Consider the following 124,059-nt stretch of genomic DNA (forward strand, 5'->3'; position numbering starts at 1 on the left):
TTCCTCTCTCTCTCTTCATGAGCGATGATATGAGCTCATGGCTGATCAAATTCAGCAGCTGAAGTACCAGTGGGATCCTGAACTAATTTGGTGTCCTAACAAATTTTTAGATATAGCCATACAACAGCTCAATATTTTAGTGAGTAGAGAGAAAAAACAGCTCTCCTGAGTGTATTGGGCCTGCTGATGTTTTTTTGGCTTTTAGAACAGAAAATCTAACTAAAATAATAATAATCTTATGAACCGCCTCATTTTTCCTGTTTATTATTGTTACTCAAGCACATGGTATGCCTGAAGGTAACCTAGCCAAGAAAGCAGTGTAGACAGCAAACATACGCTATGGAGAGCCAGCACAGAGCATCATGATCTAACCCAGGGAAACTCCAACTGATGGGTTAATTATTTAGTTACATGCCAGAAAGCACGCTACTAATTGCAGCAAAAAAATGCTGCTGCCTTTCATCAAATTTAAAAGTCTGCCTGCCAGGAGAGAAGACAAAATCTGTGAAGCCGATCAACTGAAACAGAAGCAGGAAAGAGCGAGAGAAAAGCTAACAGTGGTCCTGCAGCAGGTGAGGCTTCCCATTGCATCCAGCCCCTAGCAAGATCCCATCAGAAAGCAGGGAAAACCATGACACCCAAGCACAGAGAATGTTGCTTTTGTTCTGGCTGAAATCTTGTACCAGTGGCTTGACAGGGCCCTGGGGAAGTGTGGGAGCACAGGGAGGTACATTTCTTAAGTACAGGGTTTCTCTGCAGTGCGTAGGTGTGTGCCTGGCTAATGTGCAGCGACATGGCCCTCTTCTTGATGGGGTCCTTGCCTCCAGGTGTGGTGGTGCCTGCAGTGTCGAGCCACCATCCGCTCTGCACTCTCCTCAGCAAGAGCTCTGGGTCTCAACTGCTCCAGGGCACATAGCGTGTAGGATCCTGAAAGGGCAGATGACTCAGATAAATAATGGTTCAGGTGAGGCACTGCTTGGCTTGGCAGGAGCTGTACTAGCTAAAGGCAGGATTTCTGCTGCTGCTGCACATGGCATACGACCGCCAAGGTCAATACTGTGTATGCACATTTGTCTCGCCACTGTCATGCTGTACCTCTGTGGGTACATCTGTGTCCCTAGGCAAGTATTTGGTGAGCTCTTCTGTAACAAGGACACACAGAGAATAGTTGGTAAATGTTTTATACTGTGCAGTACAGCCAAGGGTGTTTGTTCCTGTAAGATTGTCCTGGGACGTCCATCTACAGGGAATGACTCAGACAGTACAAAAGTAAAATAAGTATACAGTAGAAGTGCCACTTACAAAGATGCGATACCAGAAACAGTGTTTTTCTTGTTCAGCATCACAGAGCTTTCTATTCCTGACATCACAGCAGGAAACATTTCCTAAAATGTGAGGGTTTTCCCTCCTTAACAAGTGATGCATGAGAGGTTACAGTGCAAAGACATGTCCCTCATGCTGGGCTTCCTGACACAACCAGTACATGCCCATATGTAACCAAGCAGAGGGCATGTCCTCTCTTTTCTGATTCTCCCCTCCTCTTCCTCTTCCTCTTCCTCTTCCTCTTCCTCTTCCTCTTCCTCTTCCTCTTCCTCTTCCTCTTCCTCTTCCTTCCCCTTGCCAGCCCTGCCACCCCCCCTCCCTGCACACAAGCCTTTGGGGCTGACTGGCCCTTTGAGCATTTCCATGCACAAAGTCTCCTGTGGTGCCAGCTTATAGGACTGTTCTGTGCAAGGCCTACAGAGAAGTGCAGCACTCTGTGCAAACGCCTTTTTTTCTCCGCTGTGTATTACCACCTTCAGTGAGAGAAGGAGTTATGTGGAAAACCTGATTCTTTTTCTCAACTTACATCAGTTTTAGCCTGTTGTAGTAACATGGCCTTCTACAGAGTTACTCCCAATTTACAACAGTGCATGTCAGATGACAATCGGACAAAGTATCTCTCTCTTCGACTTGTGAAAAGAATGACCTTGCTGGGGAATTCCTGAGGCCAAAAATGTTATTTCAATAGGGAACACCTGTATGCGCTGGAAGAATCTAATTTACAAGTAAAAGTAAAATAATTATTTGACCATCTCTCCACGAGGTGGATGTCTCTCTCAGTTCAGAAACTGTTTTGAAAGCTAGAGAAAACAGTGAGCAATACTTTGGTAGAATGAGAAGGGGAAAAGAATCTTAACCTCAGTTCACAAACCCACAGATCTTCGGCTTACAGAAACAGGACAGAAAGTTCTTTTATTTGCCATTTGACTTCTTGGAAGAAAACACTTGCTCCTCCACCTGAAACTCTCACAAGAACAAAGGGGATGGAAAATACATGGTCTCTGCAGGGCAATCCCAATTTCTTTTTCAAATTATTTTGTTTGTGTGATAGGCGCTGGGGCCAAGTTTGTTGAGGTTCAGTCATGTCACACAGAGGGTGGATCTGGCTACTTCTGTTGCAAGAGGAACAGTGTAAAACTAATTCCTCCAGATTTGCTGGTTTTGGCCCTATTTTCAGAAACAGTGTCTTTCATGATTTCAACAGATGATGATAAAGGTTTGAAGCCAAAAGGGTCATGAAGGCTACAAGTGGGGTCAATTTCCAGCCCCTGTGGTAATTGAACCTATTTACTGTCTGTTCCAAAGTACTGAAAGATTAAATGTGGGAGAAATCAATATATGACTTCTAGAGGGTATGTGATCTGAAATAGCTGTGAGCATCTCTTTTCCCTCTTACATGAACTGTACTCGAGTGTGATACAGAAGACCTGTGTAATTTTTTACAATGATTGTGGGATCCAAATATCAAATTTTGCAAACTGGCAAATAAGCAAATGAACATGATAAAGTAACGTATTTACTGATGGTATGTGCTGTGTGAAAAGACGACTTTTAATGGCACAGCGCAAAATATTCTTGAGCAATATTCAGGAGTACAGTCTATCGTGTTGATAAAAATATATCACTGGGGTTTATTTGTTTAGCCACAGTTGTAATGCAAAAAGCAAACTCTGCTAGGGCAGGTGTGTGGGGAGTGGTGTCCTTCACCTGACGCAGAGGAGTCTCTGGGGATGTAGAGCACTGCTGACTGGCACTGTGTCCAGGAGGAATAGCGCGGATAGCTTGCTATGGGCAGCATACCACTTTTGAGGCATGGGCTCCCTGTATGCATCTAACTGGGAGCCAACAGTATGAACATGGAAGAATGATATTTAAAAAAAAAAAAAGATTAATCAAAGACACCTGAGCTGTATTCAACCTGTCCACTATGGCACCTCTGGAAGTAACTTGTCATTGTCAGTGATTACGATGCTTCTCCAGAAAACTGGAAACCTGCTTTCTGTATCTCAGACTGAAACCACTTTCTTTAACTCCTACAACAAGGGAAGTGGGGAAAGTAAGGAGATGCTTTCTACTGTCCCACTGAAATGAAAACATTGTATAGCAAGGAAATATTTTCTCTCTGCCCCTCTGAATCATATACAGTCACTGCAGAGAAGCATTTGCAATACCTAGGTTGAGTATTCGCTAAGCATCAGGCTCTCCTTGCCTTCTGTATAAGAAGCCAAGGTCAGACATCCTGGGGAGCTGGCGATCTGAATCACTTATCAGTCTTTTCAATTCAGACACTGCAGAGAGGGAGTCTGAATATGAACTTTGTAAGGGAAAGGCCTGTGTTGCTTCCTTGCACTCTCACCTCCCCTCCTACCAAGCCTCCTCGAGTCCTCTTTACATTTTTTCTTTCTTTTTCCCTTAGTCTCTTAATTCCTCTTGGTGAACTGATAATGGTGCAATTAGCTAGGAAAGACTTTATTTAAAGAGATAAGCAAAATCTGCTTCTGGTAGAACACTTTGACTTGGGGAAACATCTTTCTTGATCTCCAGGAATCTTATTGTAGACTAATTTAGCTGCATTTTCTATGCTTTGCTGTAGCAAAGCTGTATCATAGATAGATAGCCTCAAATTACTTAGCTGTAGGCTTACTTATCTGGATTATGAGTTTGAATAGACAAAGTACCAGTTGCGATTACAACACCATTGTGTGATGTGTTCACGTTTGTCTTTGTTGCTCAAAATTAGACTGCAAATTATTATGCATTAGCATGTAGTGTTTACCTCTAGCCTCAAATGACTTACAGTACTACAGCTGCACACCACTGCAGCATAGTCTTGCTTGAGAGGAAAGGAAGGAATTTCCTGCCCTGTCTCAGACTGCAGATCATCAGTCTTTACCACTCCTGGCAGCTATGAAGAATGCAGCATGACCCTCAGAATTCAGACAAATGCAATGAAGGGGGATCAAATTACCTCAATCAAAGGTGAGGTCATTGTTTCAGCAAGTCTCTCTACATGGTCGATTCTCTCTTTCATCTATCATCACTCTCCTATGAGAGATGCTTCTGAGCCGTATCACATTTTGAAATCCGATCATCAGCCTACAGAATGCCGCAAGAGGTTTGTTTTGTGCTGCTGAAGTTCAGTCCAACATGCTAAGTGACTCAGCTTGGGAAGAATAGTTGGCAATGGGACTGCAGTTTGTACTGGCTTCTGCCATCTTTAGTGGGAGGCCTACCAAAGGCTGAGTTGTTCTTTCTTTGTCTTCACCACCCATAGGAAAAGAATCTGTTTCCTCTCTTTGTAGAACTGAGCAACTCCAAGGAATGTTGAACCTTAAACTTTATTTAATAGAGAGGAAGGGCTTCCAGATTTGGAGCATTTGTCTTGGAAGCACAAGGGCTTAAGCTGATACTGCAAAACTGTGTGAGAAAATGCAGCATTTACAATATGTGCATTGCATGATGTAATGTGTTGATCAATCTCTAATGGGGAAACAGCATTAAAAACCCCTGCTATTGGAGGAAATAGCCATTGCTTTATGCTTTATAAGTGAAGATACTACCTTCTTGATATCAAAGTCTAGGACGAGAGAGGTTTCTTTCTAAAAGGCATGAATGCATTCAGACCTTGCACAGCAAACCCTGCAGAGGTCAGGTGGGTTGACACACTGTTTTCAAGGTAAAATGTGCAGGGTACAATATTTGCTCCTTGGGTTTTTAACAGCTCGAAAAACATTCTTGGAGGGTAACAAGATTTTCTGGAAGTGAGCCACTTTTGAATGCTATTGCCAGCACGTCTGCCTACTCTGGGTAGCATCAGTAACTGTGCTGAAAAATTAAACAAACATAGATCTTGGCATCTAAACAGATGGGAAAGGACACGTTGACTCCCAAGTCTTTAGCTGAGGAGGCAGTCTGTTTCTCATTGTTACCACTGTGCAGTGAGGAATTGTGAAACATCCACATAGATTTTCAGACTTGCTAGCTGCACTTAACCTTTAATCCTGCAATTACTCAGCCATGAGCATATAATTTTAAATGTTTGAGTAGTCTGACTGACTCCAATGGGAATACGCACTGAATGAAGTTAAATATTTGCATAAATGCTTGCAGTATCAGGATCTTTCACTACAAACACAATTCTTCAAACACAAACTCAACTCAAGCTCTCTAGGCATTAATAAACCTGTACTCTCCACAGATGTATTTTAAATTTCATGTTAATGTGTGATTTCTATGTTATAAAACATCTTACATTAGGCTAATGAGTAACCTTTCTCATGAGAGAGGAGGAATGATATACTTTCTGACATAACTGCATAGATTTGAAAGAATGTAATCTGAACCGGATCAGCAACGTATTAGCTTCTGTGTATCAAAGAGGTTCAGGCATCCTGATCGGATTTTTTGCCTTTGAAACTTTCTAAAACTTATTTTCTGCGTTTTAGATCTGATCTGAAAAATCCTACTTCCTGTCTTCGCAAGGACAAGATTGCTTGCGTGAGTAAGGGATTGACTCACTTATTCCTAAAGGTGAGGACTAATTTCCATTCGCACCGTTGGAGGATTCGTTCTCTTCTGGCTAGGTCATTTAACTCCAGAAAAGGATGAGCAACATTTGTGGTCTTTAGTTACAAGATGACGAATACTAACACTCTGAATTAGACTGTGATTGTGGTTGTGTCTGGTTTTACATCCACTCTGGAACGAATATGGTGAAACACCCTAGCTAACTAGATCAGAATTTGGCCCATCAAATCTAGGTGTCTGCATTACAGATCAAAGACAAAGTTTTGATGATTCCTTCTGCAAATTTCACTCCTATTTGTACTCTCACATGCTTGATCTCTCCTTTGTTTAAAAGACTGTGGTTGATACAGAAGCATTTATATTCCGTGAATCATTCTAGCAATGCTGCTCTTAAAAATATGCTAATATTTTCTTTTGAAATGCACTGGGAAAATAATTTTTAAATGTCTTACATTTTTCTTGAATTCTTTGCTTTAATTGAAGTGCTTTTTTTTTTCAGTTTTGCTTTGCTGACTAAACATGTTACGACTTTCGAGGCAAAGAGGTATGTGCATGCGAATGCGTTGTAATAGAACAGGCAGCTTTTCCTAGAGTTAAAGCGATGTAACATTTTCCGTTCTAAGCCTCTGTGTTTTCTGTGGTCTCTGAAATATAAATGATTCAGGATGAAATCTGCTGGATTGGGACTTTGTCCAAATGTGAATATTTTGGAAAGATTGGAACAAAACTGGTTCAGCCAGTTCAGAATATCAGGAGAGTGAAAAAAAAATGCATTTCTCAAACTAAATAGGTTCTTACAGCCTTTTTGAGCATTTCTGTAACTTTATCAGCAGAAGGCTGAAAAATGAACTCTGACATGGAAGCAGCCTTCCTTGAAGTAGACATGTATTTGCTTGTTCGAGAAGAAATTAGTTTTGATTTGACTGAGTTATAAACCTTTGAAAACTGCGATTGAGCATGTGCAGTGGATTATTTCGGTAAGCTTGTGAAGTGTGCAGCTAAAGAGGGATTTTCTGTACATGCATGGCTGGCTAATTTTGCTGGAAAGGGAAAAATCTATCTAAGCACATTGCTAAAATCAGTGAAAATACCTGGGGCTTCAGGGAGACCTTTGGAAACCGTCTCAAGATCTTTTAGATTATGAAAAGGGCAAGAAAATATTCTGTAGGCTTTGCAATATGTTTAAAGAATAAGTGGCCTGCAGATTTTGTAAGGTTAAATGGGATTATGGCTCCAGAATCGAGCACTTTACACATGCAGGAATATGATGTTTTCTGTGATGAACAGCACTCTCTCCCTCAGCAGATCTGCTCAGTGAAGGAATCCCCCAGCAACAGGGAAGCTGCTTCTTCACCTCACTTCTAGCTGATGGTAGAGCTTAAAGGGAAGCAGTTTATCAGCACGTTCGCAACCTTGGGCTGCTGAGACTGCTCTGAATTATGTAGAAAATGTTGCTAATTAAAATTTAGCCTTTGGAGTGGAGTCTATATGTCTTTTTAGATGCAGGCATGACCAGTGCTTTTGCAGGAGCTGCCCTCACTTGCATAAACACACTTTGGGTAAATCAAAATCTCTCATCCAGAAGATCCGCATGTCTCTTGGCAGCCTGTGCTCTCCAATGTACTTCACTTCAATAGATGCCAGTTATTTGGTTCCAAAACTTGTATTTTGCACAAATTGGGTGTCTCTCTCCAACTCCCTCCAAAACCAAGAATCTTAATGCTGAGCTTATAGAAAAAGTCATTTACTGTGAAGAAAGAGATCTATTTAATTTACCCTTCCTGAAGGAATACTTATTTGGGATATTTTCCTTTGTCTTTTCACCCATCCTGTCTCTCCATCAAGGCTCTGGCAGGTGGGAAGGTACATAGTTGTTCGCTGAAATCTTTGAGTGCCAGACAACTTCTGCCCAGGCAGTGCCAGCACTGACATGAGTCACCTTCTTGACAAGACTGTCAGCGGAGTGACCGTGCTGGTGAGCAGCTAAGCTTTCGATGCCATTTCTTTTGGCTGCTGCGTCTTTTCCTGCTCGTGCAACAGAATTTCTGCCAGACCCCTGCCACATCCTGGCACAGCTTGGTAAGCGTTCTTCTACTGGTGCAGCTGGACTGGCAGAGGTCTGACATCAGCAGAGACAGAAGGAGGAGAGAAATGTGCCATACAGTCAGAATGGGCAGCAGTAAAACAGCATATTGAAAAAAAGAGGTGAGATGACAGAGAAAACCTTTAAAAACCAGGAAAGTTCTGCTTTGAGTGGATACCGTGGCTCTGAAATCGAGGTGCTTTTTAATTGTTAGGGAATGTGTCTCTTTCCTTCTTAGTTTTGCACTCTCATTTCTTGATGTCTCATAGTGGGATGAGATAGCAGCAAATGACGAACGACAGGAAACTCAGTGGTGTGGAAAAACAGCAGCATGAGCTGTGCACGCACAAGTCAGTGAACCACAGTGAGAGCTAGCAGCAGTGTAGCGTCTGTCCTGAGGTGTTTAAGGGTGGAACTAGGTAAGCCGAATGAAAGGTTATTTTACCAGGGAATGACCCTGTATCAACAAATCAGCCTCTAAGAGTGGAGCCCCACTTGGGTAAACCTCCTGGGAAGATCCAGGCAGAGTCCCCTGGAGCTCCCTTTAGGCCTGCATAGGGGCGACCATGCTTCCAGACTGGGCGCTGCTGTAATGCAGTGACCTCAGAAGTGCAAGGGGAGCAGGTGCGTGACCTCAGTGGGATGGTGGGGCTGTCAGGACCTTGATGTCTCCCATAAGGCCATGGAAGAATCTCTTAAATAACGTGAGTAAGGCAGAGACTTATCAAATGAGTTGCAGGTGCCCGTCACGCAGAGTACACTGGACATCATCCAACATGACTTCGCTTTCTCACCTTTGAGGTTTCATGAAGACCAGCCTCACTACCTGCTTCGTAAAGCATGTTCTCTGTTCTCTCTCCGAGAGAGACAGAGACATGACTTGCAGTGGCCAGCCTGGAGTTTCTGTGGACCTGGGAGTCTCTATATAACTAGCCAATATGGGTGGGAGCGAGTCAACCCAAAAGAGGAGCGATCAACACATCCGTGGTGCACCACGGCGCTCGGAGACTCCACTGAACGGGGCTGCAGCCACTAGCAAGCCCCGGGAGCCGGGAGCACCCCTCATGCCAGAGGCCCCGCTGCCGGCGCCGCCCACGCCCCAGCTCGGCAGGGACACACAGACCGCCCCGCGGAGCGCGGTCACAGGCACTTCGCCGCTTTCGGCCCGAGGCAGGCGCAGGTGGGAGGCGGCGGGCCGGGGCCCAGAGCGCACCCGCCGGTGAGGCGGGCCCCAGAGCGGCTCCGAAGCCACGCCGCGGCGCGACACCCGCCGGCCGCCGCTGCGGGCGCGGGCCGGCTGCTGTCCCCGCCCGCCCGGGGAAGACGCAGCCGCGGGGGCGGCCCCGCCACCTCAGGGAGGGGGAGCGGTCGCCCCCCCGCCACCCCCGCCGTTGGCCGCGAGGCGAGGTGCGTGTCTCCCGCCGCACAGGGTGGCGGCAGCCCGCGCCCCTCGAGCAGCCGCTGGGGAGACCCGCGGCCGCCAGCAGGGAGGGGCCGAAGGGGCGGGCGGGGTCGGGCCGTGCCGGTGCGCGCCCTGCCGCCGCGGGGGGCGCGCAGTCCCGGCCCGTGAGGGAGGAGACGGCGGCCCGGCCGGTGGCCCGGCGTGCTGCAACCATGGCGACGCCGGTAGTCCCGCCCCGCCCCGCCCCGCCCCGCCCCGCCCGCCGCGGGGCCGAGCGGCGCGGGATTGGTCGGGGGGCGGGCGTTCGCCCTCTGCCCCCTGACCCTGCGCGGCGGCGGCAGGAGTGGAGGCGGCGGCAGCTGCTGGCCGTTTCCTGGTGGCCTGGCGGCGGCGCGGGAGGGAGGGAAGGAGGATGCGGCGCAGGTCTCGGCTGCTGCTCTGCTTCGCCTTCCTCTGGGTGCTGGGCATCGCCTACTACATGTACTCGGGCGGCAGCGCCGCGCTGGTGGTCGGCAGCGGCGGGAGGAAGGTGAGAGCCCAGCCCGGAGCCCTTCGCGGGGCGGGCGGGGAAGGTGCGCCCGCTCCATGTCCTGGCGGCAGGGCGGCTCGGGCCGGGCTGCGGGCGGCGGCGCTGCCCGGTCCCCGGGGCGGGGGCGGCGGGGGGATCCCCTCCACCGCCGCGGGGCGGAAGGCTCTCGCTTTCAGGCGGGGTGAAGCTCCCCCGGGCTTCTCCTTTCCCCCGCCCGTCCTTCCTGCCGCCCGCCCTTCCCCAGCCCGTTTCCCGGAGGCAGATGGCTTCTTTGTGGACTTCAGACCGGTTTCAGCCTCGTCACGTCGCTCCTTACCCAACTGCGGCCGGCCACGTCCCGGGCCCGGGGAAGCTGGTGTGTTGGGGGGGAGAGCGGGGCGGGCGGCCGGGGCTGCGCTCCGGGGCGGCCCGCCTCGTCTCGGCTCCGCTCCCGGCAGATAACGTCTGCCCCGTCCTGCCTTCCCCCGCCGGTACCGGAGTCGTTTGGGCTTCTGTTCCCACCTAGAGAAGACGCGAGGATCGGAGCTGCAAATGCATTTTCCCCTTTCTTTTCCCTCGGGGATGCGCAGCGATTGCCTTTCTCCCTAGCGCTGCGCCCAAAAGACAGCGTTTTCTGATCGGTTTTGCAATATTTCGGGAAATAGCCGGATTTGTCACATTTTGTGTCTGTGGTGTGGAGGGTCTGTCTCTTCCTTTTGTTTAACCGCTCTGTTACTAATGTTCAAGATGTTGTCCAGTGACAGCACAGGAGTAATTTTGCATTATTCTGTCCATCAACTTATTAAGTACATTTTTCAAAGTATTGTAGTAATTCGTGGATCAGGAAAATAGCTGGAAGTTGAGTATGTCATCATTCACGTTTGTGTCAATCAAAACAGGATTTTGTGGCACGATGTGGGAAGTGGCAACTTTATCCACTAACTCTGTTTAGAAAAATTAATTATGAATAAGTCTTTTTTTTTTTTTGTGAGTTTTTTTACCCCCAAAGACTAGCAAAGCCAAGAGCTTTTAGAAACTGTTGTTTAAGCCTTATATTTTGGAATAGGAACGGTGAAAAAGCATCTCATAATTGCATCATTTTTCAATAAAACCCAAACAAACCCAGAAATGGGAAGAGGGCAAGTGAGCAAAGTGCACTGCAGTTAAGCAGTGTTATTTGCTAATAAATGGCAGTCTCCTGTTAAATGAAAAGTAGTGTTTCTTAAGTCTAGCAGTGTATAAGAAGAGGAATCTTTTTATGTTGCTTTGATGCAGTTCGGTTCGTCAGTGCATGTATTCCTGGTTCTCGTGGCAGGTCATGGAAGCAACTACTTACGTGATTACTTACAAGATTACTTACATGAGCAAGGGTCTAGGGAATGAGTTGCTGCTCCTTGATAATTGGCTCTCTGTTCTGATGTGTCCTGTTTTATTTTCTCCCCGTAGTTTAGGAATGTGTTCAACAGCAACTTTTGACATAATATATTAAAGTAAGTGTTAAGTGTGTATTACTAAATACAAGCTCTTGGTCCTTCAAAGTAGATACAGTAGCAGAAATAGATCAAGCATGTGATAAAGAGTAAGGCAATCGCCTAAAGCCTTTCTTGAAGAACCGCCAGAGTGTATTTAGAAAGGAAAAGCAATCTAACGCTGCTGCTGATGTATAATGGGATAAAGAAAAGCTATCAAGGCAAATATATCTGCAGATAGGGAAATATATTTTTAACTCTTATGGTGTGTTTTATTTGGAGTTTCCAGACAGATTTGCAACTCAGTTCAATTCGTTTTTACTGCTGGGGAAACTGCAGTGTGGGGGTAGTGATTTGCCCAAGGTCACCTAGAAGACTAGGTGAGAATTAAATAGAAAAGAAGCCAGTTTTTCTGAGTATGAGTCTGGTACTTAATATACTAGAACCTGCTACTGTTTATTGTTGATATTAGTAGAAGTTTTTATTATGGTTTTAAGAGATCTATGATCCTGATACTTGCTTCTGTAGCATAATTTGTTATTCTGCACAAAATTTAGTAAACCTTACTGGTCTGGGCAATTGGGAGAGTTTAGTGAAGATAATTTAAAGAAAATGAGACATTTTATAGGCCTGAGCTGAAGCTCAGTGCTAGGTTTAAAAATGTGAAAGCTTAAACTAAGGCCATGGTGAGAAAGAAAGTAGGTACTGTGACCACAAGAAACAAGTGGGGAAATTAACAATTATGTGTGGAATGGTGATTTAGGATTCTATTTTCTGTCAGTGAAGCGTAAAATTTAATCCTAGGCCTCAGCGTACGTTAGCAAATGTAAGTAGAGGAAGATGGGTGTAATGTAATAGCTTTTGAATTTCAATAAAAGGCTTATTAACTTAGTGTCAGACCCTGGTATAAAGCAAAAACACAAACTGTCTTAAACTTATGAACAGAAACCCTGCTGTAGTAAATTTCTTGGGTATGTATGACTTCATGTAGTCCTTATTACTTGCCTACTATTTCAGTATAATGGAAACAGAGTTGCTTACAGAAGAACATAACTTTTAATAAATTGAAGTCTGCTGTTTTCAGTCTATAAAATTTACAAAAGCCTGGGGGCGGGGGGGTAGTTCTTCGTTTGTGTAAGTAATTTGCATGTTAATTACAGATCTGGTTATGCAAACAGAATGTTTTTTTCCACAAGGATGATTTTTTTTCCGTACACAGACCTAGCGTGTTATCCAGACATACTGGACTTGTTTGGTATGGCAGCCAGCCCCATGATGTGATGAACACCACCAATTCCCTTTCTCTTCAGTAGAGCTGAAGGTGTTTGCCCTTTGCCAGGATTGCACCTGAGTAAGAGAAAAGAGTGATTTTTTTGTTGTTGTTGTTGTTTTTACTCTCTGCTTTTCTTATTCGAGTAGTGTCAGAGTTAATATAAGCTTCTACTTATTTTGGTTCTCCATTTACAAGCTTTCTAATGAGATCTATGAAGCTATTTGGATGTCGCAGTGTGCAGTGCAGCCTTGCCTAAGTTTTTGGCCCTTACAACAGCAGTGGAATCCACAGCCCTGTGTGCAGTGCTCTGGCCTGGTAGGAAGTGAGCAGGCATGAAAGGGTGTAAAGCACACAAAGAGAAGCTGTCTCCTTGGTAAATGTGTAAATAATAACAAAAAAAGGAAGGTGCAATGCTCTTCATTCTAGACCTAGGCATAAAAACTGTAGTAGAAAGAAATGATGTCTTCCATGTCTGGAGTTTAGGGTGTGACAACCTCTTTCTTATTTTTCTTGAAAAGAAGAAAAGGGTAGGCTCGAAGCCTTTAATTCAAAATGTGCTTAGAGGGGGCAGAAATGTCTTTCCCCGCCCCCCCCCCCCCCCCCCCCCCCCCTTCCCTCTAGTAAATCTCCAATTAAAATGACTGTAAGCATGAGAGAGCCATGGGTTCAGTTCACTGCTTTTCCAGCCAGGGTTCTTCGCTGGGTTGTAGATGGGAAAGAGTGAGTCTGATTCACTTGTTTAAAGGTTAGAGAAACAGTTCCCAGAACAGAAGCTGGGACACAGAAGAAAGCAAGTTGCAAGACCAACAGTTGTGAGACTGAGAAAAATGTGGGCTACTTTTGTGTTCACTTAACGTGTTTTATATTAAAAAGCGTTTGGAGTGGAGACTGGAACTTTCCTTCTTTTCATGGATGAATTTCCTAACCTGTAGCAAAAGTGGTTCATACTCTGTGTCTCAGACTTGCACAAAATGGAGCAGCTTCTGCAAGATGGTTAGAAAGCTACTCACACCCTCTCAAGCCAGTCATCTTGATGATGTGATCCCCTCCTAAGACTGGTGTGGATTTGGATTTGTGTATTTGTCACACAGGTTTTGAGTTCTTTAACCACTAAGCTCTTGCACAATAAAGTGATTGGATTGGAAAAAAAAAAACAACAAAACCAACCTGCCAAAAACCCCAGCTGTTTTCTAAAGAACTTACTCTTCTAGGCGTTACGAAAGTAGCCCAGTGTAATTGAGCCCTTCAGGCAGGACAGAGAAATGTCTGCATCTTGTTGAAAGCACCAAACACTTCACCGCTTCCAAGAGTGAAATCCTTCTAGGCGTACGCTGAAGGAGACCTGTAGGCAGAAAGGGGATTTACTGTTGAAAGCTAAGGCATCAAGAGGGGCCTGCTAGGTTAAGCCACAACTGAGCCAAAGTTTGGAGCTTTCTGGATTTAGGTGCCAGAGTGCTGACAAGCTTTTGCTGCCATGTAAAGGATGTCGGTTGTTTTTAAGTTGGACCTCTGTCCCCTCCCACCCTGTCTTTGGTATCTAGAGGAGGGGGCTAAAAGCAGTCTTTCAGTAATGATAGAGGAATAACTTTTGCCAGTGCTTCCGAAAATTAGAAACATCTTTCTTTTTCATCAACTCCTCCCCACCCCCCAAAAAAAAAACCCCAACCCAACCCAAAAACCACATCCCAATAAAACCAAATGCCAAAACCACCTTGAACTAGAAGTTTGTTATTCTCTTGACTCACCAGATTTACTGGGTGTAATGGAACTGGTTGGAGAAATCTAATTTACAGTTAGTTGAGCCACAGGGAGGCAGGCTTCTCCTGGAGAACTGGTTATTGACCTGTATATAGGGCGATTTTTTTCTTTCCATGTTCTGGCTTGTGTTTTTTTGTTGTTGTGGGGTTTTTTTGGGTTTTTTTTGTTTGGTTTTTTTTTTGAGCAGGCTTTTGATAGGTGGCTGTAGCGTGGAGCTAGCTGAGATTAAATAAATCCAAAGGTAAAAGGTGATGCTTTGCCTTGACATGACTGATTAAAAGTAACTCGATCACTTTGGGGAAAGCAGGGGAAAAAGAAGCAAGCTTTGTAAGTTCTTGTTCTACAGGAGTGAAACTTCAGAATAACTCCTTTCAGCATACGCAAAGCTTTCTTTTCCTTTCTTTTCTCCTTTTTTGGAACCCCTGAACTGTTTCAGTTACTGTTAAATGAGGCTCTTATTACCATTATACGTAATGACGTGCATAAAAGGAGAGCAAGAGCGCTACATATACTACAGATTTAGTGTACCTAAGTTTCTTTTTGAAGGTTTAAGTAGGAGGAAAAAGGAAATGTGTTTTAACTTTAGGTGCATTAACCTGTTTTTGTCAGAGGATGAAACTGTGGAGTGTAACTTGTTTTGACTGTTTCTCTCAACGTGCATGAAGGCAGCAGAGCTGCTTTTTGGAAGGGAGTTAAAAGTAACCTCCCCAGTTCTGTTGTTTTCTTTGATCTGAGGAAGGCATTGCCTGTTTTAATTGCTAAATACTACGTTTAGTTTGCCACATCATTTTTAAATGTAACTTCAGACCCATTGGATGTAATTTCTGATATCTTGATCTTTAGACAAGTGAAGATATCAAAGGTTAAAAAAGTCAAATTATCATGTGTCCTTTCTGTGGTATTCACTTCCTAGGAGGAGATTGAAAAGGATGTTCCTCTGTATAACAGGTAACAGTTTCTGCTAATAGATGTTTTTCTTCTATACAATTCTATAATAAATGGGAAAGAAATTAAATGCCCAGGCACTTCAATAATAAAGCTGTCCTCCTCTCACTAGAATGCAAAAATGAGTCTCTGAAGGTTGTTGTACGTGTATGGTTTTTTTAAACTAACATATGTCACTTGACAAAATGACTGTCTTGGCCATTCAGTCACTTATTTTTGTAGATTACTTCATAAAATTTAACTTTGAGGGAAATGAAAAGACAGTCAAATGCAAATTTTGTGCAGTCTGTTTAGGTCTGTGGTCATGTTGGACTCTTCTCTTTTTCTCCCCTGCTATTTGAAATGCTTCAGTGAAAGTTTTTCCTATTGATATAGAGGGATAGTGAGACATTAATTCTTACCTAGAAGACTGTTGTGTTGTCCCCTGCAACCTGCCAGATTAGACACTGATGACTCTGTCTTTGGTACAGATGCTATCGCTCTTGGATTACTGATAGCTATTTTGTTTCTTAAATGGAAAAGTAGAGCAGGGCTGTAGTGGTGGCAGAAGGGAAACAAGAACGATTTCTTCAGTAGTTTCATATAAAACAGGGTAGGTAACCAGCTTTTCCCCTAGTTTTTCCCTTTCGTGTGGGTATTGTAGTAGTTTGCTGTGCTTCTCCATGTTATTCTGTTGCTGCTGTGGTTTACTGCTTACTGAGATCTCCGTGTACAAAGTTTAGAACTTGTAGTGATGTACTTTGACAGATATAATTTAAAAATTTAGTGCACTAATGAAGTGTGCCATGTACCGTACCAGTTCTGTCTTGTCAGTCTTGTGTTTTGAGGTGTATTGCAAAGAAATGCCAGTTGTTCTTTCCATGTGTTGCAGATCCTGCCAAAAATACAACATGAAAAGTGATATAATAGCACTTTTTTCTAATTTAGAAAAGGCACAATGTTACTTCATAGGAAGTAAAAGAATATTAAAGATCAATCTCAGTGGTGATTACCAAAATGAAATTGTCATCGCTTGGTCTTTAGACCAACCTAGAAAAACAAAATATAAACCATTTAAACATATGTTAGAGAACTTCAGTCTCAGTCTTCAAAATTACATGATAATTCCATGTTTTTTCCTTAGAAATCCTGATTATTTTTATCTCTTCTGTCTTGCCTGTTCTTTTGGTCCTTTTCAGTTTACAATGCTATGTGGTATCCAGGTGCTTGTGTATAACTGATACTGTTTTGTTAAGGTGATGGCAGATCAAATGAGAGATGTAGTATTGTCTGCTAGAAAGCCGCTCACAGTGATACACTACTACAGCATAGAAGAGAGACCTTTGTATTGGTACTGGGTGTCACAAGAGAGTAACCCTTGTTGCATGCCTAGAAACTGTTTAAAATTAATGATTCCAGCAGACAGCCTAGAAAATGTTTTTGGTTGGCTTTTTGGTAACTGCATATAATTTATAAATCATGTGATATACAGTACTTCTGGTTAAGTTAAATCTGTTTGGAAAGAAAACATTAGGACACCGTTGATCCTATGAAACTCGGGTAATGAACGCAAGCTGCTCAAATGAAGTCAGTGCAAATGATAAATATAAACTTGTATTTTTGTTTAAGTTGATTTGGTCCGCTTAAATCTTTTCTTAAATAACCTGTTCTTGACAGTAGTTTAGCTATAGCAGTAGAAATCAATGTATAGCCAGGTGTCGTACAGTTTTTCAACTCCCTGGCTATTGATAACTTGGTACTAAACGGGTTTTTTATTAGGACTTAGTGGAGAAGCCCTGTGTTGCTGATATGTTGGCAATGCCATGTATTGGCAATACATTTGAATTCTAATAATAAATCTGCAGGAAGCAGTGAGACATTTGCATTTTTTTTTTTTCAGGAATGTGGGGCTGAATGTCATTGTCCAAATATATCGGGATAATGTGGAAACAGAATATCAGTGTGGACATTACAGAAGGAAACACTAAGCAGGTTGTTTTATTGCCATCATGTAATGCAAAGTGGTGGCATCTTAAGCTATATATATTTTAAAACCTGTATGTGTTCTTTTATGCTGTTTGTTTTGAAATTAGTAGGTGCTCATCTTCGCTTCTGCTTTTCCCTTTCATGTAAGCTTTCATGGAATCGGTGTGGTTGGAAAAGACCTTTAAGATCATCAAGTCCAACTGTTAACCTAATGCTGCAAAGTCCACCACCAAACCGTCTCCCTAAGCACTACAGCTACACGTCTTTTAAATACCTCCAGGGATGGTGACTCCACCACTTCCCCGGGCAGCCTGTTGTAGCAGCTCACTACAACCTCCTTTCAGGTACTTGTATACAGCAATAAGGTCTCCCTGGAGCCTCCTTTTCTCCAGACTAAACAACCCCAGTTCCCTCAGCCGCTTCTCATAAGACTTGAGCTCTAGACCCTTCACCAGCTTCGTTGCCCTTCTTTGGACACACTTCAGCACCTCAATGTCTTTCTTGTAGAGAGGGGCCCAAAACTGAACACAGTATTCAAGGTGTGGCCTCACCAGTGCTGAGTACAGGCAGACAATCACTTCCCTAGTCCTGCTGGCCACACTGTTTCTGATACAAGCCAGGATGCTGCTGGCCTTCTTGGCCACCTGGGCACACTGCTGGCTCGTATTTAGCTGGCAATCGATCAACACCCCCAGGTCCTTTTCCACTGGGCAGCTTTCCAGCCACTCTTCCCCCAGCCTGTAGCGGTGCATGGGGTTGTTGTGACCCAAGTGCAGGACCCGACAGGTGGCCGTGTTGAACCTCATACAGTTGGCCTCAGCCCATTAATCCAGCCTGTCGGGATCCCTCTGCAGAGCCTTCCTGCCCTCCAGCAGATCAACACTCCCGCCCAACTTGGTGTCATGTGCAAATTTACTGAGGGTGCACTCAATCTCCTCGTCCAGATCACTGATAAAGATATTGAACAGAACTGGCCTCAACACTGAGCCCTAGGGAACAGCACTTGTGACCGGCTGCCAACTGTATTTAACTCCATTCACCACAACTCTTTGGGCCCGACCAGTTGTTTACCCACCGCAGTGTACGCCCAGCCAAGCCATGAGCAGTCAGTTTCTCCAGGAGAATGCTGGAATTCAAAGGAGTAAGGGATGGATTGAGGAGGGAAGATTAAAAAAAAAAAAGTTAAATGTCCACATCAAAATGTTCATTTTATGTGTTTGGCAATTTAAAGACATAACATAAGATAGTCTAGATAACACTAGAAACTGAACCATTTCATGTTTCATCTGGGTCCATTAAGTAGGCCTCTCCTGCTAAGTGGAGGTGAAGATATTTAAATGTGTAGTGGTTTGTTTCCTCCATTAGTTGGAGAATGAGTTATTTTATGAAACCTGTATGTTACTGATGCATACCGAGTACATGTTTACTTGTCATTCTCCTAAGTGTTCACTTGCCAAGTAATCTTACCATGAATGAAGCAGTCTGGGACTATTTATTGTGTCCTGTGGCAGTTGTTAATGATCAAGAAAGTGGAAAAAAATTAGCATCTGTTTTGTTTCTATAAACTGTGACTGATACATCCCCTGGTGGAATGTTACATATTTTAAACTTCCATTGTGGCTTTAAGGTAGGTCTTTTTGTTTTTTTTTTTCCTCCTTCTTGGAGTGTGTCAACTTGCATGTTAAAGTTGTTTTTCTTCTGAGAAAACAAAGTAACTTGTTCATATGATAGCAGTCTAGTGTAGCCTGTGTGAATTACTAGAAGCGTTTTTTTAAACAAGTTAAAATATGCCAGTTCAAACAGCTCCACCACCTGACAGAGCATATCTGTGTAAAGGGACTGTCCAGGCAGATGTTGGTTTTGAGCTCCGCTTATGAAATTCAAATGGGAAAGGAATGAGATAGTAAAAGAAATGAGATAGTAAAAGAACAGAAAAAGTCTGACTTGTAGAGCATTCTATGTATCTCTCAAAACTGCTATGTAGTGCACATCAAAGGCAATAATTTGGATTTGTCTTCTTTATAACTATGGTCTCTTATGGAAAAAAGGAGCCTGTTGAAAAGGTTGCAGGTTCAGTTGTTAAATAACTTTTCTGAAGTTGTAAAATTGTCGTAAAACCTGGCTGCTTTTTTTTTTTTAAGGAAAGCAGAGAACTACAGATTGAGGAGTTCAGGCATTAGCAAAGTGCAATAGACTGTACTGAGTAACAGATCTGCTTGAAACAAGACGGCTTTAGCCAAGGAAAGATTATACAAAGAATTGGCACAGAGCTGATGCTATTGTGTACAAATTCTCAAAGAGCTATGACTTGATGAGGAGAAAATGTTTTCTCCTTGTATGAAGTTCCAAATGTTTAGCCACCCTGGAAGTAATCAGCACAGATGAAATTAGTTTTGGTTACTGAAATAAATTTGATGTAGCTGGCCTGTCAGTTTAAGGATGGTCAATAAATATATGAGTGTGTATATGCTTTAGTGAGTTGAAATGTTAAGGTTTTTGGATAGCTTGGCTTTTCTTTTTCTTCTTAAGTGAAATGGAAAAGTCTGTTCACTCAAGTACACTTAGATTTTCTTAAGACTTTGGTGAGGAAAAGGAAAATGTCCTTCTCATTAATTACTTCATTTGGTAGCAAACTGCTAGTGACTACTGATGGGCCAGCCTATATACTTACAGGTCATTGTTCAACCATTGGGAAACGTCTCTATCTCAAAACCACTACTGCAGTAGGAGGACCTACCAAAAATGTGAGGGTGATTGAATTACAGTATATATCTGCTGGAGAGTTTCGCAAGATTAGGTTTGCGTACGTTGTCCAGACAGTGTATTAAGCTCTTGTTATGGGTGGTGGCATGTCTCCTACGGTGGAATGCACCGGTCCTCCAGGTTACCACAGCAGACCATCCATCAACAGCAACCTTGCTCGCTTTCTCCTGCATTATCTATTTGGAGCAAATAGGGGGTGTTCTGTAGTCCTCTGATGTGTGCTCTCACAACACAATGTGTTACTTTGCCAAGAGCCACTGACATGAAGATGTGCTATGTCATTTAGCCTCAACAAATGGTGAACCAACTGTTCTACCATGTGGAATAGTTGTTACATATATACACTATGTTAGTGAATACTTTTATAAGTTTTAATTAAGGAAATGTTCCTTTTTGTTCCACTGATGCAGCATCTAGCTTCCTTTTGGTGTTCTCTGTAGGTGCTGATGGTGAAGGGTAATTGTAGTAAGTGCCGTCAGGACCCCATTGATGTAAAAACTCTTCCTTCTACTCGCTGAATGTTATGTATCCTTTAATGATTGTTTGTTTTTGTTTTTAAAAATTACAGAAATGTCCTTGGTGTTCCAAAAGGTGTATTAAAAAAAAAAAAAGGCAGTTTAGGGATGTTGTTCAATGAGTATGGGGGTATAGGAGTACTTTGGAAGTTACTTCCTTTGAATGCTTTGCAATACCTGAACTGATTGCTTTTCAATTGTAAATTGCTTTGAAGATGTGTTTCTTTTTTTTTTTTAAGGGAACTGCTCTGTGAGTGATTTGGTAAAGTCTTGTGAAGACTTCTAAAACTATGTTAAGAAACATTGGTTTTAGTGCATCCAGTTTGTGATGAAAGCCAGTTCATAATGATGAGTAAGGAAGGTGTTGGATGTTAGCGGTTGTATGTACTTGATAATCTTCCAAGATGTTATCTTCTTTTTTTAAAAGATGTGACTAGTAGAACTTAAGGTGAAACCCTGTTTAAGATGGCAATTTCTATTAAAATAATCCATAGAGGCACTGAAATGACGGTAATTCTTCAAGACTCTAAGCACTTGTTTGTGTATGTGAAACAGCTAGGAAGTGTCTGTAGTTTGCTTCGATTATTAATACTTTTATGCTTGAGTGTTATATACCATCTTATTTTGAGTTTATCCCTAATTCCCTTTAGCTGTATGACTGTCACTTTCCTCTTGTACTGTCATGATACTTTGTCAGAACATCATGGCACATGGTGGATTTTTTTTTAAACATAATTTCTTAGGTAAGGCAGGTTTTTAGATAGAGATTCTATTTTATTATATAAGTGAGGATAGATACAAAAGTGGTTTTGGCAAAGTGTGTGTGTTGTTTTTGTGTTTTTAAGAATAAAGGCAGTGACCTTTTTGTAGATACTTTGTTTGCTGCTGTTTCTCATACAATATTAGGGCAAGTCTGACTTTCTCCTTTTTGCCTAGAACTGTGAACTTGCACTGACGCAGCTTGCTATCTGCAGTTTCAAGTAAGTTGAAGATATTTGCTTTCGTCTTCTGTAGGTTAAAGTAATGTGCTCCTTTTTCTGCAGGGAGGTGATGGAGAGGGAGTGTTAAATGATCATTCTGGAAAGTGTACTTTCACATAAGCATCTTAACAGAATAATTAAAAAGATTTTTTTTTTTCATAGCTTTTTGCGATCAGCTAGTGCTTGTGGATATCAGTTTTCTAGCTCTGAATTTGTTTAGTTGGCTCTTTTGTCAGCTGAAGGAAGAAGAGTCTCCAATGGGGGAGTTTTTTTGGAAGTACGTCAGTATAACTGTTCTTCTGGCAACTGCGCGATGTTTTCATTTAGACTGTTCTCAGGCTCTTACTGGCAGTAGGCTGTAGCAGCTGGGATGTCAGCATGTTTGCTTTCTTGTGACATGGTTTAGTCTTCTTTTTCAGGCTTATCGGTTTAAGACAATACTTTTGTAGAAGTTTTTTTTCCCTGTATTTGAATGGCCTTTTGCCATTATACAAATAGTGAAGAAAATGGCAATGAAATGATAGGAGGTGCTAGTACTGGCTTCCCTTCTGGTTTTGGCAGTTACAGTGGTTATTGCATGCCTGAATGCTATTTTTTGCCAATAGTTCAATGATCAAGCAGTCGATTCTCTTCTTCCCTCTCTTTCTGAATTCTGGAGTTTGCCAGGAAAACAAAGCTTTTTCCAGCTCTGCCAGTAAACAGCAGTGCTTGCCAGTTAATGCAATGATGTTAGCATGGGTAGAACTGCCGCTGAGATGGGAATAGTCCCAGTTGTACTGTTTGAATAGGTGGATAACATGGTATGGGCTCTATTTCTACTGTTCCTTTGAGTGTAGCATGCCTAAGTATGTGGTCTTAATTTTTCCACGTTAACTTTAAGATTAATCCCCTAAATAGTTTAGCCAAGAGTATTCTTGTTTGCTGTTGAAGAAAATGGTAATTACTGGCTCATGTCTGGTAAAAATGGAGATGCCTTTTCACATTTTATAGTGGGAGTAATTAGTCCCTACCATGATATTAGTAATCACTGTTTTTGTTTACTTATCCTAGTATAATCTCTCTCACATGAAGCACCATGTAGTTTTTCAACTGTTAACTTGATTCTGCCTGTTTTTTCTGGAAGCGCAGTTCTAGCTCTTATGCCCATTGTGATAATACAGGTGACTTGTAACACACACTGCCCTCTTACTGCTTTGAGGATTGAAGAGGTACAGCAGAAGTTGTATTAGTTCTATTTGCCCAGTTTCTATGCTGTGCTCTAGGGTTTGTGTTTGGATCTCTAGCAGCTGTACTCCTTATATCTTAGTTGAAAAAAAGTACTGTGAAAATAAATTGCATGTTCTCTTTTTACCTGCAAGTCCGAAAAGCTGCTGATATTGACGTGGCAGTATTCCTGCCATAGAATAAAGAATGTATGGTGAATACTTCTTGGGAAATCTGCTATCTAACCAGGAGTTTATAGAGAGAAAGTTAGATGGTCACTTGGCTGTTTTCCATTAACTACAACTTTTATGATCCTAGATTTAAGCGTTAAATAGCTGCATATTGGTAGGATAAAAAAAAAAAAGAGCTAAACGTTTCGGTAAGTAACTTAAACTAGGAACTGGCTGCTTTTGTTTCTGATGCCCAAACCCAGTGTTTCTCTGTGGAGGAAGAAGAAGGGCTGCAAGAATCTAATAATTTTAATAGTATCTGGCACACACCAACACGCATTTCACTTGTGTTCTGCAACAGAAAAGAGAAAGGTAAATATATAGGTTGCTACTTTGTTTTAAAAGGCATGGTATCTGTTGTACATAACTTTAATCATTCACCAACAAAGCATCCTGTGTAAGAAAAGGAAGAAACAGGGTGAAGATAAGCTGTAGGTCAAAAAGCAAAGAAAGGTATGCTAAAGAAGTGTAGCCTTTTACTTCCCTTTTCTCTATCTCAGGAAATCATCACAAGCCCTAAGAGAACAAATGTGTGTTTTACTAATTTTACCATTAGTATAAAATGCTGCCTGTATTACCTGGTCTCTGCGTGAGAGTCAAATCCAGTTGAACTGAAGGAAAACTGTGGAGAATACCACGCTGCTGACGGTACTTTCTGGTTGATGTTCATTTGTACTAATGGCAACAATGTATAATTTTAGTTATCCTATTAAATTCACTTAGCTTTGAGGTTTACTGAAGAATAAATAGTCTCTTGTGCTAAGAATAACAATGAAGTTTTAGACTGAGCTAGCTGTTCAGTATACCCGTTTACCAAGTTTACTTGTAGACAAAAACAATTATTTCCCATTAAGAGCAAATATGAGTGGAAAGCTGTTCTTTTCATGTTTGTGTTTCGCTGTTTGGTCTGTTGTATCCCTCTACTTGACCATTAGGTTGAGTCTTGACAACTCGACTGATTAATTTCTTTTTCAGTCATGTTTGGATTTTAATGTTGGCAGTTGGGTTTTTTCATAGACTGTGTCACCTGCCTTCAGATTTGCTTTAGCAGAGAAGGAGGCTTCTAGAAATGGAAACCACATCCATCGTGATACTACAGTGGGTTTTTTTGGCAGCTATAAAGTATGGTGTATATAGAGAGAAATTAAATACGTGATGTAGGGATGTACAAAACCAAGAAAAAAGATATGACACGGTCATTGTGCTTCATCCTAGGATGCCAGGTGATTTGGATTGTACCCAGTTTTGGTGGGTACATTTAAAAAAAAAACCTTTCAAGGCACAGTAATCTATTGAAATCTGAGGTTTGTGTAGCCACAAACCATGCTTCAAAAAACACTGGAAAGGTTCAGCTGGATGGGACAACCCACAAGCAAAGTTACAGCTCAAACTGTGGCAAAACGAAGGTACTGAAAATCTTCTAAGAGAAGGATCGGTTTACTCTCTAACCATCACTGTGACTCCAACCATTGAAATACTGGGTTTAGGTTGTCTTTAAAGCTAGAATACATGTCTGAAAGCTAAAATGGAGCTGCTTTTTTCCATTGATGGCTGTTTGGGAATTCACAGTAACTTTTGGCAGGTAGTGAATTAGGTTCTGGCAAGCATGGGATGCCCGCGGCTCCCACTGCATTCAATGCCTCTCTGCAGTACAAAACAGTTGTCGTTGAACTTGTTTTTCAGTCTTCCTTACTTTAGGGGCCATTGCTCCTGCTAGTAAAGTGGCACTGGCACTAGAAATGTCAATGCCCGTCTTAATGTTGCACAACTTCAGCTTATTTCAAAATTATTCAGAAGGTATTTTGAGAGGAGACCTGCAATTATGAAAGGGAGGTGAAATTGCCTACTTAATTTTTTTCCTGTGCTTGGACATCTACAAATTGTAATTTGTTTGCTCTTTTAGGATGTGATTTTCAAACTCTACTTCAGTGTTAGGTTTGGGCTGTTCATTGAGAGAAGCTGTGTAGTTCACAACAACATTCATTTGCCACGGCTCTATTTTGCAGCTGCCTTCTCAGACATGCACTGATTCTGAATGTGTTGCAAGTGCAGCATCCCTCTCCGTCCATCTTTGTTACTTAAAACAAAACCTGTCATGTCACGTTGCTGTAAAAGAAATTGGAATGCAGATTTCTGCTATTAAAACAAGAAATAACAAGCACCTTTTCTGCAAAATATTTTTACCATTTGATGTAAGCATGCTATTTTACTTTATAAACTGTCTGCATTGAGTGCACTGGAAAGTATTATGTCTTATAAATAAAAGCTAATTTAATCTGCTTGTGATATTTTTGCCATTGTACTGTTTACAATCTTTAAGACTTCTTAAATATGTTGGAGCTTGTTTCTTCTTGAGGATGGCCAAATGTGTCTGATTCCCTCTTTCACATCACTATTTACTCTGTGCTACCGTTTGGAGCAACAGGGGTGTCAGAGCCTTCAGTCTTCTACACAAGGCTGCAGACCAACACCTTATTTCTAGATCTCAGGTTACTAGGCAGTTGTAGTTGAATATGTTTTCCAAACCAGAGAAACATTGACCTGAAATGTCACAGAGATAGGGACATTGTAATAATTTCCTCTGTAAAGGGCTGATGAAGTAAAGTCCATGCGGACAGGTCATTTGTACTCTTATTTTTGTCTATAGGAGGAAGTGCACTGTTACTGGACTATCTTGTGGCATGATACCATGGCCATATGGTCATGATTAATGCATAAGTATACTTAATTAAAAATTTGACAGCCCTTTCTTTCCCCTCCCCCACCTTTGGCTCTCATTGTGTAGTGTTAACTAATAGGAGTGAAATCTTAATATACACAATTATTTTCCTCCTTGAGAGTAACAGGAAGTGATAACCTTTGGGAGACTAAGTAGCTACTGGGAGTCCTTGAAGCAGCATATTGTTCTCTATAACAAAGTCTTTCTTCTGCAGAGCCTGAACAGCATCTTCCGCATACGGTCGTAATAATAAAAAAATGTTGGTGCGTAGCCAACACTTGAAATTCAAGTAAGGTTTAGTAGGCTTTCTTTGAATCATTACATAGAAGTAGTACAGAGGCTATCAAACAAGTTAAAATTAATGTTCATTTTCAAGACTATACTTAAAAAAAATCAATTCTGTGTTCAGAGGGTTAGTTCATTGCTCTACCAAGGAGCATAGTCAGCTCTGCCCCAGGAAGGGAGCTTTGATTCAGTTTATAAAGATCACTGAGTAGGTTCTCCTGTGCTGACTGGCTTTTTTTTTTTGCATATGGTAACTGTGTGTTGTCCCTCTGACTTTTCTGTTTTCTCCCTTCCAGCTGATACTTGACTGCTGCACATAAGTAGCCATGTAGTTCCTGTCCTCACAGGTAGTTTTTTCTGAGTATCTTCATACAAAGTTATGTTATTTTGTTGTTCAGGTTTTAAAGAATTTGGTTGCCAGTAGGATTATACTGGGTTATCTATTTTACAGTAGTGCTTTTTCTGATGCAAGCCATACATGTAGGCACTGACTTAAAAGAAAATAGAGTTCTTGCCTGTTGAGGTTTTTTGGCCACCAGTGCAGACCAGTACCCTTTGGGGAGGAAATAATGTAAAACACTGTAATAAAAGAAGAATATTTTTTCCCTGTCTTGCTTAGAGAGTCTTCAAATTAGTGTGAAAGGGAGAAGGGAAAGTGTGACACAATGCTGTGCCTGGTGGTAACCAGAGCCCAAAGAATATAATGATCTCACAAAAAAAGCAGTTCATCAGAGTTGAGACTGTGTGTGTTGGGTGGTGGGAGGGTGGATGGCAAAGCTTCACTTTACTATGTCAGGCCATTTGATGTTTCAAACTGAACTTAGGTATGATTTTTATATCAAAGATTTTGAATAAAGGTTAACTTAAAGATGGCTTCACAAGGACATTTTGAAAAACAGTTTCTGCCAGATCTGAATTTGTTGTCATTGTGGGCTTTCTTTTTCCAAAGAAATCTGCTCTAGTAGCAGTCCTGGAGTCTGTGTTTGTGTGGCATGGCACATCTCCAAAGGCTTGGGAATTTGTTTTTGAAGAGTGGTGATGTAGCAATTTCTTTATTCTAGTTGCATACAAAATCAACCAACTTTGTTCTGCTCATTCTAATATATTCATTCCATAAAATAGATATAACCCTCAGTATTTTTCCTTGAAGCTTCCTTTGCCTTTGTGGCATTTTCAGTTGCTTGAATTGAAGAACTAGTTTTCAAACCCAGGAGTTTGTATTTACTGAGAGGATATGAAGCTTAACGTTTCTGCTTTTCATGTCGGAGATCTGTCCATGGAGCAAGTACTGATGACAAGAGTACAGTATGTGAATTGCGGAGAAATATGCTTTGTTGGTGCAGATTATCAACACAGAAATATGGGTACAAATTACCACAATGCAGAAACCCCCTCAAATTTAGCCTCTGATGCTGAAGCTGTAAGTCAACAGCTAGATTCAGAAGTGGAAACATTACTTGGTTATTATAAGCAGTTGAGAGGGCTTCTGGGTTTTAAAAATCTTACTTTAACATCTTTTACTGTAAGCTATACTTTTGTTGTACTTCTGTTCCATGAAGCCAGCATAAGCATTTGTCTGATGTAAGAAAAAAGCAATCTGTTCAGTGGCTTTTTGTTTTGAACAGCAACACACAGGAATTCTTGTCTGCCACTGCTCCCTCTATCCATGGGACTGCGCGTAAGGGTTTTTGTCAATCTAGTGTGGTTTTCCAGTGGAAAGGTCAAATTTTTCAAGCAGTCTTTCTTTCCCATTGCCATAATAGTAGTATTGCCATACTCTTGAGTAGCTTGTTTTCTGATCAGAAAGCCAGCCTTACGAAGGAAGTACTGCATGGGTACTTACCTGTTAAATGGGTGAATAAGTGGTCTCAATTTGTGCAGAAAGCAAATAAACTGACATAATTATTTTGTTAAGAGCCAGATTTTAAATGTATCCAATTCACTGTAATTACTGATTGACTAGTTCAGTAATTGACCACTGCTGCAGAAGGTGCATCTGGTAGCCTCAGACCGCTGGTGGAATTGTCCTTGTTTTGAAGTTTTGGGAAACAGGACACTAATTGTCAAGCTGCAACAGACTTCAAAGGCAATCATTCTGGAAAAAATTCTTCTAAAATCAAACCTTTCTAATTCTGCACAAACTTTAATGGAATTTTGTTATAAAGATAAAAAACCCCAGGTTTTCCTTGCCCTATTTCAGAATTTAATTTCTCAGGAAATGCATGTACTGGGGGGAGTGGAATTCTTACGTTGAACACAGTATTGGTGCTCCTGTGTTTAATAAACTGATGTTTTTAATAGTTTTAACTGTTATGTGTTTGAAGAATGTGCTTGGAAGAGCTGATTAATTGTTCACAACTGTTATGAGACTGAAAATTTCCACTATATTTGTATTTCGCTTTACTCAGTATTGTCCTTTAAGGGGATAAGAACAGCCGTTTGTCAGTACAGGATATGTCTGAATGAAGCTTTTCTTTTGAGTGCCCATATCCAGTCTCCAGTATTGTTATTCCCCCACACCTCCTTCCTCTTTTATTTGAGATAGATTGAATTGATTTATCTTTAACAGATTTTTAGCTATAAATCTTTGTGGCTTTTCCTGTGGGGGAGGGAGAACATAAGGAGAAAAGAGTTTGAAGAGGGGTGTTTACTGAATTCAAAGGGAAGTCTGGTGTTGGACTCTAGATAACTTTTCCCAGTGTGTCTTGCTCAGACAACTGTGAAGACAGAGTATGTTTTTACAAGCAGTTGTGAAGTTCTCTTCTTTGGGGGGTGGGAGAGACTGCATGGTTGCAGATATTCTTATTAGCACAATAGTAGTATTATTTTTTTAAATCCAAGTAGTGAATTCCAAATTCAACAGCTGAATCTATCAACTAATACTGAAGGTGTTTCAGTACCTCTAAAAGTACAGTGACTTTCATCCTGGGCAGTCTAGACTGCCATTTCCTCCCTGCTTTGAGGGTATGCAGCATGATCGATAGCATCTAGTACCTCATGTTTTAGTCTGTCTGGTTAGACTCCAAAGAGCAAGCCTATGAACAACTTCACAAACCCTGTGATTTTGTATTATGTTGGAAGCTCTTTTGCTTTGAATCTAAAAAGGCAACTAGTGAAGAAAGCCTCACAGCCAGGCATACAAATGCCCTTTCTTCTTTGGTTTTTGCTGAGTTGTACAGTAATAAGCATAGCCTATAAAAAGCATTCTGTTACTTTCTTAGCTTCTACTTGCTGTGAAAATCCTTGTCTAGTAATGTGACAATTTTCCATTCTTGTATCTATGCTGGGATATGGATAGACTGTGAACTCTCTCTTCCTCATAGCTGCAGATGTCCTAGTGAGTGCCATTGAGAAAGGCTGTTGTAGATGGAAATAAGTCAAAGTAATTGCTGTTGCTCACAAGTTTGGCAGCTCTTTCTGTGAGATTTTATTGTCAAAAGAACTGTGGGGTGAATCCACGACTACAGTAGAGTGCGAGCCCACAGAACTGCTGCAGCAGCCATAGCTGGCGCCTTGGAAACACGACAGTGTGTCTGTGTTGCAATGGAGATTAGACCTGCTCTTCCTGCTTATGAATGACTGAGTACTGTCAGCCTTGGCTCTCTGAGATGAGTCGGACGTGTTTTGCTGTTCTCTGCCACATTAGGGTGGATTACAATAAGGTTTTTGGGATGTGGCTTGCTTACACATTTCAGGAAGATTTGACTCTCTAGTCCATGATAAAAGACTGCATTTGCGTGAGAGTATTGTAGGAAAAATACTTAGTAGCACAGGGTAGAAGGGAGATTCTGGAAGCAACAAGGATGTTTGAAGGCTATTCATTTTCAAGTCCAGCAAATGACTATAACTCTTCCTTCAGCTGTGCTCAGTGTGGTGGCTAACCTTGGCTGGCCATGAGGTGCCTACCAAGCTTCTCTATCGCTCCCCCTCCTTGACAGGACAGGGGGAGAAAATATGATAAAAACCTCGTGGATTGAGATAAGGACAGGAAGATCACTCAACAATTACTGTCATTGACAAAACAGACTCAACTTAAGGAAATTAATTTAATTTATTGCCAATTAATAGCAGAGTAGAATAGTGAGAAATTAGAGCAGAAACTAAAACCACTTTCCCCCACCCCTTCCTTCTTCTCAGGCTCAACTTCACTCCTGACTCTTCTATGTCCTCTGTTCCTTTTGTCATATAAGAGTACTGTAAAGCTCAGTTGTTCTTTAATTTTCTGCTTGTCCAACTCTTAAGTGAGTAGAAACTCAAAAATGTGGAAAGGTAGTAAGGCAACAGAGTAGTCAACAATTCTGGTGCACACTCATATGCACGTTTACAGCGTAGTAAAATGTGCAAGCTTGTCTTGAACACAGGAACTGTGTGATGGGGATAAGGGGCTTCTGTATCATTAATAGCATGACCACAGATCTCTGACAACTTTGTATATTTTTATTGCAGATGGTATCAGCACGTGTGTTGAAGGATATAGATTGCTGAATGAAACAGCAGTCGTAATCAGAGTACTAAGTGTGCGTGTGTAAAATGTAAACGTATATGCTCACTCTTACATTTTGAGGTAACAAAACTGCACAGGATAGCACCATTGATACAAAATAGCTACTAATCTTGCTGGGGTCCAGTAAGCATGTGTGTGAGGCCTGTCATCTAATAACTGGGTTGTTAGACAACTGCAAGAGAATGTAAGTGGTCATGTCTCTACCTTGCCACGCTGTTAAAGTTTGGTTGCCTTACAGTAGGTGTTACTAACACTTACATGGTTTTCCAAGAGTTTTGAGCCAGTGCCCTTTATCTTTGTCTATAAATTCTGGTAAGGCAACACATCGTTTGGAAGCAAAGCAATAGTGATGGGGAAACAATTTTCTGTTTACCTTGCTGGTGTAACTAAAAGCAGTCTAGCTCAGGTGTGAGCTGACTGCTCTGGGCTTTTGCAGGAACCCTCTTCTATCAGCTTATTAACGATAATAGGTTTATGTGATCTCAGTGACTGTGTATCAATACCTACTTAGCAAGAACAGATAATTTAGTGGGCAGTACTACTGGGCTGGTAAAAGAAACTTTGCTAGACCCAGCTGTTCTGCAACCCTTAATGCAAAGAGGGAAGAAAGCAGAGTTTGGGAAGGGGGCAGGAAAGAAGCTTAAGAAAACCAATTAGAATTGAAGAAGGGCAGAAGAAGAAAATATGAAAGGATGTATACCAAAGGGCTATCATCAACACAGCGCAGTAGGAATAGTTGCTCTGCTTTAGGAGAAAAGAGTTGGCACAGCACAGGGAGTGGGCACTGTAGAACTGAAGGAGCAGATGGGTCTTGGCAGAAAGAGGGTAGATCATACAATGAATTTAGGCATGTTATTTTTGATCTTGAGCCTTTAAAGTGACAGTGGGTAGACCAAACACCTGTTCTTTATCATCACTTTTTAGGAAATGTAAATAAGCCTACATGTTAATTCACTTCTAAAACTTCACCTCAGCTTACTTCTAAAATATTTGGTGGTATGTTTGCTCAATACACAGATGGGGAATTTTGAGGGAAAATGAGGTTTTTGTGAAGACAACCTACTATAATATAGGACAAGTCTAGGAGTTAGTTAAATTAGGAGCCAATTAACCAATTTTGGTATTGGCGTATATGTAGTACTGATATAAGAAGTTGACTGGGTGCATCTCTGTTGTTGATCTGTTTGGTGAAGAGAGGCTCTTTGCTGTGTTCTATTGTGGTTCTAGAACTTCATATCCAATTTGCATTTCTTGTGTCAGGGAAGTTTGCACTAGCTGTCAGTCCTTGGAGTGCACTGTGCTTGCGTAGAGGACAAACTGTTGGAGGATCTTGCATCTTTTAAAAAAGCAGGGAACTACGGGTAGAGTCCTGGGGTAGGACTTCAGCTTTGGTTGCACCAGGAGGGGGAATGCTTTGAGTATGCTTGGGCTGTGCCTTAATAAATGCTGCAAAACTCCAGATATAGACACAATGCAAACTTCCACCAAGGAGTACCCCTTTGGCATGCTAAATCACTATTGTGATAGTGTGGCTAGTGTGAGCCACATCTATTACTTCACTGTTAATGTTTTCAACCATCTGTAATCTGCTTACTGAATGCTTAATTTGTCCCAGATAAGTAAAGCAGGAGGACAGGGAGCACTTAAGAAGTCTAGAAACTGTTGTGATGCAACTTCCTAACTTGACAGGGTCAGTTGTGGCACATCTCCTTTAGAAGTTTAAATGGCATCCAGTTAGTCAGGATCTGCCCCAGAGTTCTTCGTCAACAAAAAGTTGGTGCCAAAACAGTGTTGCCGGTTAGGCTTAATAGTTGCTTCTGTGCTATGACGATATAGACATTCAAGTCCGGTGCTTAATATTGACCATGCTGGAAATCTGTCTGCATTTATTATGTCATTGCACCTCCCAAAATCATGTTCCTTGGTATTGTCTTAGAAAACAAATTGCATCACATAAATTTATTCAAGTCCCAGGGAATGTGTTTTATTTGGTTCATGACCCGAATTAAAGGGCATAGCTGAGAATGTGAGTCTGGCCTAAACTCATGTATGTTCAATAACTCTAAACTGTTCTGTTTGTTTGTTTGAAAAGAAAAAAAAGCTTCCGGGGTTAAATTGGAAAGAAATTAAATCTCAAACTCAGTGACTAACAAATTCCATGAATGTAGGCCTTGCATGTTGTCTGTGGTGGTTTTTCTATATGTGTATGTTCTTTCATTAGCCATCAGGGTATACATGAGTATAAGCCTTACAAATTTACATGAAGAAACAAGTATTGCTCTTTTATTTCATGTTTGTTTGCATCTTCAGAAACTCCTGGCACTAAATTGTTGCGCTAATTTCAATGAAATTAGAACTCTGAGATTTCTATAAGGTACTGCTAGCATTAAGCTACACAACTTGAAGTTGCAATTTTTCTAATCATTTTTGATTACATCTTCATCTCTTGCATGTCAGGGGTAATTAAATGTTGACTAATTATAGTGCTTTAGATTTTTGCTGACAAAAACCTGCTTTAGAAATTGCAAATTCCTGTTCTAGTTATAGCTGTCTTCTTCCAGCCTGTATTTTAACACACAAAAATATCACTTGGAGACTGTCTAAGCAAAAATGAAAGCAATCTGAACCGCAGTGTAATTGGCTGCCCTGAACTACAGTAAGATGTAGAATTAGCTACCCTGAAGTGATGGTACTTATTGGGCACATCTTTCTGCACAGCGGTTCTTTTTATACCTGCCAGTCACTTCTACACTTCTTTTGCTGAAGTCCAGGGTAGCAAAGGGTTGGGCCAGATCAAGTGGATTTTAATTTGCATCAGTGGGATCTAGAGCATAGCCTTAGTAGAGAATTGGGTGGGTACATAACAGTGTTTCCTTCCAGAAGCTCAACAATGTTACTGTCTGTCCCGTGCCATCCCAAAATACTGGGCAAACCTTTCCTACCTCTCCTACCACCACTCTTGAAATTCTAGATATACTTTTTTTTTTTCTGTTCCAGATCAGTATGTTCTGCAGTGTACTTACTGACTAACTGAATTCAAGTGATGGAAAGTTCAGTTGCGTTTCACAAAACAGCATATGAATTTGTGCTGCACAAAGTTGGAATACGGAGCAGCCATAAATGAGAGATCTAGTTGTGACTTAGCAAGGTAACACTGCACTTTATTGTGGAAAGCAGCTGCCTGTGGAAATTGCAGGAAACTGGTGAGTGTTTTGAGCTAATCTTTCAGAAATATAGAAGAGGGTGAAGTTATGGTGATGCTCTTCAACATTTTATAATGTAAGACTTGCTTTTTGGTGTACCAGCTGGCATAACTAACTTGTATACCTGAAGTGAGTTTCTAGAGCAGTAGAGGGTAAAAGTTGATGCCACTTTTGCTAATACACTGATACGATGTTCTATTTGTTAACCTGCTACACGTTTTCAAGAGTTTAAGATATAAACTGCTTAAGATGGACCTTTAGTTCTTTTAAACTAAAAGGTTTTATGGAAATTCAATCATCAGTATCTTATGTGCAATATAGTGAGTTACCATTCTAGAATGTCTTTTTTTTAAGAAGTACAAACTCTATATCCCATAGTTTTTCTGTAACAATTTCTAAAAAAAAAAATCACGTATAGTCTTACAGGTTTAAAACGCTTCTTTACTTACTGTGACTGTATAGGGTCATAATTTTAGATAAGACAAAATATTCTTGGCACTTCTTGTGATAATACTTTAGTTGACTCAGAAAATAGAGAGATTGCAGTAATTTCATGGCAGAATGACCACAGGAAAATTATTCTTAGTACTAATGCAGATTTTGGTTTTGGCTTTTTTTGTTGTTTTGCTGTAAGGCACATTCACAAGAAACTGTGAAAACAAAACTTCACTTACCTAGCTCGCCTTGTGTGTTAGAGGAGTATTGATTGTTCTTGAAATTGATTTAGAGATACAGCTTTCTGCATGCCTCTGTGATGACTATATAAAATCTGTGGGTCTAAATGGTTTTTTTTTTAGTGTTTGTATTATAAACAGCCTCCTGACTGTGCTATTGGCATTGCTGTGTGTGTGTGTTGCCAAGGACATGGGCAGCATTAGTGTGCCCTCTAAAGCTTTGATATAACCCCCTACTCCCTGCACCTTGTGAGTGGTAATTTTCAAAGCAACTTTTAATGGTCCTCTATTAGACATTGAAAGCATCTTGCTGCAAGTATGAATGCTTCCATATTCCTTAATGACTTGCTTGTAAAACTGTTTCAGTAACATTGTCTTTGTCTAATGTTGTACTAGGCAGATTACTTTTGCATGAGAAGTTGTATCTTTTTTCTGCAGTTTCAGAACTGCACTCCTCTGTCTTCAGCTACCAAACAGTAGAGCCAGTCATATACAGATCTGCCATTTTCTCAAAATGGTGTTGACAATTAAAATTTGATTTCTGTCGCTGAAGTCAAATGCTGTGTTTTCCCCTCTGCATTAATCTCCCTTGAATGATGAGCTTTGAAAACTTTACTGTCAGTTAAAAACAAGAGTTAGGACCTGATAGTCTGTGTGGAAATGCAACTGAGACGTTTTGGTTGGGACCTCTGAACTTGGTGATGTAACTGGAAGGTTACAGTTGGTGCAATGTACTGCAATTTGTCTTTCCATTAATATTCCAGCCACTTCTACTTTCTTGTCTTCCATGGTATCCTAACTCTTCTCCTTAGTCACTTCATCCCTTCTTCTCTGTCCTTTTAATTCAGGAAAGAAGCCTGTTAGATGCCTGTAGTCAGCTCTTCCCTTGGTTAACAGGTTATGTTGTTGCTTAGCATGTTGTCTGTAAAAGCATGTGTTCAATCAGTTTCCTGATATTGCACCTGCCAAACTCCAGTGAATCCTTCACAGACAATGTTTCTGAAGACTCTGTTAGTAATTGGAGCACTAAACGAAGGCTTAGTGGTTCTGATGGTGGACTGTCATTCTGGGAAGAAATAGGTTTTACTGTCATCTCCTGCCTGCTGGGGCTCCAGAGGGCTGCCCAGACACCTCAGTTTCTCTAGGCTCTGGTAGCAGGTGTAGCATCCATCTGAGCTGCTACTCCGTCCGAACAGTGGAAGCGTTTTTTCCAAGGGTACTGGAAAAAGGTCTCTAATCTAAAAATCTGGATTTGAGTTTTATAACTGTTGCAGCTATAGCTAGTGGTCAGATTTTTGTAGGTTCCATAGTTTCCCAGATGACTAATGACATCTTTCAGATAAGTAAATTCTTATTCCTCTAGTGGTTTGGGAAAGTTTTGAGCAAGAATGTCGGGATTTAAACAGGGATGCTTCACTGTAAATTTGCTTTCTCTTAACTCCTGAAAGATTATCTTTAGGAAAGGACAAATCTAATATCTGACCCTCATAAAGGAAGTTCAGAGATGCCCTGAGACTATTTGCCTTCATTTGAGGTGATTTTCCTCTTCCTAGTGGTCTGCTGCTATTTTAGAAAGAAGTTTAGAGGAAATACAGTATGATCTAGACAGTAGCCCTAGCTGAAAATGACTCTGTTAGAGATGTGCTTACTTGTTTAAATGCTTATTGCTAAAGGCTTGTTCTGTACCTTCTAAATTTCTTTGAAGAGTAAGATCCATAGGAAATAAATTTCTAGAGCTATTTGAAGTTCTTTGATAATAATAGTAGGAAGAAAATGGTCAACAGTGCAAATTAATATGAAAAATCAGCAGAAATGGAAATCTCTTTGTTTATATGTGATTCTTTTTTTTTTGTCTAAAACTCAGTTATTACATTGTCTTTTGCCTGTCCTTAATTTGTCTGAGTACTTGGAAACTGCCACAGAAATTATATATCTCCTGAAGGTTATTAAATATTGAAATGCAAACACTCATAATGCCTAATATTCCTTGTGTTAGTTCCTTATGTTGTTACCCTTTCATACTTCATTTCCCACAAATTATATACAGGTCTTCCTGATCATAACTTTGTGTGAATATACTTTTTTGAACTAATGTGGATGGCACTTCCATGATGCTCTAAAGAAGTTATATTTTTTTTTTAAGCATGTCAGCTGCAAAATGGTGTTTTTGAAAGTGAATTTAGGCAAGCTGAATAATGAGAAATGTGACTTCCAATGATTGTCAGATTTTTATGGATGGAAAGAAACTTTCACAAATTAAATGTGTGAGAAACGTGAGCATATTCCTACTGTGTCTGTGTAAATAGTGTTCCAGGCTAAGCAGACCCACTAACGCACAGTTTGACAGTTCAGATTATCAGATAGTTAGGAGAAAAGATGCACACAGTCTATCAGTTCAGTGAGGGGAGGAATGTCTTCTTCCTTTACAGTTTAGTGAAGAAAAATGTTTTCTGCTCCTTAATGTGAAGGTGTGCTATTTTTAAGAGTTTTGTTCTTTACTTCACTTATACCTTCTACTAAGGTGTGGCAATTCATAGTCTATGTCCTTTGACAAATCTGAGACCACCAAAACTTGATGTTTTACCCTTGTTCTCTCATTTTAAAAACTTAAGGAAAACTTTTAGGGCAGAGTGCCATTTTGCAAGCAAAATTTTTTTGGGTCAACTTTTAAGATGTTCTTTTGAGCCAGACTTCACTTAGCAAAACTACTGTATCTCGCTTCTTGCTGTTCTTTCATTGAAAGTTGTTGGGAATAGTGTTAAAGATATCTTTTGAAGTTTGTTTCTTTTTGAAGCTGTGAAACCTGCAGTGGTTTGGATTCCTGGTTATGAAAACATTTGTTCAGAGCATGACTGATAAATTAAGACAAAGCTTCCTTCCTTAGCTTAAACAGGAAAGGAATGTGGTTACTTTTGAAGACTCAGGGGGGCTCGGTTAGCTGGCATAAAATGTCTCGCTGGGAATTCTAGTTAGCTTCTTACATGCATTTCAAGAAACATCTCTGCAAAGAAGGAAATACCCTTTTGCATGCAACTTTCTTCATTTGTGCCTGCAGGAGAAAGGAAGTTGTATCTCAGGAGTTTCTTTTTGATCTGTACTGAAAGCTATGGCAAGGATTGTAATATTCCCGTGGCTCTCAAGACCTCCTTTGTAGAAGCATGATAATTATTCATTTAAGGTATTCTGTACCTTTGTAGGTGCTGGATGCTTTAAACATCTTCCTGGATTTAAAAGTCTATGAAACTGCTGCTCAGCATTTCTGGACTGAAAACTTATGTCTAACTTTTATATGCCTGCTTATAAATCTCCATGGTTAATTCGCAACGTATTTATACTGACACCATGCCTTCTAAGGATCCATGGTATTGTCTGATTTTTCTTCTGTTCCTCATAGTCATGATGATTTTGAATTACTCTGAAGGCACCACAGAGATCAAGTTTTCCCCAAAGCAACTCTGCAGAACTGAAAGTTACTAGAAATATCATAGCACTAATCTTCACTATTGCTTCAGCAATTAGGTGGATCTTAAGTGCTCAAAATCCCTTTACCAATTAATGATGACAGGCTTTTAACAACACGTGTCTCTGAAAGGAGTTTTATGCTAAGGACCTGCTTTTACATGATAAATTACTTCTCATCTTCTTGCAGAGTAGGGTTTGGAATGCCTCTTATCTAAAAAGTTTATCTTAAAATTATACCAAATAGGTCTAATATATATGTATATATATATTTTTTTTTTCTTCCTCTAACTGTCAAGGTTTGGGTATCTTATCTTTTTATGGCACTGATGAAGGTCATTCACTGATATTTTTGTGTGTATTTTTGTGTAACTATATGCCAGAGTTGCTTTGATTTCTTTACTTTCTCCCAAATTATTGTCAGTATAGCTCATAGTTTTAAAGTAGAATAATTGTTACAGCTCTGTCTTTAGTTCTGCATCCTTCGTAAATTACTTCTCTTCATCAAGAGCCCAGCTGTAGCAAATCCCTAAAGCTTTATTCCTTGGGCTTTTTAATTAAGTTTCATCTAACTTGATATGTGTTTTGTATGATGCAGTAAGCCAAATAGTTAATCTTTTCAAGCTTCAAACTTCTTACTGAATCTCAGTCAAAAAGTTTGATTAGGACTCTCCGTTTTTGTACAGATAGACTGTTGGTGGGGAGGGAAGGCAGGCAGGGGTTTAGGGAGGATTGCTTGTTTCAGATGAGAAGGAGCTGTCTCAATTGACTTCTGGTTGACTTTTTTGTTACCATCTGTGTAATATTGAAAAGGTTCTTAACTGAATTTTTAATTTTATCTTTCTCTTATCTGAAGACCTGCTAGCTATCTTGACTGTTATCTGAGTTCTTCCTTTCCTTGAAAGTATTGCATATATAGCAATATGTAGCACAGTGCTCTGTCTTTTAATGCTACAGCATTTCTTGTAATCAAGGTAACTGAAAATGAGGCTAACTCGTCCTGCCTTCTCAAATCATTAGTTACTGCAGGGAACTAATAGTCGCATGAAACAGTGACTTTTGTCTTCTAAAAGTGCTGTACAGCTATTAAAGTAGTAAATGAAGTACAGTAATGCAAAGTTTTTATCTTTGTAATACCTTTCTCTAAATTTACAGAAACTTAATTCTGCAGAGTTTTAATCTTTCAATCAAGTATTTCTGTGTAAGTGCAGAAATTCTGCCTTTATTAGGAAATGTTGGCTTCAGAAAAGTAAACCTTAGAGTAACTGGGAATTTCCTTTTGTTGTCAACATGAACTAAATAGTATCACGTTGTTTGGCTTTCAGCACTTGCTAAGTGAAATCAAATTAAATTGCACATGTCTATTTGTTTCCAAAATCATAATTTTGGAAGTTTGACAAACGGACTTGCCTTTGTTATCACACACTCATTCTGGGATAGTTTCCCCATTAAAAATGACAATAAGGCTGCCTGTGAATCTAACTGGAAAACTAGCAAAGTAGCTTTGTGTTTAAGTATTCTGTAGAGCTTAGGGCCCAATTAATTCCTTAGATGTGATTTAGACTCTTTAGCAATACAAGAATCATAGAATCATAAAATGGTTTGGGTTGGAAGGGACCTTAAAGATCATCTAGTTCCAACCCCCCTGCCACAGGCAGGGACACCTTTCCACTACACCAGGTTGCTCAAAGCCCCATCCAACCTGGGCTTGAACACTGCCAGGGAAGGGGCATCCACAGCTTCTCTGGGCAGCCTGTTCCAGTGTCTCACCACCCTCACAGTAAAGAATTTCTTCCTAATATCTCATCTAAATCTACCCTCTTTCAGTTTAAAACCATTCCGCCTCGTCCTGTCACTACATGCCCTTGCAAAAAGTCCCTCTCACGCTTTCTTGTAGTTCCCCTTCAGATACTGGAAAGCTGCTAGAAGGTCTCCCCGGAGAAAAATATAAAATTTCATCTGTTGATGTGGTACTTCACTGCTTATTTGAGGTAAGACCACAGCCCTGTGCGAAAATGCGCACTGTACAGAGCAAGATGGATCTGCAGAACTGGCCGTTAGTCTGTCTTCTGCTTTTTGTGCTATTTAGTTAGATATTTTTAACTTCTGTACATCAACAGGTGAGTCTGTAGGCCATCACTAGGGAAGTGAAGGGTTGCCTGTTTTTGTGGCACGTTTATTCAGTTGCAATGATTGCAACTAAGGAGTACATTTTCTAACAAATAATTTTTCTATGATTCCATGATTTATTGCTGATGTGGCTGATGACATGATCAGAGATCAGGCTAAAACTGTATTAGTCATGAATAGCCTCACAAGAGGGGGACTAGGTACGCAGCAAATATAAGTGGGGCAGGCATGTCCAGACACTTCTCTGTTGAAAGAGTTAAATGTCATCAAAACTGCACATAATAGATTTGAGGAGGCTAAGTGTAGCAGAGGAGCAAAAGCTCATGCTCCTCCTGACAGTAGTAAATTAGTGGTAGAAAATATAGCTGGAGAAGAGCAATGTAGTCCGCAGTACTTGTTGCATTTAAAGTTATTTTTAAGGAATAATTGGTTATCATTTGCTCTCTCCCATAGGCTTGTATGAGTTCACAGAGTAATGGTTTCCTAGCAGAGCGTGCGGTTGAGCTGGCAGCTCTGAGCAGGCGCCTATTGCCAACTTCTGCGTGGTGCAGGGGGTGGCCCGTAGCCAAGCAGGGAGCTGTAAACTCTGGGGATAGTTCTTCTGCGGGTCATTGTGGAGGCACTGAAGTGAATTCTGCCCAAAACATTGCCTTTTGAATGAAGAGGAAAACTACCATTTACTCAAGTTCTTGTTTGTGCTGGCAGATTGGCCTAACCATTTAGTTCAGCTCTTGCTCTTCAATTAATGCCTAGGAAAGATATGAATCATGTGCAGTACATGGCTGTCGTGCGTTCATCCTGAAGTCTTAAAATTAATGTCAAGAGTATCTGTTTTTCTTTTTTAAAAAAAAATCAGGGAACACTCTCAATGTAATATTAAAGTGTGTGTGTAGAGACTTCAATGTTGGGAACACTTTGTAAAGAAATGCTTGAATCCTTGATGCAGTGCTGACGAAGTGGATGGGCTAGAGTGTATTAACTGCAGTGAAAAGCTAGCGGTTGCTGTACATTGGACAAGTCTGTAATATTCTATTAGCTTTATCTTTTAGGTGGAATAATATCTACAGTATGCATTCCTTCAAGGGTTTAAAAGCAAAACTTGAAAATCCTTTTCTTTGAAGTCACTTCTCAAGACGGAAAGGAATGTTACTAAGTAATATTTTTATGTAGTAAATTAGACAACTCTGACAGTTTTGCCAAGTTATTCTTCAATCATCTGTAAACCAGAGTTGTCTTAGCAAGCAATGCCTTAATTGGTAGACCAAGAAGTATATCTAGTGTACTTCTAATAAATCTTAATTTAAATAGAGTATTATTCAGAACAGGAATGTTGTCAACCCACAGATAAGCACTCACACAGAAACTTTAGGGTTAGAATGTTTCTTGCATTTTCCCTATCTTATTTTGATAAAGCACTTTTTCTTCTTGTTTACATCTGTGTAAATCTTATCAGTAGTCATTTAATTAAAAATCATTGAAAAGATGAAGATTTGTTTATTTTGATGTGAGTCATTGGAAGACTAATACAAGAACTTGATAAGATCATGAGTAGGAGTTAAGAGGAAGCCAAACTTGGTTTTCTTGTGCTGCAATGAAACTTGGCAGCCTGAGGATTCTAGACTTTTCATTTCTTTATTAATACATTTCTCACGATGGATGACATGCGGTATGTTTTTCTAGGATAGGAGAACTATTGACTGCCAGAAAAGCTATTTCATTTTCTGTTCTCTCCCTTGTAATTTTTTCCTATGAAAGGAATATGTTTCCATACAGTTTGCTAGCTGTGCAACAAAAAAGCTGTTCATCTAATAATTTTTTCAGGGACTTTCTGTGCACATGCTGTGGTATTTGGCTTTATCAAAGTACCATGAGGGACCGATTGGAAAAAACAGAAATCTCTTTTTTTTTTTTTTTTTTTTTTTTTTGTCGTATTAGTCAATATTGCTGTGTAAGGGGCTGTAGAACAATTAAGAATCATTTCTAATAGCCAGTGTTAGCTTCTGGAAAGGTAGGCTTCTGAGATGGAACCTGTTTTTACTTTTAAGCAGAAATCTCATGATGGAAGTCTAGTTTGTTTCCAGTGGATTCTTGTTTTGTTACAAAAGTTCAGTACTTCCTGCTCTTACAAGGAAGACCTGTTTGAAACTTTACCTGTAAGTGGTAGGCACCTGGAAAATGAGTAGGACAAATGACATATTTTGAGGTTTTGTACCTTTTGTAAGTGTTAAATATGTACTGTGGCTTGGTTTTGCCCACCCTTTCGATTTCCATTGTTCTTGTGTGCATGAAAGCTTTTTTAAAAAAAATTTAAATTCAGGGCAATTTTTGTGTAGAGAATAACGTTCTGTTGAGAAACATCCCTTCTTTAGATTCAGCAGGGATCACTAAAATCACACACAGAATGAAAGTGAATTTACTACCAGAAAATTGAATTTACTTATGTACTTTTAAAAATGTTTTGCACATCCATCTTCTGGGTCAGTCTAATACATGAAACCTAGTAGTTCTTCCAGTGGCTGGAGAGGAAGAGAGCAGAGCTTCCCAGGGCACAAACTCCTTTACTTCTAAGCTCTCTGAGCAGTAAAGACGGCTGTGCTCACGACCTGCTACCTTGGCTGGTCCATGTCCTTCCAATACATTATCCATGTACGCTGTAACATTTTTGCTGCTGTGTGCGCTCGGGTGTGCTAGCTCTGCCACGTGAAGAGAACTGGTGTAATTGTCTAGCAGAGCAGACTTTTGCTGAGTGTCTGGGTTCCCATGTTAGTACTTGCACACTCTCGACCTTCACAACTTTCACCTGGGTCATAGCTAACATATGTGCGCAGCTTGGACTCCAAAGTGTAGTGTCATGGTTGCTTGGAGGTGCCTGAGCCTGCGTTTAGTGGAAAACTAAACTGAAAGCTGAAAAGTGGTGCTCTGTTGTCACTCGGTAAGAGATTAATAGGTATCTAGATGGAAGGCAGGAGAAACTCTGCTTGAAAGTATTCTCTAATAGTTTTGAGTCACTACTAGAAGAGCTCTATCCATCAAGGCAGAGCTCTTCTTTGTTCTTTGTTCTGCGGAGCCCTGATGAAGAGCTCCTGGACAGACTCGCTCTTCTGTGTCTGCCAGCTCTGCTCCTTTGCCTTTATCTTGTTCTTGCTAGTTGAGTCAATCACTATTTGAACAAGCTAATCTTTTGGTAGCATTGTGCGTATGACAGAAGCAGGTTTGCTTTTCTGTATATTCAGAACTAGATATCTGAAGCTCATTAGAAATAAGTTTTAAGGGTTTTTTGAACTGTTTTTCAGCTGTAACTAAACATATTGCCAATGTGCCTGTGTAACACATCATTCTGTGTGCTGAACCAAAGTAGAAAGCAGATTAAGAATGCAAACTGCAAAAAGGTCTGGTGCAAGAGCAGGGAAGACTAATTTTAATCTAGTCCTTCACTGAAAGCCAGACATGTCCAGTTTATCAGTATTGTGGAGAAGGAAGCTGGTATTGTTCTTTCAGTAGCTCTCTCATTTGGGTTCCCTGACACTTTGTGTCTTTTGTGCTTCCTACACTGTATTTTTTTACCCTAGCTACAGAAATGCATGCTTTTAGTGTTTGGCTGGCAATGAAGACATTATTTTCTTCAACAGGTTACAAGATTTCAGTATAGTTTCTAGAAAGTTCAGAGACCTGCAGCTCATACTGATCTCCTCCAAGAAAATCCATTGTAATCAGGGATGCAGTTCTCCTTTTAAGGGGATGAAAATGTAAGAACTCAAAGTTAAGTAAAAATAACCAGTATTTTATTTCATCTCCAAAGGAATGATTTCATTAAGAGAACAAATATTTTCTTTCTATCATCTGGAATATGTATTATTCATACTGTTATACAGTTTGTAGATATTCATGATTAGGATTCATTTTGGACTTCAGAGCAGGTTTGTTTTTTCTTGATCCTGCTGGTGCAGAGCTCTAGCCTTCTTTTTATTTTGGAGAACCATTCCTTATGATCTCTGCTGCCTTCCAAGGGTTTAATGTAGAAGTAAACCCAAGATGCTTTTCCATAATTAAACCTGAGTACACAGCTTTTTTTTTTGTCCTTAGATGCACGTGTTCGGGTTTTATGAGTAAACAGTATATTATATTCTTTTTTCCCCTTTCCTCCCCTCTAGAGACTTCTAGACGAGCCCCTTTCCTCTGAAAAATCTCTTGACTCTGTGTGTGTCGGTTCTGCAGATTCTGCATTTTTCCTCAAATTCCTTTATCTCTGCTCTCGCTACAGAGTTTCCTGGAATTTAACCTGGACAGATCCAGGTAGATACAAAGGACTAATATGGTTAAAAAGTGAGAAGCATTATCTTTTATTTGGAAGAGAGTCCTCCTGATATCACAGCTGAGGGCTGATAGGTTATGTTCTCTAGATCACCTTTTGTATTAATTCCTCTGCCCTATATGCTCACCCTCCTTGATATGGTAGAGAGATTCAATATGAGGTGGTTGTTTTCAGTGGTGGGGGTAGGTGTTCCACAAATTATCCCTGAGAATTGCCATCAGGTATGTAAACTGTTTGAGAGGTACTGTGGGGAGGAGGACGGGAAGAATAAGCATGTGAAATAAAAACTGTTATGGGGGCAGTCTCTCTCTCTCTTATTTTAAATCACTCCATATAGAAAAGTGGATTTAAAAAATGTATCAAAAAACCTTTTTAATCCAGAAAGCTAGTGGAATGCAGGATGGTAGTAAAAATCCGCTAACATGTAGGAAAACTGGGCTAAGAAATCTAAATTAAACAGGAGTGGAAAAATGTACTACTTCAACTTGAAAGTGTTTAATGTGAGAAGATACAGGCATTGGTTCATCCCTGTGTAAAGGGACACTAAGAAATACAAGGTGCTGCTTGCTAATCCCAAGGCTTAAAGTGTGGTTGCCAGTGAACTGTTTCAGAATACTAAATTCACTAGACAAGTCTTGAATGATTGCCATAAGACTTTGTATCCTAGGCTTAAGAAATCTACTTTGCTTTTTGCTTGCAGTGATGTCAAAGGTATCTTGCTATTCCATAAATACAATTTTACCATTAATTCAAACGTTTCTGAAAAACAGTGCAAAAGGATATTTGAAAATCTAAAAATTGAATCGCCTTGTTTCTCTTCAGTGATGCTAACAAACAGCAGTGGTTTGTAGTCAGTGGAATAAACTGATGCTTAAGACAGAATCAATACCTTCTATTAAAGCGAAGTGTAAACTGCAGCGTACGAGTTTCTGTGTAAGCTGATCTTTGCCTCGAGTACGTTGATTTCATAAATATAAGATTTTGTGTCCAAAACTAATCCATAAACCTGTCTGTGTGCGCTGCTTCAGGCTTACTGTAACCAAGCAATGAACCAAGATTATTCTCAAAGTTGTTGTTTGTAGTCATGTGTTTAATAAGATATTCTTATTATTATATCTAAAAAGCATTTAAACTAATAGCTTGATTAAACAATTTACTTATAAAGGTGTTCCTTAACAGAAAACCTATTGCTTCCATGGTAGGTCATGATTTTTAACAAATATTCAATATTCTATTGGTTTTCACCTACTTAAATATGATTCTAAAATTCTAAATTCCCACTTACGTCTATAATTCACCTATCTCATCTTTAGCAATGGGGCAGTTGTTGTTTTCAGTAACTCTGGCCAAAAAAAAGAGAACTCCTTTGGTAGTAGTGAAAGCAGCTGATAAAGGAATAAACCCAATAACAATTTTGTGCAACAAATATTCCAAACCAACTTACATTATGGTGTTTATGACGGGAAACTCCTGCCCAGTTGCATTTCTCCCTGTATAAGAAAATTTAGAGACTACCTTTATATAATCTCAGTATTATTTCTAAGTATGTGCCGTTGCAACAAGTGGTTAGCATTGGGTATGGAGCTGACAATAGGGTTTTGAGTGTTTTGCTTTAAGTGCTGGTGGTAAAGCAGTCACAAGCCCAAGAAACTGTAAAAATGGTGGATGCTGGGCGCGTGGCTTTAAAGCAGTAGCAGAATGATCTTAAAGGTCTTTTCCAACCAAAACGATTTTATGATTCTATGAAAATATGTAAACAGTGTTTAGCACTGTTCTAGAACCAAGTATGGCCATCCCAAATTATAATACATAAGTTTTTCAGGTGCCGCTAATGCTGACGGTAAGCAATTCCTTTTTATAATGCCAGCAGTAAAAAATGTTTGGAGAAAGGGAAAGGGACAGCTTTGTGAAATACAGGATCAGAACAGGTTTTGTTGTTAGGTTGAAGAAGTAGAGCTGGTGGCTTTCAAAAGTGATGTAAGAAACCACTGCTGTAACTTGCTCCTGTTTGTGTTGTGGCTTGATTCAGTGGCACCTGATCAGTTTGAGCATCAAAGAATTCAACTCCAGTTTTAGGGACTGATTCATCCTTTTAGAGGAAAGAAGTGGGAGTGCATAAGTGAAAAGGAAAAGGGTGGAAAAGGTTGGAGTCACCAAGCAATATTGCTCAGGGCTAGCAAAAAGCAGCAGATACTTGGCTTTTTGGAAGGTAGCATTCAGTAGCTAGAGAATTTCACATGCGTCCCCCCTCCTTTGCCCTTTTAAATTATTTGTGACTGTTGCTTTTAGTGCTTGTGTAAATTTAGGGGGTTTTATCTTTCAGAATTTTCTTTAGCACTTCATTTTTTCAACTTCAATCTCAACATGTGAATAATATCCATCAACAGAACAGCACACACTTTAAGAGCAGGTGACCTAATCTATGTCTCTGTCTTTATCTGTGTTTTCCTGCAAGTGCAGAATAAATGAGTTTTCAAGTGGTCTATGTTTTTAATAATAAACCTTCTAAAGTTGCTGTTATCTGAAACATACGTATCCAGTAGTGAGAATTAAGTGTCAAAGAAATACTTGGTTTGTGGTTCTGAAGTTTTCCTTTGTTTTCTCTAGGAGTTTTTTTGCATCTATGTGTGTCGGTATTTTTTAGTCTTCCTCCTGCCCCAGAGGTCTTTTTTAATGGACTGTCCCATTTCTTTCCTTCCTTATTCTTCCTCCTCCAGCTTTTGAATCTATTGTTCAAGTGAAAATGAACTTCAGCATTTCATCTTTGTCAAGTTCTTTGAAACTAGACAATGTAGTAGATAAGGACAGATCAGATTATTATGTCCCTGAAGGAACGGCTGTATTGTGAATTGGGATATTTGTAACTCCTTGGGACTTAAGATTACAAAGTCTAATTTTTCATGGCTTTAGTTTATAAGTGCTGCTGCTTGCGTTGTTCTGTTATCTATTCCAGTCTTACTGAAGTCTGAAAAATGATGGTAAAGCTGCATTTAGGCTGCAACTCAACTATTAATATGGCTACGTGAGTCAGGATTTGAGGAATTTGACATATCATATTTACTCCTTAGTCTAGAAATAGCTTTTGAATTATTGGTCTGTGTAAGTGAGAAGTATGGCTGTGCTAAGTACTACCTCTCTGAAGTTCAGTTTCACTTGTATGCTGTGGCTCAATATTTTGGTGCTTTTTTCCAAAATACAAACAAAAAGGGGTAAGAAATTGGAGTAATGTGTGGGTTTTTAAAAATCTGGTTGCCCTAACTTTTGGATAGGGTGACTGGTCTAAAAATTGAAGGCAGTTGACTATACCTGGTTTATTTATCCACACTATTCAAAACAAGTCATTAGGAAGATAAGACAGTGTCTGAGAACTCCTGACTCATGTAGTTTGAATCTCTCCAAGTTTGATAAACAACTTGTTTCTTATTCACTCCTCTAAATCTTTTAGGTGAAACAAACTGTTCTAGGACTTAAGAAATATCCAGAGAAGTTGTTTTTGTTTGAGTGTGGGGTTTTTGTGTTTTGTTTTGCCTTAGAGGATCTAGCTTTCAAACGTCAGATACTGGTTGTCTACAGCTATAACCTGTTGCTCTCAGAAATATTATCATTCAGCCTTGAAGTGAAAGGACTGGCTGATGAAGCTTGACACTTCTAATGCTTCATTGTAATGAGGAATTACAGATTATTTGAAAGAACAATGATGAAGGAAGTAGTTTAAAAAGCTGATGATGCAACTGTCTTGATATCTACATGTAGTATCTCACGTTACTACTTGTTCCCTTCATTCCCCTGTTGTCTGACCTGCTGGGGCTGGACATCTGTTTTATGTGTTTGTAAAGGATGAGCCTGCTTAAAGTTCTACATAAAATGAGATTCTGTATAAGAGAGAGATTAAACAGTCTCTGCAATTGGTAACAGTGGAAAGTACAGCCATAGTGATCTGATTGCACAGTCCAGTGTTGAAAGTTATGTTTTTGTGTGATGAGGTGGCTCTGATAAATTTAGTCAACACAGTGGCACTTCATAATGGAGTGTGAGACTGATTTAAAGACAGTGATCGCCTTTTCAGCCAGAAGGAGGGTTGCTGCCCTGTAGAGATGATGTTCTAGTTGGGTAACAATTGGAAAAGAGTAGATGAGTCAGATTTCAGGTGTGAAGTGGTGTTACTGTGCAAAACTGAGGACCACATCTGCAGTGTATGCGAGGGCATAAATAAAACCCTTATTTTTCAGACTGATGCAAGGAAAGAAAATGTCGCTGTCTCAAATAATATATTTTTTCCTGAGTATTTTGTGGAATAGCCAATACTGAAATAATTCTCACTCCTTTCCTACCACATCAGCTATTTCATTCTGTCAGTTCTGCTACTGTTTTGACTGTTACAGAAAATGAAATGAAAAATGATGAGAAATAAGAAGTAATATCCTATTAATGAAATATAAACTTTTTATGTTCATGAGTTGTGCTATTTTTTAAAAAATTATTTGTAGTGTTAGATACTTACTGCATTACCTGACTGTATCTTGCTTGATTGACCACCAACATAAGAATGAATTGGTATGTTCACATTGAGTAATTAAAATATTCACAGCAGTGCAGTGATCTTTCTCAATATGAAGCCTGCCGGTCAGTACAAGTATCAGACTGATAACCATGTTCTTACTGGAGCTAATTTGTGATTTGGAGCTGCCTTCTATTGTCTAGACATACATTGTCTTTCCTGAGTATCATGTAGTCCTTACTCTCTCATCTTTAAGGACTTTTCTAATCCACCTGACACTGTGTTTTTCAGGAAGCTGAACATACCCTTTTATTCTACCAGCTAAATTTGAGAATGCTGCTGTGGCTTGGGTTCAAGACAGTTGTTATTACTATTGTTTTCCTTAGGTTTTGTGAAATCTTGTTGTTTCTCCATAGATTTTTTTTTTTTTCCTTTTTGGGGTGTATCTCTTAATTTTGTTATTTGCTGTTGTGCTGTGATTAGGATTTCAACTCTTCTCTCACTTGCCAGAGCAATGAATTTTTTTTCTTTCTGTCTTCTAGTGGTAGCTCAAATTACTTATTAGGATTTCTGTTGCTCTTTTGAAAGTGCACTTCGTCTCCCACCCCGTGCTTGCCCCCATTTTTCTACCACAAAGAAAATCTGCAATTTGAGTTCACTTTTGGCTGCTAATGTGAAAGGGTACTTCTCTGTGTGTGTGTGCGTGTATGTATATATTTTTGTGTGTGCATATGTATGTATATATGCATGCATGTACGTGAATTTAAGGACTTTTTCTCCTCAAATCCTTTTTTTTTTGTTTTCTCACTTTGGGATGATTTCTGACTTAAATGTCAGTATATGGGCATATCTAGTGAGAGGAGGCAGAGAGCTCACTGTTGAAAATAGTGGGATAGTATGTATTGTGGAAACAGTAGACGATAGGAGTGAATGTTTTGCTCTTATCTTTTATGTACCATTCATGACTTCCAAAACAGATGATTGCTTTTACCTCATCTTTTGGCATTTTCCAATGTTAAAGCTAATATTCCATTTCCAATTTGGTAGTAAAAAAACCTTGTTTGAATGAATTCTAGGAAATGGTAGCTCATAGAATCCTGCAGAAGGATTTAAATTTCAACTTTGAGAAGTTTCTAACAGTTTATGAGTTAGGCAGCCTTAAAGTAGAATCTGAGTTGGAGTAATCTTTCCCGTCAGAGTCTTTTGAGTTGTTAAATTCCAAGACTTTTCCTTACTGGCAGGTTTGAGAGCAGCAGAAAAGCTTTCTGTGCTGCACCTGGTTTAGCTGTCATGCTTGGATCAGCCTTCAGTTCTGGCTTTTCCCCCTCTTAGGTCAGTTTCTATGATAAGGGCTCTTTGTGGAGGTTGTGTGAGATCTCCACGAAGGGTGCACAGTTGGTGACCTCTCCTCTGAGGGACTGCAGGTGAATAGGCCGTAACTTGAGCAGACTTCAGCCCCCATCCTCTTCTTGCTAGGCCTTAACATCCAGGAGGAGGTTCCCCACCTCTTTTTAGAATGAGATTAACTCCAGTGTACCTGTGTAGTGTGAAATCACCTTCCAGTTTGCTGCTTGCAAGTGTGTAGAATTCCTGGGATGCTTCAGTGAATTGTCCAGTCCTTTCTAAACATCTTCTCCTCAGCCCTGAAAAACTTGTTTTCCTATGAACAGCTTTGTGTATTGTTAGCTTTGTCTCACAACTGAAGGTTATCTTCTCCCAGGTCTCATAGATCTATCTGGTACACAGTGGAAATCTGTGTGCAAAACCTTCAAGGACCTAAATCATATCTAAAGGGCTCCATTTATACTCTTGGTATAAAATTTAGCTGCATAAAGCTGCTGCTTCCCTCTGCGCCTCACTGTCTGCATTTGCTCAGGACCGAACAAACGGGATCCCAACTTGAGGGAATGTACTTTCTCAGAAAGTACAGTCAAACTAATGAAGCGAGCTTGGAGGAAAAGCAGCACTGTGTGCTGGGAGCAGAACATATAGCAGCAAGGCGAAATGCCCAATTTCCTGCCTTGAAGCTGCGGGTCTGTGCATAGTCGAAATTTTACCAATAGAGTGCTCTAACATGGGTTTCCTGTAATAGCATCAGTTTGGGTGTTAACCTTAGACAAAAAAAGCAAGCTTTTTTTTTCCAGTTGATACCTTATTGCAGAATGGTGTCTTTCAAAGGTATAACGTTGTATAGTTTTGTTCTGCGTTGAGCAGAGATGCAAAGATCTGCATTGCCTACTTCAGATACAAATCTTAGTACTAAAATTTGGCAAGAAGTATTTGAAGGAAGTATAGATGTCCCTTATCTCTATAGTGATTAGTATTTCTTCATCCTGATACGGGGGTCTGCCTTTCACTCTTCTCTGGTTTGTGATAGGCATTCGTTTCATTGTGGGATTGAGCTTTGATTTAGTAGTCCAGAGTATTTCAGATGAACGATGTTGTCTAGGTCTGGCAAAAGTGAAAGATGTTACTGGCTGTTATCTGTGTGGATTTCATACTATGGAGCCTTTAATGTTTGAATGCATTACTAGATATCATTTACTGTCAGAATTTTTGGACTGTACTAAAACTTTGCACTTGCTGTGGACAATATTTTTCATTTTGATTTTTTTTAAAAATAAGAATCTACAGTTAAACACTGGTGCTAAATAGTGATACTGTGTGTACTGTCATGTGCCCAGAGCTGCAGAGACTTTTCCATAAATCCTAATGTTGGGATGGAAGGGAAAATATGCAGAGAGTTATTGAAGGCAGAAGTCATCTGTCAAATGCAAGCTTGTCATAAGATTATTTAGTTAGAGGAGTTACTAAGTAATTTTTCAGATTTCTGGGACTTAGTCCATTTGTTTGTCTTCAAAGATGTCCTCCTTGAAAGAGGTAGAAGGAAATAGTTCCCTTGTTTCTCAGTGGCTCAGTTTCTGAATCTGGAGATTAACCTTTTCCCCTTTTTAAAAAGGTTAAGATTTTAAGTCAGTCTTGCTTTTTGTTTTCCTGTTTTCTTAGAGAGCAAAGCAATTCTTTTGCATGCTACAGAAAAGATCCAAGAAGACACAGCAACTTTAATTCCCTTGTCTCAGTTTCCTTATAGGCCTGTGATAACCTTCTGTTAGGGCTGGGAAAATGTGGTGTTGCTTCATTGCATCATAACCCTGTAGATCTGATCCAGCAAAACACTCAACCTGGTAACTGTATCTTGTTTTTCTGTTTTTCTTTTTTTTTTTCTTTTTCCTCATCCAAGATAGCTCTCTTGGATTCTATTTCTATGTTGTTTTGTTATAATAGTCACCTTGTTCCCTTTGCTAACAAACTGCAGACATGACTGCTGCAGCAATTTTGCCTTTACATATACTTGCATTTCTGATAAATGTATATCCTTTTGATCTCAGTTACATTTGCAGGTTTAAATATTTATAAAACAATTAAGCTGAAAAGGGTTTAGTTCTAATTGCTTTTCCTTTCTGCTCTCTGTGCTTCAAGATGTGTGTAAAGGCATGGGAGTTTTTTCCTTCCATTATCCCCTTCTGCCCCAGCTGGTTCTGGTACTGCAGCTGAGGGATTGCCTACTGCTTCCTTCACAAGTATGTAGATGGAGAATTGGAAATTCCTGGGTAGTTGGAATACTTCAATATACTTAACTTATTGTATGCATACATTTTAAGTTGAGTTCTGCTTATTTATTCAATCCTTTGCTTTTCTTTCAGTTAGTTAACTCCAGTTTCCTGGACTTTGAGAAAACATAAGATTTTCTCATGTGCATAAATATTAAAACGAAGCACCGCACCCTTTGCTTTCTGTGCCTTTTTTTTTTTTACCCTCTCCAGTGGAAAAGCTTTTTTTTTTTCCTTTAGAGAGTCAGTCTTAGAGCTAAGAGCAAGCAGTGATGAGTTGAATTCAAAGAGGATTAGGGACAGGACTTTGAAATGCAGGCTAATTCATCAGACACTTCTGATATTGTAGAATTAACAAGAGATGGCATTAAATCATGCCTGAGCATTTGTTGGAGTAATTGCCTTCTTTCAAGCAGAAAAATATGTAGTGGTTTTGAGCGATGGGTGGTTTAATGTTGTAACTAAACTTGTAATCCTTTACTTGTAGTGGGAACATGTTGTTCAGCACTTTTTTCCCTGCTACCCTGCCTGCTGCTTCCCTTGCATCAAATACCTCAGATAATTTAGTGGTTGATCTTGTGGTTTAAAAAAAACCCCAAGGAGTGAAATAATACATCCATACATCCGTACCCCCTTGCCCCCAGCTCACTGTCAAGTTAGCTGAATGAATCAGATCACCTGATCTGCCACACCAGTGTCTATAAGGGGAGAAGAGGGGACAGTCCAGCAGCTCAGGATGGAGACGTGGTGAAATGTGAACAGCCCCTTTCAGCAGCAGCTGGCCTTTACAGCAGCTGACTTGTCAGGGTAAGCGGCACCAGCTACATGCTTGCTTTGCAAAGCATTGCAGCAGTTTAAGATTATATTGTCCTTCTGGCTTCTTCCACTTGCTGGACTAGTTGATCCGTGGGATCTTTCATCTGCTGTAAGTAAAATTAACTGGGATTGTTAAACAGGGGTTTAGTCTAATCTTGTTAATTTTTTGAATGACTAACTTGCCCACTGTATCTCTTGGATCTGAATTGGAGTCTGTGTACTTCTATTAAGCTACTTGAATGTTCGGATTTCACATCTTGGAAAGCACTCAAGCAAGAAAATGAATACACACAGTAATTCTCAACCAAGAGCTATGGACTTCAAAAGAAGCATAGTGGGTAGATACTGTTTGTGCATCAAGCCATACCCTACTTTTTGGGGAACTGTCATCACTTTTTCTACCCTGTCTTGTTCCAGAAACTGATTAATTAAAACAGTCAAACAAAAAAAAATGAAAATATTATTTGCCAACATTATAAAGTCTGGGAAAAGCAGCAGGTATGAGATACATGCTAAAATTAATGCTGCTGCCTGAGTATATACCTCAACACACTTTTTGACCCATGAGGCATGATGACAAAATGCTCCCTGGAGGTAAGATGCTTTTAACAAGCTGCAAATGGTAAAGTTTTGTGACGTCTTCCTGACTCTTCTTTTTTGCTATTAAAGTTTTTTTCCTGGCATATGTATAACACATCAGATCACTCAGCTCCTTTTGATTGGTGATGATTTATGATTGGTTTATTCTTGGATTTTTTCCCAATCGAGCGCAACTAAAAGAGCATCGTGAGCACCATTGCTGCTGAGTGTGCACTTACCGTATAAAATCATGAAACTATGTGTCTGCACTGACAATTTCAGAATAGACGGCTGTTTTAAACATTATTTAAAAAAAAAAAAGTGAATTATCTATTGAAAGAAATGTCTTATTTTGTCTACGTCAGTCTTTTCTTTTGGGAGCTAAAATTGAGTAATACTAGATTTAGATGTTATCTTGAATTTGAATAATCATTGCAAATGTTTTGTGATGTTTTATTACCATAACCTGTGGCAGGTAGTGCAGACAGATGAGGGGTTTTTTTTTTGAGATATGATAAATTTAACAGGAAATACTGGACACTGTTTCTGACTCCCTGCTGCCATCCTTAGAGGTGGTTATTCCTTGCTTTCAAAGTTACTGGTGTACTTGAGAGTTTACCTTTCCATCAGTCCCAGTACCCTTATATGTTTCTCCTCTTTTGTTTTCCCCCCCCGCCTTCCTCCTGCGATTCTCCCTTTTACATTTATGCAGCTTCATAAATCTTGAGGGTTGAATAACCTGTCTTAGAAAAAAACAGCAAAGCCTTCTAATGGCTCCTCTGCAGTGTTTCCATTGCATTTGGGTTCTTTCTAGTGTATGTGACTTTCCCCTCGCTCCTGCTGTTTCTGTGGAGAGGTGACAGTCTCTCCTGTGAGCTGGAGTGAGATTCTCTTTTGCTTTCTGGCCCTTGGGCACTTCGCAGCGGGTGCTGGTCCAGCTTCTGTCTGTGGTAGCCCCTGCAGAAATTTTTGCTTGGCTGATAGGGCTTCTTTAGGTGTGATAGACTTGGGCTAGCTGATATTGTTAGAAGTACCCTCTGGCAAGAAGATGCATTCTTATCCACCCAAGCTTTATCTGAGCGAGGGTCTGTGTTATTGCACTTTCTTGTCTGTCCTCTCAGTCTGACGACCACTTCAGCTCCAACAGCTTTTATTCCACTGTACAGCTGAAGAAAACGAAGGGTGTGTTGTAGTTTTTTGGGTTTGTGGGTTTTGTGGGGCTTTTTGTTTCCCCTTTCTGGTGGTATACTAGCTTGCTAATTTTGTAAGGCAAGTAATGTTTAGTTTTCTGATTTCTTGGTAGGTCATAAGGTTGACCACTTAGTTTAGGCACTTATTACTAGAGTGGATGAGATCTCTAGGCAAAAGGGAACGTGGTTTATTAGAGGTCACCTGGAGCTGGATTCCTGAATTCTCATGGAGCTGTAAGAGTGTTGTGGGTTTTTCATACCTTTAGGATCACGTTATATGATGTCAGATGCTTACAGAAGAATTTGTCATTTGTTATAAAATACTGAAATACAGTCTAAGACTGCATAGCACTTGCGGGCTAATCAATTAACCCAGTGTATATTAAACCAATGTGAGGATTTAGGGGATAAGTCATGCTGTTACTTTTAGGTTAACTTCAAATTTTAATGTTCCCTAAAATACACTGAAATGCAAATCTTTGTATTTGACAGCTTACCTGTACTTAAAAGCTTACTGCCTGAATAGCCCTGCCTGGGAGTTTCTGCTGCTTGTTGGCTCTTGTCAATTGAGTAAGTTTATTGTGCCCAGAAATCTTAAATGAAGTTGAACCAGAACCAGTTGATCCCGTTTGCTGTACAAATACGTCTTCTGCTGCAAAGCTGGATCAGACCTTCCTCAGAGAATACGTATGCATGTATACCAGAAACTTCAGATAAAGCATTATTTTTGTCTAATCTATTCTGGGTTTATAAAATGGCAGGTTTTATAGTTGTTTTGGTACTTCAAATAGCGCCTGTAAGCTCTAAAATATGTACTTTGCCCTCAGTAACAGTAAAATATACAGAGAAGGTGGGGCACTAAAGCATTTAATTTTGTCTGGACACTACAGCTTATAGTAATCGGCATTTTCAAAAGGTTTTGAGTGTGTTCACTGAGAGTATATCTAAACGTGTTTCCTATATATGGAGCCATCAAAGTATAATCTTGATTACTTTTTCCCCCTTTTTTTTTGAGAATTTAAAATTGCCTTCTTGTATGCATGAGGGGTGTGTGTGTTTGTTCCCCCCTGCTGGAAGCTTCTATTTTTGTTCTGAATATTCAAACATATGAAAGGAATGTACCTTTGGCAGCAATTTACTTAAACTGAGCAAAGGAATAAGAATGAAAATTAAATCATCTTTGCTGTGATAATTTGAGACATTACATCTAACAGTGGTAATCAAGTATTGCAAAGTATGTATATTTTCAGTGTTTTTTCTGTTTATTTATGCTTTGCTTCTTGGTTTACTGGGAAATGTCTATTTTACTAATGCTAAGCAAGTTGGCAATGAAAGGAAGTCAGCATTTGCTTATGGGCTATTTCCTGTTCGAGTTGCCTGTAAGAAGCAGCGTTCTAGGCATTTTCAGAGCACGCTTTATCTCAGTTTCGTACAAAACATTTTTGCTGACAAGGGAAGACACGGGTGCCCCGTAATGTAATTACATTAAATTGCTAGATTGTTTGCCTGGCACGTGGGAAAGCTGGATTCATTTACTACATCAAGAGACACTTGAAATCATGTTTCTGACGACCTCTTGGAAGGCAGTGAGTGGGTGTTGGGTCAGAAAGCAGAGCCAACATGCTGGACTCTGTCCTCTGCTGAAGGTCCTCCTGTGTTAGGAGGAGCTGGCGCTTCAGAGCCTGCTTAGCTATTCTATAAGCATCTAATGTGATGTCTAATTAAAAGATTGTAAGCTGAATTGGGGGGGGAAAAAGGGGCAGATATTAAGTGCCAGGAGTAGCAAAGACGACTGGGCTTTGGGTGCATCTGTGGCTTAGGCAGCTGTCTGACTCTGCTCGGCTTTGAGCCCTTTTCTTGGGTAACTAAGCTCTGTAAGGAGCCTTCGTGCTTGGTTTAGGGATCTAAAGTGTAGCAGGCATTAAACTGTTGCCATGCCAAATGCTGCTCTGTGTAACATCAAAGTTCTTCTGTGTATCTGGCCCCAAGTACGTCATCTGAACAGAAGTATGTGAAGTGCTGAGAGGCGTGTGGTCTGCAGTGAGAGTACCCCTTCCAAAATCATCAACTGATTTGACTGATCTGTACTGCATGATGCAGCGAAGCCTTGTATTAGGCCAGCTGGGTCAAATGATGCTCTTTGAAGATGCTGCCAATATTCAGTTTCCTCTTAGAAAATCATCAGTAGAGGAAAATCTGCCTGCAGTTGGCCCTTGGCCAACACCTTAAAAGCAAGTACCAAAATGGATATTAAGCGTTAGCATGTATTTTGTTGCATGAAGCCATGTTTCTCAATTATTCTGAGTGTGTGCTACCAAGGCAAGTAGAACTTTATTTTATTCTGTGTAATTCCCTGCTTTGTATTCTGTGTGAATTTCTTTGAAAAGTTGTGCTGGTACATGGTGGTGAGCAAAGCAGTTGGTTTAACCTGTGTCTAGGATAGCTGGCTGGCTTTAGCCCTTGGGTAGCTCTGTGAGTTAGCCTGTGAGATGTGTTCATCTGTCTTGCTGCCATTTCCATGGAAGAGGCAGTGAACAGCTGTCCAGGTAGCACGTGATGCAGTCATAGCTCCCAACGATCTCCTGTGCCTGAATGTTGTGTGTTGTTCAGCATCTGGGTTGTCTGTGAGAGGAATGGCTGGTATTGGAGGCACACACAGCTCCCACTTAAGATGTTTTCAACCACAAGAGCTTTGCTGAAGTCTGTGTTGACTCAACACTTGTATAACATGTGATATCTTAATATATCTAGTGATGTTACATGTTCATAAGTTGTTCTTTTGTTGATAGAAAGCCAGTGTAGCATAGAAACCTCTGCTATAATGAGATCTAATACATAGCAGTTAAATGTCAAATCCATGATACCTGAAACTTTAATTAAATGAAAAAAAAGTATTGGAAGACAGAAATAGGAAAAACAGTAGTGGTTTTAAGTGGTTTTTATAGAACAGTAATACCTAGGGACTTGGACCAGTTTAATATCTTTTTTGTGACAAGTGAAATAACAATTGACAAAACATTAATTTAATCCCAACAAATATACCAAAGCCAGAAGTGTAAGTGATCTGGAAGATATAAGTAATGGTAATGAAATTATCCACTAATGTATGTCTGTGTATAATTACAGCTTTCTAAACTAAAATGGCACTAGTCTTAAATTTCTTGTTGAATATGATCGTCTTGTAGATGTGTAGAAATGCTGTAAAAATGTGTTTGAATCTTGCTTTGCATTTGTACTACATCATCCTTCCTTTCTCCTCACCAGTCAGAGCAGCTGCAAATGTGTAACTAATCATTTCATGAAACAATTTTTTCGAGTCTGATTCTCAGAACTGGAGTTTCACACTGCATCTTTGTCATATCTCAAATTCAATCTACTGGGTAGTCTTAATGGAGTGGGTGAGTTGAGTGGGAAAGAAAAGTGGTAATAGCAAGGTTTGTAAACTGATGTAAGCTTTCTGAGGCATAGAGAGAGCTCACAGTATCCTGAAAGAAAAAGTCGCTGCACTTCAGTGATTAATCAGCCTAAAAAAACCCCTAAAACCCGCCAAAATGTATTCAATTTAACCATAATGAATTGTGGTTATGGATTGCAAGTAATGTTTTCACAAATTGATAAGTAAAGGTGTATCACCTTAACTTCTGAGCTTTTGGAGTAGCAAAGGTATTTAGATAATTGAATTTAAAAATTACGTTTAACTTGGGTTCATTTGGTACATCTAAAATATTACTACAATACTGTTGTAAGATTTCCCACTGAATGGAGTTGAAAGGTTGCAATTTTGTTTATTTGCGTGTCATCTGGTACTGAATCAGGAAATAATGCGAAACAGTGACATGATGTGTAAAATTAATGTATGCCAAATCCCTCCAACATGTGCATTATAGCTGGCCTGTACTTATTTTGATGTTGCTATATATCTCCTGGCCTGAGAAAATAACTGCATGAAGAACCACCACAAATGGATTACTCTAGTGGTGTTCCATGTGCATCTAATGTTTGGTTAGTGTCTATGCTAGTTGGCCAGCTACCTTCTTATTTTTTAACTAAGCTCAAAATTCTTGTCCAGGTGTATTTACAGCATCTACATATTTAGGTTGTAGCCTGACACTGTCAGCTTTTTTAGTATGTCAGGAAAATAGTATTTTAAAGTATTAAGTACTAATAGTATTTCAATATAGAAAAGGCATTAGCATTTTCTTTTTAATATTTATTCATTAAATCTCTCTCTTGTGCTCTTATGATTAAAGAGCTCCTCTTAAACTATTTCAGTTGCTTTTAGTCTTGCCTTGGGCTTAGCTTTTTGTATGACTTGACTTCTATTGGTGCAAGCATTGTTATCTTCTAACAAGAAGATTACTCATCAAATGCAAGTGGCTTTTGAAGATCACACTAGAAGTTGGGATTTTATTTCACTCCAGGCAAGCTGAAAAATCAGCTCTGTCCTGTGATGGTGACAACATAGGAATGTCATTTGACCATATAGTTCATTCGTGTATTGCACCAAATTAACATGCTGAAGCAATTTACAGTCAGAGTTGTAAAGAAACTGGTTGTATTTAGATCTATGGCTTTAATGTCTGCTTTCTTCTTTTGTGCACTTGACTTCTCTATAAAGGATATAACATATTGTTTGCACCTAAAAGTGGGGGGCAAACCCCCCTTCTCGTCTTTTGCAGAAGAATACCACAATGCCCTAAGCTAGGGCACAGAGGTTTGAGGTTAATAACCCATACTCTCCTATCACTGCACTGTTTTATAGGGAGTCCTAGGAGGCAAGTTGAACATCCAGTAATCTGCAGTGGAAACTTTCATCCTGGCAGCTTGACTCCACTCCGAGTGTCTGAAGGCTGTACCCAAGTAGTTTCCTAGAAGCCTCAAATTTACAAGAATTTAAAATGGCATTTAGCTATTAGATCTCTAACCTTTGCCTTTGGTAGTTTGTGTTAATTAAAAAAAACCAACAAAACACAAAAAAACAAAAGAAAACACAACAACAGCAACAACAACAAAAAAAAACAAAATGGAAGGACTTTATAAATAATCATGCTTAATGGCACATGCTCCTCAGCTACAACGATTAATGGGAAAACAGTTTTCCCCTAAAGACTTAAAGGGAAGGGGAGGGAAAGAGAATGAGGAAGTGCTCAGTTTTTATTTAACTACGGGAGAAATCCATGCGATTTTTGGTTGCTTAATGAATGTTTTGTATTTATTTTTCAACTTACATAGGTGTTTTTTCAGACTCGTTACAGTGATTTGGGACAGCGAAGAGCTTGGTGGAATTTTGCAAAAGTTGACAGTATTCTGGGAAGATTTTTCTTCCAGCTACGGTTGATACTTGCACTTATTAAGTGTTTCCATAGCTTTGCGGTCTTTAACATGGTGCACAAAACCAACTAACTAGGGAATATAACTTTCCAGAACCACACAAAGTTTCTGTTTCAGTGTGCTGGTAGGACTCAGTGCACAGTGAATGATACTTTCCCTCACCAGCATAAGCCTTGATAATTTTCTTGAAATGTGTTTTTTTTTGTTGTTGGTTTTTTACTTATTTATTTTTATTACTTTAATCTTTATTTAAGCAAAGTTATTGACCTTCACAAGGCCCAATAACCCAAAGCATGGACCATATAGTGAATGTAGTATAAGAACCTCTACAAATTCTCTCTCTGGTATTCTCAATGCATAATTCTATGAAAACCATGCATTTGTACCATTTCATTCTTAACTGATTCAGTGTTTATATGGCTGTTCTTCTCTGAAAATGATTAACAATTACAAAAAAGCATCAGTATTCAGTTTTGCATTTCAGTATTTTAGAAAGCCTTTTTTCCAACCTATTTCCAGCTCTTAGTGCCTACCTAATGTAGACACTTAAGCTGAATTTACATTAGAAAATTCAGACATGCCTGGGGACATAATGAAATTATATCATTCGTGTTGGGGAACATTTCAACCACAAATTTAGCCAGTTCCAGCTACTTGCTATTCTACCCAAAGAATTCCCAGCCATGGCTTAGGAGCTGGGGTGGCAGAGACAGTTTACAGTGTGCACTTTGTCCACCATCACCCTGTTCTGGGGGCTCGGGCAGATTCCTAGAAGAGGCATGAACCGTTCTGCACTGCTTGGCTTTAATGCCTGGTAATGTTTCTAGGCACACTTGATTTATTAGTGTAGGCATAGTATTGCATCTTCTTACGTGATGCAATAAAGGTGTTTCCTTTAGTGGGGTTGTGCAAATAAAACCAATGTTATAACTGGGACTTCTTCAGGGCTGACTTAGAAAAGGCAACAGAATTTCCTTTGGCAAGTGTGCGCGAACAACAGAATCTGGTGGCACTTAACTCAGTTGGCTAAATGTAGTGTGCAAATCAGCATACAGCTGCTAATTTTTGTTTTTTTTTTTAAATTACCCTCTTCTCCACTTCTTCCAAATGCACAATGTGATAAGAACCCAGTTTGAGCTTGATGTCTTGTATGTTTTTTGGTAATCAGCATAGAAGAGTGTTTTCCTCTGTTGAAAGGAAAGTAAGATTTACGGATTTAGAATCAATGTTGTAAATTGGGGGTGGGAGCTGAAACTTTCTAACAGTTCCCCTGCCTCCCCTCTAAAGAAGTATTATCAATATTACCGGAATCGCAAATGCAGCGGAATTGCATGTGAAACCCATGATAAGCTTCACTGAAATAAACATATGAAAATAGCAACTTGCAGATATTTTGGAAGGTTTTTTCCAATCAGAAAGCTGCCACTGTGGATATAGCTGCTGGATAACCTGACTTCTCTTTTTCAGATAACTTTCCTATTTGGCCTGTTCCTTGCTAGAGCAGGGCTTTCTTCAGGTTTTGTTTAATCTTTTTGCCTGCTTTGCTAATTTGAGTTTTGCTTTTTTGAGTTTGCTTTTTTTTAATTAATAAATTTATTATTTCATTTTTCCTAATACATTTCCTTCTAAATCAATTATCTTTTTTTTCCAAGTAAGAATTGCTTCATAAATTAAATGCAAAAGCCTGTCTTAAATTTTTGTTCTGTTTATTATGTTTTTCAAGTAGTGAAGGAAATAATCATCCTTTCTCTTAAAATCCAAAGTTAGCTCTCTTGGACCACTTCATGAGGCTAAAACCCACAAAGCTTAGTTATTGCTTTTTGCTTTGAAAACGCAAAATTTAAATCCATTAAGGAGATTATTTTAAAGATTATGTACTTTTTTCAGGAGGACCCAAATGATATCGACCCCAAAAGGAAAGACGTGCGTGGCAATGATGGGGAGGACAAAGCACAAAGTGTGGAGACGCTACCTCCAGGTATTGCAGCAACGTTTGTTATGAAAGATCCATAGCTATAAAACACTTATCCTTGAAAGCCATAAAGCATAGCAGTTGTTCTGATTCATTCTTTGTAGTTTGGAAGTGCTAGGATTATTTTAGCGATATGTACTTCTCAATTCTTAAAGCTTCAGCTTCCTTAAATCTTGCCTGCTTCATTGCTCCTTTGGGTTTAAAACCATAGAGAATGTGACTCTTCGCTAGTATGTTTGCATTGTTCTGCAATAGGTTTGAGCTGCCATAAAAGCCTCTGATACAAAAGCAGTCCATTTCTCTCAATGGATAGTGCTGGCAGGCAACAGACAAGTCACCTTGGTACTGTGCTTCTGACTGAAGATTCAGCCAAGGTTCATACTTTCTTAGTTTCATCTAGCTTTTGATGTGGCAGTTTTTTTGAGTGCACTGGTGTGGCGTACCTTATTTTTCTCATACTTGCTCAGTATTTGTCACATGCTGGCAAATAAAAAGAGCAACATGAATTTTGTTTAATTTAATGCAATGGTCTTATGCCTTGAGGATGAGCTAGGAAAATTAAGAAACCTTCATTTCATATGACTGCTTCCATAAAACTTTTTTTGCTGCTTAACTGTTTCACATCAATGAGAAGTAATATATAGCTATAATTGACATACCAAGGAATACAGAAATAGTAAAACGGATTTGAATATTTTACACTGTTTTCAAAAAGTTTACCATACAAAGAGGACAACTTCTGATCAGATACCTTCACAACACGTTTTACTCTTTTGCAATGAATCCGAATGTTTGGCTTACAAATTTGTCTTAGCCAAACATTTGAAATACTGTGAGATCTTGAAGAAAGAGCTAACCAAGGTAAACTTTCCTTTAAGCAGATGGAAACTTCCATTCCCAATAACGTGTGAGGTATGATTTGTTTTACATTCTTAGACTCCTGGTACAGTATAAGCTGTTTGACATTCATGGCTTTTTTTCTGTAGCCTTTGGCCTACCTTGTCTTAGCTGCTTTCTGGAGAGGGGAAACAAGACTCTGGTTATGTATGTATGCTTTTTTGGCAAAACTTTTACTACGTGTATGAATTGGGAAATGAATTGTAAAAAGTTGAAGAGCCTGGCTTATTTAACTTGGTTTCTGGCAGATCTTTCCAAGTATTTTTTTTTCCTTTAATAGAACTCTCTGCAAATATTGTTACTGGGATTATAGGTCAGCCAATTTTGCACTTTCCAACTACTATTCTTATTTCCCCTTTTTGAATGTTTATGTATTCTGGGCCAAACCCTATACATTTCCTCTCAGACCTTCCTTTCCCAGTGGCCCTAAGCAGCCATATGAGTATTGAAAGAAGCGGGAAGTGTCACAGGTTGAAAGGGAGAGAGATATCAGAAGCTGGAAAGGTTGAAACTACAAGTAAAATTAAGTGTAAAGTAGAGCAGGTCAGGGCTTTTTTCATTTCATCTGTTGATTAGTAATCTCTTATGGCTTTATTTAACAGGCAGGAGAATCGTTACTGCAAAGTAGTATGAGTCTAGAGTCAAACATCAAAGGTGACAGACAGAATTATGCACTCTTAAATCACCATTTTGATTATTTTCAATTTGTGTAGGCAAACTTTTGAATCCTTATGGCAATGAAGCTTGGAATTCACATTTCTGCAGGCTCTTTGCACTGTTTTAAAGCAAAGTGACCAAATTTTAGGAGGGCTTTGGTTCAAACTTTCTTGCTTTTCCACTGAGGTTAGGAGACCTGTAGTTTAGTTTTCAGCATTATGCAGTGTAGTATCTTTCAAAACTGCTTGGAATTAAGGTATTGTTTATTATCTTTATCTTTAAAATGGCTTTATATAAAGATGAAACTGTTGGGTTTTTTACATTCTGTACATCAGAGTGTATCTATCCTTTGTTATTTGGTGACTTTTTTTATACGATGCAAAAGTCTATTTCTTCTTTCGTGAAAATAGTAATGTTAGGTCTTGTAGTTAGAAAGACCAACCCTGAATTGTCTGCCTGGATAACTAAAGCAAAACTGTATAAACAGTTCTCTGTAATGATAGGAGTTTCAGTAGTTACTCAAACAGCTCTTTTTGTTAGCTAATGAAGATCTGGAATCTCTTAATGCCTGTAAATCAAAATAATCATATTTATATTGATTATCCTACTGCTTTTAAGGTGTATTGAGTCAGTAAGAGGGAGTGCAACCTCTTTAGGGGATTTTGTATCTATCTATTCCTACTCTTTGTTGCCTGCTGCTTGGTTGTGTGCAGATTTATCTGCTATGCTTCTTTTCTCTTCGATCTCACTTTGAGCTGCTCTTACTGTAATCTGACTTTTCCCTAGTAGAGCTGATTCATATTGCACACAGTTGACAGGACCTTCTGCTGGAGCGAGAGCCAGGCTTTGCCTCCTTCCTGGCTCCTGAAGCCAAACTCACTTGGTCTTATATTCTGTGGGCTGTCACTGCTTTTCAGTAAATTTAGCCCTATGAAGTGGTCTGCTTTCTTTCTTCTCAAATTTACTGTATGCTTTTTGGACTAGTGTTGCATTTGCTGGTTTTAAAGTCTTGCAAAATGGTAAATGTTACATTTTAAGTTATTTATATCAAGCTCTGCTTGGATGGAAACTGGAATGGAATAAAATGTACCAAACTAGCACTATTTTTAAAATACAGCTACTTATTACAGAGCAAAAAAATCAAAATGTGCTTCCTATTTAAAATCAGCCAGCTTATTATAAATAATAGTAGTGAATTGCACTATTTGTGTTGATTGCCTTCTCCAGGACTTCAGAGATGGGAAATACCTGGGACAAAAAGAAGCAGCTTCACTGTATTTCACCTTTTTCTTGTTTCTACTCAGCTTCTTGGGCTTAGAACAGTATGTAAAATAAGCGCTTCTGTTCAAAACCAAGTTTAGCGGTGTGGCATACCCTGGTTCCAGGTTCTTAGCTGGTTCAGTGATTTTTTTTTTGGCTCTATTTGACTCTGGTAGCAAACTCTGCAGTTCATTTACTGTTGAGTTTAAAAGATTAATTTATTGTCATGTTAGGTCTCAGTACAGGTAAAGACAAACTTGCTTGAATTTGCAATTACAGATTTGACTTATTTAAGTTTGATATAATGTAGTTGTGTTTTCTGATATTCATTCCACCTGGCAAAGTCATTGAAACTCAGGAAACTACAGAGCCAGCTAACTTCACAGAAGTAATTAAGTCGCACATGCTCCTATTTGTGTACCCCAGGGAAGCATACAACAGAAACAGTACCTATTGGAAAAGGTTTTGTTAAACCACTTCTAACTTCAAAATTCAGTTGATATTGTCAGAAGGGCAAGCCGTTCAGCAAAAATAAGGCTGGACAGTATACTTAGAATCATGGAATCACTGAGGTTGGAAAAGACCTTTAAGATCATCAAGTCCACCCGTTAACCTAGCATTGCCAAGTCCACCACTAAACCATGCCCCTAAGCACCACATCTACATGTCTTTTAAATACCTCCAGGGATGGTGACTCAATCACTTCCCTGGGCAGCCTGTTCCAGTGCTTGACAACCCTTTCGGTGAAGAATTTTTTCCTGATATCCAATCTAAACCTCCCCTGGCACAACTTGAGGCCATTTCCTCTCCTCCTATCACTTGTTATTGAGGAGAAGAGACCAACACCCGCCTCGCTACAACCTCCTTTCAGGTAGTTGTAGGGAGTGATAAGGTCTCCCCTGAGCCTTCTTTTCCCCAGGCTAAACAACCCTAGTTCCCTCAGCCATTCCTCATATGAGTTGTGCTCTAGACCCTTCACCAGCTTCATTGCCCTTCTTTGGACTCGCTCCAGCACCTTGATGTCTTTCTTGTAGTGAGGGGCCCAAACCTGAACACAGTATTCGAGATGCGGCCTCACCAGTTCTGAGTACAGAGGGACGATCACTTCCCTAGTCCTGCTGGCCACACTATTTCTGATACAAGTCAGGATGCTGTTGGCCTTCTTGGCCACCTGGGCACACTGCCGGCTCATATTCAGCTGGCCATCGATCAACACCCCCAGGTCCTTTTCTGCCAGACAGCTTTCCAGCTGCTCTTCCTTGAGCCTGTAGTGGTGCATGGGGTTGTTGTGACCCAAGTGCAGGACGCTTAGATTTGGATTAGCTTTTCATTTTCCAGCAGTTAACTTGAGCTGTTAGCACTTGTAACCATGTGGGCAGCCCATATTGCATGTTGTAATTCATAAAGAATACAACCTCTTTAAGAAGAATGCTTGTGACGGCATTGTGCTTACCACTGATGTCATGCCCTCATGGCCTTTTGTTTTAGCTACTCTTGCCGCTGGATGGAAGGCAACTGGAGGAGTGGATGGGGGTGGCAGTCCTGAAGCAGGCATAGCATTAAAATCCATTGGGATTTGGAGTGTTTGAAAGCTGGAAGTCCTATATAAATGCATTTTAAGTGTAGATTATATTTTGTAAAATGCACTAAAATCTTTATTTGTTTTAGGCCAGAAAAGCAGTGACATGACGTGACCTGTGTTTCAGAAAATATTCAACATACGTTCCAGATTGAAGATATATTATAAATTAGAAGCAGCAGTGATAATATAGTTTAGTTACCAAGGAGGCTGCAAAAGCATTGGGAAATGCTAAAGGAGAGAGTTATATGGAGGAAATGATCTTGTGATCTCTGCTGTTTATTCCAGTTTCCTGAATCAAGCTACTCTGCATTTTGTATAGTTTTGTTGCAAGTGGGATTTGGTATAATTTTTGTGGACAACTCGGCATTGGGTTATTTGTAGCATGGTAGCTGGCTGAGGTGTAAATGTTTTTTCAAAGTAAGTTCCTGGAAATATTTTGAAGAAAGAACTTGAAAGGCTAAGGAAAGCTCTTGGCAGTCTGTGGGTTACCAAAAACAGCGGGAAAGTTTCCTTTTTAGAGTTCTTTCAGTAACTGGAATTTAAAAATTTGTATTTCTCCCTCCAGTTATTTTCCTATAGTTTCCCCTCTGGTCTGCTTCACCAAGTGTCTATTGAATGTTCTGCAGTCTGTTTTTGTTTAACTCTCTAGTTCTGGCTTCTCTTTGTGTGTGTGCATGGTTTAACTTCTTTAGGATGGTAACTCAGATGTAAAAATAGTTGTTTAGTATTAACTGGCTAGCTCTTAAACCAGTAATCCAAAAGTATGAGTGCTTGTCTCTTACTCTCTGACTTTACTTGGATGTTGGAAGTTTCTTGAAAACAAACTAACCAACCCAAAACCACCTCTCCCCCAACCTTGATATTTTTACCTTACAACCTCCACTACCATCTGATAATGAAATCACACCTCGGGTCCAAGTTGCTCTTGTAGGTGAGCTCCTTGAATGATCCTGAGATTATAGAGAATTTTTAATTGTCAGTGGTATTTGGTTAAACAACAGACAATTATTTTGTTTAATGATGGAAAGTGTTCTTTCAATATCAGAATCTTCTAGCAGGAGTTAACGCACCATAGCTGGGGCATGGCTTATGGATAAAAAGCTGTAAATGAGGCCTGCCTTAGTTTCTATGCTGTACAGGTTGAGCGATGGAGCAAAGGCAAACCTTGAAGCATCTGAGCAACCTCTGACTCTTGTTAATAGCTGTTAGAATAGTATTCCCTCTCTACATATCAGCTTGGTTTAGGATATGCCTGAGCTATAATTTTTGTCTAAAAGCTGAGCTTGGATGGAGTGACATCTCTGCAACCTCCTACTTACTGAACTTAATTGGAAGTACCTAAAAAATTTTGCATGTTAATTATGAAAACAATGAATATTAACTCCTCTGATCTGTAAACAGTGACCCCAAAACAGCTTTTGCTTTTTTTTTTTTTTGTCAACAGCATGCTTTCACCACAACATGCTTGCAGGAGATTCTGGTATAGATCCGTGTTAAAACAAGAATGTCTGTATTGCCTTAGAACTTGAGCTCTGATTTTGAGTTAAAGGTGGTACAAGTTTGCTGTAGGTCGCATGGGTTTGGCTGTCAATAGGCAAATAAGTAAATGTTCAACCAGGGATCAGAACTGACAGTTTTAAGACACTTGGTTGTTTTACAACCGTTTTAAGACACCGTTGTTTTACATCTGAAGATGGTGAAAGTCCTGAAATTTCTTTCCTGGTGACTGGATGCTAATCTACCTTTCCGTGTTAGTGCCACAGCCAGTCACATAATAACACAGTCCTTGTTAGAAAGGGATTAATTTGTGAATCAGTTCTGATTGTAAAGGAGGTTGCAGTTATGTCATATTGGAGAGCGATCTAGTGCTCTGTCTGTGTGAAATGCTGGGTTTTGAGAGTAATGTTGTCTTGTACTTCTAAAAGGCCTGTTCCTCAAATGGTTTGATGATAACTGACTGTATTTTTATTTATGTAATGAGACAGTAAATTAAATTATAATATCTTTGAAGTCTGGGCAGGATCTTAAAAAATAAATTTTACTTGGATAACTTCATAGCCAGATTGTCTACCATATTAATGCTTGTTGATATGTGGAAGGTTTTTTATTAAATGGAAATTGTGGCAGTTGGGATTAAAAAGCCCAACAAACAAAATAGACAAGATGAAGCATGGTCTGGTGATTACTTGTAGAAACTGAGATACGTAAAATTGGTCAATTTTATATTAATTTGCAGGGTATTCTAGAGGAATTTAATAGGCAAAAGTGACTTGATGTTACACTGTTAACAATACTATTGAGGTTTAATTGCTTTGTTGTAAAATTAAAAAACAAGCTATCTCATCAGTTATGTTTCGATTGCTGAATGCTGTTCTTTAAATTGTGAAGACTAAATTGGATATTTTCCTGTTTTTCTGTTGTAGGAAAAGTTCGGTGGCAAGACTTTGATCAAGATGCTTATGTTGGCGCTACCGTGGTGCGATCTGGTCAGGATCCCTATGCCCGCAATAAGTTCAATCAGGTAGAAAGTGACAAACTGCAAATGGACCGAAGCATTCCTGACACCAGGCATGATCAGTAAGTGCTAAAGTGACCCATGTTTGTCTTGGATTAACCTTTTCCTATTTATGGCTTTTGAGCAGCAGGTGGTTTTTCTAAAGCAGGAGTTCTCCAGCTTTCGAAATGACAGGAACAGTAAACTGGGGTGTGATCCTTAAACAGTGGGTTAAAGAACAAGAAATCTTATTCAAGTTTTTCTGTTCCTATGACTTCCATCAGTGTGTATTCTATATCCAAACTGGTGCTGCATTTCAGTCTGTCTTTTTTGCTCCTGTTTATCTGATGGCTTTTCTTGGTTTCTACATTTGTAAGTCTCTTTCACTGTGAGGATGATCAAACAGCAGAGCAGGTTGCCCAGAGAGGGTGTGAAGTCCCCAGGCTTAGGCATATTCAAAGCCCAATGCAGAGCCTGTTGTGGCTGGCCCTGCTTTGAGCAGGGAGTTTAGACTAAAAGATTTCCAGGGGCCCCTTCTGATCTCAGTCACTCTGTGATTCTGTTTGTCAAAGTATGTGATGGTGGTCAACTCCAGACCTAAAGGAATCTGTTTATGCACATCCTGGTGAACACAGGACAGAATTACACTTCAGATGCTTAAAAACTTTTGCTATGTCAGACTGCTTGTGCAGATTCAGGAAATAGTACACTTCGGAGTACGGAAAAATATTATTTTCTTGTGGGTAGAGGAGACTTCCATTTAAAAAAGGGTTTGAGTGACTTGCAGTAATCTTGTTTAAGTAGAATTGATTAATATTACAACAACAGTTGCTCATTAGGACTTCCATAACTTAAAGAAAATTAACAAAAGCGGGTTGAACTTGGTTTTAAAAGCTAGGCAAGCATAGTCTCAAAGCATAAAATTAGCCAACTGTGTATAATTAATTGCCTAACTAGTTCTGCAGTTAGGATGAATGTACATTCACAGCTTTGTAGATAGAAGAAGCTGGAGGAGACACCAGAGGGAGAAAGAAAAGGAAGGTGCCAGTTTTTTCTCCATAAATCTCTTTAATTGGGAATGGCATAGCGAAGGACATTTGTATAAAAACTCAGACACTTACTGTGTCATTTTTAAATCCCTTGTATAATAGCATGGTTTTAGGTTCCTTTAAGCAGATGATTTGTAGATAGAGTAAAGCAAGTCTTGTATAATTTGCCATTAATTGAACGGGAAAGTAGGAATAATCTGGTGTTTCACGTGTTGCCATGAAAGCAGTGAAAAGCATGATGCCCATGGCATACTGAGGAGTTTAAAATGACTTTTGAATTTTTTTCATCACATGTACTCTTTTTCACAGGAAATCCATTCTAACTTTTTAGACCAGGTATTCTTTTCCCACAAGAGCAAAGTTCAGCCACCAACTTCTAGAAGCTTCTGTGATTCAGATATGCTGAATTTGGAATTTTTCTAGATATTTAATAACCTTTGAGGGGAGTCTAACAGACAAATGCTCTCCTTTGAGAAGAACTTAAATAAGAGAGATGACAGGAGACAAATTATATTACAGTGGCTATGTTTGTTTTAACTGTTAATTGTTGTGACTATATGCTGACTTGCCTGGGTTTTTTCACTAAATGGAGCTGGAAAAGAATTCTGCAATGGAGAGAGAGAGAGAGATGTTTTTGGGGGAAGGCTGTATCTGTGCTGTGATTATTACTTAGACTTTGCCATGGAGCAGGTTTAAGTGCCCATCAGTCTGTAAATGGTCATCTTTTTAAAGAAAAAAAAAAAAACAAAAACAAAAAAACACAACCAACCAAAAAACCAAACTGAAGCAGTCATTCCTGCAAATTGTCCATGATGCTTTCCCTGCCATGAAGCAATTAATTTTCCTTCTATTCTGGCAAGGTCATTCACTGCAGAAGCTGAAAAAGTCACATGAAATATTTGTTTGGGAACTGTCCCATGGGAAGAGCAAGAGCAATAGCCATAGGAAGAGGAGTATGTTAGAGATCTGAGCACGTGACACTTGGCAGCATGTTATTTTCAATAAAATTGGAGGCAATTGGGTTTAAGATTAAGATCTCTTATGGAGCTGCTACAATCTTTTTCCTTAAGAAAAGAAACCTGGATGAGGAAATACTTGTTTCTGCTTAAGCAACTTTTTGTTAATTGTATTGATGTGTCTAAGAGGCTGTTTGACTTTAAAATAGCTACATAATAATACTATTTAATTGCTGAAAATGTCTAGGCTGTTTAGAAGCAGTTTATCAGGATTCCACATTAGATATGTGTGTGTGTAATGGTACATCTCTTTTTATACTATATTGTTTAGTCTTTTCTGCATTGGACAAACTTCTACTAGCATCAGGTTAAGACCAAAGTTTTCTACTTGCTTTTTTCTTGAACGCCTGCCAGCAGTACTAGAGAACACTATGGTTTTCCTGTTCAAGCTGCTTGCCTTTATTTTAAGGAAAAAGTGAGAAACAGGCAGATAAAACATAAGAAAGGAAGCAGAGAGAGGAGGTCTGAGCAGGAATGCAGATTCTCACTCCAGCTGATGCTCACAACTGCCACTTCCAACAGCTCTGAGAAACCTCTGGGTTTCCTTCTGTTGCAGTCTGTTTACGACGTGTAACTGAGAGCTGTCCCTGTCATGGTAGATTTTGGAGATCAGGAAGTTTCACAGTCGTAACTGGAAACTTCCAGAGCTGTCCTCCTGTCAGTGTAAAAGAGTCTTCCAACTGGGATGAAGGGTGAAATACTTCATGGGTTTTGTGGACCAACGTCCACCACACTTACTTTGGACCAGTGGTTTCTGATCACGTCTCTTACCTGATGTGTTGGCATGATTCTCGAGAATTACTGTAAGTACTTCAGCTGGACTGAGCCACGTTTTCTTTCTCATTTGGCAACTGTTAGAAGCTTCTGACCTTGCAATCAAGTTTTATTTTTAAATGGAGAAGAAACAAATTTTCCTGTCTCTTTGGTACCCAGATATCTGGTGGATGTTCTCCTTGGACTGGTTAAAGTGGATATTTCTGTCAAAAAATGGTTTCAATAAGCCACAGAGGTTTCAGAAAATTTGTTAATGATATGAACTAGTCCAGCGACTCAAATTTCTGGGGGAAAGAATTCACTCTTCATGTTTTAACTGATTTTAATGACCTATGCTAAGCATTGAAGGTCTAGATTGAAGTTTTCAGTTCAAGTTCTATTTTATCCAAATGTATTTTCTCATTCCACATGTAAAATCAAGTGCTGTAACTTGAGGAAAGAAAGTCTAATCTCCATGCCAAAAGTGTTGACATTGTTTCTTTGGTTGAGTTTTAACTGTGGCACTATTGACACAGCAGAATAGGAGGAGGACTGCTACTGAGTCAGTTGAAGCAAGGATTTTTTGAAGAGCCGAGAGCAGAAATACTCAGTGAAATATTCTTCCAGTTTTATTTGGAAGTCTAAAAATCTTAATTTCTCCCTCAGTAGTGCTCTTCTCTTGAGTTTTCTTAAAATTGAGAGGCTTCATTACCTTGAGTAATTCCACCCTAAGATGTGCTGTCTTCTGCAGAGATCAGTGTAAGTTTAATGTGACTTTTTAAATTATTCTAATGCAAGTGCTTCCTATGATAACTGCATGCACAGTAGGCTTGTCCTCTGTGGGCAATTTGAAAGCTAGCAGAAAAAAAAGAATATCTTTTTGGCACCATAGGCTTTGGTGTAAAATAGCTGGACGTCTTGTAGCTGTCTAGATGAATTGCCAGAAGCTCACAGTAAAGAAGGTCTTACTTCTTTACTTTCCAGGAATGCATACACATGTGTGATTTATTGCTTCAATGCTGGGTGCTAGTGACAAAGCCATCTTGTACGCCCACTGTTTGAAAAACAAAGCTAGATAAGGCCTTGCAAATCTGACACAGGGTATGCAGGGGTGGCATGGGCTTTGTTTTTCTTCAGAGCGAGTGTGAGGTCACCATGGCACAATAATGTTTTGTTTCATGGCAAGCACTAACATGTGTGGCATTATGGGTGTGTTGTATCGAAAAAACTGTCAGGTCCTTGGGATTTTTTAGGGTGGGCAAGAAAGCGCATTGCTGCTCGCTCTCTGATTCCAAGAAGTGGAAGGTTGGGTGGTTTATGAGCATGTCGCAGATGTTTAATCAGGTGTGGAGAGGCCTTTTATATGGGCAGGAGGCCTCGGTTTAGAAGTTTAGGTAGCAGGTAACTTACCCTCTCTTCCCTTAAAGCTAGTTTGATTAATACTTCACAGAGTACAGAATTACTTGCTGAATTTGCTATAGGTGTATGGTAGTGGGTTTATCCCCTCTGAAGACAACTAGGCCTGTTAAAACTCTACCCCTAATAGTAAATAAATTATATCTGAAGAAGTGCATCACTCGCGTATGTTACTGCATAAATGGGGATCAGTATCATGACCTGTCAGACTATAATGCTTTCAGCATAAACTCAATATACAGTGTTTTCTAGTACTGTTAGTGTCTAATACAATGAGTAGTGTCTTTTTTTAGGTTTGTTGCCAGTGGGTTTAAACAGATTAACTTTATGTAGTCCTGCAGGAAGTATTTTGGGATTTGCTTCTTTTTGCTTATTATATTAATTTCAGGCTACTAGAGGTGATGAAAAATGAGTTGACACAGATGGAATATTTCATTGTCTTTATGGTTTGGAGTGATGTGGTTCTGTGCTTAGTTGGCTCAGCATTGTCACAGATAGCTTTGTTTTTCAAATTCTGAATGTTACAATCCTTAAAAACAGTTTTCTATTCTAATGAGAAGTTGTGTCTATGAGCAAGACCAGGATGCTACAGTAGCTTTAAAAATAAAGGGAGAAGTGGACACGTGCCATTCTAAAGAAGACATGCCTGTGAACCCATGCAATTTCATTGAAAATATGCTCATTTGCTTAGATTTATTGAATGCTTTTGAAGTAAAATAAGCGCTCTGGTTTCATACTCAGTTGCATGAAAGGTATTTACAACATACTGCAGTGATGATAGTCCGGTGACTTTTCTGAACATGCCTACATCTGACACTGACTTCTTTGTTGTTTACTAAGACAACTACCAAAAGTGTCAGAAGAGAAGTTGATTATAATCTCACTTGAAAAGCAGATACTTCATTCTTCCTACATAGATGTAGTGTGTACATGAGTTTTAGAAAACAACTTTACAATGAAGGCTGTCTGCTAAGCCTGGGGTGTAAATATTATGTTCAAATGACAGGGTATTGTATCTTTCAGGTGTCAACGGAAACAATGGCGGATAGATTTGCCAGCCACTAGTGTGGTGATCACCTTTCATAATGAGGCAAGATCTGCTTTGCTTCGAACTGTCGTCAGGTATACTTAAGAGAGACCTTGATTTTTCCTTAAAGACCATTCATTTGTGTCAGATAATGGCTTATGTTCAGGAAGGGAAGTAACAATCCATTATGCTTTTCTGCACCATTTGCAGAGGGAAAGATGAGTCTTAATTTCATTGATGCCTCCAGTTCTTACGTTCTGAAATAGAGATATTAAACAAAATTGCTCCCTGTAACTACAAATGCATTAAAGTGTGAAACCAATTACCAGATGATGTGTGGAGGTTGGCTGTATAACTAGCTTCAAGAAGAAATGGGGGAAGATGGATTCTCAGGGAATATTTCACCTAAAGATATCTGCAAAACTTCAGTGTTACAAGTTGTCTAATGCACTGATTTCTGGAGGCTCGAATTTGTGGGGGGACATGATTCTACATGTGCCCCTCTTCCCAAACACTCTCCATAAGAATAAGCCAGTAGCTGTTGTTGAAGATAGCGTCCTGGGCTAGGTTCCACTGTGGCTTAACAAAGTAACTGCTTTTATGACGTTGTTATGGAAAATTAAGACTGCTTAGTATTGAATGCTTTTTTTTTGTCTGTTTCAGTGTCCTTAAAAAAAGCCCATCACATCTAATTAAGGAAATCATACTGGTGGATGACTACAGTAATGATTGTAAGTACTTTTACAGGATCCTAATGTTGTTTTGTTTATTCTGGTAAGACTTTCTGTAGATGCTTGTAGGTGACTCACTTGAGAATAGGTCACATGAATAGGAGTTTGCAGAGACTGATCAAAACTAGGTCTTAATTCTTTCCTATCTGTCATTGTGGAAATGTGAAGAGTTCTGATAAATACTTCAGGTGTATTTTATTACTTCCTGCTAGCTGAAGGAGCAGAGTGTATAGTTGAAAACAGCCTTTACATAGCATGTTATCTGATGTAAAAATAAAACCCATGGTTCTTGCACCAAATATTTTTGTGGCACTGCATTAAATGAATGCTGATCTCCTTCAGTCTCTTGGAAAAATTCTTACTGAATCTAAAATAAGTCCAAATTTTATAAGTACTAGGGTGTCACAATACAAACTTGAACAATTGAAATGGACCTCCGAGTAACATTTCTTAAAGGAAGTTAAAGTCTATACTTGCATTGCTAGTTTATAGCTAGTTTAGGGTAGGTTTAAGCCTTAATGTTGGTTAAAAAGTGAGCTTTCTTATATGTGTAGAAAACAGTTAATCCTAGAAAACAGATTAATGCTGTAAAAGTTGGGTTTTTTCTTATGCAATGTAGAAACAGTCTAAAGCAAAGAGAATATCATTAAATAAAAATATTTCAAGAGTGTAAAATTAAATTAAGTAACATAATGAGGGTAGTAATGTCTTAACTTGGTAACTTTTCTTTATTTCTGGTGAAACAAGTAGGCATTTTATTAAGCATGTATCTTATATTTAATTATTTATGACCATAAACACTTCCCACTACAAAGCTTTTGTTTTTCTTTGAGTACAGCCACTCTTATGGTATACAGTAATGAATATCAAACTGGTTCTTATCACTTGATTTTTATTTTGTTTTATTTTAAAGCTGAGGATGGTGCTCTCTTGGGAAAAATTGAAAAAGTGCGGGTTCTTCGAAATGATCGCCGAGAAGGTAGGCTTAGTCTGTGGGAAGGAAGAAACAAATTCTGCTGTGCTGCCTTATCTGTTAATCTTCATCAAGCCTTTTAAAGGAACATTCTGTTATACATTCCGTATTGAAGGGGGGATTTTCACTTTATAAATCAACTTACTAGTAGGAGGAATAAAAATAAATGCATTTGTGCCAGTAAAAACAGTAACTCTGATTAATTCTGTAGTGTTGTGTGGGCAATTGCCCATTGTTGGCTTTCACAGTGAAAGCTGACTTGAGAAACTGCTTTTCACACTCCACCTCTCCTTTCTCTTACTGCACTCAATCCTCAGTTAAGCTGCTTTCATTGTACGTAAGGTCTCTCTGTAAACTGTATGAATCTTTGAAATGATCCAGCTTAAGAATAGCCCTCTTTTTTGCTGACTCCCTTACTAGATATCATTTTAAGGATCCGGTTGAGGGACAACCCAGCAAACTGTTTGTCAAACTTGAGAGGGTTTGAGCAGCCAGGAGGGCCAGGACCACATATGACAATTTTGCTGAAGCCAGTGTGCCATGTAACAAACTTGTCTTACTTTTTTTTTTTTTCCTTCTTTGTTGCTTTGTAAATTATAGGGCTCAGATAACTGAGCCCTTCAGTCGACAGCTTCCTGGCTATGGAGCTTACAGTATTAGATATAGGCAACTGTTATTCTACAGCTGTTTGAAATAATAACTGAGAGTTGACAGTTGAAATAGTTGACTGAGTTAGCAGATATGTGCGTGTTTATTTTTATAAGCACTGTATCTTCTAGGCTGCCAGCCTGGCCTGGGGAGCACCTAGAATCATTAGATTGTCAGAAACTGGAATACGTGTGCAAAACCTGTGTTGTCCCATCATTAAAGTTATTGCAAACTGGTGGGTTCTTAGTGTTTAAATGTTTTGTTTGGAATATACTTGTGAACAAAGGCTTGTTAGGAAGGCAGGCCTTCTATGACTTGCTATGGTTGCAGGGTTCTGAGTAAGTTAATGTAATTTTTCTGCTCAGTACAGCACTTAAAGATGGAGATAATAGTAATGGAAAAAAGAATGAAGTAACACTTTTTTGATTTTTATTTTTAGTAATTACAAATATTAACTTTGTACTGCATGTACAGATTCATACTTAAAAATATGAATCAGTATATCTGAAAATGAAATATGATTTGACAGATCTTTTACTATGTCAGAAAAGAACAACTATTTGCAGATTGAAAGCACAGTACAAGTTTACTTGGTATTTTTGTGAGATTAAGGTTAAATTATTACCCATGGGATCTACTGTACTGTTCATAAAGTTTTGCCTAGGCACCCATATGTGCAAGCAGGTGATAATTTTTTAAGTTAAAATACTGTAAGATTTCATTTGATTGCTGGCTTGCTGTGCCTGATTTTCATAACTCACTTTGGTTTTCATTTTCAAGTGTAGGCTGATGCTTGTATCTCAGACACATACAAGTTAAATTTTAAGAGAATCAGTAAAATCAAGCAGTGTGTAGGACGCTAGGAGTAATACATTAGTATGAACAACAGAGAAAAGTAGTGTGTTTTAAAACAAAAATTAAAATAAAGGGATGGTGTCTGTGGAGGGGTGACATTGACTGCCTTGCTTTCAGAAATATGTGATAGTAGCTTTTAGTCTCATCTGTAAGACCAGAGTTTATTATGGGAACAGATGTGTTTTGGAGGGCATGAAAGTCTACAGAGTAAATGTTCAGGGGAACCTTCTCGATTCTTTCTGTTGTAAGGCTGAATGTGATTGTAGAGGACTCAATGACCAAAGTGGTCATCTCCATTTTTTTTTGGCCATAAATCTGAAATTGGAAACACTGTTGTGTGTTTTCTATGGAAGTAGGGCAAGACAGTAGGTTCTGTAAGAATGTAAGTTAGAAATAATAAGCTCTGGAAGGAGGAATTGCAAAAGTAAAAGGAACATAGCCAGGATGCTTGAGGAATGGTTTGATATGGAAAAACTGAACAGAACAGGTTCAAAGGTTAGAATTTGAGACACAGCATAAAAAGCAATGAGCTACAGTTAGCTGCCAATATGCAACAGATAAGGTGTGGAAAGTACTGTGGGAGAGCATCAGCATAGCGCGTATCTACAACAGTAAAGTGCTCATGCTTGCCGTAAGAGATAGTACAAGGATCTTGATGAGGCAGTTGCTGAATGTTGAACAGAGCAAACAAGCTTTTCCTCTTAAGCACCTTGTATTCTGTTTGGCAGGTCACATTTTGCAGGTTTAGTTTATAAAGGTGATGGAAAGAAATGGATTTGACTCTTTCACGATGTTTCAATTTGAGGGGGGGAAGCAGCACAGATTTGGTGGGAAACAATGTAGAAAGAAAAAAAAAAAAGGTAATTACTTGGCATGGTCTTGAGTTGACAGATCAATGAATTTTGAATAGAGAAAAGCAGGGAGGAAATTTTCAAAGGAATGAGGAAGCTTGCTGGTTTTCTGTATTGAAGTACATGGTGGGATGTTCTGGGGTATGTGTGTATATATGGCAAGGGACTTTAAGGAATGTTGAGGTCATCCAGTGAATGAATATTAAGAGAAGGAAGGAAAGGAAGAGGGTAAATCAGTGAGGGGATCTGTGTGATTGAGGTGTAGAGAAGGGAAGAACCTTTTGGCTTTACCAGAAATTTCTTCCTAAAGAAATCTTTTCAAGATAAGATTAAAAAAATGCAACCAACCAACCAAACTACAAAAAAGAGAATTGCAAGAAACACAGGGGAAAGACAGTTGAAAGGGATGGGAAGAAGACTCTTGGACATGAATTAATGAAGCATGGTTATTTCTGGAAGAAGTTGATAAAAGAATGGACAGGCTGTGGTGAGAACTAAGATGAAGGGGCAGCAAAAAAAGTGGGGAGGATAAGTTAATGATGATGCTTTCCTCAGTTCTATTGTAGAACTGTTGGAAACGTATTTGTTTTCAGGACCCATCTTGAGTAACATTTATCAGTATAAATGCTATTTATTGTAATGCAGACCCAGCGGTACTTGTGCATCACTTTTTTTGAAAAGGTACTTCAATTCTTTTACCTGAATCAGATTGAAACTTGTAGACTAGGGTGCAGTAGGTTGGAAGCCTGAAGGCTGTTACGAAGTCATTTCACTGAATTGTTAACTAGCATCTCATTTTGATAATAGAACTTCTGTGTTTGTCCTGTCTGAGTTAGAGTAATTTAATTTATGACTTACTTGGAATGCAATAGTTTCTCACTACTGTTGATTGTTTTCCTTAGTAAGTACTTTAAACATTTTATCTTTACTTCTCAGGCTTGATGCGCTCCCGTGTCAGAGGGGCAGATGCAGCACAAGCAAAAGTATTGACCTTCTTGGATAGTCACTGTGAATGCAATGAACACTGGCTGGAACCGCTTTTGGAAAGAGTCGCTGAGGTTAGTAAAGAGTTCTTCTAAAGTAATTTCCTAAAGGAGTAGCTTTTAAATTTTAAAGCCATCTGGTTTATACTACATTAACTTTATGCATTTTCTAAGGAAGCTTTTTCTCTGAAGTGAGATGATGGAGATGATCAGAGTGTTCCATGATTAAAGCCTACTTTTTGTTCATTTAATCTGTGAACACAGGAACATAAAATGTGAATATTTATTATTATCTTTACAAGCAATTCAAATATGTGCTGCTTTGGTTCTTTAGGGACCTCCTCAGTTAAGTGTTGAAAATCTTTAGAGCAAAGTATAGTTCTCCTCAACCAATGTCATCTCAATGTAATTCAGTTTACCTGAGTATTTATGCCCCATTAAGATTCAGTGTGATAATAGGAGAGAGGCTGAGCTGTGAAACCAAAATTCTCCTGGAAATTAGCAGGGACTGTGGGCTCTCAGCTTCTATGAAAATGATGCTTCATCTGTGTCCCAGAAAAGCAATTGAGAGGATTGAAAGTATACTGTGTTCTTCAGGGGTCGGTCTACTTGTTAACTTGCTCTGGAGGAACTCAGTTGAAGTGGAAAGTGAATCAAGTGTAATCCCAAAAAGCACTGGGGAACACTCAAGACAACAGGGTTTTTCTTCTTTCTTAGTTGCATTCCTTTTCTGGTAAACTCCCCTTCCTGGGAAGGCTTTCTTTCAAAACACTCCCGGTCAAAATGGTTTTCCTAAGCTACTCTGTTTTGTTAATGCCCAGTTCTTCGCTTATACTCCCCACGCTTCACTTTGCATTTTCCCCCAAAAAGGAGAGGGGGCAAAAAAAAGGAAGTAAACCCTGTATACTCATTATGGAGAAGCTATTGATTAATGACTGATTTTCCTTATTCTGTTTGGTTCTATGATGCTTTACTGTCTATTCCAGAAATACTGTAAGTTGCCTAAGACATATCAGCAGTTAAAATCCTATTTTGGAGTAGAAATAACTTTAATCAGCTCAAATCTGGACACTATTACAGTACCTAGAGCCTACAAAGCCCTTGAGCATGGGTAACATAGCACTGCCTTCTATTTCTGTGCCCATGTAAAGTGTTGCAGCCTCAGAAGAGTTGGGGGAATTTCTCTATAATTATTAACTAGGAAAATAAATTTGAAGGCGTTAAATATATCTAATAAGGCAGTGAAGAATGCTTGCAGCTGAAGTACAAATGGATTCTAGGATGTGGGAACTTTTTTCAAGCCTTTTTGTGTACATGGTTTGAAGCATCTACCTGTTCAAGAAATCAGAAGAGAAATGGTAGTTTTGGGCAACAAAACCCTGGTTTTAGTAAGACAACTATTTTGCCATTTACCCTTTTTCTTGTCTATGACTTTTTTCAAGGCATACTCATTTAGCTTTCTGAAACTGATGCGGAATATGAAAAAGTGTTACCTTTTCATCATAACAGAATGTAAAACCTCTTATTAAATTGCTGACAATTTTGTGAAGATCCAGGGTTGCATGTGCTGTACTTGCTGGGAGAAACTGGTGCATATTTTGCTTTGTGCAGCAGCCACTTTTTTAGCAGCACATGAATTATTAGATCCTTCAAAACTTGCTCCTCACAACTGTCACCATGATACACACTAATCACGTGTGCCATTGAATAGTTTTCAGCTGTATGAATAGAGTTTTCAGCTCTTAAAAGCTTGAGGTACTGTTAAATAAATTGATGTGGAATTCCAGTTTACTTTCATCTGGGAAGATTCCCAACCAACAGATATGAGGTTTGATAAAGTAGCTTCTAAGCTTTCTGCTTGTTCAAATAATTAAGGCATGGATAGTGTTTACATATAGTATATGACGGTTCTTTGTTATTTTAAATTGATTGATTTTGCTCACAGTGCAGATGGTATGTTACCTGATGTTAATTGGCAGCATTTTCTTGATAGTCTCAGTGACAAGAAGCTGAATAGACATGAACTCACTTCTGCTCTGGCCTCAAAGTTAACTTTTTCATGTCAGAGCTACTATACATTATTACAGTATTTTCTGATGTGCTGCTGCATCTGTTCTATATGTGGTGGAAAGTGTGGTTTTTTTCTTTTTTCCTTTTGTTCCAGAATTGCCTACTTGGCATTTAATTCTGTCAGAGTTTTGGGGGTAGTTGTGTATTTTATAATACAAAAAATTTATAGTTTCCAGGAAACAGTCTGAATTGAATTGGTTCTACAGTACTCTATCTGATGTGCTGTAACCACTTTAGAAAGCTGTGTCTTTGACCTCTTGCTTGTGTTAGGAGCACCTGAGGCATCAAGCTCTCCTTTTCAATTGAAGTATGATCCATCCCACAGTTTTCTTCTTTGAGATGGTTTCCTGATTAGAGTATCTCTGTCTATTGACCATGCTTGCTTAGCATTCCTAGAGGGGTCTGACACTGCTAGGGATTTTTCTTCAGCAATTTGAGCAAAGGCTTAGAGCAGAAGCAACATATGTACAATGTGAATATTTTTGAGTTCAGAACATACAGATACCTGTGTAAACTGGAGCTGGTATATCTTCTCCCTCTTTGCTCCCGCCTGGAGAATAGTTTTCTACCCGATTCCCTAAGGCTACCTTTTATGCCCTCTAGATTTTTTGTGTTTGTTGGTTAGGGGAGATTAAATGAGGACCCAGTGGAGCTTAACCCTTTGATTCTCCCAAAATGTCAACGTAGCAGTAAGTATACACAATCTTGAAAACATTGGTAACTACTAGCTATTTCGTGAACGTTTGTCTGCTTGGCTTGTTCTATTTCCAATTTCTAATCACTTTTATGTTCTGTTCTTATAATACATCAGTTACATGAGAAAATAAAAAATGGAAGATTCTGGTGCAGAACTGAACTAATCTGTTTTCATAGCATAGCTATAAATCCTATATCACTTTTAGGAAGGTATTTTTAAACAAAGAAGATCTTAAAAGGAAGAAAGAGCTAAGATTAAGAAATGAGATGTGGATTCCTTTTTCATATCTGTCTCAGATTTTGTGACCTTGAATGAGTCAACTTTCAATTGGCACAATGCTGAAAGGAAGATATTTATATTTTCTCTTAAGAATGCTTTGAAGCTTAATCTTTAAAGTGTCTTGAGATGGTTAGAGGGGGGAAGAAGCAATGTATCCAGAATCTTGAGGGTAATTTCTGATGGTTTATACCAACCACATATAATAGTCTAACTCTCTAGAGCATACATAACCTCCTTATGAAATATTAAAATGAAATATGCTGCTACAAATTTCCAGGTACTAGAGACTTGCAGTATTCACAGGCTATTTCTTTCCATTATCCTTACCAAGAAGCACGTGGTTTTCCAATTGTGTTTTCCGTTATAAGTTGTGGTGTCAACCCCTCAGAATGAAACAGGAGATTACAAAAAGAAGAGTTCCTTTTTGCTTGTGTTTTTGTTTCTAAAATACATATTGGATTTATACTTTAATCACACTGTGGATAAATATCTTGCTTTAGGATAATTTAAAGGGAGCAGCTGCTTTTTAGTATTTTAAGTGAATGAACTCCCTATACTTTGGAGACCCACAAGCTCTTTTTCGCACTCTCTGCACTAATAACTTTGTAGTGCATTGCAAGGCATCACCTTAAGAATGTGCAAGTCTGTCTGCTTTGCTGCTGAACAAATCTATAATTTCAAATCATGGAAGGAACAGCATGTTTCCAAGCCAACAAAGTGGTGGTTGTACCTCGAACTGAATGCTCACAACCTGCGTATTTGTCAGAGAAACAACTGTAAGTTGATTAAATAATACATTAGGTGTAGCAAGTGGTGGTAGTGTGGTGTCGCACTGATATTGATAGAGCTAATCAGACCAGCAGTAAAAACCTGTGGAAATCCCAAATGCGTAGAGACAGTGTGCTACCTGCTTACTCAGCATGGTGGAGATAAGTTGAAGCCTCACTGAAGCTCTACCTAATGGGATACCTGATAGCTTGGGCAACCTTTACCACCAGGTTCAACTGTGCCAAGTAGAACCATTTGAGAAAATGCAAATTTTTGTCAGAAAAGGTTTTTAGAGATGGGCATAGATGTATAAGCTGTCTCAGTTTCAGCTAAGGAAAGAACGAGAAAGAAAGCAAGGGTGGCTTCATTTTTGTATTTCATGCTGGTGGATGTATTGTGAATAACTGGATAGGCTGGATATCTTCTGTCTCATCAGTCTTTAAATAAAGGAGTTTTCTAATTCTATCACTGTGTATAGAATGCCTAAAATAAGGTCATGGGTGCACTTGAAGTGCTTTAGTGGTGTAGGAGGGCACACAAACACAGTTAGTGTTTTGCAGTAAATCATAATTGCCTCCCAAGTACAACACAGTTAGCAAAACTGTATGCTTCCCATTAGGAACATGGACTTGGGGCTACAGCTAACAGAAACAGGAGCTAAAGATGTGATCGATGGGGAATAGGACAGGTTGGTCTCTTTTGTCTGTGTTTCTAGTTTGCTTTAGACCAAGCTAATTAAGAATTAGTAACAGATCTGATTAGATGTTATATTACATCCCTCATAAAAGCAGATATTTGGCCTGGGTGATATAGCTGCAGTGATACTTAAAAGGAATATAAAAATCAGAAATTCAGCTTTTAGCTTAGTCTTCAGCTTGGATTCTCTTGGATTCTCCTTTTGGCTGATACAGAAGTTAATGAACTTTTGCTCACGCAGGCAGAACAACCTGGTAAATGACAACTACATAATGAGGGCTTATTAAAATCAGCACAGATTAAATAGTTAAGATTCAATAAATTAAAATGGGTGTTTAATGTCCTTATTGGACCAAGCAAAGCATTTGACTAAAAGAGTTGCTTTTAAGTCTCTTGTTAAGAGCTCAAGCTATTCTCATACTAGTTTGATTCCAATCTGTTTTGTATAATACTGATTAGCAAGGGGACACACTGCTGAACCACTGTTTAGAATATATGTATTGTTGTTTGAAGACATACTTATAAAATAAATTCTTAAAATGGAGATGTTTAGGTTGGTATGGTTTTTTAACCATGAGAACCATTTCTCTATAACAGTTACCAAAATATCTCCTGTTTGTTCAAAATGTTTTTTTATATCCACAGATTCGGTGACACACTGTTCTGAAGTTATCTGTGCTCTCTGAATGATACTAAATTGTGGAGCTCAAACTTTTCTTTTGAATGCAAGCAAAATGTTCAATCAAACTACCATAGAAGTTATCCTTCAGTGTGTAAATGTAACTTTTTTCCCACCAGTAAGTCATGGAGGCAAACTGGCTTAACCATGATATTGCATTTCTAATATCAGATGAGTCTTTTTTTAGAGTACTGATGTCTTGTGATCCTACTGGATGATGCGTGTGGAGTTGTTGGAAAGATTTTTGTTTTTTCTTAAACTATTTTGACAAAAACATCAGATAAGGCAATTAACATTGCTCATAGTAGTATACGAGACCATGGTTGGACAGAGGAATGTGGTATCTGTGCCACTGGTATCTTGGCTGCTGGGGATTAATAGCATTCATTAGTTTGAGGTGTTTTTAGCTTCTCTTTCCTAACTAAGTGTCTGATTATGAAGTGTAATTCTTAGTGTGAAATGGATTATCATTAACCTAAGACTTTTCTGATTGCAGAAGGGCCTAAGTGTACATAGAACACTTAAAACCATAGTACATTGCGTGGCTAGAGATTTGCTGTGGAAAATATAAATTGCCTGGATGCTTCTTTTCTTTGAGCTGGTTTTAAAAGTAAGAATGGAAGTGCTGTTTGCTTGACTGCCTTTAGAACTACAAGTTTGCCTCCTTCTTCAAGAGCAAGTCAGAAGAGGGGGATTACTTGAATATAAGTAGCCTAGAATAGAAAGAGGATTCCCAGCCGTGTCGTGTGGTTTCTGAAGCAGTGCTGAGCAATGCTATTCACAGCCATAAGTTGAAGTATGGGGAGAGCTGGGGAGACATGCTAATGAAATCCTGCTGAACTGTTCAACATCTCATTTGCCTGAACCTTTATATATTGATTTCGTTATTTCAATATTACTTTCTAATATTTATTTTAGGACAAGACCAGAGTTGTGTCTCCCATTATTGATGTAATTAATATGGACAACTTCCAGTATGTGGGGGCGTCAGCTGATTTAAAAGGCGGTATGTACCTGTACTGGAATACAAATTAAAAAAAAGGCATCAAGAATCAAAGCTCATAATCACTGCAGTTGTGGAATGGGCAGTTAACGTACTGTTCTCCCCTTCCATGTAACTAGTTTAAGTTCTATAGGTCAGTTGTTTCTAGGCTTGGAATTTGCCTTATTGTCTTCTGCTTTAAAACTAATTCTTATAAATTTATCCTGCCTTTTACCAATGTGCAGTACTCACTCCAATGTTTGTAAGATTGTGTAAATATGTCAGAAGCATCTTATGGCTGGAGCTTATGATTCTCTTTTTAGATAAGACGGGCTTTAATTGCTCACTAGCTTAGAAATCCATCAGCAATGCAGTGCCTTTGAGTTTTTTTTTCAATATGCTGGTTTGCTTAAAAAATTAAACTTTTCTGAATAAGCAGAAGGCTTTGGAATGTGTTTAAAAAAATAGATGTTTTTGTTAGCCATGATCTGTAATTGTGAAGAGAGGAACATGTGACCTGGAAAATTTGTAGTGTTTATACCTTTACAGCTACAAAATGTCCTATTAAATTGAGTTTTACAGTATTACAGTTTCACTGTGTCTAGCTAGTGTAAACTGTTGACAGCAAATAGACTTGTGAAACTCTCAAAAACCTCTCAAAAAAGAAAAAATCTTCCTTTCACTTTTTTCACGGTAAGCAAGAACCTAGCATTTAAAATAGCTGTTCTGTGCCCCACCTCTTTTTTTTTTTTTTTTAAATAATTTTAGTTCCCACAACCCTGGAAACTGAACTGCTTGCACAAAGATGTAAGGAGGGCCACAATACAGAAATTACACAGTGCTCTTCCTGCAGTGTTTCAGCTTTTTCTGAATGGACTTTCTTGAGTGAGGAAGGAAAAACCAATTTCAAGCTCATTCTGTCAGTTACTAGTCTCTAACTGGCCACCAAGTGTTGTTCCAGTAAACCAAAATAAAAGCAATATGTGCATAATATCACATATGCTGCAATTTCTAGTCAGTGATCGGGAGGTGAGAGGTTCCTTTTAATTAACGTTCTGAAATAACACCTATAGCGCACATACTCACAGTATGCTAATGTATAGTCCTGTGCTATTATTTGTGTGCCAGCTTTATTAAAACCTTAAGGCTTTTACTTAATCTATTCATTATGCCTCAAGTATGGAAATCTCTGTACCATTATGTGGCTTTTATTGTTGTCTGCAGCAGGAGGAGGAATTCTTTCATTGAAACCTTTGATTGGTTCCTATGGGGTTCATGCTCTTTAATTCTTCCCAAGTGAAGTGGGAGAAGATTGAGAGATCATTTCACTTGTTACTGCTTTTCATGCTTCATCTTTGGAACCACATTTCCCAATTTTTTTTTTAAGTGCATGGAGCCTCTGTACTTCTGGACTCAGTCATGAGAAGCTGTCTTTTTTTTCATTCTAACAATAGAAATTTTGCACATACCAGTGTTTAAAGCTATTTAGGGGCCTGCTGAAATGGGAATAATACATTTCTTTTCAGTTCCCAGTGGACAGATTACCATTTTAGAGGCACTGCAGTATTTGGCATCACAGGACACTTTCACGGGGGCCAAAGTCTAAAGATGGAAACCAAACTATGCTTTTAACCTTAGATACAGTATCTGTGTGGCTGAAGCATGGAGAGTTGAGACAGCTGGGACAGCATTTGTGCCTGGTCTGTTTTGAAAGGACTTAATCACCCAAGACAAGCAACCTAGCAAATCCTACAAACTTTTTAAAGAGGACAGGGCTGAAATAATTCCCGAGTCGTCTGGCCATTGCTAAATCCATGCACTTCACGTTACAAATATTTTTTTGAAGGGGGATTTGCAAAAGTGTTTATGCCACCCTGAGAAACACTTTAATTACTGGAATAAACTGTAGTTAACTGAGATCTAATAATTTAGAGTATGCCTATGATGCAGTTTACACCGGATAGAATTTCATATTGGATATGCACTTGTGTATAAAAATACTCCTTTTACAGAGTTGCTGATGTTATCTCATTGAGTGGAGATTTTTCCCAGAGTCAGTGAAAATGGAGACGGAAAATCAGTTTTTATGGGCAGACAATTCATACACTTGTTCGGAGTTTGTAACAGAGTGCTGTGTTCCAAAAGAGACCCCTTGTGTTCACTGGCATATACGTAACTCTATCTCTACCTCTTCTGCTGGAGAACAGTAGGTTTTTTTAAAGTTCTCCCAGATGCAAGTAGTTTTGCTGGGTATGTATGATGAAATGAGACTTTTTAACTGCATGGAAATATTGGAGCTCGTTTTACTTTTCGTGCTGGAGGCTTTTCAGTACTATCGATTGTAGCCATTTTACTGTTTTGCTACTTTGAGTTTTGGAGTAGTTAGTCTTTCATTTTTACAGTGCAACACTTCATGAAATACTCAAACATGGAGAGAAAGTGTTGGCATGTGTGCTGTAAAGACTGTTCAGGATAATTTCTGCATTGTGTGTGTGTGATAAATATCTTGTGAGTTAAAATGAAAACTGTTTAGGTTTCAACTCTCCGCATCAGTCATTACTATGCACGTTTATGGACACAGACAGACAGTTTATAGGACTGTAACTGTTGTCTGTTTACCTTAGCTTTTTCCCTGCTTCCCCACAAAGTAATCGCTTTATGTTTTATGCTGGAGAAAGAAAACTGTTGACATCTGTGCACCAGAAATCTGGAAATCATTCATTACATGACCTCATAGGATCTAAATGTGTTTGGCAGCAGGCAGTCTGTATAAGGCTGATTTGCTAGGTGTGCTGGGAGAGGGCTATGGACCTTGTGTAGTTTTTTAATTTTTAAGTTCATGCTTATGGGCATAACCTGCCTCAAAAACTGTTACGAAAGTGTTTCCTCTAGGAAGTTTGTCTTATACCAGCTGTATATCGTTGCCTAAAGGAGGTAATTCACACGGTTGTCAGGTAGAAAGCTGCTGTAAATGACCTATTAGTCTAGTCTGTTCTAGTGATCTTTATGTGCTTCTTTACTTAACTTGTGAAATGACCAGACCAGCTGTTGCTGTGTGTACACACATATATGTACATACATAAGGGAAATAAGATTTTGGTGCTCTAGCGCTTGCCTCGGATTTGAAAAATGTTACACTTAGAAGGAGGAAGTTAAATGAATGTTACTAAGTGGGAGCTACATAACCTGTTGTGACCTTCATGATAGAGAACTTCTGCTGATAGAGGAGTACCAAGAGTACTTGCATAAAGCCTGTGTAAACATAAATATGTGATTGTTTGATAAGAGTTGAAATGCAATTGTAAATTAAAGACTATTGGGAGCATTTGTAATGCCTGAAAGATCTTCATATGACATTCCATAAGGCTTTTGCTTTGTCACTTGTTGACTGAATTTCTTACTTTGTGTAATAGATGGCAACAAGAGAAATAAAAGTTATTTTATGTTTGAGATTACTTTTTTATTGTCCTGTCAACTTCTTTACCTTTCATCTGGACTCGTACTTGTTTGTTTTCTACCCAGAATTTTGTACAAGTTTAAATTTTTAATTAAATTACAGTTCCCAGTGTTTTCAGTCAACATTATGTTACTACATGTTGAATGATGGCCACAGTATTTTTAACATCCTGCTCTCTAATGTTTTCTTCTTGAAGGCTTCGATTGGAACCTGGTATTCAAGTGGGATTACATGACACCAGAGCAAAGAAGAGCACGGCAAGGAAATCCAGTTGCTCCCATAAAGTATGTCTGTACCACCGTTTCTCCCTCTGATAGATTGTAGTTTGCAACTAAACAAAGTTAGGTATCATCTCTGAGGATGAAAGGGGATCTTTACTGTAGCTTTCATTAATATTGAAACTTCATTCATATTTATGTAGCATTATGAGACTCAGAAATAAATTGTATTTGAAAAAATACTTTAAAGCACACTGGTAGTTTATTTACCCTTAACAAAAAGTAGATGTCACTTTGTTTAAAGTTGGTGTGTTTAGAGGGCTAAAACTACAGCATCAGTTTTAATGTTTTGTTGCTGGCACAAATTGCCACTCTTTACATAAGGAACTTATGAGCCAAATGGAAATTTGGAAACTGCCTCAGAAGGTGGTCATAGCACTATATATGCCATAGAAATGTGTGCAGACAACATTTGAAGTGATAAATGCAAAATTAGTTGCATTTGAAATCATTGCAGATCTTTTCAGGGAGTTGTTAACCTTGAGGTGGAAATAAGTTACCTCCCAGTTCATGGTTCTGTAAGTATTTAGCTTGATTTTTCTTGTCTGTTTAGGACACCCATGATAGCTGGTGGGTTATTTGTGATGGACAAATCCTATTTTGAAGAACTAGGGAAGTATGACATGATGATGGATGTTTGGGGTGGAGAAAACTTAGGTATGTATATCATTTGCCTTCAGATCAGTCTTGAAAGAAAGAAGGTTTTGTCATTGCCTTTACTGTCACGGAGTCATGGTCTTCCTGATTTTGTGCAAAGAGGGTTAAAACCGAAGTTAAAACTTCACATGCATTATTGGCAAAATCCAAAAGGTTTATTTCAATGAAAGAATTAAAGCAAGGTAGGAATTATATGCTAAATATGAGAGAATAAAAGTATTTGTTCATTAAGCAGTGAAATTTTTTTGTAATGAAAGTTGGCTGATAAAAAATTACAGGATGTAGATAGGAAATCACTTTCAAAAATGCTGTCTTGTTTGAAAGTCACATCCTCATCTAAAGTTATTGATTAAAATAAAATAATGTTTAAATGCTGGCAATTTAAGGCATGTTTTAAGATGAAATTTAATCATGAAAAGTAGAACACAGGAGTTCATGAGTTTAATGTTCTTACATACATCTTAAGAAATCAATTAGAATTTAGCTGACTGAAGAATAATCTGTTTCTTAACATTAATAATCCTATACTGCCTGGCATCTAAACTTAATGAGTTTTTAAATTTTATACCCCTACTTTAGCCTGATGAGATAATTATGGTTGGGAAGGCATTTTTGCTGTAATTCCTTATTTTCAGATGTTTAAGTGAGTGGGATTTGGAGAAGACTGAAGAGGGGCTGAGAGAACTTGTGCTTTAGCCATTTCTTCTTTGACCTGCTGATTAGATCTGGCTTTAGTAGGATTTTTTGCTCTTTGCATTACAGTATTGTATGAAGTTTTTTCTCCAGTCAAGACTAGTATACTTGTATTAAAAAAAAAAAAATAAATATTTGGGAGGAGCTGAACTCTACAACTTCTCAAGACTTCCATTCTGTCATTAATTTAGTTTTTTAGGGTAGAGATGCCTCTCAGACATTCTAAGAATGTGTTTTAGGACCAGTTCTAAGGATAGAAACTTCTCTACCGCACGTGCTAGCTGCAAAATCCTAAAATACCTTGAACTTTAAAAACCCATGAGTATTTTGAGTTACTGAAATATGCATATGCATTGAGCATATGCTTGGCCTACAAGGAAATATCTGCTGTATACAGCACATTAAGTATGGAGACATGGTAGGCAACACTCTTGTAAGGAACTTAAAGACTGGAAGAGGCATCCTTACAGTCCAGCCTCTGACCTTCCTATGTAATACTCGAAGAAACCTCTTATGTATGTTGAATAATTACTTTCTGTGTTTCTGTTTTCTCACTGTTTTGACTGTATATTGCTAAATTGTATTAATACGAGTATCATAATTTTTTTAAATGTCCTGGACAGTCATTGGATAAACTTACTACAGCAATACTCGCATTCACTCTGAAAACCTCTGATGTCACTAGAGCACTTAAATATTTGATTAGCTGCAAGCACCTACTTGAGCAACTGAGTTTTTTCCTGAAAATTTAGCAGCTGCTCTTAGGTTTAATAATTGAGGCCTTGGCAGCAGGAAAGGGCACAAGAAACAGCTCCTTTTTCAAGGTGAAAAGACTGCATGCAAAAAGCTGTTTATGTTGCTCCTGCTCCATTCTGTTCCCCCTTCTCTACGGGAAGCAAAAAAAAAGGCACCTAAAGTCTCCATCTCCTCCTTCACGTAGAGAAGGGGAAACAAAGTCAGTTGCTACAGCAGACAGCTAACGATTTGTTCATAGCTGCCAGTCTAACTGAAGATGAGTAAAAATCACATGGCATATGATTTAATTGGCAATAAATGACACATGCACCAGATACCAGAAATCTGTGATGTGCAGTTTTAAATTCAACGTGCACACTCATCAGGCCTCTTTACTCTCAAGCGTATCTCTGGATCTGTGGCTTGATATTACATGCAAATAACCCACTATATGGACTTGCAAAATAATTCTATACATTATATTTATTCTTTATAAAACTTAGCATTTTTGCTTCAAACATGTACAGAGCAGCTGTTATATGAGATTTTGTTCACATGTTAGTATAGTCTCAACTTTACAAATTTCAAGATGGGCCTGCAGTATTTTGCCTAAATTAGCCAAGAAACTGCTCTTGCCGTGAAGATAGGGTGCATTTTCAGATTGTTGCTAAATGTGACTGGTAACACGTGCTTCCTGTACAAAATGTGGATCGATGTTTGTTCAGTCTTGTCTTGAATTCATAAACTCTAATTCTCAGAATCTTTACAGTGCTTTTTGAGAAGCATAGGAGGATCAGAGTACACTGGGGAACTGAATGGACCATTAGAAGGTTTGGGTCTAATTTGAAAACCTAGGCTTTTCTTAATAATTTTGCTAAAATCAGAGAGCGAGTAAGACATTCTCTGTCTTCTATATCGATGACACTATAATAAAAAGAGCAAATCTGTTACTGAGAGGTGTAACATAATCTCTTGCAACTGAAGAATGTTTGACATCCTGTTTATGCCTTTTGAATGAAAAACTGTGTCCACTGAAATTGTTACAAGAGTAAAATTTCTTCTCCCACTGTTTGAGTATGGCAAAAAAAAAGATGTCTTAAGGGAGTTTGTGGGTATTTTTTAAGTTTTAGTTGCTATATATTCCTTTTTCTTTAAAAATCCATGCAGACTTTAGAAGCCATGTTGGTGCAAATAAGGATTAATTTGCTTTTCCCTATTTACTAGTCCTCTGCTGTCTTTCCTAAACAGCTATTTTTCATCATTTTCACTTTTTTTTTTGAGATTCTTCAGAATCTCAGGTGCTGGAAAGTATACATGTAGGTTTACATTTCTGGGAATTTATGGAGGGAGAATTAATCCAATTAATGTACACAGTAGACGAAGCTATGAATAACGAAACAAGTTGACACAAAATATTTCTAAATTACTTCTAAAACAAAAATACTTTTTCAGTGCCTACATGCATTCAATAGATGACAGTGACTTTTTGGATTAAACCTTCAAATGAATTATTTAAAAAAGAAAGAGCTTTAGGTGTACTGCATCGATGTTTATTTTTAACCAGAATCTCACTCATTTCAGAGGCAAGTATTTCCTAATACTTAAATAAGTCTAATACTAGATTTTGAGCATTTAGTTTGCACTTGCTTATCTAATGCATAAGCCTTTATCTTTAATCAGATCTCCCTGTCTTCTTTCACTAGGCTGTCCTCACTGAGTGCAGCATCCCCTCATGTTGGGCTAATAGCTGTACGACCTTTCTAGCAAAACTCCATAAATCATACTTCAGCATGGTACAAGAAAAACATTACTCCTCTGCTTTCACAATTTGAGCAGTATGGGACCAAATTCGCGCTAGATATGGGAAAGCCTGAAGTCTTCTATCTATGTGTAATTTATTCTGGTAGAAACATAGAAGTGCTTTTGTTAGTAACTTGTGTAATAGAAGCAGTGACCAGTTGTTTACTATGATTCTTATTTTTTTTTTCATTCTAAGCTCAAAATAAGAGGTGTAAGACTGAAGTCAGTGCTGTGAAAAATGTGCAGAGAGAATGTCATGTTCAGTTGCTTTAAAAATTACTTTTGCCTATTGTCCCATGTTAATTCAACTGGAAAATCAAGACCGTAAGTTACCGGCAAAGACAATATTGTCATTAATATTTTTGGAAGATGACCTGTCTACACATTGGACTATGTGGACTGTCTAGGATTCACGAACATGCCTAATAGGCCCCAATGCAACAGAATTTATCATTGAAGTAAAACAAATAGGAAATTATCCTTGTAAAAGCAAGGACCATTCAGAAGAAAGGCAGTTAACTTGCACTGTCAACAGCTGAAATCACAGCACCTCTTTTTTTCTTTTTCTCTGGACAGACCATCAAGAAGACACGCTCTCTAACCTTTGGAGGTTTTTTTTCTAATTTAGTTTTTGAAGTAATGCTATTTTTATGACTGACTTTGTGTATGTGGGAGGAAGGCTTCTGGGGGAAGGAATGGCACTTAGTATAAGTGTTAAAAGATAGACGCTGACTTTAAATTAGGGCTGCTTAGTAGCACTGGGGTTTTTTTTTTTAAATCTGTGGAAAGATACTGCATGACTATGAAGAGGCTTGAAACTAAGGGTAGTGCGCAGCAACTGGTAGCAGCTGCTGGACTGAAGGGGGAATCATCAAAATTGAAACAGTGCCATTGGAAGCACGCTTCTTACTGTGCTAATTTGGAATGAATGAAGAAAATTTCTCTGTCAGCACTAGGAGACTTCTGCTGTCAAAGGTCTAAGTTGAGAAAAGTGTATAAATATTTCTAGACCTTCTTGTCCTCACTAGATTGGCTTAGAAGTGTACTGGACATAACCTTCAGTTTACAGAAGTTGCATCTTTATTCAGTCTGTCTTCAAATCAAGATCGGCTTGATAAAACTCCTTCCATGGCCAGTGTTTGTGAGTGTGTTTGGTTATCTGCCATAGTAAGTTAGCAGCTTGAATCTATTGATTGTTTTATCATGCCTTGATATTATAAACTAGATCATTAATTTATCTGTTAAGTGTATCAACTGTTGCTTACCCTTTAGATAAAGCACAGTAATGGTATGTATAGACCTAACTTACTCTGGCAAATTGCAGCATGGTTTATGAATTTGGTGAATGCTGATAACCTCAGATAATGGAAGACATACAGTTTTGCTTCCAAGTTAATATGATTATTTCTCCTGAGCTTCGAGAATAATAAAAGCTCTGATATGCCTTTGTTTATCCTGGAATTTCTCAGAAAACTATCTTATTGATCTTCTCAGCAATAGTCAATAAAAGCTTTCTCTGTAAATAGTATACTACAAAATTACAGTATTTTTTGATGTTGGTCTGTCATGTTTTTATTTCAGAGATCTCATTCAGAGTTTGGCAATGTGGTGGGAGCCTAGAAATCATCCCTTGCAGCAGAGTGGGTCACGTATTCCGCAAACAGCATCCTTACACGTTTCCTGGTGGGAGTGGTACTGTGTTTGCAAGGTAACTGTTAAGTCAAGTCTTCAACTAAATAGCACTGTTTTGGATTTCTTCAGATGATCAGCAGGTGGCAGTAATTTCATTTTAAGGATCTTTTATTTAGAAATACTTGCAATATTATCTAGCATGGAAAAATATTAATTAAAAGGAAATTAATGACTTTGAGGCAACTACACAGATTGAGAGAAGAACCTGAGAGTTGAAAAAGGGAAACTTCTAGTAGACACAGCCTGAGAATCTGGAAAAGAAGGAAATGCTTAACTTGACATTGTCAGTTTTGAGAACTTTGTGTTTATTTGGTTTTAAATAAGGCTTTATTTTTAGAACTATGTCATAAATCTTCATTTTATAGAAACAGTTTCATCATTCACTAAGAGCTAGATTACACTTAAGTTATGAATATGCTTTGCTTGCTTTTTGTTAATACATGATCGGTATGTGATATACAAATGATTATGTAGACTGATTCTGGCATTTGTGCCAGTCTGTTGGGAACTTCATTCTATGTCATATTTGCCTTTCCTGTGCTATATTTAAAAATACTTTTTCTATAGACCTAAGAAACTGCAATATTAAGGACTTAGATTAATGTGCCTGTTGATTCAATATATGGTGGTAGCTGAAATACTGAGCTATTTCCTCAGTTTCTCCTCTATAGAATGAGAATAACAATTCTGATTCATGTTCATAGTGTTTTTTTAAGTAACGTGGATGAAGGTATTGCATGAGTGTATGGTAGAGGTTTTGACCAATGCTCTGTCAGTTGTAGCTGAAGAATCACTGTAGGTTTTGGTTTAGAGAATTGGACTTGATGCTCAGGGGGCTGAAGAAGTACAAGTCTCAGCTAAAGGGTCTGTGGGTTGAGCTGCAAATAAAATTATTTGTTTATCCTTGAAGGGGTATGGAGCCCAGACTCTCTTGAAGCAACACAGAGGGCATGGATGTACTTAAATTCATAAGAATGCTCTAAGCTGCCAGTAGATTTGGACTTGTGTTTCACCTTAGATTGAGGAACCTCCTTAGGGGTGTAATTCTTCTCTTCCACACTGGTTATGCCACCAAGATGACTCCAATGAATTTAATAGTCTGCTAAAATAAAGTCACTGTCCTGTTTCTTCCAGTAGTTACAGTAGGGATTTTTCTGGTCCCCTGTTCTTTGAGATCTGTATTTTATTCTACAGTGAAAAATGAATAATAGTACTTATGGGAAAACAAAAGCTAGCAAAGAAATATCCTCCCTTAATACATCACATCTCTATTCCAGTATTTATAGTGTGCATCAGGAGGGTAGAAGGATCTACCAGTTAAACTGTATTATGTAGGCTTAGGATGCAACTGTTCTAGTTTCATGGTAGGTTTTAAAATGGCAATGTCATAACAAGGAGCATGGTTAATAAAAATAAATAAATATATAAATTGTGCACTTTTCCCACTCCTCTGCAGCTTTTCTGTCTTTGGGCTCTTGCCAAGATGCTGCTTTTCTTGTTATGTTAAATAGGTACTTAAACATAGCTCAACTGAAAAGTAGGAAGAGGGTGTGGCTGTATGCATGCAAGGGTACAGCAGACCTGAGAAATGCATCATGTTAGCAGGAGTAGAGGATTCTGCGCTGGTACTGGGATTAAAGCTTTTGGATTTTGTTGTGAAGTCAAAACATCATTGTGATTTGATCACTCAAACGTCCTGACAATTACTATGACAGGTTTTCTTAGAGTCACATTGTGTTTTCCAGTCATTTGTGTTCAAAATTACTTTGAAATGAGATCCCACATGTACTTGAATGGTGAGGACAGCTGAAGCATGCAAACTAGTGTCTTGGGTACTTACATCCCTTTCCAGATCTACCTTTCTCTGCAAGTGGTTTATTACCTTTGTCCTTAGCTGTCCCGCTGTCTCAAATTCTGAAATGTCCTTAAAATTCTTTGTTTCATTGGAATTATTTTTTAATTGACCTAGAAAAGTTGCATATCACTTAAAAGCAGGGTTGACAAGTTGCTGTATATTTGGTTTCCTCCTCAGTCAGCTTTCTTGGGTGTCAAACCAATATAACAATGCCTAAAAATAAATTTTAGCAATGAGAGAATGGGAAACATAAGCTAATGGGGTACCTTGGTAACACAGGTATTATCTGACGTGTAGGACCATGGTGCCAAGAATCTTGGTGCATGGAACCTGTGCTGGTCTTGCAGTTGGGACTTGTTAGCTTATACCATCATCTGTCCCTTGACTGCATGCAATTTGTTCTGAAGTGCTCTGGGTAAGTGTCCTATTTTTAGCTGACTAGTCAGTATGCACTGCCTTTTGGCAGCCAAAACAAACTGGTGATTCCAGATGAGAGGGTGTCCTGTTTCATGAGAGGGGAGACCACATCCTGGCTGTGTGGTGTGGGCAGATACAGCTTGTGTCTGGCAGGATTTGTTAGACCAGTATGCGCTGCCTTAATACACCATGTCAGACGAGCTAATAAACCTTGCAGACCCCAGTCTGCTCCATGCAAAACTACCTCTGATCACTCAGTGCTAGGTTTCATTAACTGTGGCTCAGTGTTAAGTGTTGAGTGCACCCCACGCTGTGTTCCTCAGTACCCTGCCTTCTTTGGGTCTTAGTTGAGGCAGTTCTCAGCATCTACACAGTTACCATATTCGTGTCACGCTAAGCCTGAATTGTTCATCCTTGAGTATGGGGAAGCGTGATGCAGGCGTGCTTTCTGGCCTTGAAAGTGCCTTTGGAGTCGTGAAACCCTGGCAAACCGAAAAGTTCCTCTCCCACCACCAAAATCTGTTTGGCCTGTGGGCAGCCAAGCTGATCGCTGAGCAAGCAACAGGGGCAGGTGCTGAGTGGCTGGCTGAGACTCACACAGGCCTGAGAGACAGCAAGCGCAGATAAACTGAAATAGCTCTCTGATCTGGATTGAATGGGATTTTACTTACAAAAAATTTAAAGGAATCTTTGCAAGGAAAAATCAGTCCTCAAGCAAAAAATGATTGAGGTCTGTCTTGTGACATTTTTTTTCCTTCCTCATGTCCTTCTTTCTCAGTGACCTGCAAGAACTCCTCACTTTATCCTGACTATTTTTTGTCTTTTGAATTGGAAAATCATATTAAAGAAGTTATTGGCTGACTGGGTTTACTCCCGTTGCTTTAGATGAACTTACTGCCAAATGTAAAATAAGCTTCAGAGCATGGCAGTTGCAAGTGAAATAAGACTTAATTTTCTAAGCATAAAATTACAAACAATAGAAGTAAATGAGTTTTACATGGAAGCCAGAGGATGGAAAACGACATTACCCTCTTGCAGTCCAAAAGGAGATTTGAAGACACCAGTTACATAAATACAGGAATTTTAGTTAGGATGTATTTGATTAGAAGTAAAGAATTTGGGTTAGTGTTTTTCGTATTTATTGCAATAATTAATCTCTCCTGAATTTTAAAGCATTAACAATATTTTCTAATTACCGGTTCTCCTCTGTTACCTCAGCTACAACAGACTCACTTGGTTCATAGCCTTAAATGTCACGACAGCTTATGTCTTTTTGGAACTTTGAGTGCTCTGTTGGTAGGAATAGGCTGAAGACTGACAATATGTCTTGCTTATGTTAGCATATCTGTTTTCAGAAAGGTAAAAGGCATTATTAAATATTGCCAGTTGTTGAGATTTTTACGTTTCCAATTAGCTTGCTTATCCATGTGAACACTCACTGAATTTAACTTCTGTCAAGTTACTCTTGGGGGGGAAAAAAACAAAACACCAAAACCAATAACATAACAACTTTCATGAAGTTTGCAGAAAGAACTCCAAGATGTGTATTAAATTCTGGATGAAAACCCGAAGCAGTGATGAGTGTGGAAAAGATGTAAATTTCATTCTAAATGCATTGATTTCAGTTATGTTACTCTCTAATGGTTTTCTGTTAGTTGGATCTAACAGGGAATCTCCTGCCTGGCTTGAGGCAGCTGACTACTTAGTACTAGGAAGGACTAAAATAAACCCAAGGATAAATGACATGGTTTAATTGCAGCTAGAGAAAATATAACCTATGTGTTTCATATGATTGTCCCTAGAAATACACGCAGAGCAGCAGAAGTCTGGATGGATGAGTATAAAAATTTCTATTATGCAGCAGTGCCTTCAGCCAGGAATGTACCTTACGGCAAGTAAGTCACAAGTGCTTCTTTGCCCTATTTGTTTATTCTTCATGAGACAGCACCTTCTGAGGCGAAAGCAGTGCTAGCTCACATGTGTTATCTCTTTAAGATACGGTTCTACTGTTCTTGGGTTTTCTGTGTATTCCTTAATGTATATGAAGACAGCAGCATGACTTTGAAAACTGCTCCTTTTTTTCCTGTCTAGTATTCAAAGCCGAATGGAACTCAGGAAGAGACTTAGCTGCAAACCCTTCAAGTGGTATCTTGAAAATGTTTATCCTGAGTTACGGTGAGTTTTGGCTGAATCAGAGATAGTATGGAGTTGCTCTGTGTCATCTCTCGTGTGCTCATTCTGCTGGCTTGAATTATTATACTCATATCATAGTCTGAAGTTTTAAAAGGAGCTAATATGCCCTTGCTTTACTGTTTGATACGAACTCATGGTCTCTGCCCCACAACTTTGTTGAATGGGTTTCCCGAGGTATTTTCATACTGTATGAGCACACTTTATGTACAACCATTAGAAAATAGATATCAGCAAAACTTTTTTTTTTTTTTTTTAAATTCCTAACCCCTTTTCTAACACTTTAGTAAAAACAGTCTGGGAAAAATGTAGAATGTCGTATTTCTGCCACAAGCTACCTTGGCTGAAAAAAACAAGAGGGCTTGATGACCTTAACTGATAGCATTAAGTTTGAGTGACCTTAAATGATGTTGTTAAGTCATCTTTCATTTACGTAATTTACATTCATCCTCATTCTCTGGTACAAGTCTTTTTGTATTCTGTCCTAAGCTTGCAAGTTTACTCGTGTTTGATCAGTTCATGATGAGATAATTGCCTTCCTTCCTCAGAAGATGATTGAGATTTCCAGATAGTAGTCATCACTTATCTTTAACTTGTCATCTTAAAAATACTCCAAGTAAAGACAAAGAGTTAAAAAAAAAAAAATAAAGAAACTGAATTAAGCAGGTATTTCTGGTTTTATTTTAGGGTACCTGATCATCAAGATATAGCTTTTGGGGCTTTGCAGCAGGGTACCAATTGCCTTGACACTTTGGGCCATTTTGCAGATGGTGTTGTTGGAGTTTATGAATGTCATAATGCCGGGGGAAACCAGGTCTGTATACCATTAATTTTTTTTCCACAGTATATGATCTTTTAAAAAAAAAAAAAAAAAAAGTGGAACTTTTTAACTCAAGCAGATACTGTGTACTGGTGATAGGAATATGAACCCAAATCAGCAGATCAGTTATAACAAATCAGCTAAATAACTTCTCCCTCAAATATAATTTTGCATTTTCAGGATTAGAATCTGAGCCCAGATATTCATTCAGTGTGCATGAGATTATCCCCTTCCTTTGTGTCTATTAATATTTGCTTTTACACTAGAGGCCAGTAACTTCCTTCCCAGGAGTTTTATGCTTGTATAGAAAGCTTTTTTCAATGAATTGGTGTGTTTGATTTGGTGGTGGGGGTGGGGGGGGGAGTTACTTAAGAAGAAATTTGTGTTGTGTTAAGCATATGGCCTAAGGTCGGCAAAATAGAAGCATGCTTTACTGTGATGCCCTATTAGTAATTTCCAATTTGCAGTAGCAGGGTATAAAAAAAAAAAATCTTAAATCGCCTTTGGCTCTTCTAGAAAACAGAGGTGCCTAAATGCCATATCCTATTCACTCACAGTAAAGGGAGTGCTTCAACAAATCCTTTCTAATCCTACTCTTAAACGAATTGCAAATGTGTCAAATCTGTAAATGAGAACATTCATTATTTCAAAGAATTTATTTGTGCAGTTGTGACTTAGTTACCATGCACGAAGTATATGCATACGTGCTCACTGTTTTGTGTGCTGCTTTGTCACTGAATTCTTTTCAGAATCAACCTGACTATAAATCAAATGTAAGATTAATACTTCAAGTACATCTGTTACAATAGGAGGCTGACCAATTATAAATCTAGTGTTGAACGAGTGTTAGAATTTTACTCTCTGATTTAAATTAGAAGGGTAAAACCCTAAAATCAGACAAAGTGTAAAATAAAGAAGTTACTTCTTGGACAATGTATCATGTTTATCTGAATGCATTGCCATCATACATCTGAGATATGCCTCTCTTCCCTGTCATTAAAGAGAATATATCTGGGGAGGCTTTTTCTATTACCTGTATGAAAGTACCCTCGTCTTTCAGAACAGCACAGTGTTTCTTAGGGTGGATATGTCACATACGTCTTGGTGCAGCAGTCTTGGAAGTTCCTGGTGATATTGTGTGTTCTCTACAGATACACAAAGTTAGCTTCCTCTCTCAAACTCCCCTCCCCTGAATCTGACCCTCTTTTCTGTGTAGTTTCTTCTGTGAGGCTGACCTTGGCAAACTAATATACACTTGCTCTGAACAGGTCCCTGTGAGAGGATGTTCAGACAGATTAAGAGGCAGAACAGGTCAAAACCAGGTTTTGTGTCCAAGCATGATTTGTATTGGGTTGGAGGGAATGAACAAAGTGAGCTCAGCATGGGAGAAGAGGGACAGGGAGCAAACCAGAGTCTTTAAATCTGTACTATGTGTTTTGCACCTATATTTATCAAGAGTGTTTTGGCGGGGGGTGGAGATGGGATTAATAGTACTCAGGTATAGGCTGTGGAGACCTTCTATAATTTGAAAAGTGTACTCTGGCTTATGCTCAATACAACTCAAAATACAAAATTTAAGTCAAAATGGGATTTCTGCCCCCCCCCCCCCCCACAACAGGTTGGTGGAATTCAGTGATTAAAAAGGTAGTTGTGCACCTCTAAAGAGATGACGAAATTGTGGTGTATCTGACAATTATGTACAAATATGTAGGGTTATGATAAGGAGCTAAAGGTAAAGCCAAATGCACTTAGAAGCAAGGGGAAGGTTTCAGGTTAGTGGTGTTCTACTAACTTTATATTTCTGATTTACGACAGAGATTTTTTCAGATGTCCCAGTTTTTAAATTGCTACGCAGAGCTGTCCTATTTCCAGCCTGTGCCCTGATGAGCACATACACTGCTTGCAATTTTTCTTCTCTTCTGGTGTAGCGGAACTTGCTTAATCTTATCTCCAGTATAGCTAGTCATAGTTCCTGGTCACTGGAAGAAAGCATCTATACACTCTGTTTCATACTATGAATGGCCATCAAGTGTATGTCTTCAGCAGCAGAGCTTGGAGCTTTTGTGAAGCAGTACCTTTGGCTTTTAAATGTGTTAATTTCTTGTGTGATTTCTGTTGTGTCTGGGGCTCTTGCAGCCTTTTGATGGAAGGGTGAAGATGTGAAAAGCAGTATTTTCAAGGTTCTAACTTTTTCTGACTGCAGGCTTCTCAAACACAGGTTTTACCACTTTCCTGGTAGTATTTTCAACTGTTACTATTGAGTATAAATCTTATAAGGGGGCCGTCTTTTTCGGTGGCATTTGTGATTCCTGATAAGCTCTGACAATAACTTAAAGAATTGTTAGAAATGGCTATTAATGATTCTTGTTGACATCTTATGAATTGGACAGAACTGAGAAGGCAAGTAATTTTGCTGTCATCTGAGATTAACATAGTGGAAAATATTTTACATATTGACAGTGAAAGGAAAAGTTTTGAGTTTATGGGTTAGGGAAACAAGTAAAGGGATACACAGAGTTCTCCTGCCTTTTGCTTATAATATAACATTATAATTTTCATATTAATGACAATAATAGTTGTCATTATTCTAGTACTTGCATACTATGGTAACCCATCTAATGGCTTGCTACCTGTATGATGGCGATTACTTGTAATCGTGTGGGATAGAAGTTCTGATTGTTTCCTGAGCCATCTGTTCTCAAAGGAATTTAATCATTGTTAAATCTGCTGAGTTTAAAAGTGATTATGCAAGCCAAAAATTTAGTTATGGTTTCAGAAAATAAGTAAAAAAAAAAATGGGATGGGATTAGTCATTTAATTTCTTTCTGAAACATTCATTGCTTGCAAAATAACATGTAAATGTAGCCAGGCTTGGCCCTCTGTATCTAGGGTTTTGTATTACACAACTCTGAATCCTCTTTAGTTGCTGGAGAAAAGCTAATTGTGCCTTTTTAAGTAGAGACGAGCATGATTTGGATAATTAGCGTGGCTTTAATTGATAGATCAGCTTCCTTCCTCAAAGGATAATTAGAGAAATGAAGACCAATCTGGATCCTGGAGACCAAACTTTGAGGGGAAAGGCATGGACAGAATCTGAACATCAGCGCAAGATCAGGCCCTGCGTAGAAGGATGCTGTGATCAAACAAGCTGGGCAACAGTACATACAGAATGACTTTTCTTTGCTCTCTATTTAAGAAGTTGCATATTTAAATGCATTTAAAAGAAATTCTGTTGTACATCACGCCTTGGACAGGAAGTAACATTCTTCCTCTACCCTTGAGTATGACCTGCTTGTGTATTGCTTTCTGGTTGTCGGTATTGTACTAGGAACTACTGTTCCCTCCCTGTGGTACATGTGCTTTATTTACGGTCTGGGTAGGGTGGCCAGTGATGCTGCAGCCCAAGCTTTTAGGGTTTTTATATAATTATATATATTTTTTACACATCTATAAATCTCTCCTACATAGAAGATACGAGGGGTGTGTAATACACACACAGAGACATACAGATAGGTAGGTAAAAATATAGCTGGACGAATATTTTGACCAGTATTTTAAAACTGAGGGACCTGTGTGACTGCCCGCTGTACTCCTGTAAAGACAGCAGAGGGAGCAAACAGCCAGCCCATCCTTGAGCTGGCTTGGGGATACTGAAGCAATTGGAATTACTGTGTTTGAAAAAGACCTTTTTTCCTCTCCTGCTCTATGGGAAGCAAAAAACTGTTTGAATGCTCATACATAGCCATTTATAGGATTTTAATCTGTGCTATATATGCAGAGATAGCATGTGCATCTTGTGCTTATGTTAGTATACACAATTTTGTACACTTTTTTTTTCCTTCCTTTTTCTAGGAATGGGCCTTAACAAAGGACAAGTCGGTGAAACATATGGATTTGTGCCTTACTGTTGTGGACAGAGCACCTGGTTCACTAATAAAACTTCAGGGCTGTAGGGAAAACGACAGCAGACAGGTTAGTATGTCGTGAATGCACTCTGCAAACAGTGGGAAAACAAGGGTTATGAATGAGAATGTGAGAATATGCACTGGTAATCGTATCTGCTATCCGTTCTACTCCTCACTCTGTCTCACTGTTGTTTATGTGTGTAAAGTTAGGGTGCATGACATCTGAGCAGAGCAGCAGGAATAAGCTTGTGTACTGCGCTTTTCTTTTTGTAGGCCAGTGCCAATCTTTTATGAACATATAGAGGTGTTATCCCAACACGGGCTTTATAAAGGTTTCACCCAACAACGTTGATGTACAACAGTCTTCAACTGCCATATCCGTTTTCTGAAGTAGAATATATATTCCACAATGTATTTTTGAAAGGCTACCTTCAGTGAAGTTTGAAGATTGTCATCTGTGTCTTAGAAGAGTGTGGTTTGGCTTTCGTTTCTTCTTTTCAGCTGTGACCTGTTTATAACAGCACTAGACTCCTTCAGTGCATTTTATTAATGCAGCATTGTAACTTCATCCATTTCCCATGCCTGAGGAAAATCACATTTGCAGAGTCATACCATCTTTTTGATCTGGTTGTATAACAATTCATCCCTTTCTGCAAAGTCATTAGTTCTGATCGTCTGCCAGCTTCTTTGCTTCTGTATCTCAATTTTTGCAGACAGACAACTGAAATGCTGTTCCTTGATGAAGGAAGAATATTCTTGCCACTTTTCAGAAAAGGGAAGCAAGATTTTCTTGATAAGGTTTGAAGACACAATATATTAGAAATACAACAGAAAAAAACTTTTTTTTTTTTTAACATTCTGTAGTTGGGATTTACTCTATCCTTGGCACCACCTTGGGCAAAGAGCTTCTGACAGCACAGATTAACTGGTTGTCTTCTGTGTAACTGAAAGGTGTCTGACAGATTTCTGGATTTCTGTAAAATTGCCTTTAGTGATTGTGCTTCTTGCTTCCCTACACTCAGAATTGTAGCAAAGTGTGGATGGGTTTTGTGATTTTTATTTTTTTTCTTCAGACTGAAGGTTTCACACAGGTAATGTGGTGTGACAGCGTATTTGAGAAGTGCTGAAGTAGAGGAAAATGATTTGGTGTATTCTGTGTCTATTGCAGTGTGTTAGCTGAATGAACAGTTGATTTTGGCAACGCTTGCCATAATTTATATACTTGTATTCAAGGATATCTAAACTGCGTACTATTATTGCAGTTTTCACAGCTTTCCCCAGCACAAGCCAGGGAACCTTATGAAGACTTCAAAGGACAGGATGCAGAACTCCTCCTTTTCCTGCTTTTCTAGCTCAATAACTGTCTTTTCTCTTCCAGAAATGGGAACAAATTGAAAGCAATTCTAAACTGAGGCACGTTGGGAGCAACCTCTGTCTAGACAGCCGAAATGCCAAAAATGGTGGTCTCACCGTTGAGATCTGCAGTCCTTCTTTGTCACAACAGTGGAAATTCACACTTAATCTGCAGCAGTAGAAGGACTCACAAGCAAAATGCTGTTTCAATTCATAGACGTTGGGCAAAGTTTTGATTGAATTACTGATGTATTTCTTAAAACTTTCCACGGAACTTATATACCTCAGTATTCCACCTTTATCTGAAAGTAGGAGAGTGCTGAAGCAAACACCAGGCATCCAGCGGACTTGGAGCACTGCAAAGATGCCACTGAACATGGCTGCAGCACAATTCCTTCTTGGTGTGAAGACTTCAACGGTTCCTTTCTGTCTTCAGTTACGTACTTGCACAGCAGATAACTAACTCTAGGAACAACTGATGTATGATAAAAAATGGATCTGAAGAACCACCTGTGGGGAGCAGGGTGTGGGAGGGGAGGGTGGGAAAAACTACTAGGAGAAGATCATTTGAAATCTCCATTTGCATAGAAATCATGGTTTGTCGTTTCCAGAAACAGAAGTGTCATTTTGAAGGTTTTTTTTTTCTCCTGTGTGTACTTGGTAATTTGAATATGAACTTTTCTATGATGGACTCTAAATATAAATATATTAAAGTATATATATTGTCAGCTCCCAGCAATTTATATCAGTTTTCAGCATTCTATAACTATCAACGAAGTGATTGACATATGTATAACCAGAAATTGGATTGGAATGCTAGGAGAGTGAAACTTTATGAAGGTGCGGATTTTGTGCTGCTGAGTATGATGTCCGTGCTAACACTGGATGCTTCTGCTTTGCAAACTGGATCTACTTCTTAACACTTCACCCTCACTGGAGATCATGAAACTCAGGAGGAGAAAGAAAATAGCAGAATAAGCCAATGCATCTGCACAGATGATTGCTCGGATTGTTTATTCCAACTTGGAAATTCATTACACGTGCTCTGGATAACGTTAAACTTGTAGTTGATATTTGTGTTGATCATTTCTGTAGTACTTTGTCTTTAAAATACTTCTTCCTTTGTTACAAAATTATAAACAGCACAGATCTTTCATGCAGCCATGTGAGTTCAAACAGTTTTATTCTGGGCCCTAACGAGAAAAAAATTTTTGTCTCAAACTTCCCTTTTGAGTTGTAGAAATAAGATAGAATAGTAACATCACTGTTGACAGCACAAGATCTGGATTTTAATTTGCAAGGATGAGCAGCTATGTAATATCTCTGAATTGCACTTGCTTAATTTATAGACCTACTACTGGGGAATTTTCTTACCGTTTTGTTTCTTTAAATGGAGCTTTTGAATGGATTCAGGCTTGGCTCTGGGAATCAGCCTGGATACCAGCACGTCCTACATGTTTTTAACTGTAGATCCTGTGCATTTTGCAGCTTCAGTCCAGCTGATGTCATTTTTATATTAAAATAATGCTGTCAAAGTTAACCCCAACTTTGACCTGTCCTTTCTTATGTTTGCATAGACTATATACTTTTTTATTAAAAGCAAATGCTTCAATGATCTTTTAAAATGAAAAGGAAAGGTAACTAAGTACTAATAAGTGAGACAGCATTGACAAAAATTAGTGCAGACATGCAGTGCCAGGAAGTGGTTTTGGTAAGATGATGGATCTCGGAAAAATGTAAGGGTTGATCATAAGAAGATGAAAAACAGCTGCTGTACTGTAGTATGCTGCTACAGTTCCCCTCTTTCTTTGTTCCTGGAAGTAGAGTAGTTCCCAATTTTTCAGTTTCCTTTGGCTGCATCTGTACATTAGGTGTAGAGGTGGTACCCTTCTGGGCAAAATGGCTTTAACTGTGCCAGTCAATGTGCCCATAAATGCCTTGTGTGGCTGAAGTTATGACATGCAAGTACCTGCATACCTTTTGTATGGGGGCATTAAATCCAGTTTCTCCCTCCCATCATCTGACTTCTTTTATGATTTTTTTAATTTTTTTTTTTGCTTCTCCACAGTCCACTTTCTCAAAAACTTGCCTGTTTTAGAGGCCATACAGTGGATAAACTATTTTGCAGCTTTTAGTCTCTCCCTATCTGTATCCTTTTAACCTAGCTGACAACTTGAAAAATGCGGTTCATTAAAATAGCAGTAGATTTCTTCATATTCTGAAAAATAAATGCTGAAATATGGGCTCAGCAGCAAGTCAATTGTTTGAGGTTCTGAAAAACAGAATTTAAAAGAAAAAAAAAACCCAACCACTCAGCTTCTACCATGGAGGTATTTCCATTTGCAGCTTAGGTCATTGTAAGGGTAGTACTGACTGAAATCAGCAGTTGCAACTCTGAATATTGACCTGCCTCTTATCTCTGAACCAGAATTGCTAGTAAAAAAAAATCCATATTCCACCTTTGAAGTCTTTAATATAAACTGCTATCATACAAAGTAGGAATATTTTCACTAATGCCCCATGGATGCTGTGCGTAGGGGTTTTAATATAGGAGCTGTATGTTAAAGACAGCATTGCTTTTCTTCGAGAGAACAGAGAAGAAGTGGTGTCCTTTTGTTATGTTTACATGACAGTGTGCCAAAGTTACTTACTGTGTTTTTAGGGGTCTTTAATGTTGAAGTAATTCTCCCATTTGAAAGATAAATGAAGAGCCCTTGAAGCAAATTGCAGTGGAGTCTTCTGAGAACTTTTCTTACCGTCTTCAGAGCAAGAATGGTGATATTGTTTGTTTTTCAGATTTTCAACACATAGTTTGGAAACTGTTTTTTCAGTTGGTTTGAAAAGTCTGCTGTACAGAGCTTGTACTTTGTTCATTTTATAGATGGAAACCATCCTTGAAAAATTGTTTAACTTAAATAAAGAAGAATGCTTTATAGATAAATGTGTGGTAGTTAATATAACTGAGTAAAACCAAGTCTGCCTGGAGCTTGTAGATTGAAATAGTTTTCAAATGCTTCAGTTCACTTGGTTGTTTCATAAAGTTCATGTTCTAAAAGTGTGTGTATATGGGTGTATATTTGTATTTATGAAAAGAGAATTTGTTTGTATTTAATATGATAACTTTGAGGAAATTGTCTCATTTTAGAAGCTGCTTTACATTGAGGAGTGAGTTAACACTGACTGTAACCACCTGAAAATACACTGTTAAGGCACTACCCTCTTTGCCCCATCAGGCCTAGTCTTCTCCAGACTTCCACTGTTTGAATCTCTTTGCTGCCAGAAGCCATATGCCAGGCATGACTGGGCCTCCTGCAGCCTGCAGGATGATTGCAGCAGCAGTTCTCGTAGTTGATTGGGGTGCCTGTCCTCATCTGCTCGTGTTGTCTTTCTGCTCTCTTGTGCAGGGTAGTAATTCTGATGTCTGTGGTGCACTTGAAGCTAGATCTTAAATACTCCATATTTAAAACAAACCAAAAAAAAGATATTTTTTTTTTTTTTTCAAGAAAGGTATTTTGGGGGGCAAACACTTCACAGGTCTAGTTTAGAGAGCTTGCAAGTGAACTTGCACTGCCACAGTTGGGGAGGGAGCAAATCCTCCATGGTTAGGTGGTGGACAGCTGCGATGGCAAGATCCTCCTACTGCTGTAAGAGCAAGTGGGGCTGCAGCCAGGGCATGGTGCTTGGTTACAACATCACCTTGGCAGAGGTGGGCTGCAAGCCACACAGGCAGGGGATGGTACGAGGCTCTCCAGGAGGGTAAATGGGAAGCAGGAGAATGAAGGAGGTAAAAAAATCTCTGTGACGTTTTGTCCAGCTTCAGAGATGTCTCGATTCAGTTCTTGGGGCACATCCTTCTTTCCTACTCTGTGGCATACAGGACTAGTTGCTTCTGTTCCAGGAAACTTAGCTTTACAGTTAGCCCCAGGACACGTTCAGCTAGCATGACCTGTAGAAGCATTTATAGGAGAGATTTAAACACTTCTACTCTTTTAATTGTACTGACAGGAAGATTTGCAGCTGGAAAACCTCCAAGGTCTTGAACAGTGTTAACTATTTTCACCAGCAGAGACTGAGTGACAGTGGCATACTGTCACTGAAAAACACTTTTAAAAGTACAGGCTTTCTAATTAATTTAGAAAAGATGAACCAGGACTGGGGAGCAACAGGAAGATTTCCTACAACCTGCCAGGCTCTAGGAAAGGAGAGTTCTTGGGTGCAAACTTACTCTCCCTGTGTGCCAGAAGTCAGTGACTAATTGGCACCTTTCAGAAAATCTAAATTAAATGAAGCAAATAGATCTTTAATATTTATGGTTGGCAAAAATTAAAAGGCCATGTCAAACTGCAGTAAACAAAAGAAACCACGTTGTATTTGCAGATTACATCTGAGAACTCAAATGAGGATTCTCCATCTGAAATGCCCTTTGACACCTGTGAGCTGACAGATAATACTAAAAGGTAATTACAACAAGCTTCTGGCAGTAGAAGCTTTTCATCTAATCCACTGTTAAATGTAGAGGTGTGTCTCATACATCTCCACCGAGAGTCTTAGACATTTTCAGTGAGTACTGTTCTCAGTGAACTTCTTAGTATAAGTATCAGGACTGAGTGAACAGTCCAGCAAATTTTGCATTACTTCTGGCCAGAACTCTGTTGTTTCCTTTGCCTTGCCAAGTTTTCCATTCAGTGTAATTCATTTGCTGGAATTTCAGGTCATGCTTTTTAGCCAGTTTCTATGCATGGGTTTACTCTGCTTGCCTGTTACTGTACATACAACCAGATATATTTATACCCATTTTATAAGAGAACATTTAATCTTTGCTCTTTGTGGATTAACAAAAACATTTTAAATCCTGAATTTTCAAGAAGATGCTTACGTGCGTTTGGAAAGAAAGCTGAATATTAGGAGAGATTAAAAGGCTGTAATCTGCTTGAGGTAAGGACTGTTGTTTAAAGTGGGTCCTGTAGACCATTGTCCAGTTCCTGTCTAGGGTATTACTGCCATAACCTTAGTTATTTTAAAATGTTATATTTTTGTATACAAATACCAATGTCTACTTTGCCTTACTTAGATGTATATTAAACGTAGGTACTCTATAAAATTTATGTGGTCCTGAGTTGCATGCATCACCTGTGTCGTCATCCAGCCTGAAATACAGTGAATAATTTCATAGCAATAAATTGTTATAGACACTCTAGCAGATTGTTCCTGTACAGAATGATTTCAAATGAAGAGAAACCACTGAAAAAAAATAGTCTGGGATAATAAGCCATGATTACAGAATGAGCACAAATATCAGGGTTGCATCTTTTGTGAGACTGCAGATTTTATTTGCAGCTTAACATCCAGTAGCTATTTTAAGATCTGCCTAGTAATCAAGCTTAAAAGTTGGGAATAAAGTCAGTCCACAGATGTTCTCTCTGTACAGCCCTCCGAGAGGCTGTCTGAATGGGTGCAAAATACCCTTTTGATTTGATTTGATTTCTTGCAGCACAGCAGTGTGTTGTTGCTCTGTATGCAGGAAGAGGGACCTGTTTGATTTCAAGTCCCTATTTCTACCCAGCAGATGTTTTTAATCCAAGGATTTTTTTGTTTTGTTTTGTTCTTTTAATTAAAAAGGATCTGGAAGTAGCAAATAGCTATGTTTTCTGCCATACCTGTATTAATTAAACCTCACCTTTGGTAGTCTGGGCGTTGTGGTAAAAAGAGGGTTAGAAAACGACTATGAAGAGTGTGCTGGGCTCTGGTTGCATGGTGAGCACCACTTCAGCAAAACACTTTTCTCTTAACTTTTATGCCACCTTTCTTCCTGTCCAGCAAGTTGTTTTTGAAGTGGACGTGAGGTGGAATCCGAGGTGGCAGCTCCGTGCTCAGCTGAGCCCACCTATTCGTTGCTGCTGAGGGGGAGAGAGATGCTGATCCTGCCTCTCCTCCCTTGTGCTAGTGCTGGTGCCTGTTCCATGAGACAATTAAGTGAATAAAGCAGCAGGACAAGACTAACTTCATTTTTTTCTGTCTTGGAGCATTGAGTTGGCCTTTTGAAGGATCTAGAGAGCTGGAGTTGGCAGAAAGTGGCAGGGTTTCATAACCAGAAGCAGGCAAGGGGGGTGGTGTACTTCCCCACCCTCCAGCACCGGTGAAATAGAAAAGCAGCTTGCCCATCCTATGGAGCAGTGGGACCCAGTATGTGCTTAAGGTATTGCTCCTCTGTGAGCTAGCAGCGGTTAAAAGGAGCATTAGGAATGCCTCGTGGTGAGCCAGCGTGGGGTGTAAGGAAGACTGGGGAAAAAAAAAAACAAACACATGGAGTGTTGTTACTTTCGATAGCTGAAAGCCGTTCAAGCTTGGCTTAACTAGACCATAAAATCAAACCTCTTGTTTTAATGAGAGAGCCTGAGCTGAGGGATGTTCTGTTTTGCTTTCCAGTTGAGATGCCTTCAATAATAATAATTATTATTATTTATACCAAAACAGTATTATTGCTGAGTCTTAAGCCAGAAGCGTCTGTAGTGGCAAGAGAGGAGGAAGAGCGAGAGAGAGAAAGAACGTTTTTAAATTTCATCAAGATCTCAGTTTCAACATCAAGCTAATGTTTGATAGGGACTTTCCTACTTGGAAGGGACAGAACACTGTGGTTTAGACAATCTCGAGAAAGAAAATGCTCTGTCTTGCATGCAGTTTGTGTTTTTTGTGGGATGGTGCAAACCATACTGGTGTTAGGCTCTCTGCCAGCTGGTCCCAGAATCGTATTAAGATGTTGCTTTTACTTTTCCCATTGAATGAGTTATTTGAGAGAGGGTGGCATCTTTAGGTCATTGGTGAGGATCAGGGCTTCAGTCATAGTAGGAGCTACAAAAGATGACGACACACTTACTGATATCTTGATGTCTAGGTAGAAAAGATGGAAAAAAAACTGAAGTGGAAGAGAAAGAGGTGCAAGTGAGAGGGTGTGGAGAAGCAGTTGCAGAGCTGCAGCTTAGAATGTAATTCAAAGTCAGTAAATTCATAGTTTAAGGTAAAATGAGATCTGGCTGTCCTGTGCTCTACAGCCTAAGCTGTAACATCTTCAACAGTGGTATCTGTGCCAAGTCCTCAGCTTCTGTTCGGATGTGACCTCTGACAAGAGCATTCAGCTCGGGTGTAAAAGACTGGATACAATTTTCAGAAGTGTTCAGGACAATCAGTTTTTAAAAATAAAATGTAGGCAGTTAAACATCAAGGAAAACCAATGAATTTAAGAATTAGGAAATCTTATTCTTCAGCTGGTCTAATTCCCTTCTTGTCAGCTATTCCAATATGTTTGGTTTAATGAGTAATTTGTTCCAGGCTGAATGTGTAGCTTCAACTCACAGTGATTTTGTCTGCTGACTAAGTTTCATTCCTCAAAATATTCTTCTTTGTATCAGAGTTTCTGGAGTCTGATTCTGACACCTCTTAACTTTTCCCCTGACAGACTAAGCCTCTTAAACTAGCTGAGAAGCAGATTTTTCAGACCATCCATTGCTACAGCTGTTCCCTGAGCTGGCCTCAAGGCAGATGGAAGGATGGTGAGGAATGAAGGTCTTCCTCTCAACTCCAGTGAAAGCAGGATGAGGCACTTACAGCTGTTACTTAAGTAAGATTTCCACTGATGCTTACAACTCATGTTGTACTTTGGGCTTTGTAATGAAGACAGCCAGCTTTTAGACAGTGCTCTGAGAGGTCCTGAGTCAATGATCCTGAGGGGTGGCACATCTTCCTTGACTTCCAGCAAATGCAGCATAGCAAGGTAAATCAATGTTGGGCCTGTAGGTCATGAGGGGGGGGGTTCTGGATGAAAACAGTAAACAAAACACTCCCAGATGTTCACGAGCGGTGCTTGCAGGCTGCTGATCTGAACTGAGACTCTCGAGGGGTCTGTCAGTTCGCTCAGGGAACATCCCAAAAATTGGTTGTCCACCTGGGACCTCTGACTTATAGCGGTTCCCATTTTTCAGAACAGGATTCTGTGCTGGAATAGATCAAAGTATTTGCACAGCGTGCTGGTCAATCTGAAGAGGCACGGGGAAAATGGAATAAGGGAGGCAGACATAGCTCAACTGCAAGCTGAGTGGCACTGAGAGGATGCCATGGCCCAATTTCTCTCCCTGTTAATTTGAAGTCCTTTATCAGCAAGGAGCAGGAATTGTCCTGCTCCATCTGATTTGAACTGGAAAGGCATGGTGCCTGTACAAGAAGAGGTTAGATCATGAAGGGTAAGGAGAATACGGGTAGGGAGTTAACTCTTGGTTGTTCTTTACAAACAGTGAATGAGAAGGCAAAACCAGGTATTCTCAGGTACCAAGTTTAAGACAAAAGTACTTCACAGTGTTGAAAATTACTCTATGGATGTGAAAACCCTTTCAGTGAAAAAAAGGGCTGTAAAACATGGCGAACATGTAAAACATGCAACAGGAAACCTCCAAGTCAGTGACTGATGGGAGCTTGGAGGACGGGTGGAGGAAATATTACTCAGTGTTAATCTCATTCCTTTGATCTTTCCTTAGGCATTTACTGTTGTCAAAGTCTGGATATGGGGTTAACATGCCCTTTGGTCCCTGTTGGCTGTTTCCAGCTGAAGTGCTCTGGGTAGCTCATACCCGAGGCTGGACAAACACGCGGATGCATGGAGCATCTTGGAGAACAGCAGGCAAGGTAAGCAACAGTGCATCGCTAGGAACGTGTGAGGCAGCAGTGCCAACTGAGCACACCCAGAAATAATTACCAAGCAGCTGATATTTAATATGCTTTGTGGAGAATCCCATCTCCAGCTCTCATTTCAAATTACCTTTCTTTGCTGCAGCTTACTTACAAAGTGGTCCCCTTAACCTCTTGCATAAAATGTGAAAAGGTTTTCAGTTGATGATGATATTATAATGGCAAATGGCTGCAGAAAGTTTTTAAATTTCACACTTTCACCTAGAAAGATTATACATGAAAAAATGAGCCTAAAAAAGTTCAGGAAATTAACTTTGTATTTTATTGTGAATAGCAGAAATCTAGTGCCTTCACGGATTAAATTCCACAGGCCGTTTCAAGAACTTCCTTCCTGTTCAAAACTGCTACAGATACAAACCTGTAAGAATCAGCATTCTCAATAGCCTCTTTTAGGTAGAAGATGGCATCTTTGACATTCTGGTATCTCTTCATTGCACAGTCCCTAAGGACAGTCTTTGAGAACTCACATAGACTTCTGGAGAAAACAAGTTTTTATGGACTTCTGAAAACATGCCATGGAATTTTCCATTAGCCTGAAAGTGATCATCTTTGCACTGTATCTGAATTGAGAACTTTATTAGCAGCGCTTGGAGAAAGGCTGTGTGAGCTTCTGTATATCCTCACCTGGCACAAAGTGGGACCTGGTTCAAGATGGGGCACCCTGGGCTCAATTGCTAGAGAAATGATGACAAGAAGGCAAAGTGGCTTTGCAACCTGCGAAGTTCTGTGCTGTGGGATTGGTGGGAACCAGCCCCACCGTTTTTGTTAGTGCCGGGATTATACTTTTGTGTTACTTTTCATGTGGATGAAAACAATTCCTGGCAATGAAGCTGAAGACATGCCCAGCCTGTGTGGAGCAGAACTGAGCCTGGCAGGAGTGAGCAATGCCCTTGAAGCAAGGACCATCGAGTGACTGGAAAGATTTTTTTTTTTAAAAAAAAGCAAAGCATTCACTTTAATATTGAGAGGAAAAGGAGTATGTTATTTAGACCTGGCCAAACAAAAAGTAATTTCATGGGGGACACAAAGGGTGGGCCCAAATCCATGTGAGTTGAACATGACCTTTTAGCCTGCTTGCTTTGTTCTGTGTTTGCCTGAATATTTGCATTGGAGGTGGCATTCACGTCGGGCTCGCTCCCTGCATCTGCAAAGTCTGGAGCGAGTAACCACAACTGTGTGTTAAGCATTTTGTTGAGCTGGGGCTGTAATGTGTGAAGAGCTCTGTTAGTGAGCCGATGCTCTCTGTTTTGTCAGGGACTGCCTATCAGGGCAAGGCAGGGGCGGTCACCACCCCTGTCCCTCGCAGGGAAGATTTGGGGGGACTGTACGTACAAAAGAGGCTGTATGAGCATAAGGTATCCACAGAGAAAATGCTTGTCTCTCTGCTTCTCTGTACGGTACCATTATTTCTGTGTTCACCTATACATACCAGCCCACTGCTTTTTTATCTGTGGGAAGTGGCCTTCACTTTCCCAGCAGACGAGCTCCTGCTTGCCTGGCTCAAGCCCTGCGTCCTGCTGGCAGCTCCGTTTTCTTTGATGGGATGCCCTGGAGCGCAAGTTTCCTCAGGAAAGCCAGAGATGGCAGCAAGACAAGTTTCCTGCCGGTTCCCTTGTTCCAGTTTCCTCCTTTTGGCAGAACAGAATTTGATTTTTTTTTTTCCTCAATTATTATGGGCTGCGAAGAACAGCTCTTAAATTAGCCCTGAGGAGGTGGAAAGGTAGAGAAAGCTCGCTGCAGGGAGTTTGGTCTGATGCATGTAATAAGCACAAGCTCTACCTGATTTGACTGATGAACCCTGTCATATGCACAGCTCTCTCCTTAGTTTGTTTTTGTGGTTTTAATTAACTTTTGGCAGCCACGCCAAACACAAGTCCTGCGTCTTTTTCCAACTGCTGCTGCAAAGTTACAGCGAGGCTCTTTGACCATAGCTCAAATCGGGAGGCTCGGGTCCATCCAGGGAGCATCCCGTGAAACTCAAGGCCTGTGTGAAGGTGCCAAAGGTCCAAAACGTCCCACAAGAGTGACCCTTTATCACCCTTTCCTAAAACACTTCTGCTCCGTCTTCTTCCCGCTGTTTTGAGCAGCTCAGAGACCTACAAATCTGCTGTTCTTGCCACTTCTTTGGGACAGTCATGTGATGTTTGGCCAGAGATGGTCTCGCTGGACGTGTGCCAAAGCGAGCACTTGCAGAGTGCTGCAGGGGAGCCGGGAAGGGCGGAGTTGGGCGCTTCAGCTGGACTGTGCTGATGTGCACCCATGTGGAAAAGGGCCTGGTGTGTGTGACGCTGGCCCCGTTACCTGTGCCTCTGAAGGCTTGTCCCTTTGTGGGGGAGACTTCCCCTCAGCCCTGGGGACTGTGGAGCGGTTGCTCCAAACTGAGAGGATGCCCCTGGGCTGTCCTATGGTGCCTTCTGAGGGTGAAAGCATTCCAGAGCATCTAACTGATGGGGAGGGGAGGGAAGGCAGCACACAAACCCCTTCAGTGCCCTGAAGCATCGATGGGCAAAGCAGGATTTAGGTCACCTGCCTAGGGAGCGGTGTGCTCTCCGCAGACTGCCTTGATCACACAGCCCTGAGCTGCTGACAGAAGGGAAGGGAAACTTTGGAACCAGATTGTAAATCCCCTAGGCTCCAGATAAGATGTTATGCTTTGTTTTCAATGTGGGAAGATGACTTTGCAACCACCCATTTTTAAATAAGTCTGTCTTAAGAAGATAGAGCTGCTCATGTGTTCCTGGGTGCTTCAGCCTTTGTGTAGGGTCCCGAAGAACAGCAGCAACAGCAAAGCTCATCCACTGCTGATTTTCGTTAACCACATGAGAAACTGGGTTAAGCTACCTCAGGCAATACAATCCCACAGGCTGTCATTGCTAGAGACGCTGTCAGCTGGGAAAGGGCACTGCTGTCTCGCAACAATGAGCCTCACCGTGTTATAAATAACTCCTCATTTTTCAAAAAGAAACAGTAAGAGGAAACTCTTTCTTTCTCTCTTTCTGTTCTAGTTTTCTCCCTTTTGGGTGGCGTCAAAGCATTTGGTTATTTGCAGCACGAAAGCAGAAGCCGGCCGGGACCAGCAGCCATAAAACCAAGGAGACAACGGGTAGGGCAACACGGAGAGAAGAGTAGGGTCTGGCTGGTCTTGGCATATCTGGTGGTTAAACCTGATGCACAGGCATGAGGCTGGGTCCCGACCTACACAGCTGCAGGATGGGACTTCCAGCACCGCTGAGGTTCGGGCTGTAGCAGGGAAGCTCCCTTGCAGCCCAGTTTTCTCAGGTACCTGGTCTCCCTTGCTCAGAGGGTGCCTGGTCATCACTCGTGCAGGCTGCTCTTTTGGGAAGTAATGGGAGAAATGTTCATCCCAGTGCCTTGCAAGCTGTTCATGATACGTGATTTACAACTGGTCTGCTGAACCACCCTGCCTCTACAGATGTTTCCACTGAAATTTGGTGGTGATGTTATTGGACAAATCCTGAGAAACAGATCGTTCATGGTGGCCTGTGGGAACAAGAGTTTAGGAATCTCTTTTGTTTATTGCATGAGCAATAGAAAGCTGTTGCTGGCAGCCACCAAGTCCACTCAAGTGTCTCCGCTTGGGGTGTGCATACTTGCCTCAGGCCAGGGGGAAGGCAGGTATATTTTATGCAATGTAAAAGCAGCTTCTAAAATCAGTGATAGTGCACAACACCTTGAAATCGGCTGCTGTCATCACAGGTAAGAGAGTGCTGCTGAATATGGATGATTTGTTTAAACTATCTAATGTCTGTTTATTGCATTGGCCAAGACCCCTGTAAGGAATACAGATGTTTAGCAGCTGGTCTGAGTCCTACTGAAGCACCTTTCAGACACATCAGAACTTCTCTAGTCCAGGGTCACACGCACCAAGCTCCTGGCTGCAGTAACAAATTTTCTTCATTAAAAGTGCTAGTATCTCTCCTATTTTAATAAGTTTATTAAACCTGACTTGTAGTATTTAATGGCACTGATTGCTCAGTCTGGCTGCAGATTGTGGGTCATCAGCTGTGTTCGGTTTAGTAAATCCGTGACACTGATGCCTGAATTACTTTCTTTTTTTTTGTGAGTGTTGGATGGGGACTTTCTTCTGTGGCTGAGTGGAGACACAGTTGCTTAGGTTTGGAGACCAGCTTTTTCAGTCCAAATGTTCAAGAGATAAATACATGAATTAATGTATCTTTATCTCCAATAGTTCCAATGTTAAAAGGCTTTGGGATACAGAGAGACTAGTAGGCAAGGAACTTTTCCAGTTCCTGACAGTGATTTGCAATTTGTTCTGCAACACTGCTCCATTGATTTGGCTGCAGATGCTAATCTTATTCACAGCAAATTAAAGAAATGTCTCTCCCCTTCCTCCCTTTCCCTCACAACTTTCCATTTTTGTTGATTATTATTTGGCATCATTGTACCTGGCTGCTTGTTCTGAAATTTTGTGTCTGTCCAGAAGAGAATGAAGTGGTTTGCATTGCTGTTTCCCCAAAGCGTATGAGACAATGCTGCAGTTTTAAATCCTGCCTTGTTGTTCTTGGGGAGTCTGAATCTGGCACAAGGAATATCTAACCCTCATTTTAAGGTTGCAATCCAGCCCTGAGTCATGGAAGTATGAAAAGGAGCATATTTTGTCTTCTTGCACCTTGGTGTGTTCATGTGGCAGCTGGTACCAGCTGCCTTCGGGCCAGTGTGGGGCAAAGGCTGCGCTGCGGTAGGTGAGCCTGTCTGCTCAAGGGAGGTTATTCTCATATAGGTTCGTGGATCATGAACTCCCTGTGAGCCTGACAACCTGCTTCGCTGCTGCTCTTGCTTCTTGGATGAAGGAAGGATTGCAAGTTCCCAGGCAAAACCTGTAACAGGAAACAGATTCTGCAAAAAAAAGCTAAAGCTGGTAAAATACCTGAATTCTGTGCCAGTATCTCTGGTGTGGGTGCTCCTGGGGAATCCCATCCAGGCACTTACCTGGGGAAGTGGAAACAGCGGAAGAGGGAGAGAGGTCTCTGGCTCCTCAGTTCTCATCACCTTTTGCCTCTTGTTTGCTTAAACTCTCATTCCCAAAGATGAAACTGTGGCTGGCTGTGCATCTGACCTGTGCTGTAATCTAAGGAAACTGGAGTGCAGAGGCGGTCTCTGAAGAGAGTTGAGATGGTTTTGCCTTGCAGGGGTCTGATGAGATGCCATTCATTATGCGTGTAAAGTGCTTTTTCAAGTCTTGGATGAAGACGCTTTAAGAGTGCCTGTGCTTTGCCTTAGTGATGGCTGGGCGTATCCTTCTCCGCAGCATCTGTGACTTGGCACTTTTTTCTCTCTGCTCCTCTCTGGGGATGGAGGGGCAATTGGAACAGGATATTAGAAAACACCACAAAATGGAACGTTAAGTTTGGCTTAATTAAGAAAGACTACGTCGTTGGATTTATTAATTGCAAATTCTCTTGAGAATTATTTCGTGGGAGATTGAGTTACGGCAGGCCCTGGCCTGATCTGGATGGATGGCATTGTTTTAAATGACAGTGCTGAGGTTATGCATGTGTGTGTCTCAGTGTTAATCAGATCCTGGATTTCATAATTCCACAAATTAAATTCCTTGTTTCATTCAATTAGTGTGTTAAAGATGATTCGCATTGCTTCTCACAACTCTGATCATGTAGCCTGATTACACAGAGCATTAGCTCTGGTCACGGCACATCCAGGGACCAGGGAGCAAAACGATGTGCTGCTGGGGGTGGCTCTTTAACCAGGACAGTGAACGCGGATAAGTTCTCATTTGGTTTATGACGCAGCTGAATGTCTCCACTGGTGTGTGGCTGATCTCACTGCAGGGGCTTTTAATCACCTCCTTAGGTCCTTCCTGCCTCTGTGTGCCTATGGAGTGATGTACAGAGCCACCGTGGGTGCAGGGGCCGTGCTGTGCATACCTTGTGGAGCCCTGCCACCTGCCAGACTGTGTTTGTGCTGGTCCATCACCCTGATGATGCACCTGCATGTTTCCAGCCTTGGTGCTCTTTTGGGATGAGCCAGCTGCCACTGTGCTGCAGGCAAGCACTCTGGTTTGATGGCTTCTTGATCTTGGATGTGGTGTCTCAAAGTAGAAACCTGTGGGTTCCTCCCCAGCTACTCAGCAGTAACTGTCGTGGCAAAAAAATACAAGGCTTTGGAGAAAAGGAACCTGTTTCCTGAAGGAGCTGATTGTGTGAAAGGTCCAGACTGTCTTTTGGATCACACTAAAATGTCTTTCAGACCAGCACATTAAGGGTTGTCAATTCAGCTACCTGTATGTTGAAAAGATTTCTGAGAGCTCAGAGGTGTTGAACATGCCTGAATCTCTTCCCCTCCCCTTTTTTGATACTAGCTGAGCAACTTAAGAAAAATAGTCACCTACTAGGGACTGGATCCATCAAAATATTAAATAGCTAAGGTCAAGGGGCTTGCTGCTGGTCGCTTCTGCTAATGTTTAATAAAACCTTCCCTGAAAAATCTGGATTTTTCTTTGCACAACTTAGATGCAAACTAAATGTCTTCCTGTGGAAAACAGAAGTTACTAAGAAGCAATACCCCAAGCAGCATTCCTGAGCAAGTCAAGACATGGCAGCCACCTGATGCAGCACAGCAAGAGGTCAGTGTTGAGCCACACCAGCATATATTGGGAGGATGCTCTGCAGCCTGGGCCTGGTGTATGGCTCTGCAGCCAAGGGGAATGAGGAACACAGGCCCAAAGCATGGGGGACATCTTTATTCTGGTCGTTGGCAAAGACCCCCTGTAGCCCCACTGCAAGGTTTCTGCTCCCTTTGTGGATTAAGGTTTAAACCAGGTTGTAGGAACTTGTCGACTTGGAGCTGTGAAATAGTACTCACCTGCAGATGATGCGTGTCTGGTTTTGCCTGCAAATGCCACGTATTTGGACTGTAAGTCATGGTTTTGGTGGGTACTGCTGGTGGTACAGATGAACCTTGCAAGGAAGAGTCAGAGCAGTAAGGACAAAGGGCTGGTGCCATTCAGCAGAGATACGTCTGAGAGCTGGGACAGCCGCCCGTGTCCTTCTGTCCAGCCCTCCCTGCCTGCGGGCAGCTGGGAAGCCTTGCTTGTGGGTGTTGGGAGGGCATAGGGGGGCAGCAGTCCCCTTTCCTAAGCCTGTGTGCAGACCACATTGAAAGGCTTTTTAAACTCAGTTCTTTCTAAAGAAAATGCCTTTGTACTCAGTAGCTGGATAAAGTTGTCAGGGTTTTGCCTCTAAGTCTTAGAGAGAGAACCTGTAATTTATCTAGCAGTAGTTTCTCCGTATCCTTTCACCTACACACCCAAAGCACTACCAAACACCTTCCCCACCTATTCCAGAAAAGAACGAGACAGAAAAGCACCCAGTAATATATCTGACTGTATTTCAAAGTTGTTGATTGTAAACAAACTTTGTTGAAGAAATAAAATCACATGACAAGATACCAGAGTGATACTATAAATCCATTTTGTTATTGTTGCCACACCACATTTTTGGAACTCAGAATTTAGCTCATGGTGTACAAAACTTGTAAAAAATTTATTGCAAGCGTGCCTTTGTGTAGAACAAAATCAGTGTCACAAAAGTAGTTCCCTGTCCCATGCAGAAACACAGTTGTGTATCTCTCACCATGAGGAAGTCACACACCTGCATTTCCTGAAAGACTTGGCTGTTACAAAATTGCTCTGATACATTTTTAAAAAAAAAAAGAAAAAGAAAAAAAAAAAGAAAAAAATTAAACCCAATTGCAGTGTATGCTTTACCTCTGGAATTTACATTTTCAACAGAAATCTTTAGAATTATAAAGAATATGGAACTTTGCAACAGAACTGCAGTCACTGATATTGTGGGCACAGCCCGATGAAAGCACTCGGCCAGCTAAGGCCTGTCTTTGCGTTTGGTACCGTCACTGCATTTGATGGAATGTAAGTTGCACGTACTGAAAAAGAATGAAAACTAAATGTAGAGGGGGAGATTCCTTTTCCAGAACCCCCACTGTTCCTGTGTCTACGGTGGCGCTTCCTTGGACTGTGGCTTCCATGCTGTGCTGACATGCAGCAGTGCTTTGACTCCAAGGTCAATGACTACTGAACGTGTATAGTGTAAGGAAAGGCATGGAGTGAGGCCAGTGATGTAGCTAAAGCAAGGTTTGTGCCGCTAAAGCAGCTGTGCAGATTGGTTGTGTTAAACATCAGCCTTTTCTTTTTAATTCAAAAGCAGCAGGGGAGAGGGGGGTACACATGCTGGAAAGATGAGAGTTAGAAGGGGTCACCTGGCTTCTCTCCCTCTGCATGCCCAACCTCTGAACTTTGCCTCCTCAAACCCGCTGTTCCCCTTAATTTCCTCCTTGTATCAGACTGTGCTGATTGGTCTCACCTGTACTGGATCAGATTAATCCGTGGCCTAAATCTGAGTTTTGTTATCTCTAATCTCACCCAAGAACATGAGGTCTAATTTTTAATTTCTGTATTGAAATGCCAGGCAAAGATTTGGCTTATAACAAGAAGAAAAATCCAGGTTGCAAAAGTAAATCCAAGAGACCTGCAATTTGTTTTCCATCAAATGAGTAACTCTGTTTCACAGAGAGGTGTGAATTGTTCAGCAGTCATATTTTGCATATACCTTGACACAGATTAATTGGAGAACAAGACCACAAAGTTATTTTGACACCAAGTGGGCTGGGGTTCTGGACAGATGAACCTAGTGTACTGGGCTTTGCTTTTCTGTTTCTAGGCTTTTGATAACTAGTGAAAACAGGACAAAATGCTCTGAAATCCAGAGTATGCTGTAAATACTTGGAGAGTGAAGCATTTGCCAGCTTCTTCATTTTAGAAAGAGAGTAGCCAGGGCTGGGAGCAAACTGTATGGGCCTGGCATCTTCCCTTCCCTAATAAAGCTTACTTCGGCTCCCTCCAGAGTCCCTGTCATGACCAGGTAGAGACTGGCTTGACTATGGAGTTTGTCCAAGGAGCTTGGATCCTAAATTGCACTTGTCTTTCCCCCCTTTGTTTATCCAATCAGGTCCTGCACATCGTGGCCCTACAGGACGGGACTACGGTTCTTTCCCACTAGGTTCTTCATCCAGGTCCCCCACGCATTCAAGGGTTGTTGCAGTTACATCAAATGAGCATTTTTGCAGAGGGATGTTTTCATAGATAAAGTTTTTTGCAGTACACATTGTGTGGACCACCCTGACATCTAATACAAGCAATTATTACTTCAGAAGAGTGATACAAAAGGGATTTACCACGTAAGGCCTTTTCGTGATACCTAACAGCTGTTCCCCAGACCCATAAGAGTGGAAGGATTTAAAAAAAAAAAACAAACCATACCAAAAAAAGCCCCTAGACCATGTCAAAGGCCCCTCTTTGACAGCGATCCAGAGCTGAGGAATGTTACAGCCATTCCAGTGGGAGCAGTGGGTGTGGTGAGACCTGTCTGGGTCCCTACGAACCTGATGGGGCAGCACTAATGGGACAAAGCAGGCAACACCTTCACAGTGATTGCAATTAGTATAGGCTTCAGAAACAATACCCTGTTTCATCTGAGATTTGCAAAATAGCAGGATCAGCAAAGTAATACCATAAAAGTGAACTGAAAGGCCAACTCTGCGTGGTCACCTCTTCCAGACTGACCAAGAACCTGTGGGATGATTTGGATGTGCTCTAAATCCATGGAATGAGCGAAGCAAAGGAAAGCACAGGGCAGGAAACTTCTTCAGGGCTACATTTCTGAAGACACAGAGCTGTCTCTCAAAAGAACAGGAAGAGACCCTTTTTGTACAAAGCACAAATATTCTCAGCTGTTCCCCAGCAGTGAGATGATGATACGGGGGCTTTTCCAGTTCATAATGTATCTGGAAACAAAGGTAGGTTTGGG

At 39.6% G+C, this 124,059-nt stretch overlaps 1 protein-coding gene across 1 annotated transcript; it reads left to right on the plus strand.

Annotated features, from left to right (window-relative positions):
* Positions 1 to 9,721: 9,721 nt before the first annotated feature.
* Positions 9,722 to 105,958, plus strand: GALNT2 (polypeptide N-acetylgalactosaminyltransferase 2). The gene is made up of 16 exons (XM_068397735.1): positions 9,722 to 9,864; positions 62,143 to 62,233; positions 69,047 to 69,200; positions 74,375 to 74,473; positions 75,042 to 75,109; positions 76,023 to 76,088; positions 79,373 to 79,494; positions 85,527 to 85,614; positions 89,244 to 89,331; positions 89,879 to 89,982; positions 94,792 to 94,918; positions 98,977 to 99,069; positions 99,266 to 99,349; positions 100,052 to 100,178; positions 104,037 to 104,156; positions 105,468 to 105,958. The coding sequence occupies exons 1-16, from the start codon at positions 9,748 to 9,750 to the stop codon at positions 105,621 to 105,623; spliced, it is 1,704 nt and encodes a 567-aa protein (XP_068253836.1). The 5' UTR covers positions 9,722 to 9,747; the 3' UTR covers positions 105,624 to 105,958.
* The last annotated feature ends 18,101 nt before the right edge of the window (positions 105,959 to 124,059 follow it).

The sequence above is a fragment of the Nyctibius grandis genome, chromosome 1 (assembly GCF_013368605.1).
Source record: "Nyctibius grandis isolate bNycGra1 chromosome 1, bNycGra1.pri, whole genome shotgun sequence".
NCBI classification, from domain to species: Eukaryota; Metazoa; Chordata; class Aves; order Nyctibiiformes; family Nyctibiidae; genus Nyctibius; species Nyctibius grandis.

What these genes read in the sequence shown, in the direction of transcription:
- GALNT2 (XM_068397735.1), top strand. Translation starts at nt 9,748, where the DNA reads ATGCGGCGCAGGTCTCGGCTGCTGCTCTGCTTCGCCTTCCTCTGGGTG. An exon ending in TGTGGAGACGCTACCTCCAG is followed by an intron (nt 62,234 to 69,046) that starts GTATTGCAGCAA and finishes TTTCTGTTGTAG; the next exon opens with GAAAAGTTCGGTGGCAAGAC. An exon ending in GGATGACTACAGTAATGATT is followed by an intron (nt 75,110 to 76,022) that starts GTAAGTACTTTT and finishes TTTATTTTAAAG; the next exon opens with CTGAGGATGGTGCTCTCTTG.